A 125,000-nucleotide genomic window follows, 5' to 3' on the forward strand; every position below is an offset into this window, starting at 1 on the left:
TAACACAGTAATAACTTTCCACTCCAAATGACTAATAAATGCAAAAAATCGTATGTCTATGCACAAGACAATTCCAGTATTTTCACAGTCATAATAATAGGCTAATTAAAAGTATTTATTTCACACAGAACCTATATATTATGTCTGGTACAACATTCCTAATGTCTTTAATTTATATAAAATAAAGAACAAACTGAAAACATAGATTACATTTTTGTCAAAGTGATTTACTTTATTAGTCATGATTTTGGCACACACTATTAATACCACTACCACAATTTTTTTTAATTACAATTTTTTTTAAAAATAAATTAACTTTTAAATTACTGAAATTATTATATCTTGGCCAAATGAGTGAAAACCATCATTTTGTCATGGTATAAGTATTATGTAAAAGGTATCAAAACTATATAAACTTCTTAAATAGGATTTTTTCCAGCTTCCTGAGAACTTGCCCACTTCTAAGCTGATGTATGAGGAAATTAGCTAAAAAGATCCAGAGTGTCATAAAAACTTTAATAGGCTTTACATTAAATATGTTCTTAGCTCACAACCCAGGACTTGTTTGTGTATTGAGAGAGTAATTATAAAATACAGGTATGACTTAATCTGCAGTAATTTTGGTTTGATGTATAAGGATTCTAAAGACCATTAGCAGCACTGTCCATTCCAGTAGTTGATTTCTTACTGTTCAAAAAAGAAGAGTTACACCAGAATATGTTGGCTGTGTGTCTGGTTAAACTGTTAAATATAAATCTGAAATATATGAATCTTCAGACCTGCCAACTGTAAAAATAACACAAACATTTGTGGAAGAAAGTGAATCATAAAAAACTTAACAAATCAGTGCTATTAAACAGTTGGTGTAGCTTTATAAGTTAGAAGTTATGCTTAAGTTATGAGAATCTGTAAAGGCTGGCAAGGTGATTCATTCCAAGTTTGATTGACCACTAGATAGTGCCATGGAGTGGGCTGAAGACTGAGCTAAAGAGATGCAACCTAGGATTACTGTATACTTCTGTGCAGTCTCAATCTAAAAAACAGGCAACAAATCAATAAATAGCATAAAGGTTGTCAAACCTACAGTAGTATGCAATAATAACATGCAAGCAGACATATACAAATAAAAAAAATAAATTTACAAGAACAAAACTTTATATGGACTAAGAATGATCAGTACAGTGAACTCCAGATTTATTGGCAAATTCAAGAAAGCTATGAAGAAAAAAATGAATTAAATTCATTTCACATTATGTGCTTTGGAGCTCAAATATATGTACATCCTGAATAACGTTAGTACATTTTTTAAAATAAACTTTTAAAAAGTAGTGTATGTAGTGTAAGTAGTGTAACTGCTTCTGCGAAACCTTGGTTTAAAAAAATTTAGGCACTCCCACTTTTAGTATATAGTGAAGACTCAAACTGCCAAAAATAACAGCACTGAGTCTCCTTCAGTAAAATCTAACAAGATTGGAGAGACTTGTAGAGAATTCTTCTACTCCTGCACATCCCCATGCAGAACATTTCAAGCTGCTTTATATTCTTAAGTTGCACATATGCAATCCCCCGTATAGTTCAGACCATGGGTTTTTATTGGGGATCAAGAGACTAAAATGACCTTTGTGAAACCTTTGGTGTCCTGCAACTATTTTTCTGTTCATTTGGATGTATCTAGGGTGCATATCGAGTGGTACAACAGATTCGCCCAGAATCCTGATGAGGCCACAGCCATCCATGACTGGGAGGGAGCCCAAGAGAGTAAAATTGGCTGTGTTCTCAGGGAGGGGTGGCATACTCTCTGGCATCTGTGTGCTCATACAGAGGGGTAGAGAGCGATTACGCAGCAATTCAAAAAGATGCGGTCAGCTGGCTTCATGTCCCTGTGTGGAAGCATGTGATAGCCTTCGCCCTCCATGGATGGTAGCTGTTGTGTGATAGGGGAAATCTGCCTGATGGGTGGCCATGACTAAAATTATTTAAAAAAAAAAAAAACATAATCTAAAATTTAAAAAAAATTTAAAGTCTCCTGGCAGAGGCAAAGAGATTACGCACTAAAATGTCCTGGTATTTCATTAATCTTCACAAAAAAGATCATAGACCACAAGCCATTAAACAGCCCCAAAGCCCCAACCATTTTCTTTTTGCTAAATATGCTGATGTTGTGGACACATATTTGGACTCATCTGACCATAACACACAATTCCAAATGTAGCTTGGTAAAGTTTGAGTACTGTCTTCTTTGGGGTCTTTGATGCATCTTTCAGCAACCTCCTCACTGTGTTTGTGATCAATATGCTCATGCATCCTATTCCTATCAAATTTGAACTGTTCCATGTTTTTTTATGTTTAGTTGTATTTTAATTTAATTGTATTTTTATATTTTTATATTGTTTGACTTGTGCAGGTTAGCAGCCAGTTGTCTCTTTTGTCTTTGGTTTTCCATATGCTGGTGGATGACAAAAGGATATTACATGTGTGCATCCTCATATTTATACCCCAGGGAAACAGGGCATGGTGAACAGCAATAATATAATAACTTATATATAAAAATATTAACCAGTAATCAAGATTCAGTGTTAAAATCAAGTTTTACCAGAATGGTCATAAACCAAACTGCACATTTAAACAGCTGCCAGACGCTGCATGTCAGGAATTGCCCCCACAGGTCCGTATCCTGTTACTGCCATTCCCCTTTTTTTATGCCAAGAGTTGCGTGCACGCTTCCCCCACACAAAGCAGCTCTACCTGTCCTATGGGAGAGGCATCACTGTTGACAATAACATCATAATCATGATAAACATCAAGGTGTCTGTAAATCAGACAAAACAACCATAAGCACATGTCCCAACACAGAAGGGAAAATACTGACCAAATCACTGGTTTGAAAAAGGAGTAAAACACTTCACACCTCTGGACACCAGTATCATGTTGAATTCATATCATAGGTGTAAACCATAAATACTGTTTTCTTACCATCCAGCATTACTGATAAAGCTCTTCAGATGAGAGGCAAAATGCCTTTATGATTGAAAGACTGAAAGTCCAGATGAAAGTGCAAATACCATCTACTATGTGAAATGTTAAACAAAGCATGATCAGGTTATCATCAGATTTTAACTTTGCCATGGTAAAATGAGAAATATACCAAAACATTATTTAATCTACACCACAATTAAGACATGCCTATATACAGAGTTAGGAAAGAGTTTCTAGTACCTCAAATCAGTGAAAGGTCACAGAGGTGCTCTACTTTATTATTTATTTCAGTCAGCAAATGTGCATTTTCTTTATTTCTTCATTCAGTTTTAATAACCTTAGTAATACCTCTGCTTGCAATACAAAACTCCCTTGAAAAGGGATCAGTGAAAGTTTCCAGAGTTAGCTCATTTTGTTGTTTTAAGCAGTAAAGATACATTTCTTCATTCATGATGAATCATAGCAACTTTTCTGTATGCTCTTCTGTCAAGATTAACATTGGCTTGAAGAGCACAAGGCCATAAGGATGTCCCAGATATCTTTGAGATCTCTCCGCCCTCTGGAAAGTAATTCTGTGCTGCTGCCGAGAAGATGACTGCTAAGATTCAGATGTCTGCTCTTGCTGACACAAAACAGCTGAGAGCCCTTTGACCTGATTTGCTAAGCTGATGTGAAAACAGTGAATAATGCAGAAAGAAACAAAGCAGAAAGCACCCACATCTGTTGCAACTAAGCGCTGAATCATAGCCAGCCAAATAAGAGCACAACACAACAGAAGCTGGGGTTACAAGAGTTCATACTGGCTCCTATACATTTTTCTACATACATAGTTTTGGTTTACACTTTATTGTTGCACAAAGTTGGATTTTTAGCATATTTTGCACTTTCCCTCACTGTATATGTCACTAATAAACATATTGTTGGGATCCTTATGGTACCAAAACATAAACAAATACAACTGAACAGCTTTTTATTGTAGAAAATAATAATAACCTTAATGTGTAAGAAATCAAATTCTCAGCATACAGATTATAATAACCACACTAACACATCAATCTGGATCTAAAGGACAAAGGTTACAGGCTTTACATCTACTACTGCAATTCACCTTTGCTAGTTCAAACCTGTTATGATGACCTAATGTGTCAGCTACAATGAGTATTTGTTGATTGCATAAACCAAGGCATCTATATGTTTTAAGGGTGAAGCCCTCTGCTGTTTGACTGGTCAAAGTGTAATGAACGAAAAATGAGTGATCACACAACATACACAGTACCTGCCCTTCTCAGTTGGAGTTATGTAAATGCTGTAAGTGTTTATTCGGATCATAAACTGCAGATATTCAGGTAGTAATGGTCAATCAGATTGTTGCATAATGAGTAAACTTTATTGTGACTATGCTACTAGCCCAGGACAGATAGACACAAACCTATAGTCCAAACCTATGTGAACTTTCACTGGATTTAACACTGTCATCTGTAACAAGCCACCCCTGTTCCTAACTGCCAAGCTTTTGGACCGGGTCCCATAGTTGACAAACAAAAGAGATTTATGCAAAACCCTGTTACTGTATATCACTATTTAATGGTAGAAAACAAACCTGCAAGACATACTATAACTTTAACAATATATACTACACGACCTTGTGTGAATGAAGGTCCAAGTATTAGTGCTTGCTTAAGTTTGTACTACTTATTCGCCTGCCAGTGGACATAAACTTAAACAAACAGAAACACAAATATGCATGGCAGCACAGGCTATCTGATAAAATTTAAACAGAATTAACTCTCTAAATTCAGATGTACAACAAAAACAATATATTTTGGTAATTTGTTTAAAGGACTTTCAGTGGTTTCCTTTCAAAAGTTTCACTTTTGTGTTGGAATCATACCTTCATTTCAGTTTTATTTCCTGCCTCTTAACGACCAGGGGCAGTGAAAATCACCCAGATACCTTCTTGTGCGTGTGCTAGCTACCCACCCTTGCTGAAGTAACTTGTACTTTCAGGCATTGTTCATAGCATTTCTGCAACAAGGCTATTTGTCTGTCTGTCACAGCTAGAGATTTTCCATCCTCAGCCACCTGCAGTACTCCGATCATAGTGAGGGATTCACAACACTTTTGCCTTGCGTGTATGATTCTATAAGACATCGAGGAAGGTAATGACCAGTTGGAAAATTGCCTCCTGCTTTCCAGTGTATAGGTTCAAAGTCACTGTCTCACAGACCTTTGAGCCTGGGGGATTTTGACCTCTCTATACTACCACTGACATTTCTGACATGCATACAAGTGGCCTTGATTCCCCTAAGGGTCAGTGGTGTCAGGATACTGCTATACTGGTGATGACTGGCTCCTATGCTCACTAAGGACACTTGAAGCCTCTTTGCTCCATTATGGTACTTGGTTTCACTGTGAAATCTGATCAGAGCTCCATAACACTGAAGCTGACAGGGGAAATCATCTGCTTGAGACTACACTGAGAATGCTAGCCACCCTATCGCCCCCCAGTATGGCAGACATTAATATGATTGCCACGTGCAACACCAGCTTCTGTTAATGATGCTTTGGGCCTAGCAGTAACGGTGATTTCCTGAGGCTTGCTAGAGCTATGGACTCTTCAGAACTGGGTTATCAGCCTATGACTGGACCTCAAACACCAAAAAACTGAAACGTGTCCTTGTCTCAGTGATAGGAGCACAGGCTTTAGCTTGCTGGAATCCCAAAGCTTTTCTAGTGCCACAGGGACACAGGGACCATGTGGACCCCTAGAATAAGATCAGAATACATCAACCAGATACAACTGAAGCCAGTCCATCTGGCCTTCAAGTACTTTTTACCAGTTCTGAGACATTACCAAATGTTGGTTCACTCAAACAATGTTGTGACAGTCAGCTACATCAACCATCTGGACAACACAAGGCTGAGCAGCTCTCTCCTTGCAAAGTTAGCCTCACTGAGGAAAACATGTCTGCCACGGCTGTACAATCATGGCACAGTTGGAGAGCATGCACTGATATTACCATCTACTATACACTTTTTGTCCTGTACCATTGATTCTTCACGCATTGTGCAGAATTCAGGAACTAGGGCACAAAATTCTGCTCCTAGATCTGAGATGCCCAGCAAGTCCTTGGTTTCCACTACTAGTATTCAGGTAACCCTGGCAGCTTCCTCCCTGACCAGATCTGTGTCCCAAATGGATGGAGAGATTTGGTAGCCTCAGCAAAAGTCACCTGTGCCCGTTGATTTGGTGCTTTGATATGTAAAACCAACTGAAGACTGCAATGCAGCAGCCCAGGAAATGCTCTTGAATGCATAAGTCTCCAGTGCTTACTACAAGCTGGATCCATTGTCTTATTCCCAAATAGTAACTTTTGCACAGGGACTGCTAGACAGCCGTAAGTCCTAATTTACTCTCAAGGTGGATGTTGCTGCCATCTCAGTGTACCACAGCACCATAGATGGCACCTCTCTGGGGTCTCATAAATTTATAATAACCATTCTGAAAGGGCTGAGGTGCTGCTATCCATCACATTACTCTAAGATCCTGGTATGGGATCTCCCCTTTGTGTTGGAGTCCATTAATGCCTCTCCTTATGATCCTATGCAAGATGTTGAAATGAATGGGGGTGTCTGAAGACTGCCTTTTTGCCAGTAATCACTATAAGTAAAAAGAGTGGGAGAAATGCACGCTCCGGTGAGAGACTTTCCTTGCATGTATTGGTGGCCAGAGGACCCTGGAATGACCTTGTGGTTTATTCAGTGATTCATGACCAAGGTCATATCACCCTATTTTCTGAATAAGTCAATTAACCAGCATTTCATTGAGTGCAGATCAATCCCTGGTACACACCCTATGGTACTAAAAAAGACAATGGACATCTGATCTTCATACCAACTGTTCATCTATCATGGAGGAGAGACATGACATCCCTTGTCTATACAGAGGCTGGTCTACTGGGTGATGGAAATCCTCAACATGACTTAAAGACAGGCTTGATACCCAGCCTGTACCATGATGTGCCCTTCTACAAGAGGAATCTATTAATCTTGGCCATTGCACTTTTGCTACCTGGGCATCACCATCATGTTCTCCAGGTGTAACAACATTAAAATTGCTTGCTTTTGTTGCAAATGCTGTGTCATATGTCAACATGACTGTTGAAAGGTCTTGGCATGTGTGCACATGCACACAAGATGATAGCCAGGTAATTCTAATATGGGGTTTGTGGAAAATATGAAAGATACTTTCAGTTTACATTTACATTTATGGCATTTGGAAGACGCCCTTATCCAGAGCGACTTTTACTTGTAAATACTTGATTACTTGTAATATACTAACATGTGTAAGTATATTTGGTAAGGAGTACAGATTTAAAGTCCCCTTTACACAAATTAATATTTATGTGATTTTTCTGTGCATTGTGGTTGACACTTGGTGTATATAAATGGCTATATTAATAAAGGAGACAAAACCTGATTCATGAAATGAACCAGTGACCAAAAGTAAAAAATCAATTATTTAAAAAAAATAATTTGCAATGATAAAGAGTGATAAAGTATAGTTGAGTGATGGTGATTTCTGGCAATGCCATAGCCTACCTTGTCCAGTTAAAGTGTCTTGGAGAAAGCACCATCTTAAAATGTAAGGTTGATTGAAATATTCCTTAAGGTAAACTTGTATTACTTATAAGAATACAATTTGTCCCTATTTAATCTGAATCTAGTATAGAACTAGTGCACAGATAAAAAAAAAGTTTTATGCTATGAAAAATGTTCTTATATTACATAGGAACCAGAGTATACTCTTGATGTCTAAAGGCATTATAATAATTTGCCACAAAACAAATATAACTGAATTCCAGAAGTTAAATACAGTACTGTGCAAAAGTCTTAGGCACCCTATTTTTTTAGTACAAACTTTGTTATAGATTTTTATTTCATGACTTCTACATTACTGATTCAGTACAAAAATATTTTAGATTCCCTAACATTAGTTTTCCAGCACAAAATTAAATGTTCCAGAAAAATTCATTATAGTGAATTGTCAGTAAAGAAAGCAGCATATTACATAAGAGACACTTTTCAGACAAAAAAACATAATGAAGGCTGCTGGGTTTTGCTGCAAAAATAAGAACCGAGTGTGACAGTCAATGTCTCCAGAAGAACTGTGGCTGCTTCTGTAAGATGCTCAGTAAAACTTACAGCTCATTTCCTTACAAAACTGCACACACTGCACCTGAGACTACTTTTTTTTTTTTAAAGCGAAGGATCGTCACACCAAATAATGACTTTGTTTCATTTATTACTGTTTACTGCTCTTTATAGTATTTTTTAAATGTAGAAACATTTAATTTCATTATTTTTGAAAGCATCTTTGCTCTACAGCATTCCTTTGCATGTGCCTAAGACTTTTGCACAGTACTGTATGTCTCTAAATAATCTATAAATTAGCCCGTTAATTACATTTGTTGCACTGGTATGAACTTTAAACTACTATAAACACATTTTTGGTGAAAATAACATATAGATATGTGGTACATATATTCAGACTTATTGCAATATGCCCATATGTAAACTGCACACCCAGACGGAAAGCCGCTGCATGTTATTCTATTAACAGAGATGTGCTGTGACTGGCCTTTACACACTATAATGACTAATATCTTATAATGTCCCTATTTATATTTTAACTTCAACTTTCTTCACATTTCAAGAAAACACATGCTTCCGTAATGGGAAGTTTCAAAATAGTGAGAAGGGCAACATCCTTTAACCTCAGCTAGACATGACATCAATGTGGTCTTGAATTATTTATTTATTTATTTTTTTGCTAACATTCTTCGTTAAAATATGGTACGCAAATAATTATGTTTGCGATTTGTTCTTTGGGAATATCTGGAGTGCATGTAAGCAGAAGATAAATTATTGCAATGCAACTTGTTTAAACATGTTTTAATGAACTCAGCTTTAGTTACTACTCTTCTTTAAGGGCTATAACTAGACATCTAATAGGTGTACTTTATAATGATGTCGTGATCTAATAGGTGTACATTATAGTGATGTCGTGATATTGTGAAACTACTCAGGCCATATATTCAGGGAGCAAAGATTTTACAGAAAAGTAGTTCATAACCAGCATTCTTTTTAAAATCTTGAAAGAAGTATTCTTGCACACATGTACGGGCTTTTTGAGCTCTGAAAGTTACAACCTAGTCTCTTTTTTTTGTTGGCTTCTTTAAATGTAATTGTTAGAATCTCTTTTTTGTGTATAAGTTAAACAGTTTGATGCAGGTACTACAGTCATTGAAATAAGTTCTTCAGTCTGTCCCTCTGGTTGAAAAATTTACATGGTGCAATAAAAAATAGTTGTAAGATGTTATCTAATTTGACCTCAGCTTCCAAAGCAACGTTTTGTTCTTTAAAAAATAATAAGGCTGTCAAAGGGATAGGCTGCAGGTGGAGGAAGAGACAAGCTGGGACAAGAAGCTTGTGTTGTAGGGTTTGTAGAACATTTAATCAATCTCTTTATATGAGCTCCCAAGTAGCATACAAAGGACACTAAAGAATACTAAAGACTTGCTGTTTTAACCAAGCCAGCACCCAGTTTCTATCCAGAATCTAGTATCCTAGTTTGTTGCACTACCATCATGCATGTATACAGTGGAATGAATGTGAATCTAGGGTTGTACAACAATGTACAAGACAGGGCTTATAAATTTCCAGGATCATATAAAGTGCAAATAGTGGCCTTGTAGATGTGGAAGAGCCCTATGAACGTTGTGGACCAAGAACACAATCCTAATCTACATCTGCCTGCAAAGCACAATGACATCAGAAGAGCTCATTGCTCAAAGGTTAACTTATCAGCTGAATTTACAGTCATGAACCCAGATTAAAAATCCCTGACATGCCCTGTGACTAATTAAATATGTTGTAGTTTGATTGTGTTATGAGTAAGCCTACTTATACCACAAAAAAGTGAAATCCTTCTTTCAAGAAAAAATAAAACAAAAGTCCTACATGAAATCCAAAAAAAAAAAAAAAAAAAAAACACACTCTAGTAATTAAAATTTCATTCAAAAGAATTCTAATTCTTATTGTAAATAATTTTATCGAATGGAAACGTCATGGATTCGTCACTGGTAACTGATGAGCCATAAACTGACAAACAGAAACCATTTGAAAACATTTTCATGCTTGTAGGCAGAACTTTGGAGCCTATTACAGGGCATAGACAAAAGGTAATGTGATGTGGGCATTTGATATTGTTATTCTAGCTTTCACTTGTAAACTAGGCTACACAAGAAAGCATTATTTTGCCTGTGAAAGGAGCAACTGGGCGATGAATATGTTAATGATTTGGATAAATGTGGCAGCAATCTGGAGCCGAAATATCAGAAGGCGCCAGACTAATAGGCTCTCTGAAGAATTAATGACCAGACGCTTTGACTGATAAAAAAACAGTAAACACATTGCAAGTTCCAAAAAGATTTAAAGTTCAGAGAAGAGAATGATGTCGGTTTGATATGAATGAGCAGTTATATACTGATCGCGGAAATTTATCCCAAAAAAAAAAAAAAAAAAAAAAAAAAAAAGAGTGAAAAAAACTTTTAGGATTAATCAGTAATTTTTTTTTTTTTTTAGCAAATGTTGAATAAGTTGCAGTATGTGCAATATGCAATTGCAAAATATAGCAATCCAAAAAAAAAAAAAAAAAGAGCAAAACCTTTTAGAATTAGTCAGTAATTGACTGAAATGTTTTTTTTTTTTTTTTTTTTTTAGCAAATGTTGAATAAGTTACAGTATGTGAAATATGCAATTGCAAAATATAGCAATCCAAAAAAAAAAAAAAAGAGCAAAGCCTTTTAGGATTAATCAGTAATTGACTGAAATGTTTTTTTTGTTTGTTTTGTTTTTTGTTTTCTTTTTAGCAAATGTTTAATAAGTTGCAGTATGTGCAATATGCAATTGCAAAATATAGCAATCCAAAAAAAAAAAAAAAAAAAAAAAACTTCATGACGTGCTCAGAGAGATTCTGAAAACAAAAATTTGCGCAACATGTTTTCACCGGGGTGCGTGATGCTGACTGTAACCAGACCCGAACAAAGGGAAGAGAAAGTCTCGTGATCAGCGCTATTGTGAACGCAGCCCGGGGAGTATAAAAAGCGCGCGCACCTCTACCGCTCACAACACGGAGCAAAGCGGACTTCTCAGGTGAGTATGAAGAAGAGAGGGGCAGCAGTGTTCAACAACGGGAACTATTCTTAATAATAACATTACTACATTTCTTTGCATTTGTTATACAACAGCTCATAGGCTCTTTTCTACACCATCACTTAATAATCACTTGCAATGCTTTAGATCAATTTTAGAGAAGAAATGAAAATGGATGTGCATGTGATTAATATAGCAAACTATGTATTGAAGTTCTCTGTATTCTGCATTCTCTTTTAAAAGCCTACAAACTAAATTACTGTTTTGACTGAGATCATCTTAATTGTATATTTTATTATAATAATTCAAAAATGATATTGAAATTGCAGTTTTGAATAACTACAACCTTTCCTCCCCAAAATATGAAGATGAACTCTCTTTCCTGACTCTCATTCTATCTCCAGGTGTTCTTGTCTGTCTATCAACATGAGGGCTGTTGTAGTGGTACTTGCTCTGGCAGTTATTGCTGGTATGTTGAAAATTCCTCATTTATTTATCCTTGGCTTTTCTATGCAAGCAGCAGAAGTATGCACACTAGTTAAACTGTAAAGCACTTAGGAAGATGCTGTAAACCTTACTGACATTCTTGTCATCTTTGTCATTGATTTACATGTTTACATACTTAAAGAAACTTGATGGGTTTAATCAGATTTCTTAGAGTTGGGCCAAAAGATTAAAGTGCGCAAGGAGTCACATGCATTGGAATTGATAAAACGCTTTTGTTCCACCAGACCTCATTTACTATAGCCATCATGTAGCTCAGCCATGTTTTTCTGACTCTTCTTCATCTTTTAGGCTGCCATGCTCGTGCTGTGCCCCAGGCTGACCAGCCTCTGGCCAGATGGGAAGAGACAGTGGATCAATTCTGGCAGTTCATCTCAGAGCTTAACACTCATACTGATAGTATGGTGGAGAACATGAAGAGCTCCCAGCTCAGCAAGGAACTTGAGTAAGTTAGCACAAAGAACCATGAACAAGTAGAGGAAGATTTGTACAAGTCTATTCATTTAAGCTGCATGTCATTATGAGAATTCTGCATATCCCATATTGTAAAAGCATCATATAATGTTACCAACAAGTTAAAATAAGAGCCCCTAAAGCTTTTCTGCAATATTGTCCACAACTATTCCATTGTCTCTGATCTGATCTCCTGTATCTGATCTCCTGGATCTCCTCCGAACTTTAGTACTCTGATCACTAACACCATGGCTGAGCTGAACGTGTACAGGGCGGACATCGAGACCAAACTGGGCCCCTATGCAACGGACGCCTCAGGCCAGCTGAAGCAGGATATGGATCTGCTGATCAGCAAGCTGCAGACTGACATGCTCGATGCCAAGGAGCGCTCCAACCAGTACCTAACTGAGCTGAAGTCCATGATAGATCAGAATGCAGATGACGTCAAGAACCGTATCAACACCTACACTCGTAAGCTCAAGAAACGCCTGGGCAAGGACACCGAGGAGATCCGCAAGTGAGTATGAATCAGGAGCTGCAATTTGAAGTGCAATTTAAATTGCAATTTCAGTAAATTGTATATATAATACATATTGCTTGGTGGACAATCTATGTTTCCTGGTGTCTTAAATCTCTAGCAAGTCACAGTAACTGGAACTAAGTTATCTTGAAGACACATCAAAACACAAGTCCAGTTGCCTTGTTCAAAATGGATAACTGAAAACATTAACTCCTTTATTGTTGCACCTTTTCCAGCACTGTGGCCACTTACCTGGGTGAGCTGCAGTCCCGTACCCAGCAAAATGCTGAGGCAGTGAAGAGCCACCTCGAGCCCTACACAAAGGAGGTGCGTGAGGGCATCAGCACGAAGTTGGGCACCCTCACCGAGCTGCTGCAGAGCCAGTCTCAGGGTGTGAGCCGGCAGCTGGAGGAACAGGCCAGTGTGCTGAAGCAGCAGCTGGAGCAGACTGCCGACAGCCTGCGCACTTCCCTTGAGGGCCGCATTGAGGAGCTCACCAGCCTCCTGAATCCCTACACTGAGAAGATCCGTGAACAGCTCCAGACTGTCATGGAAAAGATCAAAGAGGCCTCAGCTGCTCTCCCTGCCCCACTGTAAAGCCACCAATTATAACACGTTGTACCACATACTGGGAGAGCAAGTGGGGATATTATTAGTCTAATAATGTTTGTTACTGATGCTTTATAGTCTTCACTGTTTGATAGGTAAACAAGAAAGGGAAAGAACTGGACATAGCTTCTTACTGAAACATGGAATACTGTTTATTAATCACCATGTGGGCTTTCTCAGTATTAATCCACTCAATAATACTTCTTAAAGTGCAATAGTATAACTACCTTGGCTAGTCATGTTTCTCAAATCTTCTACATTGCATATAGGTGTGCATTTTGGGACGAGAGCACGTTTACAAAATTAGTTTGATAGTACAAGCAAACCTCATGAAATACTGTCCACCATTTCAATCATAAAATCTGCAAATAAATGTCTGACTGCTGTTTTTGAACCTGTATGCAATAAAAATTGGTAATGGATCAAACTTGTCTTGGGTGATTTCTCCTTGTTCCACCTCTCTGCCTGCTTACAACTGCCTGCTATTGTGAACACTAATCCATGATGATGAACATGAATATCACATACCAGCAAACTGTGGAAATCTTTATATACAGGTCTGTATATAATCTTAATATACATGTCTGTATCATACACCCACAACAATTTTATTAACAGGTATAAATGTATAAGCAGCTCCACCATGTGAAATAAATCATCCAAAGCTGATGGAACTTGACAGACATGTTAAACATTAAATAAACATTCTTTAAAAAAAAATCAGATGTACTTCTTCATATGGCCATAGTTTTGAAGAAAAATAAAAGTTATGAACTCAATTCAACTGAATACAAATGTCAAGAGTTGAAGCAGAGATTAATCATTTATTTTGTTATATTTCTACTTTAAGAAAAACACTAGATGGGGAACAAGCTTAAACATGTAGACTGATACTGAAAAACACAAAGGTTGGACTGTACTGGGTAAGAAAAGTTTTCCTGTGTGTAATCATGCATCATTTTACCTCTAATGAGGGACAAGTAATGTAGAAGGTAGGAGGATCAACAGCTCATATTTAGAGATTAGAATGATCAGCTTTTTTTCTATACCTATTATTGCAGTATTTTTTTTTAAAAACTGTTTTATTCTGAACACCCCACAACCCTAAACCTGTCTTTGTCACGCCACCTTGTTGTCTTTCCAGGCTTACGTAATCAGACATGTATGGGCAATAAGCTAGCTGTTCTAATCCCCTACACACATCTTTCCATCCTATGAGGTATAGGGGGAAGATTACAGGTCATGCTGCCTTTTATGCACCTTTGTCTGAAATATTTATTCTCCCTGGATTTTAATTAATAATCAATAATCAGTTAGTCACAGAAAAGGTGTGACATGCAGGTATTGTAATTACCATAGTTACTGTAATTACAATAAATAGTGTCTTTTTGCACATTCATAGTAGATATTCTTTAATCTTTAATACTATTTATTAAACTCTGAATTTTTTTGTACTTACATTACCTGTCAGTTTGAGCAGCTACAAACTCCTTGGTGAATTTGACTTGGCTAACTGATACTGATTTGATTCTGATCAGCTTATCTTTATACTGTCCATGAAAAAAAAAAAACTTCATATTTAACTCTAAGCAAAACAGCTTAAAGAAAATTTCCATTATTACCGTTACAAAAGAAGCACGACATCACACGAAAGAAACAAAAACATTCCTGTTATCTCAATCTCAATTTATGCACCTATTCCAAAGTTCTTTGCTGCACAAACCTCAAAAACATCTCCTTCTACATTTCCTTTTGGACTAGCACATGTGGAAGCTTACCACTACCCGATGGCCATTAACAGGATATGTTAACATTAACCACAACCCTCCCAGAATCATTTTCTCCCACTCTTATTGCTGCCGGGGACATGTCCAGAGCTGCTTACACATTCCAGTGGGTTGCCTGCATGACTGCTGAGATAAAGGAACATGCTGTCCCTTTATTTATGTGAATCAGACTTGCTTTTGTACACTATAATCCTTCCTGTATCTGTCATACACACACAGACACACACACACAGTAAAAATCCAAAGATGAGATGGAAAAATATTCTTTTTGTGAATTTGCTTTATTGCTCAAAAGGCCACATCTTTGAAAAAGTATAGGTAAAGGCCAGAGAAAATAGGAGAGGGTCTGAGAAGTCAGTTAAATAAATGAAAAAAACAAAATCACACACACACATACACACACACACGTAACCTGTTGTATGCAGTGTGACTTTATGCCAGTAGATGCCTCTCTCTTCTTCACTGGATCTTAGAATTAATTTCATATTAAAAACAAGACATAAGAGTTATATGACTACAAACTACTGTATGGTTTGGTTGGTTGGGATGGTTTCAGATGCTATTTTTTTTTTTATTCCAAAAATACAAACTATTTTTGGAACAATCCCTTTGTTTATACAACAATAAGAGGAGAAAAATATGTGAGAGTTTAATAGAGAGGAAATGTATTAAAGGGATCCAGAGAAAATAAGCAGACAGGAGTGAAAATAGAAAAAAAAAGTCAATCAGATGGGATTAAGAACAAGAGGAGATGCTGTACATGCTGAAAACTCTGTTCCTAAAATCCTTTGCTTTAAATAATTTCCAAAAAAAAAAAAAGACTTAAATCCTTTTTGGAGGGATAAACAGCAAACTGTTTATGAAAACTGTGTCTCCAGCACACAGGAGTTGGGGAGGAATGAACTACAGTAACCTGACGAAATGCCGGAATGTCCCCAACATTTTCCCTCTCCAGAACGAGAAAGCAATTCGGACTTTCCTGTATTTATTTTTCCTGTAAAATATATCCTATATTTATTTTACATGCATTGCTTTCCAAAACATTCTTGCAATTTTAGAAATCTAAAACAACACCAGAGGAGATATTTTTCCTGGCATAAGAATGTTTTCGGCATAAAGGGAAGAGGGAAGTCTTTTAAAGGGACTCTTTCTTTACTTGTTTACCTCCCTAAAGTACATTTGGTGCAGGTCCTGACCTGCAATCTTCATGCCAAACAACAAAGGATCTCAAATGGCATCACATAATCTCAATCTCTCTCTCTCTCTCTCCCTCACACACACACACACACACACACACACACAGATGGTGATCAAACACATAAAACTGAAAACACGCCAAAACACATATGCACACATGCAAAGCATCTTGGTGTTACATTCATGAGTAAAACAAAAAAGGTGTCTAACTCCAATCTCCCAATTAATGACCCAGCAATCACTCGCTAATGCCCCTGGATGGCTGTACCTTAAGAATTTCTGAAAGCCCTGCATTGTGCAGTTCATTCCCCCTGGCCTCAGCTTTTCATATTCACAATCCAGAGGTAACTGTAGTTCACTGGCTCTCTGCATGACTCCACCATCAGCAACGTCCTCATGTGCCCAGAGCTTCACTTCCCTTTCTCTGAGTCTAGACTTCACTAAAAAACCATTTTAGCACTTAAAGTAGACTAAACAAAAGTCATGATGAAATAAAGGTCTTAATAGGCCTGAACATGTCACTTAGTCATATAAAATGAGGGCAGAGAGAATTCACTGAACAGGAAACAGAATAGGGGAAGCAGGGAAGTGGTCAGGAGCTCATAGGCCATGCTCAGCATTTTGTGTTGGTTTTGGTCAGCTTTCTTGGCACACCAATATTTAGTACAGTAACGAGATTTTTTTTTAATAGGCTTGATATCTACATAGCATTATGTTTTTAAATATAGGGAGCTTATGTGTGTGGGAGTTTGAACTAAAATTAATAATTTTAAATGACGTTAAAGATTATGTATGGATGTTTTTATGTATGTATGTATGTATGTATGTACATGTATTTATTTATTTATTTGTTTGTTTGTTTGTTTTAGAAAGTTCCATAAGTGTTGAGAACCTAATAATGTTCCTCTTGTTTACAAAATGAATAATTTAATGGAGGCATTTAGGTAAATATTTTAGCACCAATCATAAAAGTAAAAATATCAAATCAAATATCAAAAATATCAAAAGAAAGTATTAAATTATCTCCTGATGAAAAGAAGAGCACCCCGATGAAAACAATTTTCTTAAGAGTGGACTTTTGACCACCACATGCACAACAACACCATGCTAGATAAATAGTGATGTAATCATTTAGAAATGTTGTAAGAATGGACACACAGATGACTACCTACAATTTACCCACAACTAAAACACAACATAAACCCCATTCTACAGAAATACCATGTTGTTCTGTGTATTTTTGTAACATTTTGAAATATTTTCCATAGAACTGAGGTGCAATTACCAATAGTCACTGATGCCTTCATTCAAATGTCTACAATCTTTGGCTACCTTTTGCTAAAGCATGGCTGCAATGAGTGAATTATTATTGAGTTACTTAAAATTAGTATAACATTTGACCTAAATAAAGTGTTGAAATAAATGTATTTAATTACAAGCTTGCTATTTGGATCTAGATCAGTGAGAGTCTATGGGATAATGCTAATTGGACCATAATGTCTGTCTCATGTACATCAGCAAGAAAACCTACCGATGCTGCTACAGATCAGATCAGAGCCTTAAATAGGCCTTTGTGATTCTAGTCAGTCTTCTGCTGCTCCATTGTGGCACATGGACATCACATGGCATAGTTGCTTGAACCCTGCTGTATGTTAGTACATGCAGATAAACAACACTGAAACCTGAGACCAGCTGATAAAGGTCGCTATATATCTCTAGACATGATAGATAATGCTTTATCATCACAATTTAGAATATTTATGAGTTATTATATAATTAAGTGCTCTCCGTGCACAGTAATGTAACAAATGTAGGTTAAAATGAGACTTCAAAATGGTAGGTTAAAATGAGACTTCAAAATGGTTACCATGTATGATTTCTTACATCAATGTTGTGAATTTATTCTTATATATACAGGAACAGTGAAGCCACATATACTGCTTGCTCACTGTCACTGTATTGACATAGGTCAATACAGGCTTGATAGCACAGAACATTTTAGTGCTACATTTTTTTATTTTTCTTTCTTTTTTTCTAATACAACACATAGTTTTTGGGCCTTTTTGGTTGTGATAACAAGTGGACTTCACACCATTCCATGCCAACGGAACGTTGTACTCCACGGGTCTCAAAGGTTAATGATACTGCATGTCCCAGTTACTCATTATGATAACTAATTAAAATACATGCAAACCCCATTAAATCCACTGGGCTGAAAAAGCAAGCACTGTGGGCTCTTATGTAACTTCACACAATGCACAAAAACAGTCTTCACCCCATGCAGGAGAGAAGTCTGCTACATGAAAAAGCAGAGTTGATAGGGCTGAAAGAGAAATCTGCAAACGTTACAAAAGGCCTTGATAGGTCAGAGGTGACGGCCGGCAATGACGTCAGCACAACTGAGAGGGTTATATAGAGCATCGCAGTCTGTCTGCTTAATAGGCTGCTTCTCTCTAAATTACTGGAAGGGGACAACACAGGTACAATTATATTATATTCAGCCTTTTTTTTTTTTTTTTTTTTTTAAATGTGTGTAAATATGTATATATTAAATATATATATATATATATATATATATATATATATATATATATATATATATATATATATATATATATATATATATCAGTACCATAGTGTATCAATAAGGATGTTATTTTATTTTATAACAGTAGAACATTATTTTATTCTAGTAGTGTTAGTTTAAACATACAATTAAATATTTAATCGATCAACATGTTTAAAAAGAGATATGTCGTTTAAAAAGAGAGTGCTAAGTTGTGTTTTGGCGACATCTAGGAGACAGGTTATCCTGGCCTGTAAGAGATAGAGACAGAGGAATAGAGAGATATTGAGCTTGTGCATCTGCAATTAAATGTTCTTCCATACTAAATTCAGTTTCAATTAGTAATAGGTCATTGTAGTACTTATCACAGGTAGTATACTATTATTACAAACTCTTAAGTTTACTGTATGTGGTTTATTTGAACTTTAGATGATTATTATTACTTGATTAGCAACATGGCTGGCAGCAGAGTGAGTAATACGAGTCTTTAATGTCAGTTTCGTGAAGTTGTATCCTAGTATAGGCAATATTAATATGTTTGTCTCTTACGTCACTTTTGCATCACATTTTGGTCTAACACATCTTTAATCTTTTTGCAGAAAAATACGGCAATATGAAACTGTACCTGGCTGTAGCCACCTTGATGCTTGTGCTGATTGCACACTCTGGTAAGAACTAAAAATTTATACATAACATATTATATTTTGGTCGTTATTCTTTCTGACTACATTTCTGAGTGGCTTTTGTTAAATTGTTTTTGTAAAAGTTTGTCCTTATTGTTCTTACACAGAGGCTGTAGAGGAGCCCACAATTGAGCAGCACTTTGCCAATTTCCACGCAAAACTCCAAGAGTTTGGATCTGACTTGACAGAGAAGACTGCAAAAGCCCTGAAGGAGTTTGAGACTAGCGAGTTTGCCGCCAAAACTAAGTAAGATCAAATAACACACATAAGCCATCTTTCATGTTTTGAACCAACCAGCCTTGTTTAACAGTGACTTGCCCACTCTTAATGGTAACGTCTGACATATTTACATTTGTCTGTCCCCAGGAACTGGTTTACTGAGCAGTTTGAGAAGGTTAGGCAGAAGTTTGATGAAACCTTTAACAAGCCTGAGTAAACCCTGTAGTCCCTGCCAATGTGACATCTGCGTCTCCATGCCTCGTTGTGTGTGACAGACACAACCTGTTACCACCTCTACAATATGATTATCTGCTCAGTGATGATCTGTGCAATATCTTGTCATTTTCAAAAAAAAAATATATATATACATATATACCAACGCTTTCAATTTCTGAAAATGTTCCAATAAATCCAGGAAACTGTCCAAACATTAAAAAAATACCTAATCCAGTTTTTGACTCATGTTTGCAATTTTTGTTTAGTATTTAGAGGATTATATGTCATAGGACATGTATACTACTGGGATAATATCATTTTATGTAATTTATTATTTCAATATGAAATTTATGTAATTTATTATTTCAATATGAAATTGAAAATAACTAAAACTAATAAGCACACATTTAAATGAGCCAGATGACCTGAACATGCACATAAACAAGATTCTGATCAATGGACTCTTAATAGGTGTTTAGTATAAACCTGCATATTCAAATATTATTCCATGCCCTTTAATGGTATGGGGTCAGAAAATGACCCCCATCAGGCCACTTGACTTTATCAGGTTAAAGTCACTGTTTGATCTCTGTTAATAATCATCTATCTTGTCCAGATAAATCTATACCCCTACTCTAAGTTATTTTGAGGACAGGGATCTAATTGCACAATGTGTTGAATTTCTTTTATCCCAGTAAGCTAATGCAAATAGCACGTTATCTTCCTTTCTGTTATAAGGGTCAAGGTCCCAATAACCAGTTCTACTTACTAATCTGTTTGTTTATGTGTGTCTGTATCAACTCTCCTGATATTTTTGCCACCATTTTGGTCTTCTTGTGCATAAAACATCAATACAATGCTCATAACAGCAATATTTGGTGTAGGCCCAGGGCGGGGGAACCTTTTGAGTGTTTCGGGAGAAGTTTTAACATTTACATCTTTCCTGTCTGGCTGTGGTATTCTCCAAAAAAGTGAAAGGACAGAATACGTACTGGCCTAACATGTCCCACAGCACAGACTTTTTTTTAGCACTGTCTAAATTCAATATTATAATAATAATTCCTGTTCACTATGTGACCAAAAGTCACATGACACTCTTCCCATGCCCTCAAGTCAGAGTGCTGTTTTGGATCTATGACTAAATGAGGCCTTTGACAGGAGTTACAGTTAGCCGCTGCGGGACCCACGTCCAAGAATTACATTTTAAAGCAAGCCTAAGCACCTTGTTTAGAAGTAAACTAGCCTTTAGCCATACACAAGGCCTACCTTTAAATACCTGGACCTCTATGTTGCTTGTTTACTACAATTTCAAACCTACTCTACTCCAGTTATAGGATGTTCTGTTATCATCATCATCATTATTCCTATTATTCATATGATCCTTTTTTGAAGTATATTTGAAATTAGAATGAAAATGATACAGCATTCAGTCAAGATTTTGTTTTGCCTACATATTTTTTTGCCATAATGCCATATAAATGTTGCTTACATTTGTTTAAATTCTCCCTTCCAGACTAAAAGAATTTCCAAGGACCCCCTTATGACCACAGCACAGACTTAAGTTTAAGGACAACAGGGAAAATACTGTATGTACCATCATATTCATTTTTTAACCCATTCAGTTTTTTATTCCTGAACTACTAATCTACTACTAATTTCTAATCTACTCACCAGATGTAGATTAGAAATACTGAGTTTCAGTTACTGGTTTTAATTTAAAAAATTGCATTCAGATGAAAGGTAACATTATTTATATTTTGTTTTTAGTTATTGAATTTTAGATGAACATTTTTCCTTTCAGGTAGCCAGTAAAATACTTACAAATAACCATAACAGCATTGATTAGTTAATGGCAATAACCCTCATGTGATATATACACTGATCAGCCATAACATTAAAACCACCTGCCTAATATTGTGTAGGTCCCCCTTGTGCTGCCAAAACAGCTCTGCCCCTTCGAGGCTTGGACTCCACAAGACCCCTGAAGGTGAGCTTTGGTATCTGGCACCAAGACATTAGCAGCAGAGCATTTAACTCCTGTAAGTTGCGAAGTTGAGCCTCCATGGATCGGAGTTTTTTGTCCAGCACATCCCACAGATGCTTGATTGGATTGGGATTTGGAGAATTTGTAGGCCAAGTCAACACCTTGAACTCTCTGTCACGTTCCTCAAACCATTCCTTAACAATTTTTGCAGTGTGTCAGGGCGCATTATCCTGCTGAATGAGCTCACTGCCATTAGAAGTCACTGCCATTAGGTAATACCGTTGCCATGAAGGGGTGTACTACATCTCTTCCTCAGGTAAGGGACGCAAACGTACCTGGCTGTCCACATGATGTAAAAGAAAATATGATTCATCAGACCAGGCCACCTTCTTCTATTGCTCCATGGTTGGTGCTTTCGGTGGTGGACAGGGGTCAGCACGGGCACTCTGACCTGTCATGCAGCTATGCAGCCCCATATGCAACAAGCTGTGATGCACTGTGTGTTCTGACACCTTTCTATTATAGCCAGCATTAACTTGTGCTACAATTTGTGCTACAGTAGCTCTTCTGTGGGATCGGACCAGATGGGCTAATCATGCACATCAATGAGCCTTGGGTGCCCATGACCCTGTTGCTAGTTCTCCAGTTGTCCTTCCTTGGACAACTTTTGGTAGGTAATAACCACTGCATCCCAGGAACACCCCACAAGGCCTAGCAATATGGCTGATTGCTTAGGGATCATAATTCACCTTGCACCACAAATTCTAACACAGCAGTGTTAGGCATGTCCTGTACACCAACCCTTGTAGGGAAGAAGATACCCCTTCATTAGTGATACCCAAAAAATGCATTTATACATCAATAACCACAAAATAGTCTTTATCTTCAGCACCAGACAGTCAACAGTTGGACAGTCACATGAGACCATACAACTAACAGCATGATGAAAATCAGTTGGACTGAACTGACTATGCAGCTGCTGTAAACCCTATCATGGTAAACAAGAATTTTTAAACAATAAGTAATCCATTTCTCTGAATGTTAATTCAAAACAGCATGATTACACCACCCAATGGCTTCTAACTGAAGGACACCTGAAAAAGTCAAAAAGTATTTCACCATAAAATCCTTGATATACACTCGGCCAGGTCAGGTTAGAGAGCAGTCGATCCAGATATTAGTTGGAGATCCAAGAGACAGTCTTCTATCTCAACTTGTTACGGTATTTACTTGTATTTAATAGCTATTTTAATTCATGAACATTTTATAATGTAACATAATGTTAACATAAATTTGTTCAACTGGTGCGGTCCTTCTATAACAGATGTCCAAGTTTGTGCTGCTTGCTGTGGTCATGGTACTACAAGGTATGTGGTTTGTTTGTCATGCATATTCATTTAGTTTTTTTTTTAAAATCCAGACTAAAATATATTGTATGTATTCAAAAACAGAAGTGACATTTTCTATCATGCTGCCATGGTAAGAAAAAAAGTATGGAGGTGTTAATACTCAAGTGAATTTGAAAACAAAGTTTAGCACTAAATGTAAATCTAACATATCGAAAATAAATCATTAGTAAATGAGGCAAATCATGTGGCGTACTTGACGTACATTGTGAGTTTGATCCTTGAAATAATTTGTTATAATGTATTATCACAGTGTGCTTGACCATGGCGGACATTTCAGCCAATGCAACTGAATCCCAAGGAGTTCTAGAGAGGGCCAAAGAGGCATACAAGTATGAACTGAGCACTTTCAGAACTGTTGATAATCAGCTTAGTCAGAGTCCACAGCTAATTATATAATACAATGAAGTACTGATTAATTTACCAGAAATAAAAAACACAACTATAATAGTATTCCATTTAGATTGGATGTAGATATGTAAATGTGTGTGTGTGTGTGTGTGTGTGTGTGTGTGTGTGTGCTTGCAGGGAACTGAAGACTAAGGTTGTCGATGTTGGCAGTACAGCAGTTGAATTCGTTCACATGTACTATGAGGACCAGGTGAAGCCTGTGACTGACCCATACATTGAGTGGGCTAAAGAGAAAGCAAGATCTTTTTGGGACAAAATCAAAGATAAAGTGTCCAGAGATGGGTCTGATTAAAGTGACAAAATATCTGCAACACAACAACAAATCAATAATACCTTACAGATACGTGTAATCAATGATTCGTTCTATACTGTGTGAAGTAGCCATGAACAAACTGCAAGCACATAGCCAAGTAAAGAAGTCATGTAACTCTCTTGAAATGACATTTTTTATTGAAATTAAATATGCATCAGTACATCAGTTTTACGTTGTGCTGTAATGTCCCCATCTTTTCTGTAGTATGATGGCAAATAAAAAAAAAAATCTCAATGGCATATTGCTTACTTGCCATATTTTTTCTCCTTCTTCTGAAGATCACTGAGTATAGGTTGTGACCTATTCATTAAATAACCTCCCAACACTATCTATATTGGTGCATGTGCATATATCTGCATGTACTGTGTGTGTGCCTGGGTAGGTAGTGAAAGTTATAGAATAATATCACATTTCAGAGGAACAATACTGAGACAAAAAGAGAAATAATGAGGGGGAAATGGGAAAAAATCTCAAAAACCCTATAACTGCAGGATCATAGGTTACAGATTGCAGAGACAGGATGCAGAAACGTAATGTTCTAAAGGGGAAAGTTCATGAGGATTGACCCAGAGCCTTACTCGTATGTGGAAATCTTTCCACCTTTGTACAGCCATCAGATATTTTTTTCACTCAGCCCATTATGTACACAAAAAGGAACATGGGACAAAAAGGGCAAGATTATTGATTCTGGAATATGTGCAAGATGGAAGAGACAACATCACTCTGAAATCTTCAAGCATTTCTAATCTGAAGTTTGCATGCACATCCAGCAAAATGTTTGTGAGGTTTTGTAAATGTTTTGCACCTTTTTAGACAATCAAACCAGAGCGTACACAAAAGAAACCCCTTAGTGCAGTTTTCCCAAGTGCGTTACATGTTCTTGCACTCATACAATGTCACACTAACAACAAAGGCAAAGCAATTTACATTTAATAATAGTACATTAGTAAAGAAGAACCTACAAGAACAATTCAAACAGCACAATAATAATCAGTTATGCCATTTGGTCTAAAAGCATTAAACATGGCATTGGGAAATAAATACTTTACCATCTACCTTGCAAATAATCATTCAACACTTTCTACAGTCTTCACTAATAATTATGTCACACATAAGCACTAATGTACTGGAAGCTAATCTAACAGTAAATGTTCTAACTAGCTGAAGAAGAAACACACAATGTTCAAGCTTTGAAGCACAATATTCTACTTTCATTAACCAACTTTATTGGCAAAAAAGCAAGCTATCAAAAAAGAGTTCTTAATAAGACACAATGCACATAGATAAAAATAAATCCCTTATACCTTTGCAAAGTGCATAAAGTAAATTGAGGTCATAGGTCAGTGACTGCACAGACATGAACATATCCACAATGACTATGGACTTTGGGTGGACAAATGAATGTGAGGATGCATGTATCTAGAACAGTGGGTTCTCCTGTGTGGGTGTTTGTGTTTGATAAGTGAACGGGTGACTGTGAATGCGTGAGAGAGCAAGATAGGCAGAAAGACAAAATTTGAATAACTAGTTGTGTACCTGTGTGTGTGTGTGTGTGTGTGCATGTGATGACGTTTATTTGGTCACAGGGTCAGACTGATATAGGGCTTAAAGGCAGACCGTATGTGCAGACTCAGGTGGTACAGTCGGCTTCAGTCTTGCTGCTCTTTGAGTTTCATCTCATCAGGATCCATACTACCACAAGGTAAGAAAGCAGTATTAATCAGCTGGGCAATTTGAGAGAACCTGCAGTTGCCAAACTGGTGGTTAATGGGGTGCATACTCCCTTTGCAATTTCGCAATGTCTTATATGTCTACTTATGTCTGTTTCCTTTCTTTCTTTCTTTTTCCAGATGAAATTGGCATTAGCTCTCATTGTTGCACTCCAGGGTAAGAAATGTGCATGTGAACAAATATATTAATGTCATCTACAAAAAATGTGGGATAACCTTCTCTATTAGCATACATATGAAAGCAAAAGAAAACCAGCTTTGAAAGAGAATAAGAAAGATTAACAACAGGGAGGAACTGAAAAGTTTAATGCAACACTAACGATTACTTGTTCCTTACTCAGCACTGTTTTGGCGTGCATTCACAAAGTTCTGCAGATCTTAGAGAGTTACTAAGATACAAATTATGCCAAACAGTGCAAGTCAAAATGCAACACAAATTCCAGTATATTTACACACATGCATGAATTGTACACATATAAACTTCTAATAACATGTTGTCTGATCAGCTCTGAATGGTCTTTCATCCACTCTTTTCTGCCCCTTAGTGTCGGTGTGCCTGTGTGTGCTGCCAGAGCCAGATGCGGAGCTTGTGAAAAAGTATAACGATTTAAAGGCTACTTTTCTCAAGAGGCTTGCTAATGCCTATGAGACTATCCATACCACCCTTGTGAAACTGGCTGAGGGCACTATCACAGGCGAGAAGCTCAAGGAAATCGCACAACATGTAAAAGAAAACGAGAGGATTCAAGTTATTGCTAAGCTGGCCGCGTGAGTATCTGAGACAATGCTTTTAGGCCATACCACAGAAGCCCAGTGTCCTGTAACAAACAGCAACAGCCCTAAGCACTGCTCTAGTGTGCAATATAGGATATTGTTGGGTCTCTAAAATGCTCTTTCCAAATTCTGCTGGTTCATTTTACCTGTTGGTACTATTTCCAAACATTCTAATGCAAATCATTATAGAATTATTTTTATATTTTTTCAGTGTGTCCTCGTTCTTTGATCAGAAAAGTCATATAGGCACAAATGTAATCAATTTGGAAAAAACATTGAATATTACTCCAATATGTTTTAAACAGTGCAACCAGGCGAACAAGCTGTTTTTTTTGTTTGTGTGTGTGTGTGTGTGCGGTAAATTCAGTGCTCTGGGTGAGGAGCTGCAGCCTGCTCTTGAGAAGGCACGTCTGGATGCTCTTGGTGTGTATGGCGAATACCTGCGTCCCTACGTTGGCCTTTACCTCGACACTGCCATCAACAACATCAAACCCGTGCTGGACACATGGCTGCCTGCTGAAAAACATTAAAATCAAGGCCACGTGACCTCCAACCACCTTCCCTACACCTCTGACTGTGCTGCCTGAGATGCTTTAGCTTTAGCTATTCATTTCTCAATTTCACAGAAATCAGATGTGCAATCCTCCACCGCCATAACAGGGATATCATTACAGTAGAAGAAATAACAATGTGATAGGTAGTCATGTGCAGGTGTAGATCATAGGCTTGTACTGTACATAACTGTATATTATGATGCTCTCCTGTACATGCATAAAATGTCAACATTTGTGCAGCATTAAATAAAGAATAAAAACAGCAATATGACTGAGTATGACAATATGAGTGTTTTGAGGATTGATTCGACTAAAATATAATCATCAATATGTTGAAGTTGAATATGTTCAATATGTTGGATATCTCTCAAGCACATTCTGTGGTGTTGCATAATGACATGTTTGTTTTATTGATGTATAACTCAGACACAGTGATCAACACAGATCATCTCCAGTAACCACATAAATCAGGACCAGAGTCTCAGTGGATGTTGAGACTGTCTTGGGAACACACACGCTCACACACGCTCACACACACACACACACACACACACAATTTCACACATAGGGGCAATTTAGCTCAGGACCGAGACCATGCAGAGATACATGTGTGATCTTGATCTTGCATTGAAGCATTAATTTTATAGCGATGACTCTTGCACTATGTGAATGTGTATATAGACAATGTATTTTACAAATGGAAAAAAAACTGCAGTAAAAAAAAAGAAATAAAAAGTTATATAACTTGTAAAACAGTGTCCCTGATGGTCTAGCGGCTAAGGATCTTGTGCTCCTGCTGCTGCGGCCCAGATTTGATACCCGGACAGAGAACCAACCCAGCCACTGGGAGCATACTCCCACTATCAGTGCTGGTCCCAAGCCCGGATAAAATGGGAGGGTTGTGGCAGGAAGGGCATCTGGCATAAAACTTGTGCCAAATCAAACATGCAGACCAATGATCTGCTGTGTTGACCCCTAACGAGAGCAGCCGCAAGAACAACGACTTGTAAAAAGACATAATTTATTCGCTGTTTAAAGTAAACGTCTTCCATCCTGAAATCCATTAAAAATATATTAAAAAAATTAAGCTGCAGTCATGATTTCCAACCCTGAAGTGGTCCTCTAGGGCAATGTTTGGTAAGCACTGACTTGTAATTTGTCACCAAGTTTGAAAGCAAATTCTCTGTAAAAAAATAAAAAAATTAAAATCAAGCCTCTCCAGCTTAAAAGTTTGATGCGACCTGTTGTACTGATTTTTTTTTTTTTTTAGATGGCTCAACGAAAATTCAGTGAACTTCTTATTTTAAGTTGTGGTGACAATCCCATATTGCTGGATGAAACAGAAATGGAAAGCTGTGTAAATGTTTTATATTCACCTAACAATTAGACCATTATCAGAAAGCTGACTGAGCTATAAATGAGCATGCAATTAATGCTACAAGACTTATTCACTCTAACAATGTCAGAGTTGCAGTGGATAACATGTTCTTGAGAGAAAGCTCAGTCAGACATGGGGAGAACATGCACACATACTCCACACAGACAGTAACACAAGCTCAGGATTGAACCTGGGCCCTTAGAGCTATGAGGCAGCAGTGCTATCCACTGTACCACCACACACACTAAGAGATCAAACATATTATTCTGTCTGGGGAAAATTATTTCCATATTTAATGTTGCAATCAACAGCGATCTCCCTTCCTTCCAAGATTGTTGCCTCAGGTTCACAGTCGCAGATTCAATCCTGGGTTTTGATGATGTCTGTGAGGAGTTTCTGTGCATGTTGTCCCAAAAACCTGCCAGTAGGTGGACTGGCTAAGATCAATTGCCCCTAGGTGTGCATGAATGTTGTGTACATGGTGCCCTGTGATTGACTGGTGTCCCATAAAGAGTGTGTTCCTGCTTCACACCCAGTGTTCCCAGGATAGGCACCAGATCCACTGCTACTCTAACAAGGATAAAGCAGTTACTGAAACTAAGTGAGTTATCTATCATTCATTATATGCTATATAATTTGCTTTTAGTTGGCACAGTATAAAACATATAGCCTAGTCAGCTTTCTGATTATGGTGTAATAGTTGTTGTTGTTCTTCTTTCGGCTGTTCCTCTCAGGGGCCGCCACAGCCGATCATTGGTCAGCATATTTGACTTGGCACAGTTTTTACGCCCTTCCTGACACAAACCTCCCCAATTTTCTCCAAGCTTGGGACCGGCACTCCAGTTTCCTCTACCCAGTGGCATGTATGAGTCTCTTGGTGCTGTTGACACAAATATACCAGTGTACATCAAAATAATGACAAGATTTGTAGATATGTTTTGTAGATATTTGCATTTTAGTTTTACAGTTTCCATGAAAACAGTGAATACTTTTTGATGACTCATCCTGTACTCGTCAAATTTACATCTAATAAAATGTTCTCTCAAACATGTGTCCAGTTCCCATAAAGAAACTGAGAGCATTCCTCTACAGTAGCAGCTAACATCACACATGACTTTCATGCAGCTTTGGTCATCCAGCTTCTGGCATGTTAATTCCCCTTCCAAACCATCCCTTTGTATGTTAAAAAAAAAAGATGATTGGAGTTTATATGTGTCACTCATCTCATAAAATTCTGATCTATCGTCTCGTGTTCATCTTTTGATCTCAAACCCAACTGTCTTCATAGTATAGCAAAAACAAAAGAATTGGCTTTGCTGTTCCAAAACTTTTGGAGGGGACTGTATGTGCTATGTGTTTGTATGAAATATTGAGGCACAGTAGTGTGTGTGTGCGTGCACTGTAAAAAAAATTTCAAGCCTCCCCAACTTAAAAAGTTCCAGTGACCCATTGTACCAAAATTTTTTAGTTGGATTTATTAAAATTCAGTGAACTGCTTATTTTAGTTTGTGGAGACAACTCTTTTTGCTGGATGAAACAGAAATAAAAAGCTGTGTCAATTAATTTTTTTATATTCACCATACACAGCTAATGGTTTCTGTAATATAATTTGTGTTGTATTAGTTATTTTTGTTTCATTCACCTAACAGTTAGTTCTACAATTGCTTAGCTTAATAAATCTATCTACTGCCAGTGTTCGTAGGTGAGGGGTGGGGCACCCATGGTGGCCAAACAAATTTCAGTGGGGGCTGGTTCCACGCCAGTTCTATCACATTTCATTAACCAGAAAGTGCCAGTCCAGATATCCAACCTAAAGCTGTTATTCAATAGCTATTATGAATTATTCAATATCAATAGTGAAACAAAATGATGAGAGTGAATAATGTGCGTCTGGACTTTTCTGAGAGTTTAAGAGGTTAACTTGTTGTTTTACAGGGAACAAATGGATGTTATGCATTTATTATTCTAACAAGATTCATTCCTACAATTACTCCACCAGGTTAACGCCTGCACTGATGGTCAAGAAACTATCCAAAATATTTCAGCCACACTGACATGCATAATGGCCTTGATCTTATGGCTTAATTTCACATTTGCTTTATGCTCACGAACACTATATTTTTGTGTGTTACAAACGAAAGATAAATTGCTACAGCAAGTCCTATTTTTAATGTAAGTAACATATGATATCCCCTACATTGGATAGGTGTTTATCTTACATTAAAAAATTTTAACAATTTTTCCATATATGATAAAGTACAAAATTCAACTGAAAATGTAGTTGTTTGGTTTCAGGACCTGTTATTGATTACCAAAAATGAGGATACTGGAACCGTTTAACAATATCGAGAACAAGCGGCTAAGATAATCCAAAGTCCATGGTGCTGAAGACAACTAAAACATAGATTCAATTTACATGAATGACACACACACACACACACACACACGCCCACACAAAATAGTGTGATAACCTTAAATAAACCTGAGATAAACAGGCTGACGTGTCTAAGATGAAGTAGACTTAGGACTGCAAACGTGTGCCAGACTATTTGCTCAATAAAAAAGTCCCATGTGTACTCATGTACCTACAAAGGGCTAGTTAGGAGGAATATGAAAATATGAAAAAGTTATTGCAGTATATTAACATATTTATTGAGGCAGTTGATTGGATTTGGATAATGACTGGATCATTAGTTTCCACCAAAGATTGCTGTCTACTTTATCAATGACCAATGATCAAAGCTAACAAAATAAGCAGCCTGAATTTGTACAATGACCGGCTGTAGCACAGATATTGAGTCAATTATCTTAACAATAAGATAAATTTGATCTCATGTTCACACCTTACCCTTAGTGACACCCTTTCTCTCTCTCTCTCTCTCTCTTTCACTCATAAAAAGAGAGAGTTGAGAGAGTTGCACTTTGCTCTCTGAATAGTCAACATATCTGTCCTCATATATATAAGATAGGCCAAGGTGCCTGACCTGCTAAACAACGTTACACACTTCCTACTGAGGAGAGACAGTGAGTACAGCCATCCTTATGCTCTTCATTCAATTCTGGGAATCACACAGATGCAAAAAAAAAAAGAAAAAGAAAGAAAGAAAGAAAGAAAGAAAGAAAGAAAGAAAAGTCAGCTTTTTTGGTTATAATGGTTTAGGACCTTAGAAAACGTGTAGATTCTTTTTTTTTTTGCAGCATTTGCTAACAATATAGCACATTACAAAACAAAACACATATAAAAATGTATGCGATTTAAATTTACTATTGGATTAATATTTCTGCTAAAATAATAGATATTTTGCCAGGTCTTTCTCCTGTGCCTTATCTCATCTACCTCTAATGCCATTAGACATTGTTAGAGCAATGAAAATGATTGATATGAGGATAGCATCTACTTCTAGCACAGGTTCTTAAGACATTGACTGAGATGGTCTCTAAACACAGTAAATAGCACTAAAAGCAGTGACCTGATAACATCATCATGAACTGGCTTCATTTTCTCCTCAGATCCAACAGTCAGCATGAACAAGCTGGTCATTGTCACCGTGCTGATCACAGTCCTCGCCTTGGGTATGTAATGATACACACATAGACATGTACCTATACAGAAACCTAATCATTTATGAGTTCCATGGATCACATTTACATTGCACACATTATGGAATGAAGCAAAAGAACGCTCAGTGGAACGGTTATCATTTAAAGCTAGTAATGAAAAATTCTGGCCTTCATTAGCCATGAAATAAATGCAGTGATGTTATTGTAGGTGTGGAGAGCTTCCGTTTACCCAGAGAGGCTGAGAATGAGGAAGCTGGACCTGTTACCTTTGTGATTGACAAACTGAGGAGCTATTATGATTACAGCCTGGACATTGCCGGTTCATACGTAGAGACCATCAAGGATCTCAAGCTGGATGAGAAAGCTAAGTGGGTGAACCTCTACTATGATCATACTACATGCTTTTTTTTCCCCCCACATCATCTGATCAATGCAATAGTTCTACAGCATAACATACTACTATAATGGTCATTAATGTCAGTGCATTTCGTGGTCTCTTTTTAGGAATCTGTATGAGGAGACAACAGGAGCCGTGCGCACCTATGCAGGCATCGTCCAGGATCAGCTTTACCACATGATCTACACCGCGGAGAATGCTTAAGCCCCTTATCTCTTATAACTCCTTTTTTGAACTCTGGTCCTCAGTCATGTAAAGCTGGAGCCCCTTACCACAATCTAAAGCAGCTATAAGGAGCACAACACTCATCTTCCCCTGGCATAAAACTAAGATGTCTACCTTCCTGGATGGCATCACACCACAACAATGCATACAGCACCTTAGCAAAGGTCACAGCATGGGCTAAATATGCTGTAAACACTAAGCCTACTTAAAATGAGTACTCAGTCTCAACAGTTACGATTCGTTCTTTGTGTATTAGTAGCTCTCAGGTGCACTTCTGTGTTAAAAAAAAAAATGAATTCCTCCAGGACCACAGATGGTAAAGGACCTGTAATAGCTTCTTGTCCTATGAACATTTACTGATGTCATGTCAAAAAATGCAACATAATAAATCATGCAATAAAACCAAACATTTGTAGAAAATCCAACAGAAGAGTCAGTTTTATCACTGAACATATTTAACATTGTGAATTGCTTTAAAGGTTTGATATAAAAGTATGTAAAGACAAAAAAAGGCTAAAAATATAAAAGCATTAATCCATCATCTTAGTCATTCTCAGAATATGTTGACAAACCTGTCTTTTAAATTAGTGGTCATCACATAAACAAAAATGTCCAAGACACCCCATATAACAGACATCATTGTATAACTTAAAGGTTTCTAGGCAATAATAATTAAAAGAAAATGGCTTGACTCTATTATTGTGTACATTTTTTCCCAAGATTTCTAGCCAAGTGTTAGAAAAATAGCTTATCCTGTAAGCCAGTTGTTCTGCTTTAGAGGCTTTTGTAGATATTTAATAATGATTCCTTATTCATTTTAATGTCATAAGCTGATGTATGACGTCTATCAAATATTCAATCCTGTCAAGTCTTACAGCTGACCTGTGAGACTCACAGGCTTTATGCCTTTGCTGCAGTCTCATAGCCCTGAACACAAAACTCACTTTTTATTTTTGAGCTCAAAGCACACCAACAATAAAGTTCAGTTTGACTGTATGGTTTAGTCAAAACTAGTGAACATTATGCACTTTGTAGTGCGTAGGTGTGATGTAAGATGTCAGAAGTGTTAAAATGATCGCTCATTGGTGTTAGCTATTTTAAAAACTCGTATATTGAAATCACAACAAGATGTGGATAAGTGCTTCCAGGGTTAAAGCTCAGAAGAATGAATGGCCATTTTAACTGGCACCAGTAGAGTTTCCCTCCATACTCTAGAAGTTATGTACTAGTAAATTCTATTTTTTATTCTCATGGATAATTCAGATGTGTCATTGGAGTTACAGCTATGAATCTTTCTGTAAAATAATTTTTTTCACAAAATAATAAAGAAGAATAGAATAGATTATTGATGGTGGTGTGGTTAATGATGTATACTTTGTGATGCTGTTGACATTATCTTGGAAAATATATATTTAATGGAAATTCATCGCTGATGTTACTGTCACTGATGTACCAGCATGTGCTTATGACACTAGTGACAGTAACTCCAGTGATTTAAAGTAATGGCACCACATTAAAGATCTAGAATATCGGTTATTTGTTAAAAGGAGAATTTCATTACAGTCACAGTTTCTCAAGCTGGATGAGAAAGCTAAGTGGGTGAACCTCTACTATGATCATACTACATGTTTTTTTTCCCCCACATCATCTGATCAATGCAATAGTTCTACAGCATAACATACTACTATAATGGTCATTAATGTCAGTGCATTTCGTGGTCTCTTTTTAGGAATCTGTATGAGGAGACAACAGGAGCCGTGCGCACCTATGCAGGCATCGTCCAGGATCAGCTTTACCACATGATCTACACCGCGGAGAATGCTATGAGAATGCACCGCGAAAAAAACTCCTTTTTTGAACTCTGGTCCTCAGTCATGTAAAGCTGGAGCCCCTTACCACAATCTAAAGCAGCTATAAGGAGCACAACACTCATCTTCCCCTGGCATAAAACTAAGATGTCTACCTTCCTGGATGGCATCACACCACAACAATGCATACAGCACCTTAGCAAAGGTCACAGCATGGGCTAAATATGCTGTAAACACTAAGCCTACTTAAAATGAGTACTCAGTCTCAACAGTTACGATTCGTTCTTTGTGTATTAGTAGCTGTCAGGTGCACTTCTGTGTTAAAAAAGATATCTATCTATCTATATATCTATATCTATATCTATATCTATATATATATATATATATATATATATATATATATATATATATATATATATATAAAGAGAGAGAGAGAGAGAGAGAGAGGGAGAGAGAGAGAATATTAATTGATCAATGACCACAGATGGTAAAGCACCTGTAATAGCTTTTTGTCTTATGAATTTCAAACAGAATATTTGAAAACATATTTCAAAATTTGAACATTTTGCTGGTCAGAAAGTCACCATATTTTGAGAATGACCCATGTTCACTCTTTTTTCTATTCTGGAAAATCCACAACATCAAAACTCAGTTTCTATGTTTTTGACAAAAAAAAAACAAAAAAAAAAAACTCTACCTCCTTTTCATACTTTATACATACTATTTACAACCTTAAAGGAAACTCTACCCTGAATGATTTGCATATTAATCTTTATCATTAACATCTTCCATCTTGTCTAAGATTTATTTTGTAATGAAATACTGAGTTGATTTTTTTAGTTTAAACTTCTTTTATAGACATGTTGGTCTGTTACACTTTGGTTAACGGTTTCCTACATTAACCATAATGCCATTCGACTGACTGCTGATAGTGGCCTCAGTGGGATTAAGTCATTTCTTACTGAAGTCCTTTAGTCTGTCCAGCTCTCTCACTTTCTCATCTGTACACTCAGTTAAAAACATGAAAAGTTCCAGAGCTTTTCACGTTGATACTGCTGTCAATGCCATTGTGCCTTGTAGATCGCAAACTAGCTGAGCCAAGACTGTTTAAATGTGTCATGAAGCTGCACTGCATTCTGAAAATCGGAGTCTAACGTTTGCTGTCTCCACTACTTCTACGTTGGGTTGAACATCGTATTTGGGGTCAGCTTGTGACAAACCTATATTTTTGTATTATAATTAACTTGTGTTTGCTAGGAACTTATGTGATCTTATTTTTATTGTTCTGTCGTGAGCCTGGCAGGATGACAAGGGTGGTGAGTACTTCAAATCCTTCCTAACAAATGGCTCCTTTCTCCAAAATATTTTCTGGTTTGAACCAGTTTGGCTCTTCCTGATGACCATCATCCTGGTCATCCTCTTGCTCACGTGTAATGGACAAGTGATGTTGTCATGAATATTCGTAATGGTGTTACAGGCTGTACCAATCATTTTAAGGATGAATATTATATGTTAAGGGGCAGTCACATTACACTTTTCATTCCACTGACTTCCATTCATATGCATGCGAATGCTGGAGACCGGAAATGCAAGCTCATACGAAGAAGTTTCGAATTTCGCTGTGTTCCAAAGTTCAAGTTTGGTGAAATCTGACCTGCGAATTCGTATCATGTGAAGACGTGTGACCAATAGAAGATCGACATATCATGACGTGACCTATTCAGAAAATCCAAGATGGAGGAAGCACTGATTATAGCGGCGTCATTCCATCCTGTTTTATACAACACAGCTTTAAAAGAATATGAAATCAACTTCAGAAGAGAAGCTGCCTGGCTTGTGGAAGAAGTTTCACACACTGGAAGTCTAGCATGACTGCCCCTTTAATGTGTCTTTGCCAATGGTTTCTTTTTAGTCCTATAACATGTAATCACAAAGGAGCTTCTGACCCTGTTCTTTACTGCTCTGATCTCTTCTCCTCTCCTACTTCTTCTTCTTCTTCAGAATCAATTCTCTGTCTAATGTTGCTGCGAGCTTATCTTCTGTCTTGGAATAAACTCTGACTTGTCTCACCACTGCTCAAGTTTCCAGAAGCTTCCATATGATTATGATTGCACTTAGACAAGTAATCATTTATAAACTCCATGACTTGATTGAATAGCTCATTTCTATTCTGAGACATGAACTTTTGGAGGCTTAATATTAAATAGCATTCTAGTGAACACATAGTGCACTACATCGGGTGGAGAAGCTGTTCTTCCGCAGTGGACTACACAGTGCTCAGAGGAAGGGAGGGGAGATGTTTATGGAGCGGAGCGCTCTGGGCGAGAGAACTTGAACGTGTCAGTCACGTGACCCCGGGCAGCATCCGGAAGTGGTCCACCGCTGGTGAAGGAAGATGGCGGCGTATCAACAGCTGCACGACCGCTACAAATTCTTAAACATGACATTGAGATTGATTTCTCTGTAGTGCAGCAGTGCAGGGTAATGGACAAGGATAGATTCGCAGTGAGTACACGCACAAATATACAGTTCGTGTTAAATAAGCATGTTGGTCTAAAATAGCATGTCGTAGAAATAACAAACAAACGCAAATGTTCAGGCTCGTTAAGTGGTTTCCGCCTTTCTGTACGTATGGAAGTGTAATGCATAGGAATATGAAAGAATACATTTTACACTGCACTGGATTTTTTCTGCACTTAGTTAGCTTTTAGCAAGACGTCCTGCTTTCGGCTAAAATACCAAAGAGATAAACGGGTCTGTCACAGTGTTTCTGTTCTCCTGCTTAAGATTATGTTTTGACTTTTTGTCATTTCAGTGTGTAAACACAGCACATCACATTCATACGGTGGCCCGGAAGTGCAAAACACATTCACAAGCCAAAAACACAACAGTACATTCGGAACCACAAGAGAAAAAAAAAAAACAAACAACCGCAAAAACAAACAAACAACAACAAAAAAAAAAACCACAACAAAAACACAACAGCAAAAAAACACACACAACAGTAAATAAACAGAAAACAAAACAGCACAAAATAAAAAACACAACAGCAAATAATCAGAAAACACAACAGCAGAAAAAAAACTCCAAAAAACGTAATAATCAGAAAATGCAGCAGCAAATGAAAAGAAAACCACAACAACAACAAAAAAAAGAAAACCAAACACACACAACAGAAAATAATCAGCAGGGAAAAAACAGATTAATCAGAAAATGCAACAGCAAATGAATAGAAAACACAACAGAAAAAATAATCAGAAAACACAACACCAAAAAAACAAAAACAAAAGCACAACAGCAAAAAAACCCCAAAACAGCAACAGCAAATAATCAGAAAACGCAACAGCAGAAAAACCGAAAACAGAATAATGTTTTCACAACAGCAAAAAAAACACAACAGCAAATGAAAGAAAACCACAACAGTAAAATCAGAAACAAAACATAAAAAACAAACAAACAAAAAAAACAACAACAAAAAACCCAAAAAGCATGACAACAAATGTGAAAACACTACAGCAAAATTAGAAACATATGAACATTACATAAAAAGCATTAAATTCAGTGTGTCCGTCTGAGAGACTGCAGAAAACAGACAGCTAGAGGATTTATAGTTTACAGTAAGATGTAATATAAGCCTAAATCCATTAACTCATTCTTTAAATTATACTTATTTAAATTATACTTACTTTTACTGTTATTATGTTCCTGAATTTGCTGTTGTGTTTTTGGTTTTGTTAATGTGTTTTGCACTTATGGACCACTGTGCATTCACTCTGGCTGTGCTTTTCTTCACACAGTCTGCTCCCAGCTCTTGGCTGGAGATGAATAACTTCATAGGTGACCTTATGGCTTTCAGTGCATCTGGCTCTGGTCAGCTACTGAAATGCACTAACAATCAGTCGCTCCGTACTGCCTGGGAAAGTGTGGGGCCGGAGACATCAGCACCCAAATCCTGTTATCCTGCTCAGAGTGACCCACACAACCAGAACCAGCGGAAAAACATGGCAGGCATCAGTTCGCATTCAGGAGAAAGGATTGAGGAGTCTGCAAATTGTGATGAGCAACAATGTGAGTGCATAGCTACAGACTGAAGTAATAGATTTAGTCATGTTTATGACAGTCATGTATGTGTAAATGGGTCATTTAATGTCCTCGTCACTGAAGATGCAAAGTGGTCAGCAGATACTGTGATATATGAAAAAGTCCGATATTAGATATTATTAAAGTGTAAGGGTTTGTGGTGGTTTCTCACTTTAATTCTTTTTACTTCTTTTCTGCAGTACGGCCATATGCTTGCAGATGCCCAGGCTGTCCTCTGTCCTCAGCGTCCACCCCTGCATCCACTACACATCCACTCTGCCTGAAACCCAGAGACAATTCGTCCTCTCAGGCTGAAACATCAAAAGGGTCCACATCACAGTCCAAAGAGCCGAGCACAGTCCAACTTGGCCTGGGTTCCTGTCTCAGCCTGGCTCTTTCTCTGGAAGAAAGAAACAGCGATTCGACCAGCTTGTCCAACCCCGAACACCAGGACAAAGGCACAAACACACACAGTCCAACCGTTGCTTCAAACTCCAACCCCCAGTTCTGCCCACCACCTCTCCAGACCTTTCCCTGCTTCTGCTGCCATCCATGCCCTCATCTCCTGCATCCCCAGCAGGCATCCGAGACCCACTTTGCCCACACTCACTCTCACCACCACTACCACCACCATCATCACCACTGCCCACTCACTGCCTGCCTGTTGTGCCAGCGTTCCTTTAACTGTGCACAGCAGGAGGGCCACACCCAGCGCAAGCACCCATGCATGCACTGCTCTGCGTTGTTCATGCGGCCCTCGCAGCTGCTTCAGCATCAGCGCACCCAGCACTCATCCAAAGCTGGTGGCTTCTTGTGCCCAGAGTGCGGCCGTGTCTTCAACTCGCATAGTAACCTCCGTGTACACCTTAATGTGCACACAGGAGCGCGGCCCTACACATGCTCTGACTGTGGCAAGAGCTTCAGCCAGTCAGGTGCACTCAAGATCCATCGGCGTGTCCACACTGGCGAGCGGCCGTACACGTGCACGTTTTGTGGCCGGGGCTTCCCCCACCTGGCTGGTGTCAGGGCGCACCAGCGCATACACACTGGTGAGAAGCCATACCAGTGTGTGCAGTGCGGCAAGGGCTTTACACAGTCAGGCGCCCTCAAGGTCCACATGCGTGTCCACACAGGCGAGAGGCCCTTTATTTGTAGCCTCTGCGGCAAGGGCTTCTCAAACCGCTCTGGTGTCCGCTTTCATCAACGTACTGCGCATGGCATTATCACTGAGCCCAATTCTGTAGGACGGCCAAGCCTGGCCAGCAGTACCTCAGAAGTCCAGCAGAAGCAGGCTGATCAGGCAGCATCTGCTCAGCCCATGGAGCACAGGTCTCTTCCAAGCAGAAAAAACTCAGAGGGAGATGCAGTGAGAAGATCCCTTCCTTACGAGTGTGAGGACTGTGGTATGCGCTTTCATGATGCTCTCTCCAGAAACAGGCATCAGGCACTACAGCACTATTCCACTGAAGAGGAAGATCAGAATGAGAGAAATGGTACAGAACAAGGAGAACATGTAGCAAAAAAGACGTTGGTCTAATTACATACAGTATGTGAATACCATACTGTAAAATAAGTTGGAAAAACAGACTAGTGTCTAGGTCAAGATACCAGGTGCCAGAATAGGTCAATGCTAAAACCCTTTGTCTAATCATTGCAAAAAAAAAAAACAAAAAAAAAAACCTTTTGTGTGCTTCTGTATGTGGCCTTAAATTAATAAAACTGGTTTTTAGTACTTTGAACTAAAAATGGATGACAAATATCATACTAAGGAAGGATTTATATTACGGGTACTGTTTGTGAGTAGTTTCAAATGTTCTCCCATGCTTCCGTTCTCCAAAACTGTACTAACAGTGTTCATAGGTCATGTGCAGAAAGGCTTTATTTGGCCTGTGTGAGAATCTGCATCAGTGCAGGCAGTAGAGATTTAAAAAAAAAACAAAAAAAAAAAAACAGGAAATCAGAGGATAATTCAGAATTATTAAATAAGAAAGGGCTTAACAAAAACAGTCAAATGGGACATGCTGTGTGACAGAGGCCCCCTTCTTAACATATATCTCCTGAAGCTTAAAAAACAAACAACAGAAGAGGTAGGTCCCAGAGCATTAGCTAGTGGGAATAGTGCTAGAATGCTGGGTATTGTGAAAGGTCAAAGGGATGCGGTACAAGGAAGTGGGAAACCTCCAACCAGTGATGGAGTAAATGTCCAGAAAAAAAGACAGACATGGGGAAGACGGTCCCCAAGAATGCTCGCAGCAGAGAAGGCAGAGAAGGAAATGCAGCTGGGACATAGAGAATGCGAGTGAGAAAAGTACACCTTTAAATCTTCATTGGCCAGAGTCTACTGTGGTTGGGACAATGTGAGTGGGAACTGAAACCATGGCAGGACCTGGAACAGAGTGAAGTAGATCAAATTAAGCCAATGAAAGTGCTAGAGCCTTATCCAGTGCTGGGTGTCACTCTGGATGGATTCAGGACTTGCTGATGTTTGAAATAGGGATGTCCCAACACAGGGAGGTGGAGGAGGTTAAACAAGTATGGTAGGGCTGATGGGAGGTGTGGCTGAGTTTGGTGATGAATAGAAACCAATAATTAAAACTAAGCATGTGACTGGGGAGCACTGCTAAACCAAAATCAGATGGCACTGGGGCAGTGACCAGCCATACTGAGGAAACCAAATGAGGGCATGGAGTTCAGAGCATGTAAGGCTAAGACTGCATCTGAGTCTGGACATGCTGGGAGAGCAGGGCCACAGTGAGCAGAGAAATACATCAGGAATACAATCTAGAAACACAGCAAGTTTTAACTATATTGTATTAAAATGTACATTTTAAGTAAATTTTTAAACTATAACTATTAGCTATTTTGTATAGTTTACTGCTTTAACGTGGAGCACTTAAGACTTTACATGTGACTATGCATGTGCGTACCTTTTGTACATTAAAAGCGACATCCACTGAATGGCATGACAGCAATTTCATACTATTATGGGACACACATTTGTCTCTGTGAAACAGTATGCAACACACGGACAAGCTTGCTGTCATTGTGATTGTTGTCATGAGCTGTGTCTCAAATTGAAAACCATGACCATATGTTTAAAGGTTTTTACTAAATTTTTAATATCCAAAAGATTGGTATACAAAACAGGCTTTTCAGTAGGCTAAAAGAGAGTATTTTTTTATTCAAACTCTAAATGTAATAAAGAAATCCTTTGGTTTTAATGCTGAAAAATGTACTGTCTAGAGTATGTGGTTTGAGACACAGCTCTAGTCTGTTCAATCTGTTGCGAATATCACATAATATGACACAATACTGCCTATACTATTGGTATGTGTGGTATACATTAGTATGTGTTAAATTTATTTGGTTGTGTACAATTAAAGCACCAAATGAATTCAGGATATGCGTTGCAGTCATCTTGCATACATGTACTTAAAAGCCAGTATAAATCCTAAGGATGCTGAGCAAGAGGGTGCAAAGACTACAGAAGTCAGAATCCACAGAACAGCTCAGGTGTGTATAGGGTTTCAGAATAAGAATACAATATTGTGCTGTTAATATTTCACTCAGCCTTTAATCCAGGTCTAGGACTACTGCATGATTGGGAAGTCTGCTTTCACACATTTTGAGGATACAACAATACCTTTAATTTAAGGATGGGACCCATGCCGTCTGTCCATGTTTAATTAGTTTAAAACTGTACTTTCTTTCTTTTAATGTGATCTTTCAAAATCCACACAGTAGCATGACTTCAGCTGTTGAGTTTCTAACTGCTGTTACACATAGTACAAATTTGAGCTAATTACAGGGTTGTGTATAAATGTTACCTTACACATAATAACTATTCACAACAACCTCAAACAGAGCATGGTCTGGTTGCCTAGCCCAGATGAGTCCGCCACCTCTTTTAGATTCGATTCTGAAACTAGAAGATACATCTTGCTATCAACCATTTCACATTTTTCTGTTTTATACATGTGTTTCATAATTATTTGGAATAACTGGTGAAACACCATGCATGCATGTGTCACTTCTTTGCTGAGAGAATATGCTCCACTTCATGTTAATAACAGCTCCAATCCTGGGAAAGATGTCTGTCCAGGACTATGTTTACATGCACATCAATATTCCGATATTAATCAGAATTTGGCGATATTCTGATTAGTATTGAGTCATGTAAACGCCGCAGTCCGATTCAGATTAAGGCAACATTCTGATTCCCACCCCTGGAATATGTCTGTTTTAATCAGAAATTTGTTGCATGTAAACATCTTAATCAGAAAAGCCACTGAAAGGAGATATATATGCGCATGCTCAGTCCGCAAGGAATTGTGGGTGTGAAGAGATGCTTAGCTGTAGGCTAGGTATTTAGGAATAGCAGCTCAGGTATACTTACAACAGCCATGTATACAGGAATATTCCGGTATTTGTACACATATAAACACCGTATTCGGAATATAGACCTGAAACTGAATTTGATGTGCATGTAAACGTAGCCAGTGTTAGCCCACTCCTCCACTGACTGAGTGCACAGTTCACACTAATGCTAACATCAGTGGTCGAGCGATAATTGGCTTTTTTTTTTTTTTTTTTTTTTTTAAATCTTCCCATTCAGCAGATATGTGACAAGCCAGACTTTTGACTCCATATATCCCATAAACGCATTCTTCCTTATTCTGGCAGAAAAACGCCCATTCAGACGTGCAGCGAGCGTCTGACTGACAGTAAAGTGACCAGCCATCGTTCGCATTTTAACGTGACGTTACATAATGTTACACACAACAACACTCCGGCGTGCAACAAAGTCTTACTGAAACAGTACCGTGAGATGTCAGATCCGCGCTAGCGAAGAAGCTCATGATGATCTCCCGCAGGGACACAGACGTACAATAAACGAATTCAAACTAACCTGAAAACATTTTACCTCACAAACAATCACAAATCCCGCGACTGGTTCCTCCTCCGACACGTGCATCGTCTTCGGTAACTTTTAAACAAGGCGCAGCTGCGTGTGTACCCCTAAATGAAGCCGGGTCGGGTGAGCTGGATGAGACCAGAGTATTGCATGCGACATAATGCGATAAGTTTGAATTCCTAGATTTTAATGCTGCCTTCACGTGCTACGGGAATTCTCCTGCTTCTCACTTCTGAAGTGGTAATTATGAGTGTGTCGTGTTCATACACTCTGCTGTCAGAAAGAACATGAAACATGAAAGATTCATTCATACATATTTCTTTTTTCTTCTTTATTTTGACACCAAAACACATATTACTCAGTTAGCTTGCTGACGGTAATGTAATTTTCGTCAAATACAGGCTATTTTCATGGTGTAAAGTGTACAGCATGTATAGACTGGTTGCTGATATAGTACATAAACCAATTGTGACCAAAACCGTAAGCGCTAACAATTAGCTGCATTTAGAAAAATGAACAAAACCTGCCATTTAGTACAGAAACTGCTGAATGTTGAATGTTTAGGACTCCTTCCATCTCGGAAACTCGGGTATCAAGTCGTAATTACGACTTGAGGGGTCATTCAAGTGCAACTTCCTAGTGGGAAACTCTTACGATAATTCCGATAGCACGTGAAGGCAGCATAAATCCATATGCGCCGTATTTAATTGTCTACGATTCATGTAATATCATGTGTAGCGCACCGGTCTTTTTTGATGCTAAGCTACATGCTGCTAACTAAGCATGTAATGATTAGTGTATATATCATTACATGCTTAGTTTTATATATATATATATATATATATATATATATATATATATATATATATACACACACACCTTTTGTCATGTGGGCTTTTATTATTTTTACAAAGAGACAGACAAGCAAAACACAACACACATAAATCTTTATTATTCAAATAATATCCTATACTTTGACTTAAGAAAGTAAAACAATCTGAAGTGAACCCCAAAGTATAACAGACAAAGTGCACTAAAACTTATTTATTTATTGAACAGTTGCCTGATTACATTTGTTTTCATTTAGTTTGTTTAGGTTTTTCAATATTTCAATTTTTTTTTGTAAATGTTTGAAGAGACACAAGGAAAAGCTGTATTAAAACCTATTTTTTTATTTGTGCAAATTTTTAAGTTCTTCAGAAAATATTACATAAATATTATGCACAATAAATGTTCATTTTGTTTCACCAATTTTCTGCATGTCTCATACACTGCTTTCTAGATATCAGCATCGGCCATTAAAAAAAAACATAGTTGACCACTAGCTAACATCCACGTTCCCCCTCTCAGAACTAATGAACAAAACTTGCAAACTGTCACACTCAGACACATGTCCATGAGGAAAAATTTAATAGCTAAAATTCTAAAGCATCTAATTAAAGGAATCAGATTTAAAGTATATAATGTATGGTTTTGCTAAGGCTGCGTTCAGACATCCCCATTTTCCGGGGATAGTCCCTGTATCGGATGTCTTGAAATTTGAAATTGTACCTGCGCATAGCTATTAAGAGTTCAGTTTGAATATTCTTAAATTAAGTTATTTAAATTATCTTTAAATTATTTAACTCTCTTATCTAAAATTGATTCTTGTTCCTGGCCGACAGGAGTGGAACCCAATGTGGTCTTCTCCTGTTGTAGCCCATCCACCTCAAGGTTCGATGTTTCGTGCATGCTGAGATGCTTTTCTGCTCACCACAGTTGTAAATAGTGATTATATGAGTTACTATATCCTTCCTGGCAGCTCGAACCAATCTGGCCATTTTCCTCCGACCTCTCTTATCAACAAGGCAATTCCACTTACAGAATTGTCACTCACTCAGTGTTTTTTTTTTTTTTTTTTTTTTTTGTACCATTCTGTGTAAACTCTAGAGACTGTTGTGTGTGAAAATCCCAGGAGATCATCGGTTTCTGAAATACTCAAACCAGCCCACCTGGCACCAACAACCTGGCATGGTTGATGTGTTTGATGTGAACATTAACTGAAGCTCTTGACCTGTATCTGCATGATTTCATGCCTTGTGCTGCTGCCACATGTTTGGCTGATTGGATAACTGCATAAATGAGCAGGTGTACAGGTGCTCCTATTACAGTGGACTATGAGTGTATACGTGCTTGTGTTTTTCTGCTTATGGTCCTAGACACTGAAAAAGAAGTCTAATTCAGTTAAATTTTATTGGTACATTGTCACAAAGCAGCTTTACAGGAATCCAGATGTACATTTAGATCCCTAATAAAGGAAGCCTGACTGTGTGGAATCTCTGTGCATGTTCTCCACATGTGCATGTGGGTTTCCTCCAGGTTCTCTGTCTGAACAGCTGAGTCCTGAAGACTGAAGACCTACCTAGGGTTAACTTGGTTAACTTGGATAACTTGGATAACTTGGTTACAATCAAATACCTATAAAAAAAAAATTTGATTATATAAGTGATCTTTTTCCATTGCTCCACAGTCCAGTCTTTATGCTCCCTAGCAAATTGAAGTCATTTTTTCCAATTAGCCTCACTAACAAATGGCTTTCTTGTGGCCACACAGCTGTTTAGTCCCAATCCTGTAAATTCTCATCACATTGTGCGTGTGGAAATGCTCTTACTTTCACTACCAAACATAGCCGTGAGTTCTCCTGTTGATTTTTTTACGATGTGAAATCACCAAGGGTTTTAAAGATCTTCGATCACAATCATTCAAGATTTTTTTCCAACTACATTTCTGCTGTAAAGTTGACGGTTCACCACTATCCTTCCAGGCTTTAATAATGCACTGGACATTTCATAACTCAGTTCCAGTGATTTCAGCAATCTCCTTAATTGTTTTCTTTGTTTGATGCAGGCCAACAATTTTCCCCTTCAGGAACATCTTTTCCACGACCATGGGATACGTAATCTGCCATGGTTGTTTAAGAAATGAGAAGCTACACACTGCATCAGTTAAGGTTAAAAGAACTGTTGCCAGCTGAAACATATTAATCACTGCAGTAATGATCTAGTCATAGGCTCTTAAGTATTTGTTTATTTAAACCCAAACAGCGACCTGTTTTTTGGCCAGGCAGTGTGTAACAAAGCCCTGATGTCACTCCATGTTAAATATGAGAATTTAGACGTTTTTATTTGTCTGCACTGACCACTAGAGGGCAGCAGATCCACACTAGCTTGGCACTGTGTAACAGCTCACTGAACAGAAGGAGGGGATAAAGAGCACAGATGAGAGAATGATTGGGGGAGAAATAGAACAATATTTGCAGATGAACACCAAAATCCCTGGCTTGGGAATGCCACAGTGATATATTTGCTTCATAGTGATTCTATTGTGTCTGTGTACACCATTTTGTGCCTACTTTTGCACTATATATATGCACACACATACAAAGCACACAAGGAATGACAGCTGTGTCCATTAACACTCAGTATCAGAGACATTTCACCATCTGTCTCATTTTCACTATTCTCCATCACTTCATTCATCCTGCTTTTGTCTTTTCATACTCTGGCTCTCTCCTTCTTCTCTCCCCCCGGAGCCCCATCTCTTCTAGCTCTCCAGGCCCCCCAACCCCCATGCCATTTTTCATCCACCTCTATTAGTGACCATATCCATTTCAAAAGCTGTTAGTCCTAGACATCTCTCATTAACCTATCTTATATTTCCTATTCTCACAACCTTGTCATTTACTTCTTCTTTAAAATATTCATTCCTTATTTACATTTACTATTTGCATTGAAGTTAAATGTAATTCTTCTCTTATACACACCAGTAATGCAGTTCACAATATACTTATACTGAACATCTTTTCAACACACTCAGTTCTGTCTGCCTTTCCTTGTGTACACCTTGTGACCTCAGTATTATAAGGTTCTATCAGGCATTTTGGTCGAAAAAGAATTAACCATGTAAACTTGATAACTGGGGGATGTACTGTAGTTGTTCTACATATAATTCATGGGAGTAATAAGAACTAGGTGTACAAAAGAAGTACAGCACAGGACTACAGTACACTCTGGTTTTACAGTGTATATACATTATATGGGCAACACTCTGTGGACACCTGATCATCACACCCACATGTGGGCCTTCCCAAAGCTGTTGCCACATAGTTGGAAGCAAACAATTGTATAGGATGTCTTTGTATGCTGCAGCATTAAGATTTCCTTTCAAATGTCATGTGGAATTCTTCCTGTCTCCCACACAGGTTTGAGGATAAGCAAGGAAACCAAAACTTATCAGAATCACTAATAAACTTTACTACAAAGGAAAACCTAATCAATAAAGGAGGTCACTCCTGAGAGCGAACACTGAAGAGTTGACCATAAAGCATGATCTAAAAACCCCAAGTGCGAGGCATATTCTCCCCTTCTAATTGGCTAATTCTAATTTGTCTTACTCCCTCTAACTTTCTTTACCATCACTAGATGTCTCCCCATCCATTTAAATCACCCATTTGCCTTTTATGTTATCTACAGCAAGCAAGGCCGTTGAGACCGCACCAGATCATGCTGACCTTAAGAGATGTCTCAACTTCCCTCTTTATCGCTATTTGACACGCATACCTCCAGCATGTGTACTGTGAGTTCTGCCTGTTAATCTAGCCCAAACTTGTTCCAGCATGACAGTGCCCCTGTGCACAAAGTGAGGTCCTTAAAGACATAAAAACATGGTTTGCCAAGGTTGGAGTGGAAGAACTCGAGTGTTCTGCACAGAGCCCTGACCTCAACCCCACTGAACACCTTTGGGATGAACTGGAACACCGACTGCACACCAGACCTCCTCACCCAACATCAGTGCCTGACCTCACTAATGCTCTTCTAGAGGAATGAGCACAAATCCCCACAGCCACACTCCAAAATCTAGTGGAAAGTCTTCCCAGAAGAGTGGAGGTTACTATAACAGAAAAGGAGGACTAAATCTGGAATGGGTTGTTAAACAAGCAGATATGGGTGTGTAAAAGTGTAAACCTTGCTGAACTGTAAATATAAATTTTGGGATTCTATGAGATTTGCAAGTTGGAATGTCAAGTCTTTGATGTCCCGTAATTCAAAACAGCTCTTCACCCAGTTATAGTCTTATAATACTAAGTTTATATCAGTGTCAATGCCAATTTTATTTTTTTAGCACCATTAAAAACAACATACCTGTATAATGTAATGATTTATAATCCAACTATTTGATTTCACTCAGAAGAGGATGAGTTCCCTTTTGAGTCTAGTTCCTCTCAAGGTTTCTTCCTCATGTTGTATCAGTGAGTTTTTCCTTGACACTGTCACCTCTGCCTACTTTGTGATAATATCAATTGTTAAAAGTGCCACATATACATAAATAACAGTTGTTGTTCTTCCAGCTGCTCCCATTAGGGGTTGCCACAGCGGATCATTTGTCCGCATGTTTGATTTGCCACAGGTTTTATGCCAGATTCCCTTCCTGTCACAACCCTCCTATTTTATCCGGGCTTGGGACCAGCACTAAGAGTACATTCCCAGTGGCTGGGGTGGTTCCCTGGCCGGGAATCGAACCTGGGGCGTGGCAACGGGAACGGGGGACCCTTAGCCATGAAATTTCACTATGAATCCTTGCTGCCCATCTTTATGTCTCTTACACCACAGATGAGGTGAGTGGGAGAACTACCAGTAGTTTCACCTTTGTCTGTCTCACTGCTACCTCAATCATGACTGTCAATAATGAGAACTTGCATTTACAATACGCTCCATCTCTCTCTTACCGCATCTCTTCATCGATTTTTACCATTCACCTTTGCTTTTTCCATACTGCTGGCAACCACTAGCATAAATGCCATAAAACTATTCATGTTCTTACTCTTCTGAAGAATAATACAAGTAGCCAATAAAGTGAGTATGTGAGCTGTCCTTCATGCAACATTCATACAGTAGGGCTCACATGTTTGCTGTCAAATAGAAAGACACTAGCTCAATCCTTGTTCTACCCTGAGTGTTCTGTTGTAATATTTATCACAGTGTTCCAAAGTCTCATTGCAGGAAGAATTTCTCCTGGTGTAACACACACTCAGTTCAACTCATCTGCCAGTTACCCAGAAGTTAAGCTGAGGAAATATACACTCAGCTTCCACTTCACTTACACCTGTACCCCTGAACATTAATCTTATTATCCAATCAGCCAATGTGAAAGCAGCACACATAAAATCATGCAGGTATAGCTCAAGAGCTTCAGTTAATGCTCACAGCAAACATCAAATTGAGGAAAAATGTGATCTCAGTGACTTTGACCGTGGCATGTTTGTTGGTGCCAAATGGGCTGGTTTGGGATTTTCACACACAAGTCTAGAGGTTACACAGAAAGGTGCGAAAAACAAAACAAAAAAGCATCCAGTGAGTGGCAGTTCTGCAGGCGGAAACAGCTTGTCGATGAGACAGGTCAGAGGAGAATGGCCAGACTGGTCCACGCTGAGAGGACAGCACTCAAATAACCACTCTTTACTTCTGTGATAAGCAAACCAGAAAACCGTGGTGGGCAGAACACGTTGAAACTTGAGCTGGATGGGCTACATAAGCAGAAGACCAAATTGGGTTCCACTCCTGTCAAGCAAGAACAGGAATCTGAGGCTACAGTGAGCACAGGTTCGCCAAACCTTGACAGGTGAAGACTGGAAAAATATTGCCTGGTCTTCTCCCAGGCTGTTGTGCTGCTTGAAAAAAGTTTCTGAAATACTCAAACCAGCACCAGCAAATACAATATGTCACAATCAAAGTCACGGAGATCACATTTTTTTCCCAGTCTGATGTTTGATGTGAACATTAACTTAAGTTCTTGACCTGTATCTTGATACATTGCACTGCTCCTACATGATTGGCTGATTGGATAATTGCATGAATGAGCAGGTGAACCGGCATTTCTAATGATGTGGATGGTGTGTGTATCTCTCAGCCTCCTTGTATCTTCTATTGTCTTTCTCCATCCCTCTCCCTGTTCTCTCTGCCCCTCTTGGCAGTGCTATGTAAGTGCTTGTGTTTGTAGCAGCCTTTTAATTGAGGGTGCAATTTATTTAAATTAAACACTACACACCACTTGCAATGTTGTCTTAGTAGCAATATTGTATCGGGAGCACAGAGCACAAGCAAAATAATACATTTGCAGTTGGTACGCAGTGTTAATTTTGGAAAAGCTTCTTAACGCAGGGTAAATGAAAATAGTACAAAGAGTAAAATGAGACAGCAGAGTGCATTTGTGCACATTTGCCAGTTTCATAGCATGTTGATTATTGCTGTATATTTATAGAGCACTTTGCCAGATTAAAACAAATGCGAATAATATTAATGCTTTTAGAGATAAGCTGGATAGCAGATTCAGTTGCCCTATCACTGTAATCATCTCCACATGCTCTCTTCAACGTTGCCAAGGTTACCCATCTATTGTACACTCCATCCACCCTCCTTTCAGCAAGCCAAAAAAAAAAAAAAACCCAAAAAACAGCCTTTCAGCAGATGTGCAGTTGAGAAAAGCTGACCATTTTAAATCATACAATATGGGCTCTGGCAGTAAACATGAGGAGAGGTATTGATGGATTTATTTCTGTCCTTCCACTCAGAGATTGCATTACCTGGTGCACATCAATAAGAAGCCTCATTCCCAAACCATACCTGAATAGAAACACATAATCAAATAAAACCAACTAAACCTAGCTTGTGTACATTATATATGTATACAATGTAATTAAGTTCCAGATAATGTTGCCCAAAGCAAGCCGTGTTCCACATAAACACATGCAGTGTGTGTCCAAGTATTTGTCATGCACTGAAAAAACGAAAAAAACAAGCAGAATACTATGGAACCTGAGACACCTGTCAAGTGTTTGGCAAAGAGAATAAGGAATGCATGGATATGCGCTCCAGGGCAAGCACGCACGCACACACACACACACACACTGGAGTTATGAGAAGTTGCTTTAGTGGCTGGACCCCTCCGTGACTCAAGTATTGATTCAAAGCTTGAGAGGATGACAAAAATGTGAGCAACACTCATAGCAAACAAACTGGAAAACAAGGCCTGGTTTGTCATTACTTATGACATTAATTATTTATGTTATTAGCATTCCATTAATAGCATTACAATTAATTATGTGATTAATATTCAACTCATGCAGCATATCTGAGCTGTGTGTGTGTGTGTGTGTGTTTCTTAGGGCTGTAAGGCACTGCTACTATCTATATGTGTATCTGTGTATTTAGTGTTATATTTAGTGTTCTTACTATTTGTAATTTGTATTCGGATTTAAACTGGATTTGGGCATGGTCTATACAGGAAAGTTTTTTTGTAACCCCATTCATTGTTATTAAAGTTAAAGAAAATTTTCCCAGAAAATCATACAGGCATTATACGAAAATGGCAGGTAAAGATTGATGGTTTTATTTCTTACTTTTACAAATAACCTGGAAAACACCTCAGCACAAGAGTATTATGTGGCTGAGAAAACCTGTTTGGAAAACTGCCAAATGTTATAGACACTCAACAATACCCCTTCTCTCTGCCCCATCTCAGTCTGTTCACACAGAAAAAATAATGACTGAAATCAGCAAGCATGCAACACAGCCAGATAATTTTCCTGTGAGCAAAAACAAAAAAACAAAACAATAAAAATAATGAAAAAAATTGCGCTTAGAAAAAAATTTCTGAAAAAAAAACCCACAGTAAAACCAAAATAAACATTGGAGTCGCTTTAGCAAACATGGAATAATTTATAACTGTCGAAGGGGGTAAAGGGGGACATGAGATACAATGGATATTAGAAGTCTACACACCCCTGTTAAAAAGGCAGGTTTTTGTAAAGTAAAAAAAAATGAATCATGTCAGGACGTTTTTTTTAAAATTAAGTGAAAAACAATCAGAAACATTTTAGGAAAAAAGAGGCAATAACCTGGTTGCATAAGTGTGCTCACACCTAAACTAATACTTTGAAGCATCTTTTGATTTTATTACACCACTCAGTCTTTTTGGCTAAGAGTCTATCAGCGTGGCACATCTTTACATAGCAATATTTTCGCACTCTTTCTTCCAAAAACATTCCAGAGCCGTCAAATAATGAGGGCTTCTCCTGTGAACAGCCTGCTTCAGGTCACCCCACAGATTTTTAGTTGGATTCAGGTCTGGGCTCTGGCTCGGTCATTCAAAAACACTGATGTTCTTTTGGTTAAGCCATTTCTTTGTTGATTTGGATGTATGTTTTGGGTCAGTGTTGTGCTGAAAGGTGAAATTCCTTTTCATCATCAGCTTACTAGCAGACACCTGAATGTTTTGCACTAAAATCGACTGGTATTTGTAGCTATTCCTGAGCTTTTATCAAGTTCCCTTCACCTTGATAAAAGCCCCAGTTCTGGCTGAAGCAAAGCAGCACTAAAGCATGATGCTGCCACCACCATGCTTCACCATGGGTATGGTGTTCTTTAAGCTGTAAGCTCTTTGCAGACCATGGCTTCAGCAGTCGGATGATACCAAGAAGATGTCAAGAAAATCCTACAGAAATGGCTGGTCTTGGTTCATTCTGAACACAGTCACATTCCCAATTATAAAAGGGTGTGCATACTTATGTAACCAGGTTATTGTAACTTTTTTTCTCCTAATTTTCCCTAAAATGTTTCTGATTGTTTTTTAATTCATTTTTATTCATTGTAATTTCACACTGAGGGTGGAAAAAGACGATTTATCGTAGTTTACTTTTTTACTTCACAAAAACCTGCCATTTTAACAGGGGTGTGTAGACTTTTTATATCCACTGTATATTGCTACTGGACAGGTATGTAAACCCAATTAATATAAAGCTTTACACCATTTGAATGTGCTGCTTTACATAATGAATCAAGTGTCTTTTTTTTTATATTGCAAATAAAAACAAGACAACAAAGGCACACTTGACAATTCTCATGAATCAAGCTGAATGTCATGTGTTTATTGTGTTATAATACAACATATTGCTAAAGGTAACTGTAGTTAGCATGCCAACTCTAGCTGAACTCTACGATCCAGGTTCTGGGCCAGAGCTTTGTGAACATGGGCAGAAATAGAGGAGTGAAAGGAGTGAAAAAATCACTCAAATGTTCTTGAATGCAACTACTTAACCCTTAGAGATTTAATCTTGACAAATTTCAGCAAATCTTGCATAATGCATAAATTTTACTATATAATAGTGCAGACATGTTCAACATGTTATATGAAACGTTATAGAAACCACTGTTCATGTCATTACTATGTGCTCAACTCATTTGGCACAAAGTACTTTTGACATCTTGGTGGCATTTAGCCACTGAAATAAATAGATACTCATTAAAGGGGCATATCTGTATAAAACCTGTATTTAGTGTGTGTTATTGTCATAAATCTGTAGCCCAGAATGTTTGGCGGAATTCGCAATCACACAATCGTTAGGAATTAAGGCATTATGGAATTTAGTGGAACTAGTGTGTAGGACCTGGATTCAGAGATTTGGCAGCAACTGTAGTCCTTCAGAGTGTACTTTTACCTTCCAGGTGAAACAGGCATGTCCTGTGTACTACATTTACCTCTGTAGGATGGAAAAACTGTCACTGTTGGGGAAATCTGGCCTGAGTCTGAACCGAGCCAGGCGCTGCCAGCATCTGTGCAGTGTATTACACACATACTGTATATACATAATACACACTCACAGATACTGTTACACCCATACTGTATATCTAGTTTAAAGAGAAGACCTGACAGTTTTTTTTACTTGTGGGGTGATGACCACACATGCGCACACACAAGTAATAAATATGAATTATTGTGTGTGCAGACAGAGACACACATACAGGATTGTTATGCGAGAACTTGGTATGAGGAGATGCAGTGTTTTTACAAAACAGCCTGTCACTGATGACATGCTTTTACTAGGCTACATGCAGATACATATATCTATATATATATATCTATATATATATATATATATATATATATATATATATATATATATATATATACAGTATATATATATATATGTTTTAATATTTGGCTGTATCGTTTGTCTGATTGTCTTATGTCAGTCCAAAATCAGTAATGCTAATTTTCCAGACATGTTTACTCTTAATTCATATTTACACATAAACTAAAACATGAGGCATAAAAAAACAACTGTGGTTGAAACTGTGCATTATAGGCCATGTGAAACATCAACTATGGTTGAAATTATGGTTGTAGTGCAGTAGGGATGATTGATATATTTAAATGACACCTACAGAATTTCAAATAATTATACTCAATGTACTCAAAATATAAAAATAGTTTGGGGTCAGGTCCGAGACAAAGCACTCAGTTGGCCTTTCTAATGGGCAGTGCTGTTATCCAGTGGGGAGGAAAAGAACAGTGAGGATAAGGTGGAGGAAGGTATGCGAGTTATGTCAAGGTCTTAAGACTATTCTTCCTTGAAGAATCAAGCTCTCTTTTCCTGCTGAGCCACTAAACTGAAGGAAGGTTTCACTGAGTCTGGGTAACTACAGGGCAAACGTTTGAGTTATCGTAAAGTTGTCATTTGATTAAAAATTTGGGAAGCTATATTAAATACTTTACTGCTTTAAATGCTTTAAATATTAAATAATTGGCTGTTTTGAGAATTATTCTAAAACCGGCTATTTTTGGCCACCTTAGCATTGTGAGCCGTTAAATATTGTACATATTACCATCCCAAATGTCACCCCAACTCTGCCTCAATGGCCACTTCAGTATTTTCACTTTGTATTTAAGCCATTTTGTTACAACCTAGGTTGTTATTTATGCTTAGGATCATTGTCCTGCTGAAATACACAGCTATGGTGGAGTTTTAACTTTCTGGCTGTTGTCTTGAGGTGTAGCCTTAGTATTACTAGACAATGCTTTTTCCTGATGATGCCATCTATTTTCTGAAGTGCACCAGTCCCTTTTCCAGCAAAACACCCCCACAACATGATGCTCCCACCCCCATGCTTCATGGGGTTAATTTGTGCATCTTTCCAGACCACTTGTCGGGGATTGGGAGGCAGGTATTTATTAAGGAAAACACAAACAAAAGAAACCAACTGGAAGCACAGATCATTAACAAACAAAAATAATGGCAAAAGCAAGAACATCACAGTATAATACATACATTAGACAAAACATAAACAAGGTGAAATACGACAAAAGTTTGATAATGAGACGCAAAGAAACCAGAAATTAAATAGTGTTAGTAATTAGTGCAACAAGCAACAGGTATGAGTGAAAATTGTGACTAGGACATGTGATGTGCTAGGGATGATGGGTAATGTAGTTCTTGTTGCCCATTTTCTGGCCGAAACTAGCAATGAGGTGACAGAACCGTCCTCAGGCTTGAGCTTGGCCAGAGAGGCCGCCCCATCGGCCTCTGGCTTGAGCTTGGCTGGAGAGGCCGCCTTGTCAGCCTCTGGCTTTAGCTTGGCTAGAGAAGTCGCCTTGTCGGCCTCTGGCTTGAGCTTAGCTGGCAAGGCCGTCCCGTCTGCCTCTGGCTTGAGCTTAGCTGGCAAGGCTGTCCTGTCTGCCTCTGGCTTGAGCTTAGCTTGCAAGGCTGTCCTGTCTGCCTCTGGCTTGAACTTAGCTGGCAAGGCCGTCCCATCTGTCTCTGGTTTGAACTCGGCTTGAGAGGCCGCCCTGTCAGCCTCTGACTTGCGCTTGGTTGGAGAGTCTGCCCTGTTGGCCTCTAGCTAAAGCTCTTCTGTGCAGTAGCCCATGTTCGGTCAACTGGATTTGCTGACATGCAGGTTATATACCCCCCTCCCCCCCTCCCCCCCCAAAAAAATTTAAGGGAGACCTGACAAGACCTGCTTGCTTCAGTATGGCATTAAGTCTGTCGAGCTGCTGCTCTTGTTCCATGATCAAATGGTTTTGTGCCATTTGTTCCTGATAAAATTGTAGAGAACATGCTGCATCCATGTTTAGGTCAAGCTTTCTGTTGGGGATTGGGAGGCGGATGCAAGTGCAGGTATTTATTAAGGAAAACCCAAACAAAAGAGACCAAGTGGAAGCACAGATCATTAATAAAAAAATTAAAAATAAAAAACGGAGAGAGCAAGAACATAATAGTTTTATACATACATGACACTAAGCATAACCAAGGTGAAACATGACAAAAGCTTGACAAGGAGACACAACGAAACTGAAATTTAAATAGGGTTAATGGTTAGTGCAAAAAGAAACAGGTATGAGTGATCAGTGAAAATTGTGACTAGGTCATGTGATATGCTAGGGATGATTCATATGCCAGTGCCAGTGGCACATCTAAATGTCCACATTGCTCATCTTCAGACCTTTGTTTAGGGGTTAATTTGTGAATAATTGGTTACATGTGTTAAAAGAAATGAGACAATATACTTACTGTAGATAGGGATCACTATATAATTTTAATAATTCATTCTGGGTTTTTGTACATGGATGACTTCATTTGCATAATTGGCTGTGAAGCTGTGATAGCCTTACACTCCAGTCACATGCTCATTAGAGGGACATCATCACTGAAGAGCCAATTGAGTGTGCCACATAACACGCTTTACACACACACAATTCCCAAGAGATCAAGTAATAATGGTGCTTAAAGCAATGTAAAAAAAAAAGTGAGGGAGGAGGTGTAGGCACTAACTGAAGGAGATACCGAGCAAAGGGCTGTGTGCATTGTAAATGAATATTAATAAAAATGTAGTCTACTGTAATTAACCAGGAACCATAAGAAAATAAGCTCATTGCTGAGGCTGTCTTTTGTAATGATCCACATGTCAGCCTATGACTCTTTGTGCTGATCTTTCTTTCTTTAAGCTGAAGGGATTTCACTGGTGAATGAACATGCTCCATCTTGATTGTAAATATCTGGAAAGCAAAAGCACAATGAGCGAATTTAGCCACAGTCCACAGACATCCGCTCTGATGTAACATATCAGCACATCATTTTTGACACATGATGGACTCACAGGTGCAATACACAATACACACACTCATACAGTTTTTAATAATTCATTTCTCTTTCTCCGATCAATTGTTGCTTCTGCTTGCTCCTCCCACACATCTTGTTTTTCTTACCACAGAGAGAAAATAACTGAAAGAAATGTGCCTACCATGACATTCCAGTTTTCCCCTTTCCCCCAGGTGAAGACAAGACAACTTAACACCTTTTACCATCCGTGTTATGACTCCTTCCTGAACACACCCACACACACAAATCTTTCCTGTAACAGTTTCAGCACACACATACACAGACACAGGTTTTGCTGGCATAAAGAGTCAGAGCGAAGCAGCAAAAAACTAACAGTCACTAACGCTAATGAGAAAGCATCATGCTGAAATCAGTGAGATGGATTGACATCAATGTGCTCATTTATCTCTCTAAATCAATCAGGATCCATAGCAATTCAAAACAAAGGTCAAGCCAAACTCACTTCATCAGCACCAGTCCCTTTTTAAAACAACTAATGAGTTATTTTATTAGAATTTAATTTATGACACTCTTCTCCTTCATCTCTCTGTGTCCATGTGTGCTCGGTCTGTGGTGCTGACTGATTAAGCAGTTAGCAAAGATGGTTTGCAATGATAATCAGTTTGCCCCATCACTCCTCACTGTTCTCTTTTCTCCCGTTTGGCAGCCAAGGAAGACATGCTGTTGGCTAAATGAAAGGGCTGGAGGTTCACTGAGACTGATGGGAGTTTTAATTAGATTAAGGAAGTGCTTTTATTACAACCATAAATAAATGCTGAGACAGGTGAAGGGAAGGTCAGTGATTATCTGGACACATTCAAGTGTTAGTTGACTAAATAATATCTAATATCTCCCCCAAGTATCAAGAGGCTTCACTAAAAAGCAGTGATTTAGATAACCATAGCTGAAACCTTATCAATACCATTGCTTGTTCAGTGCAACAAATGTAGATTATCTTGGACTTTTGTGGAAGTGATTGTAATAGAAAAATACACAGAATGGTATGAAGAAGAGATGCTGGGGCTGAATTCTTTCTAGCCCAGACTGTAGACTCATGCGGCCTATCAGAGACAATCGTGTCAGTTAATTACACAGAGTGACACGCCCCCTCGATTTGATCTACGTTTGGGCTGACATTTTTCAACTTGTGTCACTGACACTTCCAGAATATGTCATCAGCAATGGTTGAGAAGGTGCGTGCGAAGGAGAACGAGATGGATCATTTATTCTAAAATCCTTTTTCCCCAAAATGCCTTTGGAGGAAAAATGAAAAGTAGACTTAGGCACATATTGTTAATTGTACAAAAATACAGAGGACAGAACCGTAAGTTAAGTGTTTTTTGCGGTTTGAACGAAAGGGTTACAGATTTTGAGTTTCATTTTAGGAGGAAATATGGCATGAAGCCAGTAGAGCAGTATGGACTTAAACCACTTAAAAATGTTGAAAGCACAAATGGAGCTGCCTAACTGCCTTTAAGTGTGTGTATGTGTAATAGTTTGCCCCACATCATTTATGTTATGCCACCAATGAGACCTTGTGATATAATGCATTGCTCACACCTAATAGTTTCATTGTTCAGCTATTGATAGCCCTCATGTCTAATTAAAATTTCCATATACATTCCTGGGCAAAAAAATGGGCCAAGCACAAAATGGCAAAATATTAAGCTTTTAATGGTCTTAACAACAAATCATTGGTCAGGACATTAGCAAGAATTATTATACAATTAGATAAAGGAAGTTAGTATGGGACAGCTTTTCCCTTTGATTTCTTTACATGTTGAAGTCTTGTGGTCCTTGATGGGCTGCATCTGGTGTGGTAGATAACCAAATAATGACAAATCTTTTAAGAAAAAAAAACATCCCAGAAGATATTTTTGGAAAATTTGTACATCCAGACATGTGTTAGTTTGAATTTTACATCAAAAGTTTTAATCATTATCATAATTTCACCTTTGCGTACAAGAAGACTATATAAGTGAATTTCCCTGTTTGTAGCTTTTCCCCAAGCAAAAGTAAACGAGCGAGCAAGAGGTTTCAGGAGTGCATTTGTTTAATTCTTGCTAATTTTCTGACTAATGATTTGTTGTTGAGACCATTAAAAGCATTTTGGGCCTGGCCCTTTTTTTTTTTTTTGTCCACAAGTGTAGCCGATAATTCATCTTGTTTCAAAGAAATGGTTCATATCTTTTAAGAATTTCAGAAAAGCTGACAAATTACATTTTTCTACTCTCAGTGATTTATCTTTAAAAGTCATCCAATTCATCTGTTCATTTAATTCATTTGTTTTTATTTCAGGAGTACTTCTGCTGTCCTCCTCCTTCTTATCTGCCCTCCTCCTTCTTATCTGTCCTCCTCCTTTTACTGCTTCTCTCCTCTCTCCCTCCAGGCCACAAATCACCCTGTAGGTTCAACAAGAGGTATTTCAATATCTTAATGGGCAATTGGCAGGCTGAGGCAAGTGAGAACAAGGCTGTGGCTTTAGCAGAGGAGCAGTGAAAATAATCGTGTGTTCACTGGAGGCTTCTGTAGAAGAATGTAAGAAGTCTGCCTTTTGTATATTGGGTAAATAAAAACTGCTTAATCTCTGAGGTCCAGTGCTCTAAGACATTGCCTTGATACATAGGCAGCAGAGTGTGTTTTATATAATGGAAGTGTTATTTTATATATATATATTTACCTATATTATATATATATATATATATATATATATATATATATATATATATATATATATATATATATATATATATATATATAATATAAATATATATATTTACCTCCATTAAATAGCTCCAATATCTCATTTCCATCATTACTGAACTCTGAGTGTGCTACTGAGGTGCTAGTCCTTTGCGTGTCAGTGTATGGTGTATGATATAATACAATACAGGACACAGGTAAAGTGTGGAAATTTTTTTTGTCAGTATAAATTCTACACAGCTCCACAAAAGGTGAAAAACAGGCTACAAAGCTCACAACTAATACCACAAAATATACATCAGAAAGGAGAAAGTAGTCACAATACTTTATAATTCATGACAAGATATCTAAACCTGACCTGCAAGACCAGTGAACGTGACAGATGTAAAATAGAAGCAATAATTCAGTAGTTTAACCACAAGTCATTGTTTCTTAAAAAAAGAACTTGCACAAATAAGTTTTTTACGATATTAAAAAATGGCTATAATGCTCGACCACATCTCAGTGATAAATTGGCATGACGCTATAGCTGGAAAAATCAAATAATAAAAAATCTAACTTAAATATAAAATATAACATTCAGCTTATTGTATATCAACATTTTGTAATGGAATTAACATGGGCATCAGTGTCTGAGAAAGGGTAAGCCTTATAACCCCATATTCAGAAAAGCATTAAGTATGTGTATATAGCTAATGAAAGCACATACATACCAAACGACAGGATAATATGTACATGCACGACTCAGTAGGTTGTTCATATTCAAATCAAAATGTTCACATATAGTATAAACACACTTCCCTAACCTGCCTTATTCAATTACCGTTAACTCACATGTGATATCAGTTAGAGCATCTATAATTACTCTGCTTTGCTAGAGCCTGTGGGAAAGAAGCACAGAGTGTGTGTATGTGTGTGAGTGTGTGTGACATATTCACGTAATCACATTCAAAGAATATAGCACAGACATAACAGCAGTGACATGGGTCGAGCTTTGGAGAATGAAGCCTCCTAATATGACAGAGAATTCATTACCTTTACAGTCTTTTAGATTTTTGGTTTAACAAAAAAAAAAAAGAAAAGAAAATTAAACTAGATGTGTGGCCATAATCCTAGCATTTCCATAACTACTCCCACTGACGAGACTCTTCACTACTTACTTACACCTTACTTGTACAGGGCCATGAAACTAGAACTGAGTGAGAAGCTGGAGGCATTTAAATAGACATAGTCCCATAAATACAAATAAAGAAGTTCTGAGAAAGGCACATGGAGTGATGAGAATCAGTAGAAGTTAATATGGTTTGGAACATGGTCTGTACCAGCAGTGGTGCTCTGTAAGGTTCTTTTGGGTCCATTTGCAGTTTTACATCTGGGAAAAATTCATGTTTTATTACTTTTTTTCTAATTACATATAAAATTTCTAATACTTGTCACATAGTCACCCAACAGAAACAGACGATGTCGTAATCTTAATACTGTGCATGGGTGCAGCCTCGTGACAAATTCCTGGGACTAAAGGACATATAACCGAGCTTTAAAGTCTAATTAGCTACTTAGAGAAGACTTCTGTATTTCTCTCCATGGCCTTTTAAATTACACAAACGACAAACTCTTTGAACATGAGTAGGTTGCACTGAGGCATCCAGATTCAGGAAAAAAAAAAAAAAAACATTTTGCGAGGACACAGGTTTAAAAAAAAACAACAAAAAAAAACAAGCTTCTCATTTTTTTGGCCTGTACATCTCAGAGCATTCAGTGGCATGACCTTGTATTTCTTACTTTCTAATCTCTTGCTCCTTGGCACCTCCAAGCATTTGGTTTGCTCAGACTTTACAGATGCATTGGCAGTGCTGTATAGGAAGCTACCATGTAATACAGATAGAAAAAAAATGCAAACATTTGGCTATACATACAATGTAGGGAAAAAAGAGACAGGCTATTTTCAGTAGCATGCAAGTCCACAGTCAGGCAATTTGTACAGGACAAAGTGTATGCTTATGAGCAGTGTTTTTAAAGATGATCAACAGGTGTCAATGCACTTACAGTGGGAAGAATTGTGTAAGAACAGACAGTAAGTGCAGTGTCTAATGCAGACTAAGTTGAAAAGAGGAGTGCACAGGCTAAAGATCAATCCAGTGGCACAGTGATTTAATTAAAAGATCTGGAAATTTGGCAGTATACCCGGTGCTGGATTGAGTTTCCGATGCTTTCTTTTCTACAGCTAGTCTGCAGAGTCATGATCAGTGGACAATGATTTGCGTGATTGGTTTCTCACTTTAGCAGAAAAAACATTTAAAATTTACCCCACCCCCCTTAAAAACAGAGAAGACCACTTTTACAAAAATTGTTCAAACCCACTGTCCTTAACCCCAACCACTATGTCAAACCCCACCCACTGTTTCTAACCCCATCTGCCTCTCCCCAACCCGACCCTAAACAAAATTTACAGCTCAAATATATCCGCCCCACTGCTTCAGGTTGGTGCCTCACTCAGAAAAAACAAACCAAAAAAACTCAAGCACCCCTCCTGCTCTTCAATTCCTCAGATGATTTGTCTTCCTCCACATTCTTCTCTCATATCACTAATGGAGGGGGAAAGGACAGAAGAATACAATGGTCATTTCAGTTCCCATGGCACCATGCAATAACCCAGGACATGTACACAACCAAACACTTCTAACAGAAGGTTATAGACTTTGACCTCTGACCTCTTACCTGCTCTACATGGGGTTTATTAAGCAGCCCTGACTCCTCATTGGGCTTCTCACCAGATTTCATCTCCACCACAATGTCACTGTTCACCTCCCCAGATGCACTGTGCATACACACCACGGGGTTCATGCAGAAAGTGAAGAGAAAATACACTTTAAATCTCATATAAGGGGTGGAAAGGTACAAAAATGCCCAGTGCAACAGGTTCACACTGCAGATTTCAGGAGGTGCAAATATTAAAGTATTTTGTTGGGAGACTACTACAATACTCAGGAGTTACATAAGAATAACTAAATTAAGTTTAAACAAGTTTACTAAATCTATGCAGCTTTCTTTGATTTCATCAGTTCTATTTGCTCTTTAGCCCTGCTATCTAATATCAAAACATCATGATTGCCAGTGCTAGCCTTTAGAGAATGGGTTCTTATGAGTTTTTCCTCATAGCTACATCGTAGCTATGTTTTTTTCTCTTGCAACTGTGGGCCTTGGCTTGCTCAGTGGAGGTTAAATCACTGACGCCTATAAAGCTGTTTTCAGACAAGCGGTACTGGAAAAAGTACTATAAATAAATACAACGTTCAAACTGTATATTTCAAGTGAAATACCCAGAAACATAAAAATATATATTTACGTGCCATTGTTACCTATGTTGGTATAGCATAACATTTAGAACATTAACAACAACATTTAAAGCACACCTCTAATTTCTATATGAAGGCCATGTGGCCAAAGTAGAAGCATTTTTCCACTGGACAGTGTGGTATGACACAATACGGTAACAAATCTGTCATCCCTTATTTGATCATCATTTCCGTTGCTAAGTAACCCACACTATAAATAATGGTGCATTCAAATGGAACTTGTGTTTTTGACATGGGAAGGCAAATACCTGAGAGACTTGAAAACAGTGCTGCTATGCACGCTGAGCACAGACTAGCCAATCACTGAGGCTACTAATTTAGCTGGCTAAGATGTAGCAACTAAGCCTTTTATATAAACAGTGTAAAGTCAGAATTACAGTGCGAAGGAGACAAAACAGTTGGGAATATCAACATTTTTCTCAGATGTAATGGTAAATTACTAGAAAAAGACTGTGTGACTAAAAAACATACTGTAATTATACTTAGCATCAACTGCAAACTGCAAATATCATATTAAAATACTCTGTGTAACTCTGGAATCTGGAGCTAGCTGTAACTTCAGAAGTTGTAAAATACCAAGAGTACCAAGCACATATGGGACACTAGAATAGTGCAGACTGATTGTACTGCTCAAATGCAATAGAGACACAGAATTGTCATGATTCCTTACTTGCCAATAAATAATACCTACGAATGTATGTCTTTTCTCCCTGACAGTACGGCAAAGCCATCTTCAGTAGCAGTGTTTGGCTATGTTTACATTACCTGACTGAAGTGATATAAATCCAATTTTCTGACTTAATGTGACACAGATCTGATTTTTTTTTTTAGATCGGATATTCATTTTGTGGCCAAAATTTTTGGACACCTGACCATCACACCCATATGTGCTTGTTTAACATCCCATTCCAGATTTATTCCTCCTTTGCTGTTATAATAACCTCCACTCTTCAGGAAAGGCTTTCCATTGGATTTTTTGATAAGTGGTAATGTGACATGAATGAGATGGGTCAGGTCTGAATTTATGTAGCTTTTCCCCAGTGCACATACACATATCTCTGTCAGCGTTATCATCCAGTGTCAGCAGTGCTGCAAACAACACTGAAGTACAACAAGAGCAGTCAGCGGTGGAATGTTCGGTGGAAGGATGGGGAATTTGTGATTTACTTAGAATATTTAGGGAAATGAATCGAGTGTGGTGAAAAACACTCATGACTACAATGTGAAAGAAAAACTCTCCCATATAAATACTTATTGAATCTCTCCACACTGCAGTCCTGTTGCTGGTTTCTCTCCCATACCCACACCTCACTCAGCCCAGCAGTTCCTGCAAAAGCTAGCTATCTGGCCCTTTTTCGCCTTCTCGACCTGACCATGTATAGCACTTTTCTCCAGAATGTACTGCGACACAGGGTTGGGCTACTATTGCATTCATTTGTTGCTTCTAGCATGACTGATTGTCTCACAACTAAAATGTTTTCATTGTTTGTGATGCATGTGAGTCATTTATATCATTGGATGCATGCAGCGACGCGAGAAAGGTGTTTTAACCGAGGCTCATTAAAGACAGATATGGGACTAAAGACAGATAAATGTGAATTGTCAAGATAGTCAGATCCGATCTGAGAAAAAAATAGAAATCACATAACAAAGCTAATGGAAAACCTGGAATGTTCTATCTGATTGGCAGAGAAAAAGGGAATTCAGGCTTTGGCCTTCCTTCATTGTTGCTACTGCTGTGTCTATTATTTACTGTTAACACTAGCATTGTGTGGGAGATGATGTCACACACTCCAGAAAGCTCCTAATCTCACAGGTGTGTTTTTGTGATAGGAAACATCACAGATGCACAACCAGGGTGGGGACAGTTCTGGATTCAGATTAGTAACTGCACCGTATCATGTTACACTGTCCAGTGGTAAAGCAACATAATATCTTAAAGGTCTATAACTATTAAAATAAAAGTTCCTCCTCACTCACATCCCCTTAGCTACTTACACGTCCTTCTTCTCCTTCTTGCGACAGGCCATCCTGCCCCTCTTACCGAAGAAGTAAAGAACAGCCACCAGCAGGAGCAACAGCAGCACACACACCAACACAGCGACCACCACTCCTTTGGAGCCACCCTGCTGAGTGTCAGCTAGAAGCACACACACAGAGAATGACAGAGAGAGAGAGAGACAGAAGTGAGAGAGAAATGAGTATGAAAGAAGAGTGGAAGAAGAGAGAAAGGAATGGTGGAGGAAATCAGAAGGAGAAGAGGAAGGGAGGGAAATAGAGTAGGAGAAGAGGGAAGGAAAACAATGTGGATGATGAAAGAATGCAAGTAGACATGAGATGAGATGATGGGGAAAAGAGAACAGAGACAGAAAGACAGGAGGAACAGAAGGACATGAGAGATGAGAGGAGGAAGAAAGTATTTGATAGAAGTTGATGAGAAGGACAAGAAAGAGGTAGAGGTGGAGAGGAGGTGGGTGTAGCAGAAATAGTGGGAAGGAAACAAGAAAGAACAATAAGGGATTGTTGCTTTACTATTAAACTCCATTGACATTGTGTCACATGAGAAATGAAGACAAAAGGATGGAACCACCCTAGCGCGCACACACACACACACACACACACACACACACACACACACACTCCCACACAGCTTAGAATGATACACAAACGTTCCCATGTGATATCTCTCTCAAAGACACACACACAGCAGCAAGCGTACAGACCTGTTGCAAACACTGGGCTTCCTTTGAGCAGCAGTGTAAGAAGAGAAAGAGTTGAGTCCCATGGCAGAAACCATAAGCATAGTCATAACCCCAGCAACATTGAAAATGTACTCACATATATGTGACAAGCCCACCACCATGATTAGACGCACACTACAGTGACTACACACACATATGCTAGCAGACGTGAGGAGGAAGAAAAGAGTAGGAAAGGTAACGCCTCAAACAGAGACAAGAAGGATGGAGAGGAGAGAAAAAATAGAACCAAATTCTTTATTGTCCCCAAGGAGGAAAAAAGTCGGAAGTGACTTCCACAAAAGTGAGGACGGACATCATACAAAGACGGAAACATAATACAATATACAATATACACAGTGGTTCTCTTAGCAATACACAATATACAATGTACAGAGCTGGAAAAGCTAGGCTACAGAGTATGGAGAAGGCAAAGTCCAGAAAGGGAGGAGAAGAGGAGAGAGAGCAGGCTCAAGTGTCTACCTCGTGCACCGCCATTTGAATCGATTGTGTTGTCTGTAGAAAGAAAGGAGAAGGTAACTTTAGATCTGCGTGTATTAGGTTTGTATGCCTGAAAATACATGAAAGTAAAAAAAAAAAAAAAAAAACGTACCTGACTGGATTTCGACTGTGAACTTCTTGCTGTCTGCACCGTGCTCGTTGTTTGCCTCACAAATGACGCCATCTTTGAGAACAGCAGCTGTGGCCTCCAGGATGACTGTGCTGGTGAACTTATTCCCATTTATTTCTAATGACTGTACACACACATGCACCCAACCATAAACACACACACAGAGGAAAAGAATGAGAGACAGGAATTTAAAGATATATATTTATATGTAATGTATAAAACACAGCACTGCTTTTATAATATAATGATGCAGTTATAAGAAAATAATCAATGATGGCGTGGTGTGATGCTGCCAGAAACAAAGAAGAGTTACTGTTACCACCCTAAAATTGATTATTTTCGACAATTTTCTAACTATTACAATGTTTAATTTATTACTAAATGCCAAGTTGTACTTATTAACCATTTATGGCTACGTTTAATGTTGTGGAATGTCTGTGAGATTAATTAGTCCCTGTTAGCCCTTATAACAGATATAAATAGTCCTTTCCTCACCATCCCCTCTTTTTTTCATCTTATTAATTTCCCCCTTTGAAGTTAATAGGACAAAAAAAAGCAGCTGTTACTTACTGTAAGTACCTATGAATGAGTTGTCACTATAAAAATGATAACTGTTAGTATAAGCAATAAATATACATTTGCAATTTGCATTACAGCTGGCCCTACTGTCAGAACTGCTGTTATTGAAAACACCTTCTGACCAATCAGATTTGAATATTAAACAGTGCTGTGGTATAATAATTGCATAACTGCTCCATAATTGAAATGATAAACATGGAAAAAGAATTGATATCATGGCCAATTGTGCAGATGTGCTCTCACATAATGAGACACTGACACACACACACACACACACACCTCTTTGCCAGAGGGTTTCCAGGTGAACTGTGGAGCAGGATAGCCTTGAGCAGAACACCTGAGAGTGACCTTATCTCCCTGCCTTGCAACCTTTCCTGTCATGGGCTCATCAATCTCAGGCTGACCTATAGTGAACAGAGAGAGAGAGAGAGAGAGAGAGAGAGAACTTTCATTGACATTCCACAAGTACAGATCACGCATTCAAGGAAATGTTGGGATTTAGTTGATGTTCTGATGAGACAAATATATCAGGAAAAAATTAAACATTCTTAAAGAATTCTGGAGATACATTTTTATCAAATCTTGAAATGTACATCAGGTCAGTGATAAGAGTACTTAGAAGCAGTAATAAAATACAAAAAGGAGACAGGAAAGATTGGGTTTCGTAAGAAATCAGAGTGTGTTTATATAGTTTTTAGACATACGTTTGGATAAGTGAGTTTCAGGCATGGTCTTTCTTCAAACCATTAGTTATTGCATAATTTCATATCGGCTAATGGAAGTTAATGGAATCGTAATAACTGATGACTCCACTCATATCCTCGTCAATCACATATATACATACACACATATCACATGAGTGTTTCCTTTATCCACAATGTCATGCGCGTTATCCACAATGTGCTCTGTAGCGCTGTTATCAGATTTGGCGGAGGAAGGGGATGTGAAGATCAGGGCTAGCACAGACCCATCCCAGCCATTGTCCTTACAGGCCACAGCCTTAATACATGTGTAATACAGCCTTAATACAATGTGTATTGTCATGTTTCAGTAGTATGGGAAAGGTAAGCACACCCTGCACCACAGCTATGACCTGATCCTAATCCACAGTTTATAAAAGCTACCCTGAGAGGATCTGTAATATAACAGATCTTGCTGGATTATTTAGTTGTAATGAGGAACCCATGAAAGAGAGCACCTGGAACATATGCAAGATCTATAATTATATAGGATCAGGAGGATTTATGGAACAAATAAAATGACACTGCACCCTAAATAAAACACAAGCTTTAGTGGAACTACTAATTATAAGTTACGAGCCTCTGAAGTAGCAGTGAGGAATTCAGAAATAATTATTGGTTACGGTTTTGTGATACCCCAGAACTGCAAAAATGGTGACAAACATCATTGTACTGTTTGCTGACAAAAAAGGAGATTACACTGTCACATCCTGTGCCAAACAGAAACAGGAGCTTATGAGAGGCGGTTGAACGCAGCACAAGACCCATCTCAGATTTAGTTAATGACTAGTTGGTACACACTTCAGTGTCATTTTTTTGAAGCCTTGGCCACAGTGTTTTACACTCTCAAAGACGCTAGCCTAAAGAAGACCAAATAACCTCCCCTGTCCTGTTACTCATTTTTTTTTACAAGTTCACAAGTCTGATTGTGTAGACTATTTTACAACAACGCCAAACTAATACATTTGCACTATCCAGTTGTTGCCTGAGTTTCCTGAGCAATAAAAAAACTGTAACCTGTAATAGACAGCTTAAATACCAGAGCATTTGCACAACTTTTTGTTGTTTTGTTGCTTTCAGTTACAAGTGCCGACCAATTATCCGCTTCAATAACTATTATTTAAAAGAACCCTTTGAAACAAATGTCATCACTTTGGTTTTGAACAACACTTCCCATTGTGAGGTTTGCTTCTCATTTTATCTGCTTCTGTTGTGGTTATATTGTGGCCACAGCACCTAATCATTGCTGTGTCTAGTTTAGCTTTACCTATGACTTATTACCCAAGTAGTGAATATGTGTGGCAGCCTGTGAAAACCCTTCACATAGAGAATTTTTCTACTATACTGTACTGTATATAGTGCTGAAGACTACAAACTAGTTTCTCTTTTGCATGCTTCCCAAACACACATAAACAGCTAGCATTTTAAAATCTGGTAACTCCCAAAAGTTAAAAAGCAGAAATGAATTTGATTACAGATTGCATTTGATTACAAACCTCAATCAAATTGATTAGGCTTTTTTGCTATGACACGTATCTGTCTACTATGAACAAGCATGTAAGAGGAAATCACACTGAGCTCGCAAGGTTTTTTTTGGCTGTTTGCCAGGATTCAGCCACAGCGACATCTGACACGTACATGCTATATACACTATATGGCCAAAAGTATGTGGTTCATCCCCAAACTGTTGCCACAAAGTTGGAAACATGCAATTTTCTAGAGTGGTGCTGTAAGCTGTAGCATTACAGTTTCCTTTCACGGGAACTAAGAGGCCCAAACCTGTTCCAGCATGACAATGCCCCTGTGCAAAACAAGCTACATGAAGACGTGATTTGCTAAGAGTGGAGTATAAGAACTTGAGTACCCTGCACAGATTCCTGATCTCAACCAAACTGAACACCTTTGGGACGAACTGGAACACCAATTTGTGGCTGAATAGACACAAATCTCCACAGTCCAAAATCTAGTCGAAAGCCTTCTCAGAAGAGTGAAGGCTGCTATAGCTGCAAATGGGGAAACTCTATATTAATGTCTATGGTTTTGGAATGTTCAATGGTCAGGGATCCACATACTTTTGGCCATAAAGTGTACTTATTTGTTCGTCTGCTGTGTGCAAAGTCACAGCATGCGTTGCATGTGTTAGTAATATAATTCTCAGCCATGGATTTCCAGGTTCTTTATACCCATTTCCCCAGTTCTCAAAGTTGTGTACCAAGTCCTAATTGCTAGCTTTTGCTCCTCATTCTAGTCGTTATCTGGTTTTTCTGTTTCACCCATTCATATCCACGTGTGTTTAACCATCTTATCTATTTCAATCATAACCACTGATAACAGAGAAGTACAGCAGCTTTGAGTTTATGTCTCACCGTCACATGTAGCACATGATTGGTTAGAACACATGATTGGTTAGAACACAGAACCATAGGACAGAGCTCAAAACTACAGCTGGTGTAGTTTTCTTCCTTTTTAGAAAAAGGGGATCAGTGGTGAATATCTCAAAAATCAATCAGAGTAAGTGTTCCAGAGCATGAGTACATGTGAAAGAAGTTGTACCTAATTCATTAGATGATTTAGTGGTTTAATAAATGATACATTACAGCTCATAAAGGTAGTATTGAAGAACATGTAGGGGAATTGGAGTATTGAAGGCATGTATTGTAGTAGAACTTGGATAAATGTAGAGACAATGCTATAGATTATATATAATTATACAGGGGGTATATGATAGAGTTTTGCTGTGTGTGTGTGTATGTGTGTGTGTTGTACCTGAGATGATAACTGTGATATTAGCTTGCTTCTGCAGGCCCGGCACTGAGGGGACCGATGCAATACACACATACTCGCCAGCATTGTCCAAATTTGCAGACTGCAGAGCCAGCACACCCTTCTGAGACAGCTGCTTACCATCCTGCACACACACATGCACACACACACACACACACAAATACACACATATGGTCATCAACGTGATCATAACGAAAATCATCATGAAGATGGAAGATAAAGAAGAGAGGATGGAGGGATTTATGACTCGCCTTCATCCATGAGAGGGTGTACTCATCAGAAGACCTGGTCTTGCATTGAAGCTCAATGGGATCACCTTTACTTATCATCAAAGGGCTGGCTGGCACCACAGACACTGGGTCCAGATCTGAGAGAGAGCAGGAGAGAGATGAAAATAAAATATTTGCTTTCATTAAGGTTCTGAACACAAGGATAGTGTTGGTGGAGTGTATAATTTTGTTGCATATCCAGATTTCTATTCTAATACACTTTTATACAGCAGTTAGTTCCAGTCTACTAATTTGATTGGTTGAGTGGTGTTCCAAGAGTGCTTATGTTCAGTATAACTGCACTGAGACATTTCACTGTGTGTATCACTCTGCTTGTCTGTGTTCTCCACATAAAATTCCACTCACTAGTTTGAAACGGTTACTACAGCTCGTCCCTATGCTGAATCACAGCTGTGCTGATATTCAGCATAACCTCACTCTTGCTTGTACAATATTGCTTAAGAATTTGTATTAATTCAGGGGTGGACACATCGGTATTCCAGGCTCCTGGGACAAGCAGATGTCTTGGTTATTAATTTTTTTATGCTCAATAGTTCAGTAAACCCTGCTTCACATTGACTGTTTCATTTGCTGTGTATGTTTAAACTTAATGTGTTTCACGGTGGTGTGACACACCTCAATGCGCATCACCACTGCATGCTGCACTACACTCATCAGCCCAGGCACAATCTGGTTGACTGTAAATGCTTTGTAGGTGCATTAAATAGTTTTGCACTGATGACAGATGATCTTTTCTGAATCAGGAATATGCAGCTATGTGGAATCAGTGACAAAACTGAGAAAAATAAAATGCAGCGCAAAGCCATCATATAACTCTCCTGATCCTGTATGTGCTATACATCGTCTTGCAGTTAAACGTATTGAGAAGAAGAGTTCTAATAATTGTTTGTTTCCCTTAGTCTTTATTAATGCACTTAACTAACTAACTAGCTCAGCATATGTAATAACATTACATAATGGAGACTGGGTGGCATACTAGAACTTCCTTTTGTGGGCTAACTAATAACTGTAATAATAATAATAATAATAATAATAATGTATTATTGTATGTTATTATCATTCAAATTATTGTAGTTGATTGAGTAAATGAACTTTTGACATTAACTGAACTCTTTATAGTAACTGAATATCAGTGTACCTGTAAAGCACCTCTGAACTTAATTCACAAATATTTTAACTTCCATCACGTCTCAGTCCCTAGCTACTCACGGTGCACGTTGATGGCGAGGTTCTTGGTCAGGTCAGCAGACAAAGAGTCAAAGTCCATTGCCTCACAACTGTAGGTGCCAGAGTCACTGCGAGTGACGTTGCGCAGAATAAGCAATCCCGTCTCACTTGTTTGCGTAACGAAATTGGTGTCCTGCATGAAAAAGAGATGAAGAGTGAGCAACAATGAAAGGAGAACCCATATGCATATGAACACTGGGCACTTGGTTTTAAATTAGTCCTCACTTTGGAGAATTCGAACTGAGGCTGAGGGTTTCCGTCCGTCTCACATTTCATCCGAACCTCATCTCCCTCTTTGATTGGTGATGTGTTCAACAATTTGAAGAACACATTCTCTGCTGGGTCTAGCGAGAGGACAACGGAATGAAGTTGAAGAACATGGTCATGGAGAGCTTCACAGAGACAAAAATGCACGAGTGTGTGACTCACAGAGCAGTGTGAGGTTGAAAGGTTCCGAGTTCTCCTTTTTAATCTCCTCGTTTGGCATCCTGTACTCCACGGTGCAGTGGAACACTGACTTGGCGTCCATCTTATTGGGCCGGATGTACAGAGTGCTCGTGACCGTGAAGAGACCTGATGACTCCTTCACCACACCCGGGACCATGTATAACTCTGAGAGAAAGAGAGAGTTAAAATGAAATAAAATGTTCATTTAACAGGTTCCAAGTAGGTTAGGCTGTAAGGTTACAAAAATAACATTTCTGCAATGTTCTAAAAACATTTGCACAATGGTCTCTAAATGTTGCAAACACAACGTTCCCAGTTTGACATAAGAAACCTTGTGTTAATGTTCCTACAACTAAAATTACTGTAGCAACAACTGTTTCTACTCAAAACAAACCATGCAGATTCAGTAATCGATAAAATAGGATTTAAAAAAATTAAAGCTGAAAATAAAAACCAACAGTAAATGATAAAATGTGGAGTAGTATTTGTAGTAGTTTTCTATTCAGTTATGTTTTGACTTTGATAATGGTGTTTTTAACCATTGTCACAAAATGTTTAAAAATTGTGGACCTCTTGACTATGAGGGTCCCAGAAGCCCATTTTGAGAACCATGGTACTGGACTGGTCACTTTTACGTATTTGCTCATGATAAAAATCATGACGATGACAGAAATAGAATAACAATAATAAAATTGCTACATTTTACAGCTCAATGTGGAAACCTGTTGAGCAAGGGAGGATTGGGCTCTGGCCTGCGCCATAGTGGATCAGTTTTAATCCTCTAGATGTACAAAGGTTACGCAGATGAGTATGTGAACATTGCCGCTTGCATGGCTGCCATGCATCAAGTATAACTCCTGCTTTAGACAAAACTGCTACACTTTTACCAGTGTTCCACAGTTTAGAGAACATCTTTGCGAACAGGTGCTAATGAAGACAGCCAGTTCAGGTTTATTAGCTAATGTAAGGAGAATCCTTTAAGTTCATTACTCACTGTCTTTAGGATCTGCAACCTCTGGCAGAGGTTTGGAGTCTTTAAACCAGATGATACGAGGCTCAGGGTGACCATTGCTGCTGGTGCATTTGCCCACCTAAACATGACACACGTTATAGTGAAATATTATTATTTTTCCATTTATTTTGCATATAACTTGAATATTAAATGTGCTACCTGAATTCTAGAGACCTGCTCCAAACATGTGACAAACATACCTGATGTGCAGTTGGGTTTTCTGGGCTTACAGGAATGACTTGTTTATTTTCAGACACCACTGGCTTTTCTGGAGCATCTGAGAGAGACAATGAGAGGTGAAAAAGAGAGAGATGTCATATGTTGTTATACAAGGTTGGCTGATGATGCTGTCTATAAAGAAATGTTCTGCATATTCCTGTGCTCTTTATCATTTTGTCCCTTTGTCATTTTGTCAAACCTGAGCACTTTACTGTCACTGTCCTATACCATTTCACGCCGGATGCTGCTCATGAAGGTATGAAGGGAATGATAATTATATATTACGCAAGGTTTAAATCACTTTGGGATGTGTTGTTATAGGAAAACAATCAACGATGTGATGGTATGATACGCATTACCACCCCGAAGTTGACTATTTTCCAATAACAGCACATCCTTATTATACCACAGCAATTTACTAACAACTGCAAATTTTTAAGTAAAGGCAACAGGTCATATATTTTATCCATTTATAGTTACATTTAATCTTGTGGAACATCCATGAGAAGAGTTCTTGTTATCACATACTGTATATTACAGAAGCTATTAACGATTTCTCCCTCATCAGCCTCTCTTTTATCTCTCTCTTGAAGTTAATATGAGAAACAAAACTGCAGTGCAGCATGTTACCAAGAAAATGCAATTTCCTGTGCCAGAAAGGCTGCGCTGAAACTGGAGACTCCTTCCGAAAATCATATAAAAATAACCATCTCTTCACATTTTTAAACCATAAGTTATTATATTAGAATAACAGTAAAGAAACCAAAGCCATGAAATGACCCATATCCACCGACAACTCAGAAGTGTTTTATTCTTTAGTTTCTTTTTAATAGTCTTGATGAAAACCATCTGGCCATCTATCACAGGGCTGGAAAGTAGTTTAAAATGAACTAAAGTGAAATACAATGAGAACGATAGCTGCATTGTACGCTACTACAACCTCCTGTCTCTCCCCAAGCTCATTTTCCTGCAGCATTAGCCATTATCCCAGCTCCATGAGTCAGTGCTCTCTGGGGAGAAGAGTCATTCACGATCATTAAAGCAATTACGGCTCTCGCTGTTTCATCTGGACAGGAACAGCCCGCATACTCAAACAGCAATATGCTGTATAGCTCTTAGTCTTAATGAATACATGCATTTAGTGCGTATTCACATGCATGTGTTGTATAGTAAATACAGGCAAATATAAAACACAACTAGCACACACTAATCATTTCCTATAACACTTTCCAACATCAATAATGTGGATTTTTGACATGTGGACCATTTCCATGAAACTGCCTTCATTTAGGCCTGGAGGCCTGGACACAATGTAGTGTTCTATAATATAGTCTCTGGAGTAACTTCAGGTCAAGTGTTCTGCTTCAGGGTATTGATGATTGCCACAAAGGGAACAAAATATTAAACCCTCCTTTTAAAGGTCTTTACTAGCCTGTCCCCGCTGGACATTCCTAAATAACAGTCTGACACATCAATATAGATCTGAATGAGGTTTGGCGTCTTGGCTATGACAAGAAGTTGTTTTTCAATATCAAGTCATTATCACCTCCTCAAACCCCCAGAAACCTCAAACCCCACCAACACACACACACACCCGTATCTCAGCAGCTGTCTTAAGGCCAGAGAAATGACGTCCATCAAACATGACTGGTGAAATAGCTGTGCTAATCAATGGAGTCAAATATGCAATGTTCACGGTTCTAACTGACTTCTGACTGACTAATTAGGCTAATAAATAGAATTAAGGAGGGTCAGTTCTTTTTAATTTTATTTCTTTTATTATTCCTAAGGGTGTATATATAGTTATAGTTTTTAACTTTTCTTTCTTCCTTCCTTTTCTTTCTTCCTGCACTCTAACTGTCTAGCTGCTGTGATAAGTGAATTTCCCCACTGTGGGATCAATAAAGTTTATCTTATTTTATCTTATCTTCTATATGTGTCTTATAACATTTACTCCAGGCAAAAATTGGACAGGGACCATAAAGTAGGCACCAAAGACTACGCTAGGATGAGACTCTGGGCTACTCATTGGGAGGTTGTGTCAGGTCCTTGAGCAGCTCCTGTAATCTCAACTGCTTGTATTGCATTGTATGCTCATGTGCAAAATCGCCAGCCAACGTAGTTCTAAAGGTGACTCTGCCTCAGTACGTGTCTGTCTTATTAGTGTATGTGGCAGCGGAAAAGCAGACTTACAGAACACCTTGAGTTTGGTCTCAGCCTCTGCGGTACCCACGGGTCCTCCGTCCACCTGGCAGAAGAAGCTCCTCTCATCCATCACCTTTACTGGAGAGATGACCAGGGTCATGTCAGTTTCCATGGTGACACGGTCTGTTAACGGTGTGTCTTTATCTAGGCCGTCGTCTTTGGATGACCTGAAAGCTACACGCTTCCGTGTGCCTGCAGACTCCTATGAGAGAGAAACAGACAGTAAGAGAGAGAAAAACCCAAATTAGACCAGAACAGGCCAGCTAAACCCAACACTGCAGCTAAACTGTAGCCCACAGCCAAAAATCATGGGTTTTGACCAAAGTTGGGTTTTTCTGCCAATTTAGGAAAACATAAACATATTTCCCGAAAATAATACAACTTTCTATACTTGCCTATCCTTTTCTACAAAGATGATGTTATGTAGTTGGTTTTGCCGTTTATCACTATTTATCTTCATTTAAGCAAAGACATTGATACTGTCATCCATAATACTGATTCTCTCTCTCTCTCTCTCACACACACACACATACACACACACACACACAAAGGATGATCCCATGTACTACACTACATTTCTCCTACTAGCTAAGATACAAATGATGCAATATATTGAATTTGTAAATGCACAGTAGATAAAAAAATATATATATATATAATGGATAACTTGGTCTGTACTGGACTGGACTGAATGTACTTACAATGAACCACTGGACCACGGTCATGTTGCCAGTGGTGGAGAAGGTGCAGGGCAGCCAGGCGGTTTCTCCTATAATCACATCCACTGTAGGTGTCACCTTCACTGACACGAAAGCCAGACACACTGCAGAGAGAAAGAGAGAGAGAGAGAGAGAGAAGGAGACAGAGACAGATTTCCTATTAAAATTGCATATCAATATTGTTTTATAGCTTCAACTTATAACTTAAATAGTAGTGCTTCTATTATTAAACAGTGCAACTCAGCATGTTTGACAGCATGAGTGGTCTAATATTTATCATGCCAATAAAAGTTGAATAAGAAAGAGATTTCCCTGTCACATTATACAGTTTGATTCAAATTTAACCTATAATTCAACCTATAATTCTCCTTAAACTCTGAATGTAAGCATTATCATATAGCATAAAATAGAATGTAGGATGTAGCAAGGTGATCTGACATACGCTGTGTGCACTTTGTCACTGAACACAAGCAGTCCTGGTGAAAGATGATACACACTCGCACACACTAAAGCCCCTGTGTGTTTGCTGCCCATGAGCAGCTGTTTAGGGCCGGTTGCGAGTGATAGAGCAAGCGAGAAACAGAACAAACCTCCTGCTCTTTTGATAACCTCATGCTATGAAAGATTTAAGTAGGGAGGCAGGGAGGCTTTCAATGCTGTTAGGCAGCGTTAACACAATAGTCAAAGAGACACTGTGTCTTATATTGTGAGTTGTAGATAGACGACCAGCACCTGCCTAAGATCCCTGAGGATGTCCCTGTTTTTCACACATTGTGTCTTTCAAATGTACACACAAATACATGTTTTGAAGCGACTGACAAAGTGAAGCCACGAAAGTCATATAGGTTGGTTAAAAAGGTGCTAAAAGCACTGCAGGCCAGAACTGAGCTGTCTTTCAGCCTCCTGAGCTTATGACGAACACAGTGGTGGGGAAAAGCTTCTGAAATCACGGTCTTTCTCTGAGATCACTGCAGAATCAAGAGAGCAGAGAAAAAGTTTCACCCTTTCGTCAGTGGATAATCTTAGCCGTATACGGGAGACTTGTAATTAAGAACTGCTGCTGTAATCATGGAGACTGTCCTGTGCTCATCCCAGGACTCTTATTCACAATATGCTCATACTGAACATCATTTCGAACACACCCAGTACTGTTTGTCTTTACTCTTCTATGACTGTATGTGTGTAATGATTTATAATCCCACTATCCAGTGTCACCTAGAAGAGGATGGGTTCCCTTTTGCCTTCCTAGCTTTCTCATGTTGTCTCAGAGAGTTTAGACTAAATAAAAAAAAAAACCAAATGAAAACTAATTGAAAAATTGCAGTATTACATACAGGATTACAGCACTTTATGAGATTATCTGCAAGATGAGATCTGAGAGCCTTGATAATGCAGGACTAATTTCTATAACTCAGTGAACTCAGCAAAGATGTAATTTCTATAATTGCATAAATCGATTGACTGTTTCATTTCCAAACATAGAAAGAGGCATTTGCAAAACTCCCTGCCTTTATAATCGATACACACAGTGCTTTGAAATACACACAGTGGTTTGAAATGACCTTTTGCATGTCAGAGTAGGAGTGTGACATTTTACAGGGGTCACACAGTCGGACCTCGCCACATACGTGTTGAGAGATCAAACGAGTTTTCCTGTCCTGAGAGGATCTCTGGTTTCCTCAGCTCCACACACATGAATGTACAGCAAAGTCTGAAAACTGACTGGACAGTAAATACAACATATATAATTTATTAAGTGCACGTTATTAAATACACCTTGGCGCACTTTGTAGGTATACAAGAACCGCAAAAGGACTACTGGGTGATGGATTGTTCTTAGCACAGCAGTGACACTGTGAAGGTTTCTCCATCATGCCATCTCAGGGAGTTTTTCCTTGCCACTGTCACCTCTAGCTTGCTCATTAGAGATGGAGGTTGTCTTTCACACCAGAATAACGCTTCAGTCAAATGCAAAGGGTGGAAGGATACTGTAACAGTGGAGACAGGATCTTCACAGTAGATGAATATTATTTGCAGAAGTTCTTCACTTGGAGAAATACGGGAGTGTAGTCTGAGTTCTGTTTTGGCCTTGTCTCCCTTCCCGTCTAACTAATTGTGTGAAAGCCTATCCAATATATAACAAGTTTTTAGGTCATTTATATGATAACATATTCAGAGAGGCTTAGCTCATTGTAGGATAAAAGGATCTTCTATCCTACATGACAACGTGTACCATTTATCTATCTCCTTACATGCATCCTATCCACTTATCTTATGGCATGACATATCAGGTCAGAACACCCTGGTACAGAATACACTCACAAATAATAAGAATCAGCATAAAGAGAATAAAACAGATTTTAAGCATAAAGCTGCTTTGCTACAATGTCTATTGCTAAATTCACAATACAAATAAATCTCAATTGAATTGAGTTTCTGAATTGCTTTCGTGTCTGTGTTTGGTTGAAAACCATCCACCGAACAAAAATATCCAACCAACAGGAGTCCTGTGGTTAGACACTGACCAGCGATGAAGTGCTAGAAGACGTTGTACACACACTGCACCTGATACCCTGATTCAACACCCCTTAAGCATCATTATTTCTACAAGGTGCACTTGCGTATCTCGTAAAATGTCTAGTGAGTGTCACAAATCTAGCCATGAAATGGGATTAAAAATGGAATAACCAAAGATTCAATTGAATGAAATTTCGAAACATCATATAAGGCGTATCTTTATTAATAGTTCTTACAGCATTAAAAAGAATTCAAAAAATTAAACAGCAATTATGGAATCTCTATATTTCAGTCTTTGTTTATTTATAAGGTATTCTTTTAAGTATTTAAATATTACTGAAAATATTATTATTGAAGTTCTTTTTCCAATCAGACCTTTTTATTCTTTTTATATATTTGAGGAGTATAGAAAGAGAGAGACAGCTTAGAGGCAGATGGAGAAGTGTGTTGCATATGTGCACAATCATAAATCCTCTGGCTTTTTATGTGCCATGCTGTTTGTGTCTCTCTTAGGACTGTCCTCTGTCCTTACGTGATGAGAGACGCTGTCTGTTTCTACCCCGGGGAGCAGCTGGCCACAGCTACTGGGGCAATTAGCTGGTAATTAGTGCCCTCCCCTCCATCCTGACCCCCAGCGGAGGCTAGGAGGTGTGTGTGTGAGTGTGTGTGGACGCGTGTGTGTGCAGGCTGGGGGGTCCATTCATCAAAAAAGGAGGATGGTAATCGGATTTGAAAAAGGATGGGGAGTGTGCAAGAGGAGAGGAGGGAGGGACAGATGGGTACGAGACATTCCAACTGCGAGGGACAGAGACACTGACAGACATTCACACTGAGAGAGCATGGTGGACTTGCGGATGGAAGAGTATATAGACACACACAGACACACACACACATACACTCAATGTTCATGAGCAGTATAAACCAGGCATGCTGTATTGTGATGGTTACTGTACCACTAAATCTCAGACTAAGTACACTACAGATATTGTTAGCTTGAAGAGGAATGGTCCCACACAGACACTGAAGTTCAGCCCCAGGTGCATGATGGAGTGTGTTTTCTTTATATCTCTGACACACGTACACACCACAGCACGAGAGCAGAGCCCCATTATGAGAAGAAGCAGCTGCTTCTCCTCTTTGACTCTCAACGTCCTTTTATTATCTTTTTGTTCACCATTGTTACCTATTCTGTTTTTTTCCCTACATATCCCGACCTTAAAACAAAAAGATCCACCATCAACACCCATGTCATCCTTTTTTTAATCTTAATCATTAAAATAATTTTTCATGCCTACTATAGCAAGTCTTTTATTCCTTTTTCAACCAGTGTCATCACAAGAGCACACACTGTGGGAGGGCTGACATATTTGACTGATGAATGGTATGATTACTATTCCACTATTCCACTCTGCACACACACACACACACACGTAACCCTGGGGTTGATACAGACCTCATTGTAAAGTCTATGGATATTATTGCAGTATATATTTTGCTACATAGGATCATCAATTTAATACTGTGCGTGTGTGTGTGTGTGTGTGTGTGTGTCATGTGCTGAGAGATGAGAGGAAGGACAGAGACTCTAAACAGAATTAGCCTGCCACTGCGTGTCTGTTTTTGATGTTGGCAAAACAAACACAGCCTGTGTGAGGAAGCCTTGCCAGAGATACTCAGAGTCATGAACACACACACACACACACCAATGTCCTGCAGTGTATCCGATGGCAGAGAGCAAGTACAGAATAATGCATATGCACAGTTTTATTCCATGTGATAAGGATGCTCTCAAACATACAATGTGTAAATATTGAAGAGCACACACTGCACATACACTAAAAACACAAACACACTTGCTTCAAGATTATACCAGTGCTATGGGCATAACAATATCTAGACCAGCAGAGCATATGAGTGAGAAGAAGAACCTCAATACACACTGACATTTCCAAACGACACACATACACACATATACTGCACCCTCTTGTTCTCTTGCTAAACTATTTTTACATCATTACTTACAGAACACTGTCTTTTCAGCTTTTCACAATTTATGATTCAACAATATTACATTACATCAGGAGGATATGTTTATCCAAAGCAACCAAAAGAAAGCATGACACAATCTAAATATATATCTGGGTAGGTAAGGGTTAAGGGATTTCCTCAAAGGCCCAGAATTGGCTCCTGGGATTTGAACACATCACCTTCTGGTCACTAGCACTAGAACCTTAACCTCTGAGCCACCATAGCCCAGTGAAGCAGGAATTATTATTAATAATATTACTTAATATTACTATTAATGAAATGTTATAATGTCCTGCTGGGTATCTGTTCCTGCCGGCAGTAATCCAATGCAAAAATATGCACATATGCAAATTTCTATTCAGCTTGATAAAGATATTATAGTATAATTCTGCACTGAGCATTAAATTGCAGGAATAATAATTACCAAATAAAGAATAATTGCTCAAGACATCTCTTATAGTTCTTAGCAGGAAAGAGATGATAAAAAAGTGTTTATTTTATTTTAATTGTTCCTACAAGTTGTATTCTGAAGTTATATCAGTCTAATTTCTTACAGAGCATATGTAAGGAATATAAGGACTAAAACATGATAGAGCATGCTGTTATAAGTAATTAATCAGCTATTGGGTGGTGTGATGTGGCCTGATGTGAAGCAGAGTTACTGTTACCTCCCCGAAGATGATTATATTCCAATAACAGCCTTGATTGATTGAATGAGTTCCAAAATTTAATTTATTAATGAACAACACATCATAATTTTCAACCTTTTGTAGTTAGATTTAATGTTGTGGAACATCTGTGAGGTAAATTCGTTCCTGTTATCACTTCTCTTAGTCTCATAAAGGAAAACATGGAAAATAACACTTCATTAAGTACACCTACCTTCTACAAACATTCACTGCTATGCTTCAAAAGTATATACATAATTTACTGTAGCCCATTTTTCGCTGGATTGTTTCTCAACCCAGCGCTTGACACCAAGGTGTTCAAAAACCCCAGCAACACTATTATAACTGATACACTTGTACCAGTGTCACTACTATGTCAGTACTACTGCTGCACTGAGATCACCCCTGTCCATTGATAGCTGGGGTAGAGCAGAGCTGACAAACTGTGCAGAAGTGCTACAGTCTCTAACTGTATACCTACAAAGTGACCTAGTGTATGAGGTAGGTTTAGCACTGAGTGTATATACTGTGTGTACTGTAAAAATGTACCACTTAGTCACTGATGGTGTGTGTGTGTGTGTGTGTGGTGGGTGGAGAGGGTCAGGGTGGGTCCATGTAAGGCCTGCATCAGTCATCGCCACCATGATGAGACAGGAACAGGTGCAAGAGCATGAACAACAGCTGCAGCTTTTCACACACACACACACACACCACAAACACACACACACACTTGCAGTCACGAGGTTAGGGAAGAAAGATGGGTGAGAGGCGAGGACAGACACGAATAAAGCAGGAAGAGAGGGACACAGACAGGAAAGAGACAGGAGGAGAAGTATGGAATGAGAAGTGAAAGTACTGATATAACAACCCGTGGAAAATGTCATGCTGACAAACTGAGAATAAAAAAGAAATGGACTAAAAAATGAGTCGTCTGACTCGTCTGAAAGTCTGCATGAGTCATGCAAAGACAGCTGTTTTAAGTCATCATTCTATTTATTCTTATAGCATAAACCCTTGTGATCATCTGACTGTGCTTCTGATGCTGGGCCAAAACCCAATGCAGTCTCTCTATATACTGGTGTAATGGATATGGCCTTTACACACACAGCTTTTCACCCTGACCTAAATGACAAAAGAAGACTGACATGTGTCCTGCCAGTTTATAAAAATTCAAGTCACACCAAACATTTATGCAGAGTTCAGAAGGACATCTTATGATCTGCCACTGATATGTTTTGCTGGTTTGCTGTAGGCATGTCTATGTGCAGAGAACAATGGTTTTTTCATAACAAATTCACTTCAATTGGTTGATGCATGGTCATGTCAGAGTGCATTCCATCTAAAGTTCATATATATATACACATATATACATTATACATTACACACACACACACACACATATATATGAATAAGATCACTATGTAAATAAACTCTACCAATCAGCCAATCATATCCTTATTTATTTCAGCCATTTTTTTCCACAATTTGGTGGAAGGCTAACACGTGAGGGTGAAGGCTAACACGTGCTTCCTCCAAGACATGTGAAGCCAGCCAATCAAATTTTTTCATGCACACAATCTGGAAGGTGCTATTTGCCCTCTTCCACATACATGAGCTCACAGACAGCCGTGATTGGCTACTGTCACTGTGATTGACAGGAGAGAGAATGGATGCCATCTCTCCCATTCAGACAGCACAACCAGTTTTGCTCCCTTGACTCTCATTCTGTTTGGCATCATAGTGATTCACGCTCACAATCTTCTAATAATAGGGCAAATGCGTTACTCTCATGCCGCTCGGAAGCCCAAAGAGGGGTACATCCATGTGTGAAAGAGCTTTTTGTTCAGAGGCTTTCTGGTCACCCATAAACATGGCTACAACAAGCCATTAATGCTTGCCAATTCATTTTCTGATGGATGCAGAAAGGTCCTTCTGAACTCTGGAGAACTCTGAGTCTGGAGAATATTGCAGCATATTTTTTGTCTGAAACATGCATTTTTCACAGATACCAAAATATCCTTGCAAAAAAAAAAGTTTGTAAGAGCTACATATTAATACACCACTATAATGTGGTGCTGATCCAACACAACTCATGAGAGGCTGGAAAATTACTATTAATGACAATAACATTATTTAGTCAATGATTTGTTTCAGAATGATCAACGAAAGTGGTGCTGTGTGTATGAGCTGCACTGGGGGGTCTCTTAAATCATTCCTAAACATCATATATCATATATTGTCATTCAGATCCTTTTAAGGCAGACATGAATATGCACAGTGTGATCCCATCAATCAACCCTATACTATAAATCTGAGTCATTATGATTACTATTAGCATTATGCTTACATGAGGGATTCTCAACTAGTGCTCAAATGCCTCACAGATGGATTGATCATTAAGTCTAAAGCCAGGGAAATGAACACCACTCTTCTCAGTGCAGGGCATACTGCAATGCTGCAGTGTTTCTGAAAACAGCCCCTCTCTCTCTCTCTCTCTCTCTCTCTCTCTCTCTGCACATGCACTGAGTGAGGAGGGAACACGTGAAGAGCTCTCTGATATTTTCCTACCTTTTCTTTAATTAAAAGAGTGAAGATAAAGTTATACGTTATATAACTGTTAACAGTTGAGAGTGAGCAGGATCTAATCTAATTAGCTAATCAAATCTTCTAGCTAATAGATGTTTCGATGGACTTCAAGTAATCTGCAGTAATGTTCTCCTGTTTCACTCTATGAGCAGTTACTGGCATCAGCCTTAGTAGTTATATAATTGTGAACAGTTGAGAGTGAGCGGGACGCCATGGCCTCTGAGGCTGTCGGAGTGATGCTGTCTCTATGGCTTGGCATCAAGTGTGTGCAGGAGAGTGGAGCACAGGTATAGGAGGTGCTGTTGGCTGTGGGAGAGCGGATCGGGTGTGACGATCTACTCTGCCTTCCGAATGAACAAACTGTGGTGTTTCTGAAAAAATAATCTGGTTGAAAATGGAATGTGGGTAAAGGAAGTTATGTTGCAAGTTTCCCCTGTATGCACCTGCTACACAAGTTCATCTCTAACGTTCCTCCATTCATTCAAAATGAAGTTATAATGAAGGAGGTGTCCCAGTTCGGGAAGTTCACCAACCCTATCAAAATGATTCCATTTGGCTGAAAAAAAAAAAAAACAACGAAGTGAAACGTCTTTTTGGAGACAAGTTTTTATGTTTCTCAGCAGTCCTGATGAGACACTAAATGTGAACTTTAAGTGCAAAAAAGGAGACAGCAGTTATACAGTCTTCGCCAGCACTGAAAGCATGCGATGTTTTGAGCGTGGGGACATCAGATCAGGCACAAAAAGTCTGGACAGCCAGCTCACCGGGGGACTGGAGCCGAGAACGAACAACTCACAGAGCACACCGGAGCCAGAGGGGGTAGAGGACAGTGACGAAAACAAGAGCAACACTAACGCTGTTGCAAACACTATATCCAACGCCAGTACTAAACCGACAGTACTGAAAGTACTGCAACATTGACAGTAACATCGCTGACCCTGGAGATAATGTTGGTGTTAGTGCTAGTGCTAGCAGTGATACTAGCCTGAATGTCTGTGCTAAAACTGACATTCGCTAGGTAAAGCAACAACAGCAGGAGGAGAAACCGCAGAGCTCAGGTACAAACATAGTGAGACTGAGACGTTTAGCTGAGTTGAAGGACACTGTGGTGGAACAGAGAAAATGTAAAAAGAAGAAAACCAGCAAAGATGAGGACACAACACAGCCCAAGAACAGCAGTGAGATAAAATAAATAATGTTATAATGGCAGAGAATGAAGGCCCAGAGTGCAGTACAGGTGGGGAACAGATCAGACTCATGGAGGAGGGAGAGATCAGCCAGGATGAGCCGAGTTCTAACTGCTCGAAAGCATTGCACCTACAGACTGACGACCTGTACACCACAGCACAGATCAACTGCTTCTTAGAAGTTAGCAAAGGTTAAAAGGAACGTTTCTCTCGCAAGCTACTTTCCAGATAATGCCACGTTTGTAAAATCAACTCAACACATTTCAAAAAATGAAATCTAAAGGTGTTTTCACTACACAGAAGGTGCAGACTCAGAAAATGGACTTCTGCTGTATGAAACACTCTGCTTTAAACCACTGTGGACATCTATGTTGACTTTCCTATGGACTTTCATACAGACTGAAACAAGACTGAAATAGAACTGAAAACTGAAGGTATGGGGGGGTTTGGTTTTATATATGTATATATGTACATATGTTAAACAGATACATTAAAGGCATCTTAAAATTCAAAAGGTCTCTCGCTCTGTCTGTCCGTCTCTCTCTCTCTCTCTCTGACACACACACACACACATACACTTTCTCCCTCTATCACTCTCTTTCAGGATAAACAGTGTGAAGTGGGCTACAAGGTCAGATTTCTTTTGTCCCACAGGTATTTTGCTCTGTTACTGCTTGTCTTGATGATGGGATCATGGGTCAAACCCATTGAAACCAAGGACACTGCAACTAGCATCAGGCTATTAAAAGAGCAAGAGAGAGAAAAAGGAAATAAGAGGAATATGATGTTAAACAGATTGAATTCGACGGAGCTGGTCTTCAAATGACCTTGTATATAAACAATTAATCTGGATACTGTAGACTTGTAATCATAAAGGCAGTCCTGTGCTCATCCCTTGACTTTCAGTCACAATCTGCTGCCTATTTATGATCCCACCAGAAGAAGATAGATTTCCTTCTGAGTTCCACTCAAAGTTTCTTCCGTCTCAGGGAGTCTTTGTGACAGTCCCCTCTGGCTTGTTCATTAAAGATCTAAATCTACATCTGGATTCTGTAAATGAAATGAATGAAAACATGCATGTTCCAGCAAAGCAAGCATGTTGACTACGCCTGCTGAGATCAGCCTACCACTAACTCAATACGCCAGACACATTCAAAGTTTCATCCACTGTTCTGCATTTATAATTTATAGCCAAGTTAGTTAGCTGGACCATTTTGTCCACAAGGGTGCTGTGTCTAAACTTCAGTTAATAATTCAGATATATTTTTCATTTGTAGCTGATGCAGTTGATGTTTTATTCATCTTTCACACTGCAGCTAAGTAAAAAAAAAGTAAGCATTCGGCCCTTCTAAGGCTGATGCCAGTAATCGCTCATAGAGTGAAACAGGAAAACATTACTGCAGCGGTTACTTGAGGTCCATCCAAACATCTATTAGCTAGATAGATTTGATTAGCTAATTAGATTAGACAATCCATTAACCCTTTACGGTCCTTGGATCTGTCACTGGGTCGAGACATAACATTCCTCACTCTCATGAGCTTTGACTTTTCACTGTAGTTACTAAATAATTCAAAATAGTTACTGATTAATGTGCTTTAGGTCAAGATACTACAGGTGAATAGGGTTATTTAAAAAAAAAATCACATTCAATCTTTGTCAGTTGATTGCTGTATTTTCAGTATTGCAATAAAAAAATAATTTGTGCAAATGAGGCTTCATAAATTAAAATATGCACAAATTTGCATTCTTAATAAAACCAAACATCTAGTCATTTGTTGTTAAAATCTAAATATTTATTTCACTGTGAAGATGCTATCAAGGGACTTTTAAAGAAAGTTTGCTGGAAAATCATTATAAAAAATAATGATTAAAAAATTAAATTAATTTGTAATGTAAATGTAATTAATTTGTAATGTAAATATATAATTATTGTCATTATATAATATTATAATTATTATATTATTAAATAAAGTATATATTATAAAAAATATATAATATAATTATATAAAAATAATGATATTCCAAAAAAAAAAACTAAAATTCAAAACATTTTCGGTAAAAAAGAATACAACTTAAATCCAACAATAATCATCATTTTAAGAAATTCATCCATAATATAATGATGAACATAATGAACATAAATGAACATAAAATTTCACAATAGAACAGAACGAAAATAAACTTTCATATCTTTTAGTTCTGAAACCTGATTCTGAGAAAATCAGTTTTAAAAATACAAATCTTCAGTACTTCAAAGTTGCTATGTTTCAGAAAACATGGTGATCACAAGTGCACAAAAACATCGACAAACATTTTTCAGTTGACTTTTGTTTATGAGACGACATGTTATAGATGTAATTTGTCCAAAAATCTGAAATCTGATTGATGTGACAAAAATGGTCTTTTTCTACCTCTAGTGTCTTGCCTTAAGATGATGAACTGAATAATAAGCCAGAATATTAAAGGAGTTAAACTAAAGGACCTGTCAAAAACAATACTCAGTTTTAACAAAATTGTCAGATACAGCATTTTGCCCAAATACAACAGTATATTTGTCCATTATAGCAGCTAGGCTAAAGACACAAATCTGCCAGTGTAAATGCAAATCATATTATGTGAGATTGCAAGATTGAATATTCAGCAAAAACAGCACACCTGAAGAGACAGCTGAAAGCCAGGAATCTAATTAGAGAGCATCAGGAGAGAGGCTGAGATGAAAAAGTGAGTTAATATTTCATGTTTAGGGATGGCTTGTCCCTCCACACCAGTACCCATCTACCCTCAGGCACTCCACTTACTCCATGCACCTTTTTCCCCCACTCGTTCTCCTATAGTCCCTTGCTCCCTAAGAAACAGTGAACCTCTAAAAATGGTGTTGGAGAGGCAGGTGAGGGTAGGAATTCATTCGGATAGGGTAAAGAGAGAAAATAAAATAGGAGTAAGAGGAAGATGGAGACAAGTGTAAAGCAGAGAAGTGTGAGGAAGACACCTATTAGCAAGGGACAGAATGCAATGTGTGCAAAAGTGTGACAGGTAGAGATATGATAAAGGATGAAGATACACTGAAGCCCCGGTGATATTCCACACTGCTTTTCATCCATTTATTTCAGCAATTTATATCATTATCTATAATAGGCATTTGTTTAGTGAAGCAATCAGCTGGGGTAGGGTGCATATGATGGTGCTGCAGCCAATAATGAGAAGAAAATGGACTGAATTAAATATGAGAGAGAGAGAGAGAGAGAGGGAACAGAGGATAAGTGTAGCTGGAGAAACTCCGAAGCACTGACAGTCGCTACGCTGTTGCAGAAGGTGACACTGTCAGGAGAACAGTAATGCTCCCTGTGCATGTTCGACCCAGTGCCGTACTGCTACAGAATGCAGGAGAGGGTCTTACAACACACAGGGGAATGAGTGAAACTAATTTCTCCGAGAGGGCACAGATACAGAGAGAGCTGAGTCAGAAGATGAATAGCAGGACCATGTGAGACATTATGATGCAAACTAATCTCACTAAAAGGGTTAGGACACTGAGTGCTGTCCTCTCTCTCGCTCTCTCTCTCTCTCTCTCTCTTTCTCTCAATGCCTTCCCTCCCTTCCCCTATCTCCAGATCCTCATCATCCCATCTGCATTCATATCACTGTCCACTTGTCTTCCTATACATCCTGTGTTTTTGACCAATCTTTGTTAGCTCATGGTTGATCATTTCTAAACATTTCAAAATATTTGGATGGATAACATTTGTACATTGTGTTTGTGTTGCAGATAAGCAGAAGTAGCTAACAGGAGGCTGAAATGGGACAAAATCAACAGTGCTATAGTCAACATGCGGGACAGGAAATGTGCTCGTGATGAAGGAAAACAACATTAACAGGACTAAAAGCGTGGTGATTCTTTCTCAGTTTTCTCCATTACACTCTATCACGATAGTCCTTATATCCTTTAATTTACTAAATTCACACATTTTAAACATGGTCTGACTCTACGCACACACACACCTTCCAACACATGCATCTCGATATAGTGCATTGGCCTTAAAACTAGGCTCCTTTGACTCTTTGTTTGCTTTTTCCTCATTTCTGTCTTCTCTACTAACTCAGCTACATATTCTCATACACAACGGCTTTGTTGGCTGAACAAGGCTGGTGTCAAAGTGGACACACACACACACAAGAGAGAAAGCAGGAGGACACTTCTAACATCAAGTACCCTCGAACTGAAGCATCTTCAGTGACACTTCTATAGACCACAGGTATTTGAGTATGAATTGTGCTATTGTTTTAAAACATACAAAAAATATATATCCTTTTAAAACCTTTTTGACAACCTTCCTATAGATATCCAAGTATTTCTTCAAGATCAGATATTATGTATTATGGTTCAGTCTTATACTTTATTATTTCAGAACCTCAGCTAAAGACTAAAGACAGTCCATGACACTTCTCTAAAGACATAAAATGGCAACATTAGCCTGCAACACCACCATGGACATCAAAGCACATAGAGGTTAATAAATTCAGAGAGAAACAATAAAGGTCACAAATTACAGACAATGGCAAGACATATCCTTTTGCACACAAAAGCTGTTCATTTTACTGGAAATTATGAGTTTGCATCAAATATAATATGACTCAATTGCACTCTGACTTCTCCGTTGTCTCATGAAGGTATTAAAAAAAATACAATAAGGGAGAAATAAAGTGTAAATTGTGCTTCAGAATAACAGGCTTTAGTGGCACAACAATGTCTTTTTTTTAAAAAAAAGTACAACCAAAGTCTATGGCATATTTTAAGGACATTACTTTTTTTTGCAGATTTGAATTTTTCAAATGCATGCTAAGCATTTTACTCAAACTAGGTCTGTTCACTTAAGAATATGTTTCATTTCTCTTTTCCTAACTCTTTCTCTCTCTCTCTCTCTCTCTCTCTCGCCTCTGGCTGGCAGAGGTCCAGGTCCATTTACGTAGAAATCCCTTTTGCACTAATGAGGCTGGAACTTGGCAGGCGAGACAGAGATGGCAAGAGAGAGAGAGAGAGTCAGAACCACGAATGTATTATTACAGTATAGCTCAGGGTTTTTCCTTCCCGACAGCCAGCACACAAGAGTCAAACTCTCCTGCACATTGCAAGCTACTAAATCAGCCACAGAACAACCCATGCTGTTTATGTGAAGCTAATATGGTTTGCTTTTAATTTTTTCTATATTGCCAGCCGCTAATCTAATAACAGCTAGCTTCAGTTATAAAAGGGCTTCTTCACAATGAAACTTAATAGCAGGAGACAATTAAATGCTGCACAGGCCTCACGAGGGCAATGTGATCACAGCGTGTGGGCGTGTTTCTGTGTGTAAAACAGCGATAGAGGGAGACGCAGTGGTGTGTGCAAATCTCGTTCGAACATCAGGTAAAGCTGTTCCAGAGTGCCAAGCGAAATGCAGATAGAATTTAAGGGTTTGGGAAAGGGGCACAGGGAGGGGTAATAAGGAGAGGGAGAGGAGGGGGCAGAAAGTGCACTGCTGCTAACACTTTCCACCATGCTGCCGTGCACCTGCTACTCCTCCACACCCCTCTCTCTGCCTCTCTTTTTTACCCCTTTTATTGATCTCTTTCGTTTAGCCCCATTTCCCCTCCTTAAATCAGTGCATATTCATGAATCTTCCTGCTTTCTGTGCTTCCCTTGCTCGCTCTCTTTTTTTCTGAGCGCATTTCCAGCTTCTCTTTTCAATTCTGCCAATTCTGACTATAATAAGTGACACATAAGGCTTTTTCCTTTTCTTTCTGGCCTTCTCTTCATCCTCTCCCTTTCACTTTCCCGCTCTCTCTCTTTCCCTCTCTCCGCCTATCATGGATCTGTTTATGGTTATGATAGAGATTGGCAGACAGGATAGAACAAAGACATTACAACCAGCACCTAATTGTCTGTACAGGTTATCCTCTCAATCTCTCTCTCTCTCTCTCTCTCTCTGTTTTTCTCTCCCTCCTGTCGCCCTCCTGTCTTCCCTTCTCACCCATTCATTTTTCCCCTATTAGGAAGGATTAACTTTAAATGCTTGGACGAACTTTGGAAAATGGGCAGTAAAAAAAAGTCAACACACACACACACACACACACACACACACTGGAGACTGAAGGCAGACAATGTGTAAACAAGTCTGAGGAGAGGGCGAAGATCGATACAGCCCGTGGAGAGCTAATCCACGTAAACCCTGCTTGAACCAAGAACTTTCTCTTTAATGATTACTCCTTTTCTCCCTCCTTGACTTTTATACTCCTGAGGTAGTTATTTTATTATTTTCTGTATCCTTGTTTTCTGCCCTCTTTCCCTTTATTAGTGTCACTTTTTGGGATGTCTAGGTTGTTTAAGCTGAAAGAATAATTTGGTTTAGCATTTGCTACCTAGTAGGAGTTTTGCTAGCTACTCTGAGGTAGTTTACGTTAGCATTTGCTATATGGTCTGAGGTCATTTATGTTAGCTTTTGTTTTTCTAGTCTGAGGTCACTTCTGTTAGCATTTGCTAAGTTGTCTATGGTGTTTAAATTAGCATTTGCTAGTGTTTAGGTAAATTAATTGAAGTTAGCATACACTAGCTAATCTGAGGGAGGCAATTTAAGTTAGACAGATGTTATTTCATTATTCATTTGAAAAAATGTATAAACTGGGACAGGTTTATAAGTGTCAAGTGTGTAACTTGGCCTGAACTCTAATGTGGAACAAATTTACAAAAGAAAACCTGTGTGAGCATTTTATGTTTGTCAGATTATAACCCGTTTTTCATCATTATTCATAATTATTAGTCTTTATTACTTAATACTGAACGAGAGTTATTGTCTGTGTAGACACACACATACACACTTATTTGTGCATGCCACTGAGTTCCACACACATTAGTGAGGCGCGTGCTGACAGCTGAAGACAGACAGGATGATAATGCACAGATGCAGATAGACCAGGAGCCAGACAAATATGAGCAGGAATGTGGGGAAAGACGTATGCGTGGGGTCTGTTTTCTAATTCCAAAGTCTTCGATGTATGCTACAGATGCAGCAGCTCTGGATTAGGTTAAAAACCACTGGAATACTCCATTATTCCCTGCCTCAACTCCTAACGAACATGCCAATTAGCACTGTTGAATTGGCTGTGTCAAAGCAAAGAAAAAAAAAAAACTGGGCTAAACCCAGAGCTCCAGCTATCTGACAACAGACACAGACTCCTGCTGTATAAAACATGCCTGATAGTTTCTTTGGAACTAGAAAACAGATCCCAGGGACATATAGTGTAGATAGAGATTAGATGCTAATCTCTTAAAGTAAGATAACTCACTTTAGGCAGAGAATTTTAAAGTTTGCAAGTCTTTGACCAATTCTAAACGGAAGGTTGCCATGCTGTTTGTTAATGCTAGCATGCAAGAACTTTGCGCTCTGAGCTTGTCCAGGGTGGAACATTCCAATCTAGTCGCTTTTATTACAACCCACCTGCCATCTCTCGCTCTGTCAACACACACACACACACACACACACAGGGCTCCATTTCAGTAAGGAATAACTGTAAATGTAAAGAGTAGAGGGGGCCAAAGTAGGATGTCACTACTGTAACAGCCTGGGGGAAACTGTCATTACTGGATTGACAATAAGGAGGATGGGATGATAGTTGGAGGGACAGAGGAGAGGAGAGACAAAGAGGACATAGGGAAAGGTAAAGAGGTCACAGGTGGGGTCGGATCAGAGACAGGACTGATTTGATATTTGGGTATTGGGTCCCATAATAAAAACGCCTGTAGGCTACAAGGGTGCATTGAGAACGAAGACTTTAAAGGCAGTGATGCGCGCGAGTTGCAAAGAGTGAGAAAACTCTTATCCATGCGCTCTGTTTCAAACACCCTGAGCTAAAGTTCATCAGAATGAGCTTTAATAATACCAAATAAGGAAGTATTAAATAAGGAAGAGTCTCTAAATGACCAAAAGCCTCTCATGAGAATTGAGGAGTAGTTATAATGACTAAAAACTGTATTTTTATGGAGAATAAATGCATTTAGGTATGCATTTATTTATTATTTTTTATTTATTTATTAACTTATTTATTAGCTCAGAGCATGGAGTTCTTGCATTTATTTATTAAACATGTGAAGAGGAGATAAGCAGAAAGATGAGGCTGATGATATGAAACCCACACATGCTGAGCTCTTCCACTGGAATGCACCAAAACATGGTCATGCACGTCTCAACACGCATACAGACCATGGGGGTTCGAGTGAAAGACCTGCATGTCTTCAAAAACATTATGACTACAGTTTGCACAATGCTAACCTGGAGGCTATGGGCTTTTATTACTGGTTAGCTACATGAAACTTGTAGTTCCAGTTTTTTCCCCATGAATTCATTGCAAATCACTTTTAATGCATTCCAGTTCTGTTTAATCTGTTTATTTCTCATTTTATTTAATATTAGTTGTAGATTTTATTTTTTTATTAGAGATTATTTGAATTTACTAGTTTGATTTAATTTTGATGGATTGTATTACATCGTTTTACGGTTTTTTTTTTTTATTTTATGTTTGCTGTACATTTTATTTCCATTTATCCAGGCTTTTATTGTAAATGACATTACATTGCTTTATTTAATGTTACCAGATTCTATTTTTCCTCTATTAGCATTATGTCTTTGTTCTGCTGTCAGTTTTCAATCCATTTGAATCTTTTTACTTTGTTCTTAATCTGCATTGCTGTCTAAAATGACACAATACACTGCTATGGTTGTACAGCATGACGAAAAGCTTTACTATTATTAGTGGTGCAGTGAGAAATAAATAAAAATAGAAGTTTTTTTTTTTTTGATAAAATCACTTTTTGGTCTGGTGGAATCACTTTAGCAACTTGTGGCTTGTAATGTGGCGGAAAAAAGGAGAGTCCTGGTAGTGCTGGTGTGAAAAAAAAGAACATCATAATGTTCCCTGGAATACACACACACAAACACACAGCATTTATCTGTCACTCAGTATCAGACATGGAGACACCAATCCTTAAGACTAGATACATTTAGATAAGTGTGTTTCTTTCTGTTATGTCAAACATCCAACCACGTCATACATGTCTGAAAAATATGTCTCATCAGCGACAAAGCCATTTGTCTTTTCCACCGTGTACACACACACACACACACACACACAAACACACACACACACATGTCTGCCCATTCACTGAGTGCACTTTACACATTTCCTGTTTTTGAATGTTTCATATACAAACATACTTTCTCAGAACAAACCAACATTCTTACACACACTTCCCTCCTGCTGGCACGCCTTTACGTCATGTGTGTATAACCTGCGGGCATGCTTTTCAACTTTCAGAGGTTATCTTAAGCTTCATACAATGCATGACTCCCATAACACACATATAGACAGTTCAACGTCACACACACTAAGTAATTGAATAGGGCTTTAAATCTTCCTCTCCCAAGACGCCACGCTACAGACAGACAGAAAACAAGAGCAGCGGCAGCGTCCACCTTTAATACCATGTCAAGGTCAGGAGGATCCAACAATGTTAACACAATAATTCATCACATATCCCAACTAGAGGCAAACAGTGACACACACACCGACAGTAACAAATAATGGCAGTGATTCAAAGCCCACACCTAGTCAGGTGGGGTTACCAGACACTCAGCACCAGAGCACAGCGCTGAAATGCCTTGAAGACTAGAGCAAAAAAAGAAGAAAAAACTAAAACAATTGATAAGCAAGCAAAGAGCTCAACTAGGAGCAAAGAACAAAGAAAATCACCTGCATAACGTGATCAAAGAGAAGGAAGCAGACAAAAAGAGAAAATATAAAAGATAAGTGAGAAAGCAGTGACGAAGCAGCACGTATCACTGCAGCTGGCATTCTGACCAGACAGAGAGAGAGAGAGAGAGAGAGAGAGACAGACAGACAGACAGACAGACAGACAGGGACCGAAAGAGACAGACAAAGACAGACAGAGACAGATAGAGACAAAATGACGTTGATGGAGAGAGAGAGAAAGAGACAGACAGAGACAGAAAGAAAGACAGATACATATATTGTGAGAGAGAGAGAAAGAGAGACAGACAGACAGACAGACAGAGATAGAAAGATTCAGATATTGACAGAGAGAGAGACAGACAGAAAGACAGACAGATACAGATATTGACAGAGAGACAGACAGAGAGAAAGAGGCATAGAGAGAGCATGAAAGGGAGAGAGACAGAAAGACAGACGGATATGGAGAGACAGTGAAAGAGAGAAAGAGAATGAGAGAAACAGACGGAAAGAAAGCGAAAGAGAGAGAGAGAGAGAGAGAGTCTGATACTGTTCTATTAAATCAACAGAACAGTATTGATTAAGGCTACAGAGAAAGAGAGAGAGAACAGTTGTTTGGAAACACTGAGAGAAAGAATGAATGAGTTAAGAGATAGTAGATGGGGGCCTAACAATGAAGAGAGAAAGACAGATATTATTCCATTTAATCACAAAATGTGGTGGCTGTTGAATAAAAAGTAGTAAAGAGAGGAGAGATGTAATAGCTGCACCAGCGTCCTGGCACCAGCTGGCAGAATCCTGGCACACTGGACAGAACCGTGAGTGATACGAGCAGGGAGGGAGAGGGGGAGTAAAGGGCCATGAGTCAGAACCTCAGAGTGTAAGCAAGTGAAAAAGTAAGAAGTGAAAGAGGGATAAGAAGGACAACAAAGAGAGAAGCGCTACTGTTCACTTCCTGCAAAGATGGAATACAAACACAGAGGAAAAGAAACAGAAATGTTGTGCCGCTAATAAGACATGAGGCAGCTAACACAGAACTTCAGAAAAATTTAAAGTATTTAACACACAGATAAGAACTGTCATCAAACAAAGTACAAAGATACACATCACACGCACGCACACACACACACACACACACACACACAGACGGATCCATAATTCATTACAGTGCTCAGAGAGAATCTTACTCAAAAAGAAACCAGCTCAGTTCTGCTCTCAGATCTTTGCATGATCGAAAGAATAAACACGTCAGGTAGAGACTGACACACACAGCAGCGTCCAGGCATTCACGCTCCGTCCTCACCCTGATGCTAACGTGCTTTTATCACCACACACTCAAAAACAAGAACCGGCTCTAACTAGAGACAACAATTCCCACCAACCTGAGAAATTACTACTGACAAATCCAATGCAGAAGTAGTAGAGACTGCAGACACTGGACTCAAAGTCCCAGAATGCAATACAGATATACAATGCAGTTGCACTGCGTTATGGCACAAACTCGGCTAGTTAGCGTTCTGTGACACATGCATGATGGTGTTAATAAAGGTATTAGCATGGAAGTTGAAGCTTTGGCACTCTTCCTGTTTGGGCAGAGTGTACAGATGAGGAGGTGAGAAACCTGGACAGAATAAAGGACTAAAGAGCTGCTGCATCACCTTCTTTAGGTAACGAAAGAGAAAGGGCTAAATCCCACTGTACCACTGTCAGCAGGTAGTCGAAAGGCACTGCAGGAAACCGTTAACCTAAATGAAAATAAACCCACGAAGTTTAAACAAACAAAAAAATCAACTTAGAATTTTATTACAAGATAAAATCTTGGATGTGACTGAACATCATTCAAGGTGGATTTCTTCTTTAACCATTTCAAGATTTTCATATGAACTCAGTGAATTGTTGTGTCTTTGGACGTATGAGACTATGTTGGTTAGACTGGCTACAACAAGACCAAGGCAACCCCAAACACTGGAACCTTTTTGCTACTGAACCAGACGCCAGTGGGGAAAAAAGTTCAGTCCTTGGTACAGGGCGAAAAGGTCGTATGAGTGTGTTTTACAGCAGGAGCGTTTTATGGAATCAGAGGAAGTAAGGAGGGGGGCAGTCCATGTCCAAACAGGTACAAGGGGAACGAGAGAACGGGAGGAAGACTACAGAGAGGCCATCTGTCAATTTCAGGAGGGATATTTAGGGGTGGAGATAGAGAGGGGGTGAGTACATGGCACTGCACTCATCTGCAGTCTGTAGGTTTTTCCATGAACGAATAAACTCATTCTTCTCAAATGAGTGCCTCCCCAAGGGGACTACAAGGTTCTCATTTTAAAAATGTGTCTCCAACTACACCATGGTGTGTGTGTGTGTGTGTGTGTGTGTGTGTGCTGCCTGGAGTGGTTTTCACCTCCAGACAGCAGCTATGGTTTCACTGTCTGTGTGTTTGAGCTCTGGCTTCGGCACTACTCTCCTGAGTCAACTGACTAATCCAGCACTTTACACTGTGTGTGTGTGCGTGTGTGTGTGTGTATTTTGTTCTTCTTACTCTCTTTGAGGGGAATTCCTCACAAGAATAGAAGAATGTATAAATTTTAATGTAGCAGGGACCCATAAATATGAGAATACCAAATGTGTGTGTGTGTCTGTGTGTGTGTGTGTGTGTGTGTGTGTGTGTGTTTGTGTGCACGCTAGATTGAGAAATTGAGAAAGAAAAATATACGTAGATCAGGATGTCAAGATATGGACAAAAATGACATATTATAATGTTTTTCAGCATATTAAAACAAACTTGTGATTTGTTACAGGTAAACACTAGCCTGCAATCATTTGACCAAGAGACATATCTGAAACGTCTGAGATGTTCGGACAGCTCACATAACACAATAAAATATCATAATCGCTCATTTACAAAGTGCAAGTTTCCTCAGTATCAGTATAGGCCAACACTGTGATAAAGATGAATGCACAGTATATTGGGCAGCTCTAGTGTAGTGACAGAGAAAAGAAGAAAGGAAGGAAAAAAGGCATGGAAGGCGTAGAAAGAAGAGAGCAAGACATGAGCCATCGAGTGTGTGTAAGCTGATCCTGAGCAGCAGTGTGTCCAGCTGTCTCTCTTCTCCCCACACACTCTGTACAGACCCCTAGCACAAGTGTTCATCCCACCATTCTCAGAGAGAGAGAGAGAGAGAGAGAGAGAGATAGAGAGCAGAAGCAAAAGAAAACAGAGCAGAAACAGAGTGCAAAAGTCTGAGATCAGCTTCAGTGGCAGAAATGAAAAGGCTGCACATAAAAACACAGAGACGTACATCATGTCGTGGCAATGCCGCCATCTTGCCTAGTGACAGAAGCTCCCTGTCTGTGACTCTGACCAACTGTTTCCCAGCTGCTCCTCTCTGCTGTGAGTGTCCCGTGTGTGTACGCACCGCCAGCTTTGCTTTTCTTCTTATTATAATCATAATCACTTTATAAATCACCTTTCATGAAACTTAACATCCAATTAACTTAAAAACAGAATTCAATGAAGGGGCCATATCAAAGAACAACTTGAAAGGAAAACAATTCGAAGGAAGGTATGTAAGTAATAGCATTAAAAGAATTATTCAAATTCTGATTATAAAACACAGTATTACTATATGATCAAGTAATAGTGATGGCCTGATAAAAAATCTAGGGGTAGCTCTTTGGAGCAAAAAAAAAAAATATATCATTCATTTCTTTTGCTGAAGTCAGTGATCTATAAATGTCATCCAAATCAAAGCCTTTCAGAAGGGTTGAGAATTTAAATGAAAATATTTCTGAGTTAACAAGGAAAGATGAATGTAGAAGAACTAAATCAAGTCAATTTTGGAAGGAAAAGATCTCAGACTGCTCATTTGTGGGGATAACGTCAAACCAGAGGCAGCCAACTGCTGGGCACACAGGAAACAGATGGGCAGAGAAGGAAGTGGGGTGAGGGGAAAATGAGGCTTAGTGATTGGCTACACCTGAGTTAAGGTTGTGCCAACAAGGCTTTAGGAGAAGGGGGTGACTTTGACAGGGATCATACCACCCTCTGGGTTGGGGGGGGGGGGGGGGGGGGGGGGGGCGAGAGGCGTATTGGCGCCAGGGCACATTGGTGCTTGATGCCACCTGGCATTTGAAAGAAGCAGCAAAGCTCATACTGGCAGGGATGTAGTACAGGACTACAAGTCATGGAGACGCCATAAGGCAGCCCTCCTCCATTTCTACATTAAAACATTTCTACATTTCTACATCTACACGCTCCCCATTTCTCTTGTTCTCTCTTTCTCTCACACTGATTCACAGCAGGTTCCATCATCAACTGGTGCATTTACAGTTACATCAGTACCTCCCAGACTTCCTATTTATGTGCATGTTATGTTTATGTAACTGCAGTAGTTAAATCCAAATTCCTAACTTTGGGTCATTTTGGGTCCCCTGGGTCATTTTCTCATGCTATTTTCATGTAAACTTTAGAGTGACCAGTAAACACACACACACAAGCTACTCAAGGCCTCCATGTCCCACATCTACACAAACAACAATGGCAGACATGTTAATAAAAACTCATTTTTCACCCCCTCTGGTCTCTCCTATCCTGTATCCTCATCTAATTCTGCCACTCCCTTCTTTCTTCACCTCCTCTGCCATTCTTCCCCTCTCTCTGCTGCTCTGGCTCCCTTTTTTCCACGCCGTCTCACTCTGTGTCTAATCACACTGCATTAATACCTGCATTCCAGTCTCCTGAGGAATTCCTTAACAATGTAGCCTTGTCATCCTCCTGACATACATGTACAAGTGTGCGTGCAGAATGGAGAGAAACAAAGAGGAACATAGACAGACACAGAGACTCATATATCAGTAGCACTTCAGTGTAAAATTCTCTACTTAAAACAGCGGCCTCACCTCGCTATTTTCCTCACTAATCAGACGCTAGTACAGGTTGTCCTAGTATCATGTGATTGCGGAGAGAATGTAATGGGACAAACTAGATAGCCAGTTACTTTGTTCTTTTGCAAGTGTGAACAAGATATGACTGTGTGAGCATTACATAATAATGAAGTAGGTTTTTTTTCCCAGAAAGAAAAGAACACAGCCTGCCCACTTATTTTCTATTGAGGGGTTAGACTCTGGCAGCCCAAATTATTATCCTCTTATTCATCTTAAAGCATATTATTACGCAACTACAATAAATATTCCAGCACCTACAGTGAAACTAATAGGAAAAGTGTGTATTTAAGCTTGGACTCACCAAAGGGTCCTGGCAGTATATTAAAGCATTATAGGTTTTATTTTTTAAGTAAAAACACACATATTCCTCTCCACTCAGAGGAGAAAATTCAATCTCTGTTCCTTCCCAGTCTCTGTAACTAGGAGAAAACTTGAATGACATGGACCGCCAACATCCAACCAGTCATGACCAAGAGGTGTTTCCCTTTGCCAAATCGTGTCTCCTGTAAATTCAGCAAACATTAACATTAAGGAGATCTAAACTAGACAATGCACAAAAGTGTTTTGCGGATGTGGCTTTAGGGAAGGACTGTATTTGTTTGAATTTTCCATTTTAAAATAGCCACGCCCCATAGAATCTTAGAAAGTTTCTAGTATAGTTACTAGAACAGTTAGTAGTTATTGTGCGTCCCAGGCAATATCAACAAAGAGGAAACTGAGGCAAGGAAGGTGGTTTAGAGCAAGAACAAAAAAAGGATGACAGTGTGTTGGGAGTGTGTGTCCTCATCCAAAAAAAGGTATCGCACTCACACCCAAGTGAGCAATGCAGGCACAATCTCAAAGAGACAAGGAAGGAAGGGAATGGGAGAGGAAAAATGTGGTGCCAACAATGAATGCTCCCTTACTGCATTGTGAGCATCTGTTCTTACTGAACATGTGTCTCATGTCGAACCCTCCCTACTGAGGCGCTTCACTATGCGCGCACACACACCCACACACAGGACACATGGCCACTCCAACTGCTAATTGAGGGAGTGTCCCATGGGCAAAGGGGGCACTGTCCAGCACAGATAAGGAAAGATTTTCAACCCCTGGACCCTATACATAAATACCCTACACAAGCACAGCAGATTTTATCTTAATCCTCCCTTCATCAACTATCCAATTTGTTTTCTAATTAGCCATTCATTAAAACCACACTGCTTTGTGAACCTGAAAAACACAGGATATCCTGTTTATGTCGCACTGCTTCTTGCATATCACACAAGGCTTCCTGTCTATTTACCATAAGCACAATGCTGATCTCTGGTTTGAGTGAATGGCAAATTTAGAGTCCTCAGAAAGGAAAGTAATTTAATTGTTAAAAGGTCATTTCCACTGATAATGGACTAAATCCTTGCCTGGTCAGAGCAAAGTTTACTTTCATGGCCACAAGCAAGTACATCATGTAATAAAGATTCATTCAATACTCAGTAGCACTGCCAGAGCACAACAAAGAATACGCTACGATGCAATTGACAATATGCACCTCATTTGACATATAAAATTCAGTGTGTGTCCCAGGCTTCAGTTTCACCTGAGGTTATCCGAGGAGATGGACATGCACTGTAGGGCCTGGAGCCTGATACTGAATCAACACATCTGCAGAGAAAATTCAGCATTTTTAGCCGCCTGTCATCCAGGGAGGGTCCACAGAATAGAGAAAGCACCTACTGGCCTATATTACACTGGGAGTGAATGCGAGATCACCTGCCGCAGGCTTGAATATGATTATGAGATGAGGTGTCAATCAAAAAGAGAATGAGAATTGGAGCTGGCACTCACTAGCGTCTACCTCTGGGTTCTTTAGCCACCATTTAAAACTCCTTAGCTAGCAGCCTAGGATTGTGATTAAGAATACATGCTCAAACACCACACTCTCTGATCTGTTAATCAGTCACTGAAAAGGTATGCATGGGGAGAGAGTTAAAGGGTGGGTGAGAGACAATTCATGGCTCACATAATGTATATCTCCGGTAACTCAAAACTGCTAGTTTTGCCACTGTAAAGTCAAGCTCACACAGGTTTTGTGGTGTCTAGGAGACAGGCTGTGAGAGGCTCTTATCTCCCGGAGGGAATCACCTGAACATGCGGCTTCAGTAGGACATACAATCTGCCACCTGATCCATAACAGCTAAAGCGGGAAACCCCTTCTCTCATAGACATCTTTATCCCGATTCCTGTGGAGCACATCTTGTTTCACAGAACAGTAAGACTTCAAATGTTTAAGGCATGAGAACACACGTCAGAGGTGACCATCCAAATGGAACTGGCCTCAAACACTAAAGCATTTTTCAGCTTTCTTCAGAAGATATTTTACTGTTTCTCCTTTTAGCTCTTTTCCGACTTTGACATTTACATTCACTCCAAAAATGCTTTATGGGGCTCCCAGTTCATGCACCATTAGAGCAATAAAAAGGTCACCATTCTCCCTGGAGAGGTTCATAATAACCTGTTAATCGTTAACTAGATTAAAAACCATGAAACATGTTCCAAGGAAACAGGTCTGTTTTGTGCTATATGTAAATGCAATATACCCAGAATGGAAAAAGACAGACGAAGGAGGACATTGCAAACAGTGATCTGCTTTAGACCACGGTGCTGTTGCATTCTCAATTTTGAGTTTCTATACCAGCATGGCTCTGAGTGTAGTGCAGGTGTAATTCAAACCACATTTGTGGCAATATGTTATTTCTATTCTAACACCTCATTCACTACGACTTGTATGCTGGACGCTCAACAATAATCTATGTAACGTAATCGTAATGTAATTATCTGCTGCAACATAAGTGATAACATTAACTAACTAGTTTTATGGACTTTCCACAACATTAAACAACATTATACTATAAACAGATAGAAAGTATGATGTGTGATTACAAATTGCCATCGTTGCCATCGGCAACTCACTGTGATATAAGAGAGATAAATAGCCTTCCCCTGTCTGTTTTATTCCTTGTTTAATGTCTGACTTGACTTGCTTAACTTGGTGTGTCTTCTATAACACTTTATATCAAAGTAGATACTATACATGTTATGTACTGTATATATGTAAATTCATGTGTACACTAGTATGTTGGTGGAAAAGGCTGCAGAAAGCTGTGTTTTGGTGGACTTTGGCATATACTGTGACTGTTGAGCCAAAACAAATCCACAAACTGGCTAAGATTTGGCCAATCACATATGTAGCTCTGTTGGCTGGGTGGTGGAAAATTTTGCCGCAACAATTGGGCCCAAGCCCGAGCGCACAGATGGCGATGCTCTCATCGGGTGGGCAGGATAGCAGGGTTTCACTCTTTTCACTAGCGGTTAGCTAAGGACTACTAGATGAGGGAGAAGTTAGCATCTCCCACATGCTACTGTATGTGTCAGAGATGTAGCTAGAGTCTGGCTACATTGTAAGTACACGGTAATGTTCTAGTCTAACTGGGGAGCATTTTAACCAAAAACAAATTTCATCAGACCTTTGGACTTTAGCACCATCGTACATCATTGTTTCTAATTCACTGCTAACAATTGCTCAGCATGCTAGCTAGTTGTTTATATACACAACTAGGCATTTTAAATAGGGTTAGTTCTCGTAGAAAAGACTGAGCTGTCTAACATAGCTAGGTAGCTACTAATGCTAGCTAGTAAGGTGCATACATTGCCTGTTAACTGTTAAATTTAATGAATGAACCAATTCGTGGCCTTTAAATACAAATACAGCTGCTGATAAGAAGAGCAAAGAATTTACAAGAATAAAGAATTTATCCATTTATCACCATGTGACTCGAACGTAATTATCATAGCCATATCTAGAGCTGAGTATCTGCAATAATAATATGTTTAATATTGCAGTAGCTGAATTGCATGCCTGATTATCAGAACCCACCTCCTAAAGTGATATCTAATACAGTCTGACTACAATATATTGGAATGAGAATTGCCTCGAACCACATCTAGTATCTCGGGAGAGACCCCACCCCTCTTGAGAGGGGGCGGTGCATCCTTTGGCTCAAGGGTGCATTCAGCTAACCAAACAGCCATCAGCTCTAGGCTATAAACCCTTTTATTCCCCTTGCGTGAACATACTGATCTCCAGGGCATGTTTGCCTGCTGAGATGAACAGGACAATGGACACAGTCTAGTGGAGGAAGGGAATGTTTGAGGAGTCTTTACTCCAGGCCTGTTTCAACATACCGTGGCATTTTGACCTGTGTGTGTTAAAGTTACACCAGCTTAAGGCAGGTGTGGGAGGTACCCCAGAGAAGACAGATAGTCCAAAGTCACTAGTGTTTGACACAAACATATTTGTGATACTTGCCTGTAGCAACTGAAGAAAGAAGATGGAAACTGGAGTTATAAATAGAAAGGAAACAGTTTGGTACCAGTTGGTGATAGATGTGAAAACAATGAGAAAACAGATCAATCAGGCACATCTAATGCTTAGTTGCTTATCGATCCACATCTAATGGAACAAGGGGAGAGCATATCTTTCACTAATGTATGATGGCTCCTATTAGTTCATAAACAGGGCTACTTAGGAAAGAGCAATATTTTTCCCCAAAGGAAACCCCATGACCATCAGTACCTATCATGCAGCACTCTCCACTGCTAAATGGATCAGCGGGGCTTATCTTTCTCCCCAAAGAGCTTCCGAGACACAATTCTCATCATAATCACCCCACTTTCAAGGCCATCCTTTAGACTACCACCCCTAGCACACACTCTGTATATAGCACACAGACACTGATGCTCTCTTTTTTTTTTCCTCCCATCTGCATTTCCTGCATGGCCATAATAACAGGGCAACCTTTAAAAGTAGAGCCTTGGATGAATCAAAGGCCAGAGTGCTTCCTCTGTGCCTGTCTATACCCAGCTCCAGCACTTTGTAGTGTGAGGAGAGTGTTTGAACGCTGAAGCTCTTGGCAGAGTCTGGACTCTTCACAACAAACTCACAGGGGGATGATGGAAGGGAGGGAGACGGGCTTCGTTTTTGAAGTGAATAGAGCGTCATTGGTGGAGGCTGGATGTTAGCAGTGATCTCCCTGGGTTTGTTTGAATGCTTTTTCCATCCAAGCCTCTGAGAACCACACACACACACACACACACACACACATTTTTCCTCAAAATGCCCATAGTAGGATAGCCATCAATGCCAGGCCACAAACAGCAGAAGCAAACATGGTAAACACCATGGTAAACATGGTCACGGATCCCTATCTCACACCAACATTACTGAAGACACCCGAACAGAGACAGACAAGTGGCAGAACATCTGAGATGGTTACACAGAGATAATCCATAACATTAGCCAAGTGTGTATTGAACTGTACTGTAGCCGACTTTAAAGATATTAAAAGGTAGACTGGTGTAGATGAGATGTCTATTCTCATATCTCATATCTCATATCATTCTTCGAGATTTAGCAGCTGTCTTATGACGAAATTCCTGTAGCTGCCAGATGTATGATAACCAAGACTCTAGCATGTCTCAACATCACGGTCTCCAAATTTACTTTACAGAGATTCCAATTAATCTTCCACATCCAGCCAATAGATTAAACTTCAGTTTATGAGCAGACATACAAAATATTTCCCTATCTATATTACATTTTTGGAAAAATTTTAAAGGGTAAAGATACTACAGTTTCATAATGGATTATATCAAACTGCTGGTATAATTTTTTTCATGAATTTAAAATGATTTTTACACACAGATTTTTACTGCACGGTAAGGATGGATGAAATGCCAAAAATATCATGATACTTAAAATGTTATTAAAATATTTTTTATTTTAAAGAAAATCAAATTAAAATGCTTTTAATTTGCATTTTAACACATGTTTAGACATGTTTAACTACTTTAACTACTTGTTTATTCATTCATTTTTAGCAGCTACCTTATCCTGTTCAGGGTAGCAGTGAATCCAGACTTAATTTAAGTCACTACTTAATATAAAGAATAAATATTTATTGGATATTGTTGTAAATGCCTATTTATGACATAATTTATCATAGTAGTGCTATAGTATCATTGAATACGCCACATTTACTTCATACTCCTTCTTTATTATTCTCAACAAATGTAAATAAATGAATGAATTGACAAAACAGGAAAAAGCCTCACAATGCTATTTATCATGCAAACATGGAGGGCTTTTAAATACCATGAAAATGTGGTGTGTTCATGATGAATGGTACACAGCATCACACCAAAGTGCCATATTGCACTGTTGGATTAACACCAGCGCACCAGCACGCTGTAGTTCTGTGGCAAGCCACTGTTGGCCACCTGTGTGTGTGTGTGTGTGTGTGTGAGAGAGAGAGAGAGAGAGAGAGAGAGAGAAAGAGAGAAAGAGTCATATTGAGGGGAAGTAGAGAGTCAGGGGGCGAGATACAGCCTGTCCACAGTTGAATGCCTCTCATACCAGGCTGATTCCCCTCCTGAACCACGGCTAATAAGAAAGTCAGAGGCCCAGAGTTACATGCTAAATCTCATTCTACAACCGACCCTCCCCCTCGCCCCCCACACAGCTTCACCAAACCCAGCAACTAACCAAGCTGACAGCATTACCATCTCAACTCACTGTTATCATAAGGTGCAAATGCATGTTCAAGTGAATATGTGTGCGTGTGTGTGTGTGTGTGCATGTGCATGTGTGCCTCTGCCTGAGCTGGTGGCCTCTGAGACTAGAAAGGTCCTTAAAATTGGGTTTGGCTTTTATCTTTTTGGCCCAGATGAAAGAGCAGGTTTTTCATTTGAAGACTCCCTAATGCCATAATAATTACTGATGGCTATGGGGGGTAGTTAGTGTGTGTGTGTGTGTGTGTGTGCTTGATGGAAAGGTGGAAAAGAGGAGGGGGTTTGGTCTTGAGGAGAATTTAAAGCAAGGAAATGAGTGCGGGAAATAAGCCTGGAAAAGACAAAGAGGGGAAGCGTGGTATTTTCCGAGTGCCGCCTTGCACACTGCTGAAACACTGTCTCAACGATTCTTTCCGCCAGCATCCGACCTGTGTCTGTGATCATGAATACACTTCATATCACCAGTGCCTCTGTGTATGAAGATAGGTTAAAATTGATCCGTACCATTCTTTGAACCACCAAACTCCACTTTGACACATTTGGAGGATGTGGGTGAAAGATGTGGGTGGATGTGGGTGAAAGATTTGAGAGTGTGACACTTGTGCATTTTGCTTACTCATGGGAATTTAAAAGAGGGGTCAGCATTTTTAAGTCTAACCACTTGGTGAATTTGTCACATTCTAGCAGCTGCTCAGAGGAAAAACTCTGGTCTCTTTGGCACCCCAAGCCTCGTAAACAGGACAGAAATACAAACGATGTGGACCACCAGCATCCAACCAGTCAGGACAAGCAGACATCTGTATTTGCATGTCAATTAAGTTGCATGCCATTTCAGAAAGCTACCTTATAGTCGGAGATTTTTTTTTTTCAAAATTATAGAGCAGTGGACAGAATGATTGAAAGACAGTAAAAGAGAAGGGAAAAAAACAGAAACAGATGCAGAGTACTTAACCACCAGCAAGGACAGGTGGAAAGAAGTGTAGGAGGGAAGGATAAAGTCAAACAGCATAAAGGTAAACTGAATAATGCAACTAAATGTATGAGGCCAAAGATACAGAGCTGTAGGTGGAGGCAAACAGAAGGAGTGATGATAGAGTGAAGGGGTGGATAGGTAATCGTACAAAGCCAACGGGAGAGGAGACGAACTGAAAACCGGAGAGGGAGGACGAGATAAAGAGAGACCTTGAAATGGATACAAATGCTTTTAACAAAACCAGAGCCACTCAGTTGAAATCATGATACTTTTCCATAGTTTACACAACCAGATGACCAGTGTGCTTATCTATGCAAGCCTAAATCTGGCACAAACCTGCACACATTGCAATGTAGTAGCGTAAGAGTTAATTCAGCACTGGAGCACGCTGCTGGGTCTATTTTTGTGCATCAATATATCACTATCATTATATAACAAACAGTGATCAAATTTTAGATGGAGACAGAGCCATAAAAACAGCAGTCTACCTAATGCGTACCTAATGAGCACATCTTCATAAATCAGCATTATTCATGTAGGTCAGTGGGCACCAACTGGTCTGCTGGAGATCTGCTCCAACCCTAAATCAACACACCTGCTGCAAAGAATCAGTGTGCTGCAAATGATGGGTTATGTGGTGTGTTCTGGGGGAGCTGAGAGCTGCAGTGTTTGCATGAGCAGACAAGTGGACACAACTGAGCACTAATTCAACACTGAATGAGTACATTCTTCAGTGCAGGTGTTAATTCAACACGTTTCTTTTTTTTTTCTGTGGACCACAAACATGAGCTTCCTTTACTGCAAAGACCTGCATTCGGATCAAGCCTCCAGATCCAGCGCGCGCGCTTAATGCAACAGTTTCTCAATTACAGCGACCACTGCATGCTACATGAAACAGCCTGTGCCATTTACTGTGGGATTTTCTTCTTTAATGCAAATTTATCATCCTATGTCGTCTGAAATTCCTTTTTTTTTTTTGTCTTTCCCTGCGCTTTAACTGCTGCAGGTGAAGGAGCAGGTTGTTGGTTGTTGCGCCGAAGCTTTAGCTCAGGGTTGCCAGATTGCACTCACTGTTTCTCCAGTTCTATCGCATCTTCCATTCTTCTCTAAATCACTGCAATCATGCTTTAATAAACCGCATAAAACCAAATAAGTCATTTAATTTCATTTTGAGATTAGAAATAGTTCTACATAGCTCAGGAAATTCACTCAATCTGGCAACCGAGGGGTCCGACACGAAAGGCGCCGTAAAATCTTTCCTCATTCATTTATTTTAAACTCACTCAAAAACACACACACACACACACACAAAAGAAAAGATAAAAAATAGAGTTAAACAAACAGACTATTCAGAAGAAGGAGAAGGAGAAGAAGGAGAAGGAGAAGGAGAAGGGGTAAATAATGAAGTTGTGCTCTAAACTCGGCTCACCGTGCAGTGGGAAGAAGAGTGAAACGCAGGCGAGCCACACGCGTCCTGATATCATCCTGTCCATGATCACTTCTCAACTACTTCTCTTCCTTCTGCTCTTGGAAACTCGGCTCTGTGAAGTCCGCTCGGCTGTCCGATCTCACTCTGCGTCTGTCTCACACGCACTGGCACACACGCACACGCACGCACGCACGCACACGCACACACTCACTCACTCACTCACTCACGCACCCGCTGATTCTGCGCTCAGAGAAACTTGAGATGCGGGCGGCAGGCGGTGCCTTTGGTTGATGTATTCGCACAAAAGGTGACCCTCCACCCCTTCCACCTCCTCCACCTCCTCTCAGTGGGCATGTTCCCAGCAGGAGAAGCCCATACAGACCTTCATTCTTAACACGGACACTCATATGAAACATAAATAATACAAATATCTTATACATAGACCATAGAAACACACCCTACAGTGAAACCTTTAATTTTTTTTTTTTAATTAAATAATAGATCTTCCTACAGAACCTACAAAACTGCTATTAAAGTATATAATATAGACACACTTCACTGCAAGGTCCTACAATAGACCTCAAAGTTATTATAAATAAAAACAGATTCTATGATATGATCTTGTATTGAATTAATATTTCTAAAAGTCCAGATACATACAATTCCTCACTTAGAAAAGTCAACAAACATTAACTGAAGGGTGACCTTTAAAATGCTTAGCCATCAGTGATTTGTTTATGGCTATAAATAAGACAAGCTGAAGTTTTTATGTTCTGTTTCATAATGCTGCATCATGTTACTACTCTTTCGACTAGTACTACAGAATTTGACATGAGAAGTAAAGGTGCAATAGTCAATAGTTTTCATTTCTTACTAGTACAAATAATGGGAAAAATTAAATTCAAATTATGTAAAAATGATTTAAAAAATTAAGCCATTTTCTCAGAACAAGTATGTATTGTAGCTGGAAAAAAAAAAACAGTTTGGAAACCTGCCTTCTGGTCCAGTAGGTTTGTTTGTATTTGGATTGGCCTCCTGTCAGTCATTAAATAGACACGCCCCTAAGCCCCTACACATTCTTTTAAATCATTATGATAGAATTTCGAATGTTTATATGTTATGAGTTGTAACTTGGCTTTCAAGTGGTTGAATGTCCAAGTGTGCATGAAAGTAATGTTATGACAGTCCTTAATAATGATAACTCTAGTTGAACCACCATAGGTTTTGGGGGTGGAAATGCACAATGAGTAAAAAAAAAAAACATTCAAATCTTATTGAACTCCACCCAGTTAACCGATAGAGACCTATTTTTTCACAAATTTTACCTAATGCACCTTTAAGACATACTTCTTTGTTCAATTGGCCCATAATGTTTTCATCATTTTCTTTTCTTAAACAAGCTATGTTGTCCGTTTACAGATTGTACCAGAGAGTGTGAAAAAAATCTGTGAACTCTCCCATTTCTGACCTAATGTCTCGAGCCCTGTAGCTACTTTCTGGTCTGATAAGCTACCTTAAGCTAAATAATCTACATAAATGCATGCATTTGTTTTTCACAACGGAAGATCTGTTACAGAAGCCAAGCTTGTTCATGTTTAAAAAAACTAGTGTCTGTATTTTTTCGTACATTTACCAGCTCTGGTATGGTATATTTTAAGTACTCGATTGGGTCCACTGAAATACTTTGCTCTGTATGCATCTGGACTACGGTCTGCCAGTTGATAACCCCTGTTGTAGAAATCGTGTATAGACAAAAAATAGATCATACTATGGATCATGTAGCCCTATGAAAATAGATTTGATCATGAAACAAATATGAGACAGATTCTACTCTAAACAGACCATCTTCAACAATAGACCTTAACTACAAAACAAATCCTTCTATGGACCATGTAGATTTATGAAAACTTTACAAAAATCCTCTAGGTATTTACTTTGCTGTTAATATTCAAGGACTACTAATAAATAAATACTGTAGCATTTTAAAGTTACATTATATGGCCAAAAGTATGTGGACACCTGACCATTACACCCATATGTGCATGGTGAACATCCTATTACAAAGATGGTCACCCCTTTGCTTCTGGGAAGGCTTTCCACTAGATTTTGGAGCGTGGCTGTGGGGATTTGAGCTCGTTCAGCTACAAGAGCATTACTGAGATCAGGCACTGATGTTGTGTGAGGAGGCCTGGGGTGCAGTCAGTGTTCCAGTTCATCCCAAAGGTGTTCAGTGGGGTTGAGGTCAAGGCTCTGTGCAGAACACTCAAGATCTTCCACATCAACCTTGGCAATCCATGTCTTCATGGACCTCGCTTTGCGCATAGAGGCATTATCAAGCTGGAACAGGTTTGGGCCTCTTAGTTCCAGTGAAGGGAAATTGTAATTCTACAGCATACAAAGTACAATTGTGTGTTTTCAACTTTGCTGCTGCAACAGTTTGTGGAAGAACCACATATGGGTGTGATGGTCAGGTGTCCACATTCTTTTGGCCATATAGTGTATATACTGCGCCTTTTTAAGTAATATAATAGAGTCCACATAAATTCATCAATCACTATTTGAATCAAATTGTTGCTAGGTGAAAGATACTGTTGCAGCTTATGTGGGTTATAAGATATGCCAGTTTCTAAGACTTACACAAAGACTCAAACCTTTCTGACAGGTGCCTTTCCTAACTACAGTGCTTTGCAGATTCCTCTGAAAAAAAGGATACCTGCTGAGGAGTCTCTCAAACTGTCTTAATCTGACAGACTAATGTTGATTTTGCCAGCAACATACCCCTCACAGATAACAATAGCATCTCAGTGAAGATCCAAAACTGGAATTCCTGGGATAGCTGGACAAAAAATACTCTTCTACTATAAGAAGTACAAAAAGGAAAGAAGAGACTAGAGGGGTGGTGTCCTGCTCTTGTGTCTCAAATTGGGGGGGGGGGGGGGGGGGGGTGTCACAAGCTGGCATACACTGTTATACATAGTGTAATGTTGAGCTGTGTGGTTACTTTAATAACTGAATGCTATTCCTGGGGCATGACAGCACAGCAAAAGTCACTGGGACCCCTCTGCCACTACAGTGGCTTGCATAAGTTTTCACTTGAACTTTTCCACATTATGTAGAATAACAAAATGGAACCGAAACAGACTTAATTGGGATTATATGTCATGAATCTACACAAACTAGCCAGTAATATTGAAGTGGGGAAGAATCCATATAGTTTGCAAAATTATTTACAAATAAAAATATTAAAAGTTATGATTGCCTAAGTCATAAGTATTCACCACCAGTCCTCTAAAACCTCTCAATTAGTTCTGGCGCAACCAATTGCCATCAGATATCAAACAATTAGTGCAGTTAAAATGTCACATGGTTTCAATATAAATACACATGTTCCTGGAAGGCCCCAGAGTTTGGAAGAGAACATACCTAAACAAACAGAATCATGAAGACCAAGGAGCTATCAAAAATAAGTTTAGGAGAAACTTCTGCAAAAGTACTGTATCGATCAGGGTTTTGGTTATGAAAAATACCAAACGTTGAGCATCCAGAAGAGCACCATTAAATCTGTTATTAAAATGGGGAACAAATATGGCACAGCCACAAGTCTACCTAAACTAGGGCATCCACCAAAAGCCAGTAGCCAGGTAAGGACATAAGAACATTACTCAGAGATGTAACCAAGTGGCCAATGGTAAAAGCTGATGCTACCACAACCATGTTTCTCCGTGGGGATGGTGTTCTCCGGGTGATGAGCAGTGTTGGAGTTTTTTCTACCAAAACTGTTTTCTTTCTACCAGCACTTACCAGCTGGCAAACATGGTCTAACAGCTTGACCAGATCAGCCTGTGTTTTGGCAGCAGGTAGCTTGTCAGCCCAAGCAGAACTTTTCAGTAGGGAGTATGAAAGCAGCCTTAGTTGGCTCCTGTTTCTTCAGAATCTCGCATATCCTAGTGCTAAGTGCCAGACTGTTTGTTGGCAATCAACCTAATAATCAACCTAAGATAACGTACCTGTGCAGCTGGATTTGCAATTGGGATTTGGTCTTTTCAAAGTCAAGGCCATGTTCAAGTAGTGTTTCCATTTTTTTTTGTTCACCCCCTGTTCACTATGAGGGAGACATGAAAACTGAGCTGTAGCTATTCAGGCCTATAGTGTTACCCTCAAACGTCTGTGTCTAATATTAAGTCTTTAATGTGCAAGAGGCTGCAGGGACTGCAGCTAAATCTGTGAATTAAATGCAAATGAAAACTGGAGCTAGGTGTAGTGACACATGCATCGCAGTTCTGTTTTGTCTAAAGACCAAGACTGAACTTGAGCGAGCGTAACATTTGGCCGCTACTACGTGCAGAATAGAATTGCAGAGCATATTTTCCCTATCAGTCCTGGCCAAGGGAAAGATATCATTCTGGTAATCTAAGCTGACTTACTGACCTTCTCACAGTCTGCATTTTGCTACCAGAACAGCACAAGAAGCTCTATCCTGCAAGAAGCCTAAAATGGAAGTAATTTGAAAGACTAAAAAAACAATTTTTCTCCTTATAAACCTGCCATAGTATGGAGCACAGTCAGATTATAGCCTGATAAAGTCATGGAAAATTGAATGACGAAAAAAGGCATGTAAGTCAGTGTACAAGCTTTGATTTCTGGGAGAGAGCCTGGTTAACATGGAGCCCCAGGGGGAAAACATGTATGGTGAGAGAAGAGAGAGACTCTGAATTACAAATTAGATGTTAAGAAAGAGAAAAATAGATGGACTGTCTGGGAGGGAGAGGAAAAAAAGAGCCTGGAATAATAAAACAAGCTTTGTAATAGTATCTGAAGTTATATTTGTGTTTGTGACAGTGACAGATTTTTTAAAGACACAAACACACGCACCTTGGTCTCGAATAATTGTACTTGCCTCTGCCCCTCCATTTTATCCCAAGTGGTACCCCTGCAATTATTTTCTCCTGGATGACAATGGCGTTACTGTAATGGGAAATCACTTAAGCACTCTTTTAGGCAGAGCTGTAGAAAATGACGCATTTCAATGTAATCTCTCAGAAAGATGCTTCAATCATTTCTTATAATAGCTCATTTTCCTTGCACTTTTCATAGACAAGCCTGGCAAAGTTAAGAAATAATGTGGTGGGGGGGTAAAATTGCATAAATTGCACCTTGATGCAAAGATGTTCATGATGGAGATGGTGGAAATGAACATGTTAATGCTGCCAGAAAGAAGGGAAAAAAAAACACAGGCTGGATTTTATATGAGAATGTATCCATATATGTCTAGACTTTCTAGTGGCTATCAGTCTTGAACACTAGACCATGGCATAGAAATGACCACACTGGTTCATATTATAGATTTGCTCAGTGACACACACACATGCTGCAACATCCAGCCACAACCATCCTAGTGTGTAGCATCTACGCTGTGGGATTCCGCAAGTCATTTACATGCTTGGGCCTACTTTTAGCAGCGTGCCACATGGGCGAGGATTGTGACATTTTCCCGCTCTTCTTCACCAGGCATGAACAATTGTCTCTGTCATCTCTCTGCCCACTGCCTTTGCCCACTCCAGCCCCTAGACACACTCGCAACACACACTGTGGCTAAACTGTGAGAGCTGATCTGAACTGGGAGGGCTGAGGTCAGGGGAACAAACTGTGTCAGTCTTAAAGAGTTCTTTCAGTCACAAGTTTAGTTTCAACTCATTGGAGTTCTGGATCTGATGTAGCTTCATTGTGGAATCAGATGTTTTTTATGGGCTAAATTCCATGTCATCATTTCATCCAATGTAGAAAAGATCTTTCTGTTACTGTTCTGTGCTTTGGTTATCACTTCATCAATCAAAATTTGGATCTGAGAATTAATTTATTATAATATCCCTGCTAACCTATTATTATTAGGGGTCCAAGCAGAAAAGGTTACATTTCCTTTTTCTTATTCTTTTTCCCCTATAAAATGAATTGTGCAGACCATACCATAAGTCATAGAGACATGAAACTTGATCAATAGATAGTACTCCATCCTGCTCCTCAGGCAAGTGAGATGGGCCTGATGTTGGAGCTATAGCGCAGGGTTTCATATTTTAGTCCATGTCTCATGAAAGGTACGGCCCACAAAAAACAAACAAAAAAGCCTTAAGAACCATTTAGCACCAATTTGAATAATATATGAAAGCTAAATTTGCTAACTATCTATCTATCTATCTATCTATCTATCTATCTATTATTATTATTATTAGCAGCAGCAGTAGTAGTAGTAGTAGTAGAAGTAGTATTGTTGCTGTTGTTGTTGTTGTTGTTGTTGTACCACACATATTCTTTAAAAACATGATTGCCCACTGTTTGCTTTCATAACTGCCTCCTTTCATATCCTAGACATTGCAGTGTCCCTTATTCTGATCAGATCCTGACACCAAGGGGGTCGTAACTATTTTGCCATTCATTTTGTGCATTTTGGATTGTTAAGTGGTTGTTACATTCAACGCATTTTATGATATATTTTTAACTTTTCAGAATTCTTTTTATTCTTAGATAAATTGTAAAATAATATTGCATTTTGTTGTTGTTTTTTTTGTTGCTGTTCATTTAAAAAACATGGAAGGCACAGTCTTTTGCCGTCAGCTGCATAAAGTTCTGTGAACTATGCAAGGCTTTAACTGTCAACCGACAGTCTTGATATATTAGAAATGTATTCTACTGTTTCCCCCCAAAGACCCAGAATTCAAAACAACATGCCTTGAATACTGGAGTCTCAAGCAATTACTATTTTTAACCTCATAGTCTTGTCCTCTCTTTCTCACACACACATTTAACATGCCTAAAGTAGCTTTTCGAATTGAGTCCAATGGTGTGTTTATGTGTGTTTGTGTGTGTGTGTGTGTGAGTGTGTGTGTGTTTCCGCCTCTCACCCTAAAGCTATCCATGTGAAAAATTTAAATACATGCACATAATCCACCTTAAAGACAAAGACAACTTGAATATGAAATGGCTCTATCCAATAATGACATGCACAAAGACTATAAACCACTGAATAAAGAAAATGTACAATCTATATGAATTTATATCATTTATATCATCACAACAACACTAGTAATAAAAGGTCAAGGAGAATAAAATAGAATAAAGCAGATATACAGCACTGTGCAAAAGTCTTAGGCACATGCAAAGAAATGCTGTAGAGCAAAGATGCTTTCAAAAATAATGAAATTAAATGTTTCTACATTAAAAAAATACTATAAAGAGCAGTAAACAGTAATAAATGAAATAAAATCAATATTTGGTGTGACGATCCTTCGCTTTTAAAAAAAATAGTAGTCTCAGGTACAATTTGTGCAGTTTTGTAAGGAAATGAGCTGTAAGTGTTACTGAGCATCTTGCAGAAGCAGCCACAGTTCTTCTGGAGACTTTGACTGTCGCACTTGCTTCTTATTTTTGCAGCAAAACCCAGCAGCCTTCATTATGTTTTTTTGTCTGAAAAGTGTCTCTAATGTAATCTGCTGCTTTCTTTACTGACATACAAACATTTTTCTGTAACATTTAATTTTGTGCTGGAAAACTTATATTTGGAAATCTAAAATGTTTTTGTACTGAATCAATAATGTAGAAGTCATAAAATAAAAATCTATAACAAAATTTGTACTAAAAAAATAGGGTGCCTAAGACTTTTGCACAGTATTGTATATACTGACTGCATTTGGCAAATGTCTGTGCATTTGTTTCATTCCATGTTATTCTTGTTTGTCCACCTGTGTGTAGGTTGATCTATGTATGCATGTGTGTGTGTATGGAGAGAGGGAGAGAGAGAGAGAGAGAGAGAGAGAGAGAGGCCTGCTCTAGCACAGAGCTCTTCTGATGTGTCTTCCCTCTCTGGTGAAAAGAATGACCAGTTGTACCCCCACCCTTCCACACACTAACATATATCTTATTGAACCTCCATCCATTAAGCTAATCCACAGCCAATCCCTCTTGTCATTGTCTCCATACCCCCAACCTCTCCACCCCTCTCACACCCCTCCATCGTTACCTCACTGCCTCTCTACCATCTTTGTCCCCAACATGCTGCAGTCATTCCTGCTGTTTATTCCCCTCTACTGAATCTCTCAAACTCCTTGAACTTTCCCATCTCATGCCTCTCACTCCTCCCTTCCCCACTTTCCTCCATTCTCCTGTGCAGCTTTGCTTCATCACTCTGTGCCTGTCCATCTTTCCTTCTCCTGCACTATTACTCATAATAAGAGTCATTATGGTATTAAGCCACAAGCCGGGGCGTTCAGGGAAGGGTGACTCTGACACATGCTTGTATATGGTGAGGCAGAGCGATCGGGCATCAATGCCAGTCTCTGTTGCTGGACTGAAAGAGGGAGAAGGGAAAGAGAAAGAGAGCTGTGCAGTGAGTGTGCAGTACGTCAGTAATAAAATCCAGCACAAAAGCAGACCAGGCTGATGTGATTTACCATCAAGCTGTACACTGCCAAATTCCTGGCTGATACCAAAACCCATGCGTCAGGGTAGCAAGGAGACTGAACGTCAGTTCAGCAGCCCAGCTGGCAGCCTAGCTCGAAATCCTACTGCGAGGATTAAAATAAGATTAGCATTGTTTCTACTAACACTACTAATGAATATATAAGGAATAAAACTCTTTGGGATGTGCTATTATATGAAATTAATCAACAACAGGGTGGTGTGGTGCACAGCAATTTGCCAGCGACTGCATTTAATGTTGTAGAACACCTACAAAGCAAGTTAGTTCCTGTTATCACTTATTTTATGGCAGCAATGAACAGTCATTCCCTCACTAGAGGAACAACATCCTCTGTTCTGCAGACTCTACCATTACATTACAAAGTGCTGACACTGGAGACTCCTTCCAGTGTTAATAAACTTGTCCTTACTGAAAGCTTCACCACATCAGTGATTACTGAAAGTTTCATTTATCCATGTATTTCTAGCCTTAGGTTTTATAGAGCATCTGCCATATGTCACTATAAATTGGGGATGTAACCGAATATGAATACATTATTGAAAGACATAGACAGAGTATTTGGGGGTTTTTGGGATCTTGTAGGATGAAACAAAAAAAGTCACACTAGTGTGAGGTTTTTACTTTCATGCGGAGCTTTAAAAACCTGTTTGTCAAAGCTTGTGGGCAAGGTTGCCAGGTTTAAGCAAAATTCCCACGCCGACTACAATGACACAAAAAGACTTGAACATAGTCCTGAATGTTCGTATATGAGAAAAGGCAGATGTAGTGTATTATTTTCTCAGTCTTTTTGGGAAGGCGTGAACAATGGTGCACATTTCTGATTTGCATGTATGTATTGCCTACATACACTATCTGGCAGGTTTGGGCCCCTTAGTGCCAATGAAGGGAAATCAATGCTACAGTATATAAAGAAATTCTACACACTTGTGTGCTTCCATCTTTGTGGCAACATTTTGGAGAAGACCCACATATGGGTGTGAAGGTCACGTGTAGACATATTTTTGGCCATATAGTGTATCTGCAATACGAGGACATTATATAAGCTTGCAAGACTGCTCACAGGCTTTTAAAAAAAGAGCAAGCTTAATAACATGATATTATTGGGAGTTTTAGCACAATCGAAACTCTGCTTTACTGAGCGCCAATATAAACCCATATTTCTGTACGAACAAAAGAAATGCACTTTCACGTATTGAGCCGTTGCTCCATATAGCCCATGCAGATCATGCTGGCTCTCCAAAAAAGAACCATTTAATTTATTTTCAAAACATTGTAAAACTTGTCCGTTCATTGCTCATGTTTTTTTGTATTTTTTTGACCTTCTTAAATGATCATCCTCCATCATTATTAAAACAAAATATTATCAGAAAATTATACAGGAATTATAATGAAATGCAGATTAAAGGACCCCGTGTTGACTCACAGAAGCACTGTGATTGTGTCCCAGCTTTATAGATTCTGATAGCGTGTCCAGTTTACTTCTGATCTTTCAGGAATGTCACCAACACAAAAACTAAAAGTAAAGTAAATCTGATAAAATATTATTAGATGACTGTTGTTGACAAGTGTAGCCTAAATAACAGTTTCTTCATGTGGGAATCAGACATCATTGCTTTGAAACATTAAAGAAAAAAAATAAACTTTCTGGTAAAGATCACGCCCACTTCAGATTTAAACCTGAATATGAAAACAGATACAAATATTTTGTGCACTAATCAGCTACAGATACAGAAAATATTACACCCCAACTGTGAATGAGTTGTTACTATAGAAACGATTATGTATTAGAGCAAGCGCCTTAATATACAGTAACCTGTGATTTGCATTACTAGTTGTTTTTATTTTAATTATTTGGTTATAGAAAGAAAAAAAAAACACCTCCTGACCAAACAGATTCAACAATTCAGCAGTGCTTGGTATAATAAAATAATAACATATAAAACAATGTAATAAATAAATAAATAAAGTTAATATTATTATCTTAGCCCAACTGAGTATAATTATTATTAGCCCAGATAATATTATGATGCAATCTTATATGATCTCCACATTATTATTATTATTATAAATTATTATTGCTGTTGTTTCACTATTTGCTATTCGTGTACTGTGTTTAATCGCATAATATTAATGTTGGCAAATGCTAATGTGTCACGTGCTATGATCACATAAGATTTCAGGAAAAATGCTAATATACTGTATAGTGCTGCATTATAAAACATGCATCCATACAAGCTAAAATTACATTGTCGCATAGGACTACAGCTGCAAAACTGTACAATTTAATTGTGCAAAATTGTGCATACTCGTTTATTTTATACCAAGAAGACTTTAGTGTGTTACATGTTATAGATGTTTCCTTATGAACACAAGTAAGAAAAAGTGGTCAGTTAATCCACAGATCAACTCATCATAACATTAGAAAGATTTGTGAATCTAGTAGTAGTATCTATTTACGAATGCATTCATGCATAATAAAATATTTAATATTACAGAAATGTTAATGATTCCACTCTCAGTGCTGCCAGTGGCCACTTATATGACAGCTGGTACTCAACTATGCGCGTACAGAGGTGGGAACATTAATGAGCACTTGTTCAAGACAGTTATGGAACGCAGTGCTGGACTTGATCCTGGAATGTCTGCTGTTCTGGTTATTGCTGACTGGGACTTTAACTTTGGGCAGACTGTTCCTTTAATCAACTAATGAAACACTTTCAAAAGGCAAGCAGTGCTGTAACTCCCATCTCCGGAAAAAACCTTAAATCACTCCAGAAGCATTAGAGAATTAATCAGCAAGAATCATAATCAATAGTCAGCAGATGGTGTAATACAGGCTGAAATGGAACACTGTGTGTGTGTGTGTGTGCGTGCGTGTGTGTGTCAGACTGAGTCAGTGTGAGGTAGCTCGCTCTCCCTTTGATCAAGCAAGCGGGTTCAGGAGACAATAATAAGCTTGTGTGCCCTGTAGTCCTGCACCACAGCTCTGCCCATCACGTGCACACACACACACACACACACACTCATCGGCCCCAGAAATCTCCCTGACTAAGTTTGCCGCATATTCAGTCACATCCTGTCCTGGAGTTGCACTCTGATGTCGTCAGTGGCAGTAAAAGTGCCAGTGTGGTGTGACCTGTTACTCAGCACTTCCTGTTAGAAAGCACTCCTTGATGAGCTGCAGTATGTTATCATGGTCAGTATCTCTGAAGACTGAGTGCTCTGCCTGTTCCAGCCTCTCTGTACTGTATTGTGAGCTGTAAGAAAGGAAAAAGACGCAGCGAGGGGGGAAAAGCATGAACAAGCCATTTGCATGAGAAGGGAAATAATGGATTTATTCTGGGTGGTTTTGAAATATTTGGCCCCTCTCTCACCACTGTTACTCCCTTATCTTAACACCAGCACACACTCACACCCTTACCATGCCCTCTCATCTTTTACTTCTCCTCCACCCCGCCCTCTCATCTGCTTCTCCACTCCATCTTTCTTGCCCCTCCTCCTGAGCTCTTATCCATGGTATCCACTGATTCCTCCGCCATCAACATTCAAAGGCTCGGGGCTCCAGCTGTGAACAAGGAATTGAAATGGAAATAAGACGGAGTAAAAGCGGGATTAGACTCTTCTAGAACAGAGAGACGGGGTATTGGTAAAGACTAGCTTCACAAACAAGCACAAGGTGCACTGCGGAGGATCTTTGCACACTTTGGTGTGAGTGAGCTACAGAAGAGGGACCAAGAGAGAGAGCTTCTGTGGGTGCAGTGAGGGTACAAGGGTTAAGTGCTTAATAAAGAAAACTACAATGAAGAGCACAGGAGGCGTAAAAGGCATAAAAGCTAATTCACAGTGCACATAATGAGTCAAGAAAACAGCTTGTAGACCTTCTTTACAATTCATGACAGTATAAGGTTAGTATTAGAAGGTTTTATCTGGGTGAAGTATGAATGAGAGATAGAACCTTATAATACTAAGGTCACAAAGTGCTGGCTTGATCTCCTTCTTGTCATGTAAATGTCTGGGTAAAAGATCAGCAGCCGGTTGCAGCAGCCAGTAGAACTTAAGCTGTACTGTAGCCTAGTTTGATTGTACTAGTTTACAGATGACTAAAAAATTTATGCTTGCACCAAATAGCATAGTTTTAACATAGAATTTAAGGAAAACTCCAATCTGAGACACATTAAATATGTTTTTATTGAAATATTCATGCTGTACTTTAGAAATTCTGTTGCTAGTGGCTGCCATCCAGAGGGACATTGCAAGTGCAATTACAATAGGAGAAAAATCTTCAACAATCTCAAACATAAGTGATAATGGTCAGGTTAGGTCCTAAAAACAAAAGAGCAAGATCTTCTTCCCTAACTCAACAATGATGTCATATAAATGACAAATCTGACATAGACGTAGTGGAGACAGTAAATGTTGGACTCAAAGTTCCAGAATGCAATGCAGCTATACGATGCAGTTGTGCTGAGTTACACTAGAGACTCGGCTTGGCTAGTTAGAGATCTATGAGATGACAAGAATGATGGTGAAAATTGAAGTTTTGAAACTTTATTTGTGTTGAACAGAGTGTACAGATGAGGAGGTGAAATAGCTGGACTGACTAAATTACTAAAGCTCTGCCGCATTGCTCTCTTTAGGTAGACATGAATGCTGCATTCGAGACGAAGCTGCAACTTGTAATTCTCCGAAAAATCAACTCATGAACTTGGGATAGTCTTTTCAACTACCAGGTCCTTCCTTGTTTTCGGAGTGACGTCAAATCAACATGGCTGCTTGCACTATGAACAGTGTAAAGACCTCCTTCTATACTTTTAAATGAATTTATAGCAGTGTTAGCTTTAGATTAGTTAATATACAGACACAATACTTGGTTAAATTCATAACACTGACCATAATAATCACTCTTTTGAGAAGGTAATCATCAACATTAGAGTTATCACTAACATTAGCCAGCTAGTTTGTTGCTAATGCTATTGTTCACTGCTGAGTTTGTTGCTAAAGCTACTTGCTATTGTCCGCTGTTGTTGCTGTGCTGTAATTTCACTCCAAAACGTTGCATGAAGGTTTGATGTTCACTAAAGTAGAACAGTACCATTAGTCATTCAGGCCTGTAACTGTAAAAGGGCAGTTAAAGTAGCTTTTTATGAGCTTTACATGCTCTGACAGAGCAAAAAAAGACACGCTATTGTGGAGGTGTCCATGTTTTTTCCCCACTTTGCACGTCAAACGTCCTGAGGTGGGAAATGATGTTATTGATACTTGCAAATTACCACTTACAAGGAGCCATGAATGCAGCAGAATTCATGCTGGTGCCAGCAGGTAGTCTGGTATTGTGGGTAATATAGGAAACCATTAACCAAAGTAAGAACAGACCAACATATCTATAAAAGAAATTTAAACTAATAAAAAAACTCAGAATTTCACTGAAGGAAGCACATACTAGTCTTCACGCTCCCTGGCTTGCGGATGTTATGTGTTGGGGAAAGCTAGCTAGTGGGTGGGAAATGGGGTTAAAAAAAAAGAAAAAAGCATGAAGGGAAAAACAGGGCTAAGCACATCACAGGTATTTTAACATAAACATGTTTAACGTGTTTCAGGGTGGAGATTTCCTTTACACCATAAACAGGAAATACAGCAGTTTCTTTCTCTGTCAGAGCTCGAGCAACAGATGCTCTTGTAAAACAATCATCACTCCCAGTGAAAAAGGTCATATGTGTTCTGTAGTACTGACTGGAAGGTTATGAGCTCAAATTCCATGACTGCTTAGATTGGATTTTCATTCACTTGCAAGCCAAGCCTGTGGGTTTTGTAGAAATTAATAAGCAATCTAATATTTGGGTCTTGTTTTTGTTCAACGTAATTCACATGATAAAGTGTGAGTTAAGGAAGTTCAGAAATTCAGTAGATCTAAAGGTCATATGTTAATGCAGTACACTGTACGCCACATTTGAATGCACACACACACACACACACACACACACACACACACACACACAGGATATAAACCATGCATTCACACTGTGTCTGTATGACTGTGTCTTTTTCCTTAACCACTCCCTATATGTGCACACACACACACACATGCACACACACACGGTGGTTGACAGTGACATACTGACACACCACACCACTAATTACCCTGACACGTTTGAGCAATTAAGCACATCAGGCATTGAACCCATGGGAGGGAAAAATAAAAGAGAAACCCATGGGACATAGAAGTCATAATGTGTTATAATGCCCGTGATTTTGTTACATTTTGTACATTTGAAATGTTAATGAATATCATAAACCCATCTTTATCCAATGGTAGCTCTTTTTTTTTTTTTTTTTTTTGAAATATGAGGCTTATATGAAGTCCTACTGGAGTTAAGCAATATAACAAAAAATCGGGAGTGGAAAGTAACAGACTGCATTTATTCTGATTGTAGTACTTGAATACATGCCACAGTAACTGTACTTTTTGGAGTATAATTTAGTCTATATAGTTTATTTAGTTTATTTATTTTATTATTTATTTACGTACATCTTTGCTACATCTGATCACTGTTACAGAGTAAAATAATAATGCATTTAAACCCAGAAGTCTGCAAGCCAAATGAAGGAATATGTGTAAATTTTAACTAATTCAATTTTAAGACCCAATCAAAATAAATCATTTTCCTGAAAAAAGGCTATACTTCAGGTGCTAAACGTCTGTGATAGTGGAGACAGA

At 38.9% G+C, this 125,000-nt stretch overlaps 8 protein-coding genes and 1 long non-coding RNA gene across 11 annotated transcripts in view; 7 read left to right on the forward strand and 2 right to left on the reverse strand.

Moving 5' to 3' along the window:
• LOC128317001 (apolipoprotein A-I-like) overlaps positions 1-204 on the forward strand; it is an 8,331-nt gene extending 8,127 nt beyond the window's left edge. The window contains exon 5 of the mRNA XM_053237673.1: positions 1-204. This exon is cut by the window's left edge and continues 1 nt beyond it. The gene's annotated coding sequence lies outside the window, so the exon portion shown is untranslated.
• Positions 205-11,100: 10,896 nt separating this feature from the next.
• On the forward strand, positions 11,101-13,706 carry apoeb (apolipoprotein Eb). The gene is made up of 5 exons (XM_026944824.3): positions 11,101-11,193; positions 11,598-11,662; positions 11,989-12,142; positions 12,380-12,667; positions 12,907-13,706. The coding sequence occupies exons 2-5, from the start codon at positions 11,620-11,622 to the stop codon at positions 13,265-13,267; spliced, it is 846 nt and encodes a 281-aa protein (XP_026800625.3). The 5' UTR covers positions 11,101-11,193; positions 11,598-11,619; the 3' UTR covers positions 13,268-13,706.
• Positions 13,707-18,653: 4,947 nt separating this feature from the next.
• On the forward strand, positions 18,654-20,181 carry apoc1 (apolipoprotein C-I). Its single transcript, XM_026944827.3, has 4 exons — positions 18,654-18,743; positions 19,429-19,497; positions 19,620-19,758; positions 19,879-20,181. The coding sequence occupies exons 2-4, from the start codon at positions 19,443-19,445 to the stop codon at positions 19,946-19,948; spliced, it is 264 nt and encodes an 87-aa protein (XP_026800628.1). The 5' UTR covers positions 18,654-18,743; positions 19,429-19,442; the 3' UTR covers positions 19,949-20,181.
• A 2,837-nt stretch (positions 20,182-23,018) lies between these two features.
• Positions 23,019-24,300, forward strand: apoc4 (apolipoprotein C-IV). Its single transcript, XM_034303065.2, has 4 exons — positions 23,019-23,153; positions 23,256-23,298; positions 23,591-23,669; positions 23,866-24,300. Exons 2-4 carry the CDS (start codon positions 23,256-23,258, stop codon positions 24,038-24,040), a joined length of 297 nt encoding a protein of 98 aa, XP_034158956.2. The 5' UTR covers positions 23,019-23,153; the 3' UTR covers positions 24,041-24,300.
• Positions 24,301-25,640: 1,340 nt separating this feature from the next.
• On the forward strand, positions 25,641-27,387 carry apoa2 (apolipoprotein A-II). The gene is made up of 4 exons (XM_034303060.2): positions 25,641-25,763; positions 25,912-25,948; positions 26,337-26,559; positions 26,933-27,387. Exons 2-4 carry the CDS (start codon positions 25,912-25,914, stop codon positions 27,093-27,095), a joined length of 423 nt encoding a protein of 140 aa, XP_034158951.2. The 5' UTR covers positions 25,641-25,763; the 3' UTR covers positions 27,096-27,387.
• A 4,040-nt stretch (positions 27,388-31,427) lies between these two features.
• On the forward strand, positions 31,428-33,110 carry apoc2 (apolipoprotein C-II). Its single transcript, XM_026944787.3, has 4 exons — positions 31,428-31,521; positions 32,008-32,070; positions 32,267-32,426; positions 32,563-33,110. The coding sequence occupies exons 2-4, from the start codon at positions 32,022-32,024 to the stop codon at positions 32,657-32,659; spliced, it is 306 nt and encodes a 101-aa protein (XP_026800588.1). The 5' UTR covers positions 31,428-31,521; positions 32,008-32,021; the 3' UTR covers positions 32,660-33,110.
• A 3,666-nt stretch (positions 33,111-36,776) lies between these two features.
• On the forward strand, positions 36,777-41,967 carry si:ch211-79k12.2 (uncharacterized protein LOC568844 homolog). The gene is made up of 3 exons (XM_026944786.3): positions 36,777-36,993; positions 38,286-38,556; positions 38,769-41,967. The coding sequence occupies exons 1-3, from the start codon at positions 36,973-36,975 to the stop codon at positions 40,103-40,105; spliced, it is 1,629 nt and encodes a 542-aa protein (XP_026800587.3). The 5' UTR covers positions 36,777-36,972; the 3' UTR covers positions 40,106-41,967.
• An 18,389-nt stretch (positions 41,968-60,356) lies between these two features.
• On the reverse strand, positions 60,357-110,058 carry bcam (basal cell adhesion molecule (Lutheran blood group)). 3 transcript variants are annotated; one of them, XM_026944769.3, is made up of 17 exons: positions 109,816-110,058; positions 77,088-77,209; positions 76,375-76,588; positions 74,163-74,239; positions 73,945-74,041; positions 72,933-73,115; positions 72,729-72,847; positions 72,486-72,636; positions 71,238-71,353; positions 70,969-71,110; positions 67,742-67,866; positions 66,866-67,007; positions 66,736-66,768; positions 66,238-66,258; positions 65,513-65,654; positions 62,877-62,976; positions 60,357-62,743 (listed from the first exon to the last, which is right to left on the reverse strand). In XM_026944769.3, the coding sequence occupies exons 1-17, from the start codon at positions 109,877-109,879 to the stop codon at positions 62,741-62,743; spliced, it is 1,851 nt and encodes a 616-aa protein (XP_026800570.1). In that variant the 5' UTR covers positions 109,880-110,058; the 3' UTR covers positions 60,357-62,740. The 3 variants fall into 3 exon arrangements, with proteins under 3 accessions (XP_026800570.1, XP_026800571.1, XP_026800572.1); XM_026944770.3 differs by lacking the exon at positions 66,238-66,258; XM_026944771.3 differs by lacking the exons at positions 60,357-62,743; positions 62,877-62,976; positions 65,513-65,654; positions 66,238-66,258 and having other exon boundaries at positions 66,497-66,768; positions 109,816-110,056.
• Positions 110,059-120,539: 10,481 nt separating this feature from the next.
• Positions 120,540-125,000, reverse strand: part of LOC113545502 (uncharacterized) — a 12,887-nt gene continuing 8,426 nt past the window's right edge. The window contains exons 2-3 of the long non-coding RNA XR_003404619.3: positions 121,707-121,850; positions 120,540-121,542 (exon numbers count right to left, since the gene is read on the reverse strand). This is a non-coding gene — a long non-coding RNA (uncharacterized LOC113545502). The remainder of the gene's footprint in view (positions 121,543-121,706; positions 121,851-125,000) is intronic.

This window comes from Pangasianodon hypophthalmus, chromosome 1 (genome assembly GCF_027358585.1).
Source record: "Pangasianodon hypophthalmus isolate fPanHyp1 chromosome 1, fPanHyp1.pri, whole genome shotgun sequence".
Taxonomy (NCBI): Eukaryota; Metazoa; Chordata; class Actinopteri; order Siluriformes; family Pangasiidae; genus Pangasianodon; species Pangasianodon hypophthalmus.

Excerpts from the sequence above, each read along its gene's own strand:
- apoc2 (XM_026944787.3), top strand. The coding sequence starts at position 32,022 with ATGAACAAGCTGGTCATTGTCACCGTGCTGATCACAGTCCTCGCCTTG. Across the intron at positions 32,071-32,266 it reads GATCACAGTCCTCGCCTTGG|GTGTGGAGAGCTTCCGTTTA; the intron begins GTATGTAATGAT and ends ATGTTATTGTAG. Across the intron at positions 32,427-32,562 it reads AAGCTGGATGAGAAAGCTAA|GAATCTGTATGAGGAGACAA; the intron begins GTGGGTGAACCT and ends GTCTCTTTTTAG.
- apoc4 (XM_034303065.2), top strand. The coding sequence starts at position 23,256 with ATGTCCAAGTTTGTGCTGCTTGCTGTGGTCATGGTACTACAAG. Across the intron at positions 23,299-23,590 it reads TGTGGTCATGGTACTACAAG|TGTGCTTGACCATGGCGGAC; the intron begins GTATGTGGTTTG and ends GTATTATCACAG. Across the intron at positions 23,670-23,865 it reads AGGGCCAAAGAGGCATACAA|GGAACTGAAGACTAAGGTTG; the intron begins GTATGAACTGAG and ends GTGTGCTTGCAG.
- bcam (XM_026944769.3), bottom strand. The coding sequence starts at position 109,879 with ATGGACAGGATGATATCAGGACGCGTGTGGCTCGCCTGCGTTTCACTC. Across the intron at positions 77,210-109,815 it reads ACTCTTCTTCCCACTGCACG|TGTGTCTGGCTTTCGTGTCA; the intron begins GTGAGCCGAGTT and ends TTCTCTCTGCAG. Across the intron at positions 76,589-77,087 it reads CCGTGGTCCAGTGGTTCATT|GAGTCTGCAGGCACACGGAA; the intron begins GTAAGTACATTC and ends TCTCTCTCATAG.
- apoeb (XM_026944824.3), top strand. The coding sequence starts at position 11,620 with ATGAGGGCTGTTGTAGTGGTACTTGCTCTGGCAGTTATTGCTG. Across the intron at positions 11,663-11,988 it reads TGCTCTGGCAGTTATTGCTG|GCTGCCATGCTCGTGCTGTG; the intron begins GTATGTTGAAAA and ends TTCATCTTTTAG. Across the intron at positions 12,143-12,379 it reads CAGCTCAGCAAGGAACTTGA|TACTCTGATCACTAACACCA; the intron begins GTAAGTTAGCAC and ends TCCGAACTTTAG.
- apoc1 (XM_026944827.3), top strand. The coding sequence starts at position 19,443 with ATGAAACTGTACCTGGCTGTAGCCACCTTGATGCTTGTGCTGATTGCA. Across the intron at positions 19,498-19,619 it reads TGTGCTGATTGCACACTCTG|AGGCTGTAGAGGAGCCCACA; the intron begins GTAAGAACTAAA and ends GTTCTTACACAG. Across the intron at positions 19,759-19,878 it reads GAGTTTGCCGCCAAAACTAA|GAACTGGTTTACTGAGCAGT; the intron begins GTAAGATCAAAT and ends GTCTGTCCCCAG.
- apoa2 (XM_034303060.2), top strand. The coding sequence starts at position 25,912 with ATGAAATTGGCATTAGCTCTCATTGTTGCACTCCAGG. Across the intron at positions 25,949-26,336 it reads TCTCATTGTTGCACTCCAGG|TGTCGGTGTGCCTGTGTGTG; the intron begins GTAAGAAATGTG and ends TCTGCCCCTTAG. Across the intron at positions 26,560-26,932 it reads GTTATTGCTAAGCTGGCCGC|TGCTCTGGGTGAGGAGCTGC; the intron begins GTGAGTATCTGA and ends CGGTAAATTCAG.
- si:ch211-79k12.2 (XM_026944786.3), top strand. The coding sequence starts at position 36,973 with ATGGACAAGGATAGATTCGCA. Across the intron at positions 36,994-38,285 it reads TGGACAAGGATAGATTCGCA|TCTGCTCCCAGCTCTTGGCT; the intron begins GTGAGTACACGC and ends TTCTTCACACAG. Across the intron at positions 38,557-38,768 it reads AAATTGTGATGAGCAACAAT|TACGGCCATATGCTTGCAGA; the intron begins GTGAGTGCATAG and ends TCTTTTCTGCAG.